General features: G+C 37.0%; 15 protein-coding genes, 1 long non-coding RNA gene and 1 pseudogene across 19 annotated transcripts; 12 read left to right on the top strand and 5 right to left on the bottom strand.

The window, feature by feature from the left end:
* The first annotated feature begins 46,484 nt into the window (after nucleotides 1-46,484).
* LOC105229690 (glutathione S-transferase 1-1) lies at nucleotides 46,485-50,100 on the top strand. The gene is made up of 2 exons (XM_019991573.2): nucleotides 46,485-47,263; nucleotides 50,062-50,100. Exon 1 carries the CDS (start codon nucleotides 46,572-46,574, stop codon nucleotides 47,235-47,237), a length of 666 nt encoding a protein of 221 aa, XP_019847132.2. The 5' UTR covers nucleotides 46,485-46,571; the 3' UTR covers nucleotides 47,238-47,263; nucleotides 50,062-50,100.
* LOC125775308 (glutathione S-transferase D1-like) lies at nucleotides 49,306-50,100 on the top strand. The gene has a single exon (XM_049453726.1). The coding sequence runs from the start codon at nucleotides 49,369-49,371 to the stop codon at nucleotides 50,032-50,034; it is 666 nt and encodes a 221-aa protein (XP_049309683.1). The 5' UTR covers nucleotides 49,306-49,368; the 3' UTR covers nucleotides 50,035-50,100.
* Nucleotides 50,101-50,910: 810 nt separating this feature from the next.
* Nucleotides 50,911-51,746, top strand: LOC109579784 (glutathione S-transferase D1). Its single transcript, XM_049453727.1, has one exon. The coding sequence runs from the start codon at nucleotides 51,061-51,063 to the stop codon at nucleotides 51,724-51,726; it is 666 nt and encodes a 221-aa protein (XP_049309684.1). The 5' UTR covers nucleotides 50,911-51,060; the 3' UTR covers nucleotides 51,727-51,746.
* A 5,726-nt stretch (nucleotides 51,747-57,472) lies between these two features.
* On the top strand, nucleotides 57,473-63,606 carry LOC105229691 (eukaryotic translation initiation factor 4 gamma 2; the record flags this gene model as incomplete). The annotated part of the gene is made up of 5 exons (XM_011210120.3): nucleotides 57,473-59,227; nucleotides 59,294-60,237; nucleotides 60,298-61,966; nucleotides 62,041-62,227; nucleotides 62,341-63,606. Coding segments are annotated over 5 exons (4,734 nt in total), but the record flags the coding sequence as incomplete, so codon positions are not given.
* An 830-nt stretch (nucleotides 63,607-64,436) lies between these two features.
* LOC105229689 (glutathione S-transferase 1) lies at nucleotides 64,437-65,868 on the bottom strand. The gene has a single exon (XM_011210118.4). It carries the CDS (start codon nucleotides 65,328-65,330, stop codon nucleotides 64,611-64,613), a length of 720 nt encoding a protein of 239 aa, XP_011208420.2. The 5' UTR covers nucleotides 65,331-65,868; the 3' UTR covers nucleotides 64,437-64,610.
* Nucleotides 65,869-67,982: 2,114 nt separating this feature from the next.
* On the top strand, nucleotides 67,983-68,841 carry LOC105229686 (glutathione S-transferase 1). The gene has a single exon (XM_011210114.4). It carries the CDS (start codon nucleotides 68,096-68,098, stop codon nucleotides 68,759-68,761), a length of 666 nt encoding a protein of 221 aa, XP_011208416.1. The 5' UTR covers nucleotides 67,983-68,095; the 3' UTR covers nucleotides 68,762-68,841.
* A 1,626-nt stretch (nucleotides 68,842-70,467) lies between these two features.
* On the top strand, nucleotides 70,468-74,819 carry LOC115066421 (uncharacterized). Its single transcript, XM_049452763.1, has 3 exons — nucleotides 70,468-71,202; nucleotides 71,517-71,530; nucleotides 73,900-74,819. Exons 1-3 carry the CDS (start codon nucleotides 70,534-70,536, stop codon nucleotides 74,579-74,581), a joined length of 1,365 nt encoding a protein of 454 aa, XP_049308720.1. The 5' UTR covers nucleotides 70,468-70,533; the 3' UTR covers nucleotides 74,582-74,819.
* A 1,108-nt stretch (nucleotides 74,820-75,927) lies between these two features.
* On the bottom strand, nucleotides 75,928-84,233 carry LOC105229683 (uncharacterized). 3 transcript variants are annotated; one of them, XM_011210110.4, is made up of 3 exons: nucleotides 83,739-84,233; nucleotides 77,098-77,361; nucleotides 75,928-77,011 (listed from the first exon to the last, which is right to left on the bottom strand). In XM_011210110.4, exons 2-3 carry the CDS (start codon nucleotides 77,150-77,152, stop codon nucleotides 76,863-76,865), a joined length of 204 nt encoding a protein of 67 aa, XP_011208412.1. In that variant the 5' UTR covers nucleotides 77,153-77,361; nucleotides 83,739-84,233; the 3' UTR covers nucleotides 75,928-76,862. The 3 variants fall into 3 exon arrangements, with proteins under 3 accessions (XP_011208412.1, XP_011208411.1, XP_029407620.1); XM_011210109.4 differs by having other exon boundaries at nucleotides 77,098-77,358; XM_029551760.2 differs by having other exon boundaries at nucleotides 77,098-77,358; nucleotides 83,908-84,233.
* Nucleotides 77,647-81,000, top strand: LOC105229685 (cytosolic endo-beta-N-acetylglucosaminidase). 2 transcript variants are annotated; one of them, XM_011210112.4, is made up of 5 exons: nucleotides 77,647-77,862; nucleotides 78,825-79,056; nucleotides 79,113-79,261; nucleotides 79,378-79,552; nucleotides 79,610-81,000. In XM_011210112.4, exons 1-5 carry the CDS (start codon nucleotides 77,829-77,831, stop codon nucleotides 80,832-80,834), a joined length of 1,815 nt encoding a protein of 604 aa, XP_011208414.2. In that variant the 5' UTR covers nucleotides 77,647-77,828; the 3' UTR covers nucleotides 80,835-81,000. The 2 variants fall into 2 exon arrangements, with proteins under 2 accessions (XP_011208414.2, XP_011208415.2); XM_011210113.4 differs by lacking the exon at nucleotides 77,647-77,862 and adding an exon at nucleotides 77,903-78,371.
* A 3,281-nt stretch (nucleotides 84,234-87,514) lies between the features above and the next one.
* LOC125777830 (glutathione S-transferase 1-like) lies at nucleotides 87,515-88,477 on the top strand. The gene has a single exon (XM_049453725.1). It carries the CDS (start codon nucleotides 87,607-87,609, stop codon nucleotides 88,273-88,275), a length of 669 nt encoding a protein of 222 aa, XP_049309682.1. The 5' UTR covers nucleotides 87,515-87,606; the 3' UTR covers nucleotides 88,276-88,477.
* A 4,664-nt stretch (nucleotides 88,478-93,141) lies between these two features.
* On the top strand, nucleotides 93,142-94,084 carry LOC105229682 (glutathione S-transferase 1). Its single transcript, XM_011210108.4, has one exon. The coding sequence runs from the start codon at nucleotides 93,236-93,238 to the stop codon at nucleotides 93,902-93,904; it is 669 nt and encodes a 222-aa protein (XP_011208410.1). The 5' UTR covers nucleotides 93,142-93,235; the 3' UTR covers nucleotides 93,905-94,084.
* A 3,502-nt stretch (nucleotides 94,085-97,586) lies between these two features.
* On the top strand, nucleotides 97,587-98,553 carry LOC125777831 (glutathione S-transferase 1-like; annotated as a pseudogene).
* A 3,902-nt stretch (nucleotides 98,554-102,455) lies between these two features.
* On the top strand, nucleotides 102,456-103,350 carry LOC105229681 (glutathione S-transferase 1). Its single transcript, XM_011210107.4, has one exon. The coding sequence runs from the start codon at nucleotides 102,599-102,601 to the stop codon at nucleotides 103,262-103,264; it is 666 nt and encodes a 221-aa protein (XP_011208409.2). The 5' UTR covers nucleotides 102,456-102,598; the 3' UTR covers nucleotides 103,265-103,350.
* Nucleotides 103,351-104,591: 1,241 nt separating this feature from the next.
* Nucleotides 104,592-106,825, bottom strand: LOC105229680 (protein immune deficiency). Its single transcript, XM_049453722.1, has 2 exons — nucleotides 105,814-106,825; nucleotides 104,592-105,670 (listed from the first exon to the last, which is right to left on the bottom strand). The coding sequence occupies exons 1-2, from the start codon at nucleotides 106,582-106,584 to the stop codon at nucleotides 105,506-105,508; spliced, it is 936 nt and encodes a 311-aa protein (XP_049309679.1). The 5' UTR covers nucleotides 106,585-106,825; the 3' UTR covers nucleotides 104,592-105,505.
* A 234-nt stretch (nucleotides 106,826-107,059) lies between these two features.
* Nucleotides 107,060-109,274, bottom strand: LOC125777832 (uncharacterized). Its single transcript, XR_007422418.1, has 3 exons — nucleotides 108,397-109,274; nucleotides 108,159-108,335; nucleotides 107,060-108,098 (listed from the first exon to the last, which is right to left on the bottom strand). It is a non-coding gene; the product is annotated as an uncharacterized LOC125777832 (long non-coding RNA).
* A 1,041-nt stretch (nucleotides 109,275-110,315) lies between these two features.
* Nucleotides 110,316-113,842, top strand: LOC105229679 (G2/mitotic-specific cyclin-B). Its single transcript, XM_011210105.4, has 5 exons — nucleotides 110,316-110,604; nucleotides 111,190-111,329; nucleotides 111,396-111,643; nucleotides 111,706-112,574; nucleotides 112,638-113,842. Exons 1-5 carry the CDS (start codon nucleotides 110,572-110,574, stop codon nucleotides 112,926-112,928), a joined length of 1,581 nt encoding a protein of 526 aa, XP_011208407.1. The 5' UTR covers nucleotides 110,316-110,571; the 3' UTR covers nucleotides 112,929-113,842.
* Nucleotides 113,843-115,600: 1,758 nt separating this feature from the next.
* LOC105229678 (ATP synthase subunit alpha, mitochondrial) lies at nucleotides 115,601-118,761 on the bottom strand. Its single transcript, XM_011210104.3, has 4 exons — nucleotides 118,539-118,761; nucleotides 117,036-117,616; nucleotides 116,116-116,917; nucleotides 115,601-116,029 (listed from the first exon to the last, which is right to left on the bottom strand). The coding sequence occupies exons 1-4, from the start codon at nucleotides 118,602-118,604 to the stop codon at nucleotides 115,820-115,822; spliced, it is 1,659 nt and encodes a 552-aa protein (XP_011208406.1). The 5' UTR covers nucleotides 118,605-118,761; the 3' UTR covers nucleotides 115,601-115,819.
* Between the last annotated feature and the right edge of the window lie 7,386 nt (nucleotides 118,762-126,147).

Here is a 126,147-nt window from a genome sequence, read left to right as displayed (position 1 = left end):
ATATTCAAGCCTCAAAATAAACGATTTCACAGCAGCATTAATCGGTTTAATTTATTTATGTAATAATTAGCATAAAAACCACGTAGTTTAAGTTGAATGCTGCAACGATTTCAATAACAACTATTTATTACAATTTTTGTAGCGCAACTTTTAATATTTTATTGAAATTGAAACAAAAAAGACAAAAGCTTATTTTGTAGGTGTAGCTAGAAACCGATTTTGATTTTTGTTTTATAATGATTTACAAACTACACACGATTGCATCTATGTATGTATACATACATATGTTTGTATGTATACAAGTACGTGTGTGTAATGTCATTTTGACGCTGCTGTGTTTGAAAGGTTTTTAGTTAGTCGATTACTATTCGTAGATTTGTATTGATTACTGCGGCATTAAGGTACTTATAAATACAAAATACAAAATACTGTGTACATAGAAATATATAAACATACATATGTATTTATATGTACTTACCACACTTACGATTTTATGTTAGAAACAAGTAATTATAATACTATAAATCATAAATGAGGTACTTAAAGTTATTAAAATGCAATAAATACTAAGACACTTCGTAATTAGTTAAGAAAATGGTATGCATAATTATCCTTGTAATTTCGTCTAAGTTCTTTAGTAAATAAATCAAATGTAAAGAAAGAAATAAATCAATTTTCAATTCAAAAAACGTGTTTCTGAATATTTCAAAATGCATATAGTTTTCTATGTATGTGGCTGTGTTTATATTAGAGGGCTTATCTCCGGTTATACATAATAATTTGCCTTTTACATTTGCACAACTTTACTCCCGTGAGTCCAGCTGAAATTCCAAAACATTGAACGCTGTACACCCGACAATGTTTTTTTTTTGTTGTCGGAGGTCAGACGGCATGCATACATCCTACTCGCGCATGCAGTGGCAGCGTATGTCGCACTTGTGAAGTAAGATGTCTACATACTAAACCCTAACTCCGTCTCCGATAGCTCTTTATTTTCCTTGCGGGTCTGCCGCCAGCCATTTCTTCGCAAGAAGAAGCTTTAGCCGTTTGACTCTCAATCTAAAATTTTTTCTACTCCACGTTAACACCCGTCTCGCGCTCTTGCTCTGTCACTCTTTTCTTCAAGGCTCTATTAGGGCGGTCGCGCTCCATTTTTTAACAAAGTTCCACACCTGTTGGGAACGTATCATGTTCGGTACAACAATCGTTTTGGTTTACGTGAGTACCTGCCGAAGTCGGCCTAACCTTACGGTGCTTTAAAAAGCACATGGATCAATATACTGCGCTGATCAGCTCCCCAAATAATAAATGCTTTTTGTACGTATTTTTTTTATTCCAATTGATCTAGGTGGAAAGGACACCTTTTCCACTTTAGTCGGGTTCGAGGCCGGCCTAAAACCTCTGCCGTGCTGTGGGTCCGGCACGCGGCCGCAGTGCGATTCCACACTGGTATAGATTTTTCAACCCTTCATGACTTAAGTTTTAAACAACAGCCAACGCGAATCTCTACAAAGGGACAAACCCAATGAACAGATTGGAGTAAACTCCAAGGGCTAACTGCTCCCCATGCTACCAGTTTAAAGTCTCTGGTAAGACCATGTAGCTTTTGCTACTACCAGTTGAGCGCCCACAGCTCAATAACTGGTGACATTTGTCCCTTAAACTTCAAACTTCTTTTTAGTAGAAGGAATCTCATTTAAAGTCTATAACATCATTTCAAGTTGAGCATAAGAGCACTATTTCTGACATGCGGAAATTTCAAGGTAAGAACAAAACTCAGACACAGTGCTTATGGATTTTAGTCGCCTTGCGGCATATCTTACCGCGGGAAAATTTTACCCCCTGCCCGCTGGGGGACATGTTCGGTACAATATTTTTAAGGATTAGCCGCTTTCCAAGAAGCTTCTCTTGTTCCTCTCTTTTATCTTTATAACGTGGGCACAGAAAGAAAATATGCCACGGGTGTTAGCATCTATTTTCCTTTATCTGCTCCCAACCAACCCACTAGCTTGGGAGCGATTCTTTCAAGAGGAGGTCCTGCAGAGTATGCGCCTCTGCTCCCAGAGTCTCCGGCGGGATGGCTTTTAAGGCATCTGCACATATGCGATGACCTCCAGCCTCCAGCTGCCTGAGCATAATTGCTGTTCTGCCTTTTGGAGCTTGCTGGCTCCTGTGGCATAATTTTGGTACACTTACGTTTGGCCATCTGTGTCGTTGCAGGCGCTCCCTTCACGCTTTCGGTCCTACCCGTTGGATTCGCGTTGACTGGTCCGCGGATCCGAGCCCCGCTACTCCGATTACTACCGAGTGCGGTATTTCCGCGCTTACATACCTTCGAGGCAGGAAAATCAGTGTTGCCTCTGACGCTGTTCCTCGCCATTCTCTAGGCTTCCCTCCTGGAGGTGCCTTAGGTACCATTTTAAACTGGCATTACTCATTCCTGTACAAGGGTCTCCTCTAAGGCCTGCGTCTCCTTTTCTTTTGCTAGCGCCTCCTGTGGCTCAAGCCCTTTGCGACTCTCCTGAATTCTGTCAAATCCCTAATAAAATTCTCTCATCTATTTCCAACTAAACAAAGATCAAGAATTGGAATTAACTACCAATTCGCTAGATGGATTCAGAAATCTTCAGATTTAAAATTATGTTGTTTCTAATACCGTCAAATGAGATATGTAGTAGATGTATGTACATGACTAAAATACCAATAACAAAATATATTCCGATTTTAAGAATCTTGCTAGCATTTTCATTATCGCATACAAGTATTTATAAATATAAATCGCATTGAAATCCCGTAAGCGCCATTCGCTTAAACCCGCTTCTATGTACAGGCAACGTGTGTCATAAGCAACTGATGGCTTATCAACTCTAATTGTCTGAAAGCCATTACTAAATGAGCGATACTTTGCAGTGACTGACAAAAGCGCTGCCACAGCAGCCATGATGGTTGTTGTTGTTGCTGATACGAAATTCAAAATTCAGCAGCATTGGTTTGCTTATCGCGCGATCATCTGGAAACAATGTTGCAGACTCCGGTAGAGTTGAGTCCAGACGCAGGCGCCTCAATCAACGCGAGACCATTTATCATAAAATAAGCGAAAAGCTAGAAGCGAGCGCTTTGGCTACGCGGGGAGGAGAGGGTTACGTAATTAATGTTGATCCACAAAGAGGCTGCCTCAACCAAAGCTATAAAAAGGTCGCATATCTGAAGGTTGCATATATTGAGGATCAGCGAAACACGCGTCTAAAATAAAAGTTGATCTGGAAGTTTGTGTGTGTGTGTGGATGTTTATTAATTTCAAATTTAGATGAAACTAATGGACTACGCTGATCGCACACCGGGCCGAGTCATTGAGCTTGAATTTCGCCATACAAAAAACCTTGCTGCTTATTGTTATTGTTGCCGTTACGACTTCTTCAGTTTTATGTATTTGCAGCACTTGGCCGTGTTGTGTTACTCTTGTCATTTGATGTGCCTTTCATTGACTTATCAGGAATCAATGAGACAATGCGATCACCCCACTGTGTGGCAAATTGAAACGGCTGTCCATGCGTGCACCATTTGGTAGGAAATGTGCGCAAACGCGCGCGCTCATGAATAAAACAAACAATCGATCGCATGAGCAGCGATCGGGCGCTGAAGCGATGGACAGCCGCGCATAGCCTGATCGAGGAACTTTTTGTGCTTTTTAGTTGTTTTTGCTCTCCGTTGCTGGCAAACACCTGAGCAAGCGTGCGCGAACGGACGAAATGGTCGGTCGCTTGCCGGGGCAACCGCTTACAGACGTGCCCAAGCAACTAAAGTAAACCTGTGTTGCTTCTTCTGGCTCTTCTTCCACTTTTTGTGCCGTGGCTGTTGCTTAGTCAACAACGTCTTTGGCAAATTTATTACACGACTCGAGTCAGCAACTCAACAGCAAGCTGCTGCGTCAGATCGAGAGCAACAGCATGTTGCAGCCGGTGCAATTGTGGCGGACAGCCGGCAGGCGCAGAGCCACCGCTATAGGTACATAAGTGTGGTAGCGGGAAACATAATTTTAGCATAAAAATTCAATAATTCTGACGTCCGAGCCATCCAATTGATGGATATGCTCTAAGTGAAGTGCTGCGCAATATACTTATGTACCCTCAATGAAGTGTTCGTACCGCCTGTCCAATTCGACTATTCAGCTTGCTGCAATGTGTTGTGGCAAGCGGCTGGGCCGTTGCGTGTCGCCAAGGTGTTCAACAATTCGCAAATGAATGGGTTTATCGCTTTTTAATAAGTTCACCCAACGCCGCTGCCACCGCCAGGCTTATGGAATTTTGGGTTTTCTCCCTCATCGGCGGCTTTTTAGCGCGCTGAGTCCAGGTCCTTACGCTTGTCACCGAACGGCAGCAACAGTCGCTAAGTACCTACCAAAACGGCTGGGGACATGTGTGTCTTGTTTACTGCTCGTCTTCGGTTTTTTATCATTCAAAGTTCATGTTTTCACTTTTCTGCATTGTTGCTATTGTTGTTATTTGATCTACTTTATTGCTGAGTTTGTGGTGACAGATGTGCAGCGTTGGCGTGGCGATCGCACTTCCGACTTTTCAACACGCATAAATTTGAAAGTCTTTCATGTTTCACCTTTTTTGCACAAATGGCCAGGTTTGTGTTGTTGTTTATATGCTTGTTTCATTGTTCTTTCGACTGCGAGTTTTTGCTCATGTTGTTCCTGCTTTTGTTTAAATTTATACACAACTTTTTAGCGATAATTTTTGTTGCAGAGTGGCCTTCTAAGAAACTTGGTGAGACTTAGAAATGGTGGGAAACTTTTTGCGAATATGCATATATTTATATATGTATGTATATATATATACGATTATGTACTGAATTATATACATTAGCGTAATTTTCGATAAATTATTATTGGCGGCATCTATTGGGAATAAAAAGTGCCTCCAGTAATAATAAATATGCCAGTTTGCAACTAGAAACTTCTGCCTAAAATCGAATTAATCTAAGAAGACGCTACTTCATTCAACTTATTTGGAAAGTTGATTTAGAAAAATAGCAAATTTACGACGAATCAGTTTTTTGCCAACAAATAGCAGGGGATCTGGACGAAGTGCAAGTGGAAACAGTTCTAGTTCGAAAAAGTTATGCATCTAATTTAGGCTAAATGTGTCATATTTTTTACCGAAATCAGACAATAGAGTCCAAAATAATACCAATTTTTACTGCGAAATCTTTGGATTGAAAGATTGGAATTTAAGTGTGCTTTATCCAATCCACAAAGAGGGAGACCTCACAATCTGCGGCAACTACCGAGGAATATGCTTCCTCAACATCGCGTACAAGGTTCTATCGAGCGTATTGTGTGAAAGAATAAAGCGCACCATTAACAAACCGATTGGACCTTATCAGTGTGACTTCAGGTCTGGATCAACAACAATCAAAAACTGATCAGATATTCACCATGCGCCAAATCTTGGAAAAGACTCGTGAAAAGAGGATCGGCACACAATACCGAAAAGGACCTGCCTTTATGCCGCTGAAATCTCAATTTGGTATCCACTTAAAACTAATATGGCTGTATAAACTGACGTTGAGCAATACCAAAAGCTCCGTCAGGATCGGGATGGACCTCTTCGAGCCGATCAACACCGAATGAGGATTCAGACAAAGCGACTTCCTGTCGTGTAAATTTTTTGATCTTCTGCTGGACAAAATAATTCGAGCTGCAGAACTTAATCGAGCAGGTACAATCTTCTATAAGAGTGTATAGCTGCCGACGTATGCCGATGATATTGATATCATTGGCATCAACACCCGCACCGTTAGTTCTGCTGTCTCCAGACTGAATAAGGAAGCAAAGCAAATGGGTTTGGTGGTGAACGAGGGCAAGACGAAATATCTACTGTCATCAAACGAACAGCCATCACATTCACGACTTGGCTCCCACGTCACTGTTGATAGCTATAACCTCGAAGTCGTGGATAATTTCGTCTATCTCGGAATCAGTATTAACACCAACAACAATGTCAGCCTCGAAATCCAAAGTAGAATAAATCTTGCCAACGGGTGCTACTTGAGACTAAAGGACCAAATTCTACAAGTCACTCATCATTCCCGTCCTGCTATATGGTACGAGTTTTCAAGAGAAAGTTGGCAACGGCGAATACCGCAGTCGATGGAACGATGAGTTGAAAGAGATACTCGTACATATATGTACGTCGACATTGACATACTATAATTCAGCGACTATGCTAGTTAGGTCATGCGGTCCGAATGAATGAGAGTATTCGACGCAGAACACGCCGGGGGAGGACCTCCACTCCGTTGGAAAGACCAAGTGGAGAAGGACCTGGCCACACTTGGAATCTCCAAATAGCGCAAAGGAAGAACGACTGGCGCGCTGTTGTAAACTCGCCTACAATAGAAGAAGAAGAAGGTGATTAAAATATGTAATTTATATAGTAAACCCCTTAATTCTTTCAAAAAATGATAAGAGTAGTTGATTTTGTTTCCAAAAATCTTAGTTTAGCAAAATCAGTCATGACTTGGTGCCAGGTCCAGACTGTAAGCTGAATGCTAAGGAATCACCCAAACAAGCACCAGGAGCTTTTGACAAGTCACTATCGATATTTGTAACCAGGCATTGTTCTGATGAAATACAATTCCTCTCCTGGGCGATTGCTTCCATTTAATGGCTGAATTGTTGACAGTAATAGATCGATTTTATTGCGGTTTAGGAGCGATTCTCAGATTGAAATTCGATCCATGTAGATTTTTGGTGGTAACTCGATGGACATCCATACTTCGAGCTTCTTTTTATTTCCAGCCTAATTTAAAAGGTAGTTGCTTGGCAATCAAAACCGTTTGCTAGTCGGACTCGGCGTTTTCCTTCACATTATCGATATTTTAGGTTACATTCTTACGGCATAGGATCAAAACGGTTCCAAAATATGTTCCACAAATCAAAAAGTATTTGTATATTATCAGTAGTCAAACCCTTTCGGTAAAATCCTCGGATTAGTAGTACTTTTGGTACATAAAAATTCTCCTCACTTGCAAGAAATTTGTTTAAAATTACAATATTTTGCCTACCTGATTTTATAAGGCTACGTGTTAACAACAAAAGTAATAACCTAACTTGGTAGAAAGAGAGTATGGTTGGTTGGAGCAATTATGATATAATAATCATATCGACGACAATTAAAACATAATCGAAAATCAACAGCAAACAACATAGAAATAAAAAAGAAATCGAAAATGGTCCATCCACCTTTTTGTCTACATTTCGGGCAGTCTAACGCATACAGCCATTAGTCAGCTGAGGAAAGCAGCCAGCATCAGTGCTGCCTCATCAAAATTAACAAATTGTCAGCTACTGTATATAAATTTATTACGAGTAAATTTGTCACAAATTGATATGAAGGGAAGGGAATGGGGTGAGGCTAAGAGGCCATTAGGCGTCCCACCAACACCGCAGGCAGGCGACTGCAACCGGAGCAGCGACAACAACCGGAGCAGAAAATCAACAACAGCCGCATTACAACAACCAATGGAGTGTGTCAGCACTTAATATGCTTATTGTTGCTATTGTGGTCGCACGTTAAGTCCATCATAAATAAATCTGAGCAGCGGTGAACGCGTCTATTTTCGGTGTAATTTGATGGCATTCGATTGGAAGTGGCGCAGAAGACGTTTCGTTGGAAATCGGTGAGGTTGAAGGCGAACCACCAGGTCCTAGGTGAACTCGAAAAACGTATGTGTGTGCCTGTGTATATGTGCGCAGGGTGAGTGATGTGAGGCGCGTATAACTTAAGAGTGTCAACACGTTTGCGGGTGAATGCGGCATGCAACGCTTGCCCTCCACACTTTATGGGTTTTTTAAATAAACAGTTTACTTTATGGTTCAGAAACAATACAAAAACATATCGCTGCAGGCTGCAGACGTGTGCCCGCAATAAAGTTCTAATGCTGCGGTCTATCGGCCAGCGGGGAGCGTGAGCTCGGCGAGCGCATTAACATACAAATCGAAGATTCGACATTCCTCGGTAGCAATCTTTCTCCATTTTATTAAAGATCTGTGTGTGTGTACTTATACAGTGGCCTTCTTGTTGTTATTGTTGCCCCTGCTTTAGCCACTAATTCCCAATCGTAAATTTGTCTTTAAGTGGCTGAGTCGTTAATTGGAACGATGTAATATATATTTGCTGTTGTTGTTGTTGCTTTTGAATGCGTGAAAGCGCGTGTTTTTGGTTTTAAAATGTGTGAATTGCCGATGAAATGTTTTGATTTTGGTCCATTGAGCGGTGGAGCATTGGTTAACGATGCCCAAATTATATTAAAGTGACATGCATACGAAATTAGTTGTTGCCACCTTTTGCATTTTGAGCAATATGCTTGTGTATACTTTGTGGTTTCTTTTAAATACCAGTGAATATATACACAATCGTATAGACATTGTAGTTAGTATGGGGCTAATTTGTGTTTGCGTTCAGCCTTATCTGGAGTCTGATTAGTGATGGTGCGCATTTTCCTTCGATTTTCGCAGATTTTTTCTCGAAAAGAAACGTTTTTAGTAATTATCTCATCTTATTTAAAAATAAATAATAAAACACTGGAGACGTGTCTTGCTTCTATCATAACATGATCGATCTGATTGGTGACTTTTCGATCCGAAAACAGTCAGGTAGCTTGAATTTTTATATGGTGGAATCTAGTACTATATTTCGGGCCTCGGTGAAGTCGATCAGCCTCAACCCAGTTGGAGACGTTTCATGGTGAAGGTGCGCACCAAGCGCTCATAAAATGCACCTTTGGTCACATCGTCCTTCTCTTCCGTCGGGCGCAAATCAGCGATATGTTGAAGAACTTCACTTTGATGCGGATTGTGGCTAGACGTTCATCCACGGGGTAAATGCCAGGGTTCGGCGACGGGGTCTCTCTCCTACCTCGAATCCCACCCCGAATTTGCGCTCCTTTATAAGGATCTACTCGTCTCAATCCTTGTCTCGACCATCGCACTTCTTGGACGGCGGTGATGCCAGCCTTTACTCTCTCACCCCAGGCTGTTGTTTTCCTATCATTGGGAGCATTTTTTACGAGGCGGGTCCCAAACCCAACGCATAACTATGAAGAGGGATGATTCGCCTTCAAACGGATGTTCTTTGGCTACCCAGTGGATTCTTGATCTAAAACCGGAGGTCGTGAGTTGCTTGAACCACATGTAAAAGAATCGTTTCGAGCCACTCTCAAGTGAATGGCGCTCAGAGGTTTTTCTTCACTTGCGTGGACTTCTGCACATGACTCCATCCTTCCGCAGAGCTACTAGTAAACAAAATATTGTAAATGCAAGGACATTCTAAACCGTTCATTAGTCAAATCATCAGATCAAAAAAGTAAAACAATTAAAGCAAGGTAAGGTTCAGATGCAACCGAATTCAACGGGTGATCCAGTTAGAGGTACTTTTCCAGTCGATGGGCCTCCAAGATCACACCGTTAAACGTTTTCTCGTGGGAATATGTAAAATCTAAAGTCGACAATGCTCGAACGAATCATCGAAAAATGAATCAACGGATGGACCATCTGAGACATAGCCGCGGCCAGCATTTCATAGAGATAATCTTCAAAAAATAAATACCAAAGAATGTTTTTTCGAAAGATAATAAATATTCCCCATTAATTTTAAAGTTTCCAAGGTTTTTCTTTAAAAAAAATAGGAAACCTCGAAATGCACCACCCTTTAGTTGTCAGTTTGGTTTAGATTAGAATAAAGTTTAGATGGAATGGATGCAATTGCTTTTAAAATTTACTTCATTATCCTTATCCCTCTACGATTTTCTCATCGCGATACATTATTAATAAATTAATTTAAATTTCTTTCTGTCATATTACATTAATTAAGAATTTCAATGAAGCGTTCAGCACTCAATACGGATGTGCTGCCGAACCGCCCCGGATATGCCAATTGCAGCTGAAGGCCACTTTTCACTTGTCACGACAAAATCGAAGCCATAAAAAATTAATAAACATATGTAAGCCTAGTTGTACAAATATATCTACATATGTATGTATTTATTTGTAAGCAAAACTGTTGTTTGTATTTCACTCGTATTTGCGTTTGTTTTTGTATTAATGAGGATGCACTTTTAAATCACAGACAAATAAATCACCATAACGCCAGTCAGCGGACTGCGCCAAAATCCAATGCTGTCAACCGACCAGAAAACGAAAACAACAACAAACACAAAAACATTAAATAAAAAGCTGCACACACGCGCATACAAACATATATCACATCAATCAAATCAGCCGGCAATGTGATGCCACTTACCATGCAACATCCAGCAACCGGTAGCTGGGGACCAAGAGGCAGGGGCGTTTCACCACAGTCGGCTCCAAAATGATGTATTGCTTTTTTAACGCTGCTGATAGTGTCTGATCCGCAGGAAATTAACCAAACGAAACAACGGCAACCACAAATAAATAAATACACACACACACCTACCAACGCATTTACATATTCAGCTGTGAATATGATACCTATGCTAATACAATACACACGCACATGCATACATCCATTTTTATTGAGTGTGGGCTACATTAATAAAGAAGCCTCATTTAGCGGCGCTGTTGTACGCTTGGTTGCCCGCTCGTTGGACTTACCGCAATTGTTGTTATTTTTGTGTTGCGGGGCGACCACTGGAGACATTGCCCTTACGTGTGTGTACTCGTTGCTGACAACATGTGGTCCAAATATGTTGCATTTTTCGTTTATTATAAATTGATTTTCATTATAATTTCAACTGAAGGACATTGATGTTTGACAGCGACGCTGCTCCTTACTTAATTTCTGCTTAAATGACAATAAACAGCGTGTTTGTGTGGCAGAGAAGAAAGCGTTGGACCATGGCGGAGCAACGTGGGAAAAAATGGATAGTGGTTGAGTGCAGAAAACCGTTTACGTATATGTGAAAACCCTGACTTTTTCAGAGAAAATTAGAAGTTTTTCCTATAGATTGATTAAGCAAGCAAGGAAGAATTTGTTCTTAAGCCGGTAAGCCATGAAATAATAATTTTAAACATCCATTAGAGGCTGAAAGATCAAATGTTAAAGATAAAGACTGATATGACATAAGAGGTTCTTACTCGTTCCAAAAGAAATTATTAATATTTCTTCGAGAAATGAAAAAAACAGGATAACAACTTTATAATAAAAACAAAGAATATTTAAAAGCTTATCCTACCACAATATAAGGAATTCAAAGTGTATCGGTGCCGAGTGAAAGTATTAACTAATTTCTTGCAGTACTCGCATCAAAGCATAGCCTTATTCTTCTTCACTAACATATTTGAAACATATTTTCGTTTATTTTTTTTTTTTCAATATGGTAATCTTTAATTAAAAATGAAATCATGTGTAGAAGTTCACGCAAGTGAGGCAAGTTCTCTGATTGTCATTCACTTTGGAGTGGCGAGCTAAAGTGAGAAGCCGAACCATCCCTCCTTGAGGTTGTGCGCAGGTTTGCGACCCGTCCCCAATGAAAAGGAAATTTAATCTCCATATCTCAAATAGTGAGTATTTTGTAGCAATGTGTTGACGACGCCAAAAGTTTGTCCAGCATTTTTTTAGAATTGAACAACGAGTTTTTTTCAAATTTTGTGTTTCCAATCAAGGCTACCTTAATGAAATTTTGCTTTAAAATGATCATGTTGGCTTCTGAACGATAACAGAGCATGTCAATGCTAGACAATTACCAAAAGTCCTGTATCTTTTGCAAAAATAACTTAGAGTAGAGACCTCAGAATAGATGCTTGACAACGTAGCTTGGACCCTGCATTCTTTAAACATTTTTTTTTAATGTTGGCGAGACGTCGGTTCATGAATATAAGTGCGAAATTGTTCAATAATCTAGCCAATGAATCTTCAGAATTGAGTTGAAACCGTAAAAACTGAAATTCGCTGAAGACACTGAAGACCATCCAAGTCGAGGCAAATGTATTAAAAACTGTATAAAGCGTAGGCATGCATGGATTGACTTTGAAGCCTATCTTCAAGGCCATAATAAAGATACGCATTAAAATACTTAACTAAAAAATTAACTATTTTGTCAGTCTGAGTCCGATTTACATAGCATTTGGTAGCGAAGCGTAATATTTCCAAAGAATTTTGCTGAAATAGCTCACATAGTTTATGAGTAGCATATTTTAGACCTATTTTGAGCTCTTCTGTATATACAATAAATATAATCCTATATTTATTTCAAATATCCGATTATAGTCGAAAATGAATTAACAAAAATCTATTGAATTGAATTGGAAACTGGAAATGACTAAATACGAGGATTGCCTTTATATAAATATTAATCATCGAATATATTGTCCATCAAGATCCATAGTATACAATTTTGTATGCGTTTGAACCAATTGCCAAAGCACTTTTGATACACTGATTGAGGTATCTCCCAAATACCTCCTCTCAGATGTCGAAAAACGTTAGTCTCTTAGTTTATTTTTTACGTATGAGAATAAAAAAAGTCATTCGATGCCAAGTCAGGACCAAACGGTGGATGACGCATCAAATCCATGTTTCGACTACCCAAAAATGCAGTTATTTCAGTCGATGTATGAGAGCTCGCATTGCTGTGGTGATGAGTGATTTGTCTTCGGCGGTTGGTTTTCTGATTTCTTGAAAGACAACGGGCTAACAAATTATTGTATACCACTCATAATTTAAGTAGAAATTGTATCTTAATGTGAACAAATTTTGTACAGTCAAATGACGATCTTTCAATAACATTTTGCGCACAGCATCAATAATTACCGGAACAACAACTGATTTTGGACTACCTTCACAAAATTCATCTTCGAGTGTTCTACAACCTCGTTGAATTAACCACACCATCGATAAACACTGGTCATACTTCTTCGCAAAATAATAGGAGCTAATATAATTCGAAGCTGAAAAGTAATGTGTCTGACCAAAAATCAATTTTGGGCGCTAACAGTAAATTTTAATAATTTTTGGCTTAATTAGATTATGCAAAGAATCCATTCTATGTATTGCGGAAATATATTTACGAGTATAACAATATTTTTACCTAATTTCCGTACGAGTATATATTATATTATTCCAAACTTCAGTCAGTTCATTAAAATATAAACCAGTTTAAATTAAACTTCATATTCCTCCACATTTCACTACGCCACCAACTTCTAATTTTCCTTTTATTCTTCGGCGCCTTCTTCATTGATCTTCTTAGTAGATTTTCTTTTCCAGCAACTCCTTTGAACTCTGCGCTTGCAGTTATGTGGTCATGTTTGTTGGTATATACATACATACATATATACGAGTATACTTATGTAATAGACGCAAGCGGCAATAAAAGCACCGCACACCAACTACCGTTTGGCCATAAAGTAAGTTTATTTCAAAGTTTCCTACCCCAAAACGTAACAAAAACAGCAAGTCGGCTCAACACTGGGTTGTCTTGTGGCAAAACTACGCCTTTCCTTTCGTGTAGTAAGGTCTTTTAAATTTTTACGCCGAAGTAAATTTTTAAAGCCCATGATTGCCGCAATTTTGGGTTGATTTTATTCATTTAGTGTGCGTCGTGTTGCACACACCCCTCCAAAGCCGTAAGTCGAATTTCTTGTACATATTGGTATATATGTAGGTGTGTGCTAATGTGTGCACGAGTACAATATAGTGTGTATGTGCGGCTCCGGCGTCTTGGCCGCAATTGGTATGGCGCAATTCGTGGTCTCAAATGAGTTTCAGCCACGGAATGGAGTTCGCAATCAACTTAATCTGTTAATAATGGAAAAATAATTCACAAAATTTTCCAACTCAACTTTCTGTATTGTCGGTGTGTTGGTTTGTCTGCTGTGTTTTCCTGGTTCCTTTGAATAAAATTCGACCCTTTTCCGAGGCCTTAATGGCTACGACAGCGCCTACTTGAGACAAACGAAATTTTGGTAGGTGGGAGAGTGTACAAGGATTGAGCAAACTTTGAATGGCTTTAAAGATAAGGGAAACTTCCTCAAATTAGTATTATATGAAATTTAACGGTTTAAAGTGGATATTTTATAATATGATATGAAGTTGTATAAAATAGCTTCTTTATTGATTTCTACTACATTGAATTTCGGACCGAAACATATGTACGAGTACATTAATAACAAATTACCCGGCATACTCTTCGCATACAAAGTTAAATAAATTTATTACACACACAAACAAGTGTTTTTTGATTGGTACAAATTATTTAAAGAGGGCCGAGAACGCGTTGACGACGAACTCCGTCCAGGACGGCCATCAACATCAACTAATGATCAACACGTCAATAAAATAAAGGAATTAATGCATGAGAATCGACGACTAACAGTCAGAGATATTACTGGCATCGTTGAAATATAGGAAGAATCTGTGACAATCATTTTAAAAGGTCATTTGAACCTATGAAAAGTAAAAGTATGATTGATTCCAAAATCGGCAAATTTTTTTCAAAAAAAAAAACATCGTGTTAACGTCTGTGAAAAATTACTTTCCGACTATCCGGATGTCATAAAACGTCTTATTACACCAATGAGTCTTAGATCTATGCTAACGACCCGCAAACAGAGATTGTGTCGCAAGCACAATAATCGTCTGATTTAACTCCGTGTGGCTTCTGGCAAACTCAAACGACCGCTCCGGGGAAACCGTTTTGAGTCAATTGAAGACATTAAGCGTAAATCGCTAGGCGCATGAAGACTATTCCGCCGGAAATTAACTTTAACGACTGTTTTGAGGATTGTGATCAAGGGAAATTACTTTGAGATTGACGATATAGATTTTGAGGAATAAATTAAGAATTTTATTATTATGAAAGAGGCTTACTATTTTTTGCTCCTCATAGTAGTAAGTTTATTTTTGTGAAAGCTTGAGATCTTATGGAACGAGCTTCTTACCTAAAGCATTCACCAAAATATTTGGAGCCAATTATTTAGGAATATTAAGAACCCCTGCTCTCTTTAATTTTTCTGGGGCCCAGTCTTCTAACTGGTTGCGTTGGAAATAGTGCCAGAAGAGAAGACAAATACGTCTCATTCTGTTAGATGCTGATGTAGTCCCAGATATTTATAGATTATATTGGCTTAGTTAAACAGCAATTCATTGTCAAAAATAGTATATTTAGGCGAATTTCATAATATCGATATCAAATACGCATATATTGGAGAATATTCACTAAAAAACTTTCCAGTTCGGTCGACAAATATATAGTTCAGAGATATGTTTGGGGGTATTTGCAATCATTTTTTAATTGATTAATCGAATCCCAACCTTTAGAGGATATTTTTTCGATATGCAGAGACGCTAAGAAAATTGTTTACTAAAAAGCTGTATCGATCGATTTGAATTTTACACACGATCTTCTTATATAAATATGTCAGATAATAGACGATGGAATGATATTTTAAATAATAATTTAGATTTTTAATACAATTTTAATATAAATTTATGTATAAAAAACGATTGTTTTGGAAATCAGCCATATTGACAAACATAAAATTTTTATTACTACTTCTAATATTGCCTATATTAGTCTTTTGGTTTTTGCACTTTAAGCACGGAAATATTTGTAACCGCCAGATATCTTTTTTCCAAAGGCATACCTGAAAATTTCCACCGGGATCAAGGGAACGAAACATTTTTTAAAGTGAATCGCCGATAATTAAAGTTGTAAATTTTACTTTACCATAAATAACCTTCAAAGCAATTATTTAGTTTTAACTCAAACGATGACTTCGGAGAAGCATGACTTTAATTTGAAAATCATGTCATCATATATTTATGTATGTCAAATATTTCCTTATCAATCGAATGTTATACTCTGGATTAGAAAACTCTCCATTTTAGTCCACTTTCAACAAAACAGAAAAAACGAAAACAAGATATAGAGAATAATGCGGAGAAACTAGTAAAATATCGTACTTGTATAATAAAAACATTACATGAGGCTATAGATATGAAAAAATAATACTCTGAATTTAAAATAATAATAGATTATGAAAGAATTTCCCTCAAGATATTTAATTATATTTTGTTTATCGTTAGCGTTCTGAGAGCTTTCTAAGTCGCTTATTTTAAACCATTCTGAGCGAACTCGTAAAAAATAACGAACTCAATTATTTAACAATTATTTCTCTATCTCTCTTTTAAAGAGATTTTCTGATCGCTATTTAGTCAAATACTACTAAAAATATTGTAATTATGCAACATATTTATAAAACAACCAATAAAAATATTTATGTACAAATGATCAATAGAATTATCACTCATAAATAATACTACATTATATATGTATGCTCCAATTCTTCGTGTCCAACTTTACTGAAAATATTGTGCAGTATATATTGTGCGGAAAATTTCATATTAGTAGACTTTCGCAAATACATTTAAAAATAAATATAAAAATACATTTAATCTAATAATATTTTATATTTCACTCCTAAAAACGCAAGTTAAATATAATATTTCATAACTATGCGCGAACACAAGTTGGTTAATCTAAAGGCGTTAAATATGTAAGCGCATTTGCACACTTATCTATAAAACCGCTTTTTAATTAATTTTTGACTGCAACAACTCCTCTACAACATCACGCAACATCGACACACCCCGCCAGCGCTGTGCTGACCAAATTGAAAAAAAAACGACGTTATTAACTGGGAACTCATTAAAATTACTTCAATACTTTATTCCACAATTTTTATTTCGTTGTGTTTTTATTTCAATAATTTTCGCGTGCTAACTGGTTACTTGTGCAACATAATGCACCCACCGCCCATGCCGCACGATTTATGCCCCTCTCGTTCGTGTTTGGTAAATATTTTTACGAAAACCTGTCAGTTGTGGACAAATTGTCCAATGAATAATGAGTTGTCGGTCGGGTGGCTGCGGCTCAACGAACAATGGTGGAAGGTGGGCGGTGAGCGGAGGGAGAGCGATGAGTGGCGTGCAGTGTTGTTGGCTAAGCGGCGGCAACCTTTGCATGTTTCATAATTTTAATTAATTGCATTGAACTTTCAAGCATGCGGAAGGGCCAGCGGACGGACGTAAGGCGGAATGAATGGATGAATGAGCGAATGAGAGCACAAGCAATGAATGGTGCGGCATTGAGTGCAATTTTCGGAAATGGACGAAGCAAAGTAGTTAGCCACACGCAGCAGGCAGCTTGTAGCTGTTGATGGCTGTTGGCTAAACGTTGCATGCATGCACTATGCAATACGAGAAGTTCCGAAAATGCAAGCGAAAATCAATAAACCAACCAAGCCAAGTGGTTAGAAGAGAGCGGCAACACACGCTTTGCTGTGGCATCTACTGGTGGTGGTTGGAAAGAGCGCACTGCTGTCACGCATCCTGCCCGTTCTGAATTGTTTCTGAGTGTGTGTGCGAGTCGACACACACATACGCATCAATGTACACAATCCAGTTTGATATCGCGCCATCAGATACCGAGCCACTTGTATCAAATTAACGTCTCACAGTGGCGACCTCAGTCTCAGTCTCCGCCCAATTGTAATCCACCGAATGCGTCAAGTTGCAAGCGCTCAACAACAACGCGAACATTAAGTACGGAAGCAGATGGCAGGCAGTGGGAGTGTTAGTGAGAATGAAAACCGGTTCAAGCTTAACTGCCTTGCTTCGGCATAGCACATTGTTCTTACAAATATGCATCCATATAAACTTACATTCTAATATGTATATGTATGTATGTATATGTGTTTATAAAATTGGCGTTGATTGTTGTTGTTGTTGATACATGCGCGTATTGTATAAATAGTAAGCGGACATCTTTGCCAAGGGTTGGTCCACAACAAATGGCTATGTACATACATATATGTATAGTACATAAATGACGCAATGGGCGAAGGGGTGGTGAATTTTTATTTAGCTGTATGAATATCTAGGTTTATTTCTACATACTTGTCTTCTACATATATAATATTTACTCTTATTAACAGGCACTATTTACAGCTGTTGGCGCTCACTTTCTGTTTGCATTTTCGTTCTGTCATCACATTTGACAAATCTACCAGCTGACCTTAACGACTTTCTAAATCATAACTTATTTTCAAAAATTAATTTTTTTAATGCACAGCAAATCAGGAAGCTACCACAAGTATGCGAGTGCAAAAAACAGTTTGTGAACATTATTTACATGCATCAATGTTGCAAGAATCCTGACTGAAGAATTTTCTATGGCATTTTGTATGTTAGTGGAAGGTAGGTGTAAGATTTTATCACCATTATTTAGCAGCTTGTGACCATATGAAAATATACAAATAGCTTGACGTTGAATCTAGGTAGGATCCTGCTACTAGTTTAGGAACCAAAGATACGAGTATTGTCTAGTACGAAGTATGGATAAAATTTACATGTATTCGCCACTCTTTTTCATCAGCACGAGTGTGGTGTTTTGACTATTTAGTGCCACTTAAAAAAGTAATCTCAAAAGTGGATTAAGAAAACTTTAAGTTGCTTTAAAAATGTATATTTTCAGATGCGTTGAGTACTCAGTTCCGAAGAAACTGATGGAAGGATTTTATTTAATACATAAATATAGAAAATTTCTTAAATCCTATAATAAAAAAAGCTTACTATAATGATGACTACAAGTTTTGATCGAAAGACTCAAGAAAAATATATGTTTTTGTGAAAAAATTTACACTTCAGAGTGGCTTAAGGGGTTACACGGGTTTCCTCGGGTAAAAAATTGTATTTTTCAACAATTCTTTTCTCATATTCTCATATAAAAAAATAAATTTTTTATTAAGTAGAATTTTTATTATTACAAACATACACTATTAACAAAGAAATTCTGAAATTTTTGAAAAATAAATAATTGAACTCGGCCATTACTACGACATTTCCGGTGACCCTTCGAAAAATGCGCCCGCGTTGGCAGGATAACTCCTTACAGGATCATATAAAGTGAAAAATACGTGTTTTAGTTAAAACCATAACTTAGAACTTGGACTTAGGAAAAAAACGGAAAATTGAATTTTTGGCAGATATTTTTACAAAGAATTTAAAATTTCAGTGAAAATTTCGCGACATTTTTTTCAAATCGAATTTTTTGTAATCGAATTTAAGAATTGTATCTCAAAGACCTGTGTAAAATTTCAACTGCATACTAATGCGACTATTAAGTTGCATAATATAATCTTATCTAGGAAACTATTTTCTAAGTGTTGTAAACCACTCTATCCAACTTCAGCCTGACGATGAGAGCACCACTTTTGCATATCAAAAAGGTTCAGCTAATTAAAAGTAGAGATTCAGAAACATAGGCGGTTTGACTCTAGGAGTTTTCCTACAGACTTTTGGATCGCAACTCTATCCTGCGCGATTTCATCATCCAGCGTAGCCTTATATCGACGAAAAGAAACGGATAGTACCGTGATGTTGAAAGTCAAATTATAGAATCCTTGATTTGGAAGAAAAAGAACCGGAGAACACTGCGATATTAAAAATGAAGTATCCATATTACATGCCTATTATTTTATCAAGACATATTATAAACTTTTTTATAAGAATTTATTACCAAGTCGTTTAACTTATATACGTCGATACCTTAACCTTTCAAAAAGATTACTTATTATTGAGAAAAAAAAAGCAGTTTTCGAATGCCAGCGACAACATCCAGCGCTTCTATGCCGCTTTTAACATTATTATTTTTTCAATAATTAACACATTTCCTACCCAGCATACAAAAGTATGCACAGTACGTGAGCACTTCTATCTCGTTTCACATTTTTCCAATTAATTTCCCATATTTCCCATTACAGTTCACATTTCCACACTACCATCTTCGTTAAATGCCTACCAAACTCAGCGTTAATTCGACAAACTTTGCATTCAGCTAATCAGGAGCTTAGCAGCAACCGCATTTACGCGCAACACAGTGATTCCACTAAAGCCGAACAGCAGCAAACGATCATCTTCAACGCTACAGCGAAAGCGTTCGCAAGGCTAGATCGGAGGCAATGCTTCCGCTGTTGCGGCATCATGCTGGTGGGCACAGTAGCGCTCTTGCGCACCACACTTCCATGCATACCATCCAGCGGTGTTTCAAAGCAAATGCCACAGCCGCCATATTTGGCGAGGAACAGAAGCGACTTGAATGCCAGTTTATTAGAAAGAACTGATCGCTCAATAAGTAATGCGATCGCGTGCACGGTGGTACGTAGCATGCACCAAGAGAGGTTGTAAAAGAGCGATCAGAGAAATCAAGTTATGTTTGTTTATTTGTAGAAGGACTACCGTTCAAAATAATTTGTTGCGAGATCTGTGAGATCCTAACCAAGAAAGCTGAATCGTGCTACATAAAATATTGTATTCTGAAAATATTTTTTAGAACTATTAAGTGAATTTAGGAAAGTTTTACAATGAAGAAACATAGATTAAATAATCAGCTTAGAGAGCTTATAATATTTATTTTGGGCTATTTACGATCCAAATATGATAAGTTCACCGCAATGAGAGCCCCTGGCTGTATTAAATAATTAAATTCGTGTCAATACCAGTAGAACCGTAGAACCGCCTGGCGATTATGAACATATTTTTAACCATTAATCCTTCCCTTATAAATAAAATGACTTTTTTTGAGTCATTTCGAAATTTTTCAACGGATAAACTGGGAAGGAGAGGAGAGAGATCTTTGAAATCTATCGTTATTATATATTCCGTTTACTAGACTTCTCTAACAGCCTAACATTAAATTATCATATTTCATAAGAGAGCCTCTTTTCGAATCTAGCCATAACTCATTATTAATACTTGCAAACGAGATCAGTAAATTTTTGCAGAATGTCGAAAAACAGCAACTGGTATAAATAACATAAACTGGTATAATCATATACTATACATCTGTCTAAGATTCTACGAATTCTGAGGAGTTTGTATGGAATAATTCCGACCTCAATCATGATACTATAAATAGATAAAAAATATACAATATGGACATAAAACGGTTGCACATAAAACATGTGCCATTTATTTGAAGTATAGGTTAGGTCATACTGACTACTATCACGCCATATATAGACCTACTGCTCCTTAGTAATGCCAGATGGAGGTTCAGTTTAATTTGAGGTGAAGAATTCGTCACAAGGACGTCAACGTTTTTTGCGAACTTCAAGAGCGACTTGATGTCTACGTTTGACACTTCGTCCAGTCTTTTGAACTCCGAAGCTCCCTGATACTTGAGGCGAGTTCTAGATAGTTAAGTGTAGATAACAATAATAAGTTCTTTACTCAAATATGCCGAATTGTATGTGAGCCTTTCGTGTTTGAGTGGAGTTCAGCTTTCAGGAAACCTTAGCCGAAAGTCATTGATGGAAATTTATGGACAAAAAATATATTGGCCGGCCATAAAGGCGATGTAGATTGTTGCACAAAACGAGCTCGCTGGATCTCTCGTAGTTACTTAAGAACTCAAGGATATATTCAAAAGCAAGACAATAGGTTTTCTGAATTGAATTCAAGCCAAGAGTCGTTGAAAGGCGATTTTACATATTAGAATTGCTTCAACATCCGATTGTGACTGTTGAAAAAAAAATGGATCTAGTACCATAACCAGCCAAATCAGTCACAAAGTCGAATATCCAAGAAGTCAAGGTTATGCTTTGTATTTGGTGGAATCTGAAGGGCGTGTTATATAATAAGCTTCATAAACCCGATGTACCATTAAGAGAAGAGGCAGGACCCATCAAAAACTATTTGGAAAACAGCGGCTGAGAAGTTTTATCTCAACCGTCTTATGACTCAGAACTTTCACCTTCTAACTATTTGTTCGGGATGTAAACCACAATATGCTAGAAAGATGGGAAAATAACTAGAGATGGACCATAGTACTCTTGTACATGTTTTTTTTTTTATAAATGTTAAAATTTTGAAAAAAAACCGCACGAATGTACTTATGGATTCAATATGCCTATAATTTAGGATTATGAAGAAATTTAAGTAATTTTGTTAAAACAATACCCTTTATAAATACAAAAAAACATTCCTTACAAAAACTTTGCCCGGCCTCTCCTCGTCACGCTGATCGTATAGTTAGATATATGTATATACATACATATATATTCTGTTCTCACGTTTATTTTTAGGTGTTGCAAACATCATGGCAAACTAAATATACCCTATTCAGGGTATACAAATATTTCTAACAGCATAATATCGACTGTAAACACTGCGTGGCATGTTCATGGTAGGCGAAAATAGCCGATCATCAAATGTACAGAGAAGTTTGCGGCAGAAATTACAACAACATCTAACAAGAAATGAAGCGGGCACCGTGACGCAGCTACAAATGGACCAGATAGTGCTGATGAAATGAATGTGTTTGAAAATGAAATGAAACTGCAAGGAAATTGTGGCGTCACACCACTTGCCTGCCCGGCGACACGGCGATCAGTCGCTGCTGGAACATTTTATTCGATTTTCAATGGCCTAACTAAGCGATAGTGAAGCACTGAATTAGGCAGTTTCAGACCAGAACCAGATTGAGTAATGTGCATGCTGACTGATGGACTGCCAGGCTGTGGGACTGAGCGTAGCTCAGACGAACGGACCCGGCCAGCAAGCAGACAAATAAGCGAACGTGTTGCTGATAGCTGAATGGACCGGTGGACGGATGGTTGGACGATTGGATGGCTGGCTGTTTGCGCGGCTGGAGAAGCTTGCACAGTCGTGTCAGTCCATATGTCACGTGATAATTTTATTGGAATTGCCATATTTCGCTTTGGTTTGCTAAAAGTTGAGCGATTCACGCTAATTCATGTGCTAATCCGACGCAGCAGCTGCGCGAAATTGCAGCAATTGAATTCTAATTAAATGCAATTATTCCTTTTTTCTCTCTATGTGCGTGTGTATGTAGATACGTATGCATGGACCGAAGAGATAGTGCACACATGATGCGTGCTCAGCAGACTTTCCCACACATTTCAACATTATTTGGACAGCGGTGCATCGGAAATGAAGCTGATGGAGAGGTGGCGGTGCAGAGGAGCAAGACTTGGCGGCTGTGCATCTCAAAACCCTCTCTGTCAGGATAACAAATAAGTGCATGTTGTAGACAGATAGCGGCAGCCCGAACTGACCTGCGCACAAGCGGTAACAACAGCAACAACCACTGCTATACATGCTTACAAAAATATACTTATGCATACCAGCCGGCAGCGCAGGAGCCGCCACTATCACCGCCCATGTGGAGCGGCTGGCTCAGCATTTCGAGCATTTCAGGCAGGCCAGTAGCAATTAAGATAAGCTATGCTTATGAAGTGGCCTACACAGTGTCCGCGTCAGCGTGCGGTTGTGTATCGGCGGCTGCGCTTTCGTTTGGGTCCTGTCAAGCGCTGCCGGTGGTCGTGAATGTTGGCAACGGCTGTCTGTGTATGTGTGTGTGTGTGTTTGGTCGCGCTCCAACTGGTAGCAAATTGACTGATAATGGTCATTAGCAATGCGACAAGCGGGAGAGCGCGACGTGAAGCGGCTATTGGCGGTACCGTATTTTGTTGGTTGAAATTGGTTAGACAGGTGAACGGCGATGCTGAGGCTTTTCAAGTATTTTTCTCGGGTTTTCTTTTGCTTTCATTTTAACTATTCATTCATTACAAACATATTTGCTGTTGTTGGCATTATTGTTGCAAAGGCAGTTGCACTTTGGCTGTAGTATGAGCGGAAACGTCAAGCGTTAACTGGCGCGAAATGTCGCCTGACGACCCAAATATCGAGCGCACCTACATAAATAAGTGGAATCAATAGAACGCGTTACTTTCCTGAAATACCGTATATGCGTTATATGCGTTTATGTTGAGCGGCCGCGGCGCAGCACGTGACAAGCGCGCAACAGGCATGCTTGGTATGCGTAGAAATATTTTTTTAACATTCTTCGCTTTCAATTGCTTTTTGTTGTTGCTGTTGTTTACGTTTTTAATATTAGTTGTGGCAGTCGCATTAAATGACAATTTTCCATTTTCCTGCCTTCATTAACTATGCAAATTTTCTGTATTATTATCATTTTTTTGCTGTGAAACCTCTGCGAAGAGAAATTCCTGACTGTCAGTCCTTTATGCACAATCAACTGCGGGACACCCCCCCCCTGTCCACTTTTTATGATGTGACGCACGATGGAGCTGTCTTGCTCAAATTTCGATGACGCACTCGAATAAAGCAAAGAAATATGATAGGAAAATATTATGTAGATAGATATGGGTTTGTCCGATTTAAAAAAAAAATTATTGAACCAATTGTTACAATTCTTTAAAAACTTTCAAAAAAGGCTCCTTTTGCGTCGATGCAGCTCTGGCAGCGCGATTTCCAAGCATTGAAGGTATCACGGAAGGCATTCTCCGGAATAGCCTTGAGAGCCGAAGTGCATGCTGCTTGGAACCCTCTGTCGTCTCAAAATACCTCTTTGTCTCCGGATCATACTCAAAGATTCATGACTCGTCACCTGTGTTTACATTATAACTACAAAAATTGAGGGTCACATGAACCACAGATTTTGAGAAATTTAACATATGGGCAATTAAATCGACGGTCTGAATTCAAAACTTTGCGCACACGAGTCACAGTGTCGGTGTTTGTCGAAGTCGCAGGTCTCCCAGCACGGTCCTCATCAAAGACATCTTCTTTCCATACAAATATTTTTGTTTGATGAGATATCTTTACGAAATTTGGTATAAAGAGTTGTCCGAGGTAACGCCTTAAACTCCGAAAATGCTGTTCAGATCAGACCCCAATAACATACAGTTGCCATACAAACTGACTGTTCAACATTTTCATAAAAATCATTTTGTCTTATTAAGAAACCTCAATTCGAGTTGAGGCTTATATGTAGGGCATTTTAATAAATTAATTAATAATTGCAATTAGCTTTCAAAAACATGTTTAGTCTGTCAGTTCGTTTTTGATCCAATTCCTGACGCCTTATGCAAAGATTTTTTTCTTGCTTCGAAACCTGAATTTATAATGCTTTTAGGATAATAACAAATTTATGAAAGTTCTATTATAACTTTTTTGTGGAACTTGAGAACCACTTCCTTATAAAAATTTCATTCAAAAAATAGGAAAACATCTCTCACGAGCACTCTTTTTATTAAATTTTATCTACTGTAAACACCATTGGCTCCAGTGTGCCTTTTGCACTTGCTGACACTACGAGTGAGCCACGGTGTAACTCCTACAGATGCGCTTCGTGGTTGTCAATGGCAATCGCCTTGCTTACCTTTTCCACCTCAATTACTTTGATTTGTACAAAGACGCTGGTTGTCTTTGAAATTTTGCCACAACGTTGGTGTCTTTGACATTCATACTGCACATAATTGTTGTTATTGTCTTTATGCCAAATGTTATTGTTGTTGGCGAAATTCCCGTTGCCGTTGTTATCGTCGTAGAAGCCATTACCATTGCCACTGCCATTGTCGGTAGCATCCATCGTCGTTGTTGTTGCTATTGTCATCGTTTGCTCCATGAATGGTTTGTTAGCATTGTTGTTGGTAATAATAATATGCCTCGTCGACAAATTGCCATAATGAAAATGATTTTGAAATGCTTTCTTTGAAGGATGCCTCATCGTATCAGCGGTGTCAGCTTTGCGGCAGTAATTTCAACTCAATTATGTGAGTGTGTGTGTGTGTGTATAAGTAAGCAGCAGCGTATGCTTTCTTTCCGCAGCGTTTGATAGACACTGGTGACAGCAGTCAAGCGTTGCAATTATTGACGAGCTGGAAGAAAAACAAGTCGCGCCTTCAAACTCCTCAACTCAACTCTTGCCAAGTGGCATGCACTTATATTTACTATGTGTTTCAAGGAGAACAACTTTCAGTTTGTTAAAGGAAGTGTGAAATTATTGATGAAAATGGTTATAGCATTATGGTGGCGGCTTTCTTTGTATAAAGTTAATAATTAAAAGAAATATTTATATCTTACGCTGCTCGGCATATTAAGTAGGCAATTTCGTGTTTTACCTAGAAATTCAAACTAAAGTGTGCAGAAGCACATGTGTGTGCGAAAACATACTTATACATATGTATGTATGTACCAACATATGTAGGTATTCCTGTCACGCGTTTTTTTATCCTTATTAAACACTTGAGACCAATTGGTGGCTATACTCGCGTACTCGTGTTGCCGAGTATAGAAATACTTTAATATTTTCAAGTATTTTATTGCGAGTTGGTGATATCGCAAGCTCTGGCCATAATAAAAACAACAAGCTAAATTAATGTGCATTCAAATATTCATATCACATATTAAAAATATTTTTTCATAAAAGCTGATTTAAGCGATGCTAAGCCGTACACATATTGTTCGGTTACTATCTTAAAGTAGTATAAGTATTTTATATTTCTTAAAAGGAACTTACTCATTCAAAATTTTTATTTTAGTATGTATTAACCGAGAGTCAAATGCATCACTTATTCCTATTATTCACCGATTCAAACTTTGTTCGAGTAAAATTTTCAGATAGTGAAAAAAAATCCGGCTTAACCCTGAGATTTCATTAGAACACCTCAATAATCGAAGAAAACTGTCAGCAAAACCTTGATTTTTGAACTGCTTTGATTTGGTTTTTTCGGCTTCGGTTCATCTTTCCACGATATGAGGTCATTTGATCGTTTGTATCTGGGTCGTAAGCATACATCTATCGCCAATAATAATACGTTTGATGATATCTTAGCAGCCAAAAAGCATTGTTCCACAGACGCAACGCTGTTTCGAAAAAAATTGTGATTTTGGAACCAATAGTGCTTTCACATTTCTTAGACCCAAATGATCTGCCAAAATGCTTTTCACTGATCCTTCCGATGTTCCAACAATGCCAGTAAGAGCTCTGAATCTCAAGCACTAATTCCTTTATATTATTGACGTATTGATAATCAGTTGTTGTTGATAGCAGTCCTGTACAGGGTGGGTCGTTAACGAGTTCTGAATAATTTGTAGCGATCAAAAACACTTGCTCGTCTTTCATTGTAATCAATTCACGATTTTGTCGATCAGTAAAGTTGAGCTTTTTCGCTACATTTTCCAAATATTTTCCACACCTATACCTAACTACTTTCAGTTATTTTGCCGGCTAAAATCGTTGCGAGCTTCAAGATCATTAATTTTCGGCTAGACCCGAACTTAGACCTTCCTTACTTGCTTTGTTTTTCTATGTTCGTATGAAGTTTTAACTCCTTAAGTAAATTTTTGTATGTTTGGCAGTTGTTTGTTCACGACGCGAAAGGTTTACTTGAAATTTTGTTATTCTAATGTAATCTCTGGACTGCTTTGGGCAGTGAAGGTCTTAAAGATTTGTATTAAATTAGGTGAAAATATTGTTTTATTTGAGAATCCGGGTCAAATTTGAAAAATCGCACTGAAAATGTTTGAAACAACGACGCCACAGGATGCTCAACGCTTGAGAACGACGTGTGAGAGACTGATTTGTGTCTTCCGCAATTGATGCGCCACCAGCAGCTATATTCTGGACAGTACGGGCACTTCTTGTCTCACTGACATGGGACAGAACGATTATGACGACCATGAATTGGACGTAACGCTCTGAAACTTGAGGTCACGAACTCTAAATTTTGGAAGTAATTTTGAATAATTTCTATTCGTTGTTGGATCGTATGTATATCTTTCGATGATGAAATAGCAAACCTTACTGAAGCGAAATGGCAAAAGAGCGGGTAAAAATATGGCGTAGTTTGCTGTCCCTATCGGTCTACTTTTGTAGCGTCCCTATTAAAAACCCCGTTACTTTTTTTCGTTTGTATATTTTAATAAAAATATCATCAGCTTTGGTAGGTTTTAAACTATAAGAGCACCAATTTGTCGGACATTATTCAATTATTCATCGCTTTTACAAAGAATTAACGACTTCGAAGTCAACGTGTAGATTGAGGCAAAATACATTTGAAAGACATCTTTAACTTCGACACTCTTGGCCGACGGAAAAGCCGAACAAGTTGAAAAGCAGTTTTGTATGTACCCACTTCAGTAAATGCCGACAACTTAAAAGCATTTTGAAGTAGTCAGTATTTAGCAAGAAACAAGCACGAGCAGGACTGCTTCAACAAGTCAAAGTAAAAAACGTTCTGAAAGGGGAGGGGGGGATGCACGGTGTCGGCCAACTGCTGAACGCATTTGCAGGCGAAGGTTCTGTGAGAATAATTCAAAACGGAGGAGAATAAGAAAATGGAACGCAAAACTGTGCGGTGCCACAGACGCGTCGGTGCAACTTTTATTTGTTGGTTGCAATGAAATTGCCGCTTAAAATGTTTGCAAAGGGGGGAAAGAGGAAAAATAATTACACGATTAGTAAACACGAATAAAACGGCAGAAAAAAGTATGGAAAATTAAGAACAAGAGCACACAGGCAGCAACTACAAATGCAAGCGAACTGCAGCAGCCGCCAATGAGGGCAGCAACAAATGGCCGATCAGCGCGCAGATGCAATCGCAAATTGAGCGGCAAATAAAACTCGAGAAGTGTCTGCAGCAAGTTGCATTAAGTTTTTGCGGCTTTTTTTCTTTTTATTTCAAATTATTTGCTTTATTGTGATAATTGTTGTGTGCATGCTTTTTAACCTTTTTTCTGTTTTTTGCGATGTTATTTTCGATGTATCGCTTTATTCCGCGTATCGATGGCTAATGATAAGCAAACGCGGCAGCCGCAACGCAACAGCGAGGTTTGGGGCAGCCAAAACTGGTCGTTCTTATAGACACTGACTTTATTAACACGCCTTGCCGTCTTATTTGCCACATACACACACATACATACACCCTTGCGCACCGCTCGGTGCATCATCAAGTGCTCACCGTGCAGCATCCTGCCGCCATGCGCGCAAGTATATCCTGCGCTGCCTCCTCGCATCGCCTGTCGCCGCCCATCATGCAGCTTTTCCCGCAACGCAGCCTCAACGTCCTACTACGACATTTGGTGCTTGAGGTATTTTCTTAGTAGTTTATAAAAACATAAAAGCTACAATGCCAACAACAACAAAAATAATAAACAATGTGCCAACAACAAATGCATGTGTGTAGGTATGTATATGTGTATGCGAGGGAAAAAACTTGGAAAAAACTGAAGAAGCCGAAACTGCGGTTCGTCGTTCGTCGACGTACAACAAACAGAACGTTAACAACAGCAGCTACAACAACAAAAATATTGGCAGCGCAACAAAAACAGTGGCATCTGCGGAATGTGAAAAGTTCGTTCCCATGACTGCAGGCGTTCAAAGAGAGATACCGAAAACGAGAATTCTACTGGCGGCTGATGCGCGGATTCGCGAATTCGCGTACTCAAGCGGCTGCGACCGCTGTGTAGCAGCATACATAGATACATGCGTCCATATGTATAGCGGCTGCTTTGCCTTAACCTTCCGACTTCTTGGGCACTTGCAGGTTTATGTATTTCTGCTAGATTTTCGTACTGCTGTTGTTGTTCTTATTCTTCGTGTTATTGTTAATGTATTTGTGTAAAGCACTTTGTGCTTCGCGCTTTTTAACAGCTTTTCTAAAACTTTTGCAACAATCGCTGAAGATCTCCAATCTCAATTTTATACAAATAAGTGTACAAGCGCTACGAACAGTGTTCTGAAGGTGTTTCCATGTAAAAGATATGTACATACATAGGTTCAGCTCCCTTATCGATCTTCACTCAAACGCTATCACCCTTTTCTATATTTCTACCTATTATTTTAGCAATTTTTTGTGAAGAAAAGGTAAGGAAAGCCTCAATTTTGTCTGGTTTGTCTCATTTTTCAAAAAAGCTGATAGATTGCTCTGACGATTTTTATCATGGAAAAAAATATTAAGAGTTTACTTGAAATTTTGAGTTGCCAGTGAAATCATGGCTACGAATGTGTTGCAGAAATGTTTTGGGGAATGTTCTTTAAGGCGAACACAAGTATTTGAGAGGTACAAAGTATTCAGTGAAGATCGTGAAGTCATCAAAAACTTGTCTCATGCGAGTCGTGCATCCCCTCCTCTATTAGTGACATCGAAAAAGTTAAAAAGACAGTGTCTGAAAGTAATCGTGTTAATATCAGACAGAGAGCTGGTGATCTCAGCAGTTCTTATGAATAGACTCTACACTATTTGGTCAACGTTTCGGGTATGAAGCGTGTCAATGTTAGAGTCGAACTGGATTTGGTAGAAGGCGTTCTTAGCTAACGAACGAGCGCGACGTGCAGCGTTTATTAGAGCAGAGGTAGGCGATTCTGTGTGAAACTCGGTAAATCTGCGACAGAGACGGTTGATATAATCAAGAGGGCTTAAGAAGTAGTGTGTTTTCCGGTGGTACCAAGCCTTTTTGAAGGGCCAAGAAGACCGAAAGAAGAAAAGAATGAGCAAATCCAAAGTGAAAGCGATGCTCATTGTCTTTTTTGACATCAAAGGCATCGTCCACCATGAATTTGTTTCTCCTGGACTAACCGTCAACGCCAAGTTTTACGTGAAATTCCTCGATAGACTCAAACGAAGGGTCAATCGGGTCCGTCAAGATATCGCAGCCGATGGGAAATTGCACTACGACAACATTCCGGCTCGCACCGCCTTTCTTGAGAACAGCTACCTAACCAAGGCAGGCATCCCAATGCTTCCGCAGCCGCCCTACAGCTCAGACGTTTTTGGTTTTCTTGCCTGAAAAGACTGATGAAAGGCAAGCATTTTGAGATGACAGAGGAGATGCAAGCAGCATGCACCTCGGCTCTCAAGGCAATTCCGGAGAATGCCTTCCGTGACGCTTTCAAAGCTTGGAAATTGAGCGTGCAGCACTACGCAGAAAGAGCCTATTTTGGAAGTTTTTAAAGAATTGTAACGATTGGTTCAATCGATTATTTTAAATCCACTCAGCCCTATTACTTTACTTATATTTTCCTAAATATCCACATTAACCTCAAAATTCTTTCCACTTCAAATTTTTTAAAATGTCTTAAACTTTCCTAAAAAAAAACACAAAATGAAAATAAACTATCTCTTGCCACTTGGTCACAGCAAAATTAACGTCTGCTCTCGAAATATCTTGGAATATAATCGATCAATATGGCACATATGTAAGTATTCGCAACCCTTTTTGTTGTTGTGGCCTTTTTACAGCATTATTTTTTATCAGCACCTCGCAATTGTTTCTCGCACTGCCTGTTGTTGCAACGAAATCACCGCCATTCTTGCAATGCGCTGCAGCACTTATGCGAGTGTGCGTGTGTGCATGTGCACGAGCTTTTGGTGTTGATGCAGCAAATCAGCGAACATCAATGTATGTAAGCATGCTGCTGCTGCCTTTGGGCACCGTCTTTTGCCCATTTGCCGCAAACATATTGAAACATTTGCCGGATCTGCCGCAGATAAAACAGCAATTCGCGATGCTCGTCGTCGATTTGCGCTTTGCGACTACGCATCCCATACCGACTACAAACGAGTGCGAGTACAGGACATACGCATATTTCGGAATGTTGCCATAACTTCGCCAGTTGGTAACGACGATGACTCCACTTTGCAATTTTATTTTTTCTTTTCTTTTTTTTTGTTCTTTGTTGCACACAAGTGTTCTCCTCTTTGCTCCTTTTTGCTGTTGTCACATTCAATATCTACATTTATCGTGCGTGATTGTTATTGGAACTGCATTTATATGCTGTATTTGTTGTTGTTGTTGCAGTGATAAGGTATTACGTGTGAGTAGTGGCTTCTAGTTCGCCGCATATTTTTGTCGCTTGTCTGCTGCGCCGCGCACAGAACCCAATGAAAGGGCTTCTCTAAAAGGTTCGTGAGGTCAGTGGTAAATTGAATTGAATTGCATTGAAATTGGTTGGTAAAGTGTTCAATTAACAAAACATAACAAGTTAAAAGGATAAGCAACTAGCGACAGTTAAAGTCATATGCGCATGCGCGCATACCTAAAGTTGTCCAACATCAAATAAAAGCATTTGATGGCCAAGGAGAATTCGTTTCCCACGCTCTCGCACTCAAATATTTGGATTAATGTCTAAAGCAGCCCAGAAATCTGTGTTGAACTTTACTACACAAATGTAGTGCTTGAAATATCTGCTATATAGCAAGGATAAACAAGACTTTTATTTATTAATATCAGCGTTATTCAAGATTATTTGGCAAGAATAATAATTTTTATAATGCACAGGGGTATCTAAAGTGTAACAACAAGGTCCATAAAAACACAAAAAATAGCTAACCATAATGCAATGCTCCGGCAGAAAAATTTATGTCAGTTTAGCATTAATTTTGACAAAGCCAAACCTTAGAAGTTTATAACAATATACATAGTTTAAAACATTCCTAAGTTGTTGTTGTTGTTTTGATGATAGTCCTCGGCTACAACTAAATATCAATCCGTTTTGGTAGCTAGATAATTAGAGTGGTTGTCTGAAGAAACACCTACGCCTTTAGGAGGCCCATTGTGATACCATCGGGACTTAAATTCCCTGACTATATTGTCTCGTCTCTGAACCACCCCGTGCTTCTGCGGCCTTATTCTGTAACTTGATTGGAAAAAAGAAATTGCTCGAATTCGGATTTTTTGTATTTAGTAACTCGATTTTCGCAAATCAAAGTATTCTTTCATTACCTTTGACGAAACTCTAGGAGACTTCAGTGATTCAAACGCCACTTGCCAATATGTATGTATAAATATATTCTTTGTCAGAACAGCAGGACTTTCTTTGATTGATGTGATCTCCTTGGATCAATTCTGGTTGCGTAGGCATATAAACATATTTCGGATATACGAGGTATGACAATTAAGTAATGAGACTGATTCCATAAAAAACGTATATTTGAAAATTATTCTACAACTCTGCCATCCCCTTCAAAGTAGTTCCCTTCGGGCAGCTATACAGCGATTCCAGCGCATTTTCCATGATTCGTAACATTTCTGGAACGCTTCGACTGGGATGTCCGCGAGTACCCTCGTCACGGCCGCCTGGATGTCCGTAATCGACTCAAAATGGGTTCCTTTGACCACCGATTTTGTTTTAGGAAACAAAAAAAGTCACAGGGTGACATGTCGGGCGAATAAGGCGGCTGTTGCAACACGGCGATCCCTTTAGAGGCCAAATACTGGGACACGCTGAGGGCGGTGTGGCACGGCGCGTTGTCGTGATGAAGGATCCAGTTACGAGCGATGTCTGGGCGCACCCTGTTGATTCGTTTTCTCAATCTTTCGAGTACTTTGCAATAGTAGACTTGATTCACAGTTTTCTCCGGTGGAACGAATTCTTTATGGATGATTCCACGGCTATCAAAAAAGGCAATAATCATCGTTTTCACCTTCGACTGGGCGGGGGGAGCGCGGAGACAACCATTGTGAGCTTTGGCGTTTGGTTTCCGGGTCTAAGAGCACTATCACCATACACTCTTACAATTTTAGCGTACGTTTCCGAAGCTGTTTCGCCCAATCTGGCGCAAAATTTTATCGCGACGCGTTGCTCTTGATTTCGTTTTTCCATTTTCGTGACGAGCACTACAAACACACGTCTACTCAACTTGACGCAGCAGGCGAACTAAAAAAGCTAGAGCGATGGTACATATAGGCTTTCAATAAAATTTTGCGAATTTATAATAGGCGCACTTAATAAATTGAGTGGTTTTTGTTATTGCGATTTTCACAGAACCACAAGTAATTTAGGGAGTGGAGTCTGGGACCATTCTGATTACGTGCCGATTGATCAAATATGACTCGGACCGAAAAATCCAATTTTCGGTACACTCGTTATAAGCGTCGGCTGGAATGGGTTTCAGTGCTTCAGCGAATTTTGTTTTTTCGTCGTCGACTCTTTTTTGGTTTGTATAATTTTACGGAAAATTTGCTTACACAAATCTAAGTGTTACACATATTTTTCCAACGAATCTTCAAAGAGTGGTATCTAACCAAATTATACCAGTCTCGGTCTCACAGTCTTCCATCTTGAAGCTATCTCTAAAATATCTGACGTCTGCCTACATTCGTACTAAGGGTAAAAAATGCTAACATACTATAAAAAATCAAAATTTTCAGCACCATGAAGGTCTTCAAGGAGCTAGGAAAGGGCTTTAATCAATAAAAACGAAGTTCGTCTGGTTTGCTAAAAGAAATCACTGTTTCCTGAGAGTTTTTCACTTTCAAGTTGTGTAAAATTCTTTTAAATCCAGCAACTCCGTCCGACGGCTTTTGCATGCAATTTATATCGAGACAATTCTTACAATATTGCCAACTACTCTTTCTATTTTAATTATAAGTTTTTGTCTGCCTTCCAAAGCTCTGAAGATCAAACGAAACCGCCGACAACGCTGTGAGCACTCGTAAGTCGGCCATTGCTGAGTGCGCACAAATTAAGCACCTGAAATGAGATGAAAAAATCTGATCAGCCTTGAGAACCCAATAACGAACGGCTAGCTTCCATCTTGTGCACAGCGGCTTTCTTAGACTTGAAATGTACTTAGTACGCGCTGCACTTCGGCGAATGCATCTGCTGCCAAGCGACTGAAAAACTATGCCAACAACAATAATAATACCACAAATGATAAGATCAGCAAATCGACGCAATGGCTGCGAGAATGGACCGCAACTGAATGGACCACTACACAGCGCTTTTCTAAGCACAGCAGCTGCTTTTTCCTCATTATATCACAGTTGGTCGCAGGAATGACCATCTTGCTATTGCCACACTAAACGCGTTCAGCTTTGGCAGCGCCGCAAGTGTGCGCGTATCAGTCATACGTCCATCATTTTCCATGCCATTGTCAAGAGTAGATCAATCAAAAGGCGGCTGCGTCCGCGAAACGACGAGGATCGCGCCGGCGCGCAAGTGACGATTGCACCGGCCTGTGCGATGATGGTTGACAGGCAGCGACAGGTTGTTACTGTTGTTGTTGCATAAAATGCCTTGCCGCAATAATGACCAATCGGAAGAATCTTAAATGCTCCATCCGCACGTTCATACGAATATCCGGTCGTCGCAACTTTTCTGCACTCTAACTAACGGCGGCAAGCGATTGTCGGCGGCGACAATTTAAGACCGACTCTCGGGCGATAAGAAAAACTGAAATTAATTTCGGAATTTTTCGTGTTTGGTATTTCAACATTTGGTACTTTTTGCAGAGCTTTTGCTCTGCCGCTTCTCGAGTTGAATAAGTTGGTCAGTTGGTTGATTTATTTTTAATTCCTTTGTTCATAGCCGACATGTGTATGTAATTAGAAATGTATAAGATGTATATATGTATGTATGTATGTATGTATGAAAACATTTTGAATTGTACATACGCATGGTAATAGTTGACTTTGTCTGATCTATTAAATGAGTTAAAACGTTTATAGGTTACTTTTCTATGTATCTTATCGGTTATATTTTTTGTTACTCAAGGCGAAAAGATATGTGGTTCCATTTGTTATAATTAACCAGTTAGAGGCTTGTCAGTTAGTTAATTTTTTAGATTTACGGTCACTATTGAAATTTATTAGATGTAAGGACACGTCTATCTTCTTCTTTATGACCGTAGACCTCGCTTACACAGTCATAGCCCAGATTACAACAGCGCGTAAGTCGTTTCTTCTTTTCGTAATTTGGCTCCAATTTAAGTTAAGAGTGCAGCCAGGTCCTTCTCCACCTGATCTCCACAACGTAGTGGAGGTCTTCTTTTTCCTGTGCTTCCTCCAGCGGGATCTGCGTCGAATACTTTTAGATCTGTAGGGTTTTCATCCATTCGCATGACATAACCAAGCCAGCGTAGCCGCTGTCTCTTAACTCGCTAAGCTATGTCAATGTTGTCGTATATCTCATGCAGCTCATCGTTTCATCGACTGCGGTATTCGCCGTGGCCAACGCGCAAAGAACCATAAATCTACCGCAGAACTTTTCTCTCGAAAACTCGTAACGTCGACTCATCAGATGTTGTCTTCATCCATGCCTCTGCACCAAAAAGCAGGACGAGAATGGCGAGGGACTTGTATAAGGTCTTTGTCGAGAGAGGACTCATTCTCATTTGACTACTCAGTCCGAAGGAGCACCTGTTGGCAAGAGTTATTCTGTGTTAGGATTTAGAGATTAACATTTGTTGTTGGTGTTAAAGCCAAGATAGATTAAGTTATCTACGACTTCAAAGTCATGACTGTAAACACTGACGTGGAAGCCAATTCGCGAGTGCGACGACTGTTTGTTTGATGACAAAAGACATTTCGTTTTGCCCTCCTTCATTAGCAGACCCATTTGTTTCGCATTTAAAGGAACACTGCTTGAAAATCCTTGTGCAAGCATCTGAGAGATAGTGGAGGATCTCAACATTTCTTATGGATCGACTCAACATATTTTAGTTAATGTTTTAGGTATGAAGCGTATAATACTATACTTGTGCCATAAGATCTATATCTTTTGTAAAAACAAGGTCGCGTAATCGCTTAGCAACCCAGCTATGGACCCCCAATTCATCGACGCGTCATGGCGGCGAAACGTGGGTTTAATAATATGCTGCGAAGCTGTCAAACAATCTAATCAATGGCGCTCCAAAAATGAGCCGAAACCTAAAAAAGAAGGCAAAGTCGATCAAAAACAAGATATGTACATATGTTGTTGTTGGTGTTGTATCGGCAGAAACTATCCCTGAAGTAATTTTTTAGGAATTTTGCCAAGGTTATTATTGTCCTCCTTGGTCAACACGGGTACTTTCCGTTTACGTACACCCGACTGTCATGAGAACGGCTTCTTTGATTGCCGAGGTGTGATTCAGAATGGCTTTGTTTCTCAGAATCGAATAGTCAATAAGGAATAATACTGTGCCGTTTTGAGGTATTCATTTATGAAGTAATTCGTCTTTAACGACCAAATTTTATGCAGAATATTCATGGATTTTTTGCCATGATAATACGCAGGCATATTCCAGCATGATTGCTACTGACTTTTTGGCGAAACACGAAAGGAGAAACATCGTTCAAGCACAGTATTCGCCAGATGTTGCTCGCTGTGACTTTTTTCTGTTTTCGAAATTGAAAACTCCGCTTCCAGTCCATTCAAGCCATTACAAATCACTTGCTGAGGGCACTTAAGGCCATCCCACCTGAGGGTTATACGAATGTATGGAAAAATAGGATTAAGCGTTGGCATGCTTATACACATTTGCTGAGAAGGAGTCTGCTTTAAAGGCGATAATCAAGATTTGTATTAAAACGCCTGAAACTGAGTTTTTATTATAAGTCCGAGTCAAACTTTATCACTTGGTTTGCCTTTGTCTATGTTTTTATCTACGTATTATCAATAAATGTTGTCATGACTTATAAAACTAACGTCTCCATTAAATTATAACTAACCAATTAATAATATTTTTATGAGCATACTAATATATATATGTATGTACATTCATATGTAGGTATGTATAAAGAAGGGTGATCTAATCGAAATCGAGTTTTGCTACTGTCGTATAATAAACATAGATAACAGTATTTTAATTTCGTATGCAAATTTAGTTTAGCCACAATTTAACAAGCAGTCAGCGGTAAATGAAGCAGATAACCTAAAGGCCAACTGGACAAACTGAACAAATGCGTGAAAGCAAATTCAACACTTAGCCCTTGCATTTCAGGGCAACCCCTTAGCGGCTACACAAATAAATAATAAATAAATGAAAAATATTAATGATTAAATGCCTAACATTGTGGAGAAACCAGAACGAATGGACACAACAACATTTTAATTAGCGCTGACATGTCGTTTTATGTGTTGTAAATATGTGTAATTAAAAATGTACGCTTCGCAGTTGAGCGCGAAACGTAGATTAAGGATCAGGAGTGGTCGTTGCGTCCATGCGCTTGCCACCTAATGATGGTGCGAAGTCACCGCAACCAAATGCAACATAGCAGTAAATCATTTTAGACGAGTACTTAAGCCCGCAAACTGGATATTAGATGCGCGCAGATAATACTCAATGGGAAAATATTAAATTTATTTGAGTGGCAAACGGCTTTCCGGACGAATGCACGGTTTTGGACGAGGACAAAAAGGACATTGTTTGCAGAGCGCATGCACTTGCAAGCGCTGTGGTGTTGGCGATGGCGATGGCGGCGCTGTTGGCACCTGGTTACAAACTGCGATGGTATCCTAAACTATTAATTTTCACTACACGCCCCAAACAGCGTTGACCATGTCAACACTTTAACTCTTTCGTTTTGCCCCGTTATGCTTTTGCATGCTAATATATGTGACTGTATGTGTATGAGTGTGTATGTGTGTAGGTTAGTGCATCTTTTTGGTAATAAAAATTCCAGACGCTGCTTATCGTGATCGTCCTTTTTAAAACTGTCAGCATATACAAGTCAATGGGCAGGACACTTCGTGCGCAAAGGACATCAGGTCCACCCGTATGTGTGTGTTTGTGTATGTGTAAGCGGCTGTTAAGAAAACGAAAATTCAGCTTAATGAAAAGACCATAAAACAAAGGCGAAATTAAGTTGGTGGACCCAAAGGAATGTTTATTATTTAGACAAAGCATTAAAAGCGTGGAGGGAGAATTCAGATATTCGTTGGTGTGTTTGTGTGTGCTAAGAGCAAAATGAACGGGTTAAAGCATAGCAAACTGCCTCACTTGAGTAAGTTGAAAACTCACTTCCTTTTATTTGCGGAGAAAAAAGGTTGCAGGTGAGCGTATCGCCTCAGGTGTGCGAAAGCTGAAACGGTAGTTGATATAGCGGTATGAAGTTTTCATAAAAACTGGGAATTCTTGCACATCCCACTTATTTATTTATTATTAATTCTATTTATTTTAATAAAAGTTGAACAAAGCAAAGCTCGAGCTTACAAAATTTAAAATTTTTAGTAAACTTCAAAAGCAACTAAATTCCTTAAACTCTACAACCTCTAAAATACATATACATGAATATAATTTCATCCAAATCAAATCCACCAAAACAATTTATGTCTCCGCAACGCTTTAAAAAGTTTTAAAGCGCCGCTCACAGTACGTCAGCCAGTCAACCGTTTGCTCCTTGAATGAAAGTGAAATTAAATAATTTGTCTTTTTAATTTTGCAATAAATTCTCAAGTGTCTACCCACTCCGCAAGCCACCTTCTCCTCCTTCCCAGCCAAATACACAACACTCATTACCACCCTGTTTTGCCTTATTGCCCGCTCTCGTGTTAGAGTTCTTTTATAATCTTTTATTTGGTTGAATATGGTTCACAGCGCAGTAATATCATCTCCGATGTTGTTGGAACAATGCTTAAAGTCATCAGTATGCCAGCAATAAACACACGCTTCTGCCTGCTATTATCACCATCATCACCATAGATGTAGAATAGTAATAATAGCTGAAACCAGAAGCGTGCCAAAATCACTTGGCAACGCGGCACAGTGGTGAGCCACTGACAGATTTATATAGAGAATGCAATGAATTTGCTTCAAATTTTGTGTTTCTAATCACTGTCTTTGTCTGGAACACAAATATTAGAAAATTCAGTAAAGGTCGAGAAGTCATCGAAAAATTGCCTCATGTGAGTCGTCTATCCACCTCTGCTAATGACAATAGAATCGAAAAAGAAAATTGCCTTAAAGTCATTGTGTTGGCATCAGAAAGATAGCAGATGACCTAAATATGGTAATCAACGCATCAATGTTAGACTCGTACCAAAAGATTCGAATCTTGTACAAAAATGATAAAGAAAAGAGATTGCAAAAGAGATACTTAATTTAGCTGAAGACCCTACATTCAACAAAAGCATCATTAGTGCTGAAGAGACGTGGGTGTATAAATATGATATTGGATATGTTCAACAATCTAGGGAATGACTCCCCAAAAATTAGCCAAAAAAAAAAAGACAAAATGTTGACAGCTCTGAAGGCCATTTGAAAGGCGATAGCAAAAATTTGTTTTAAAATATGTGACAATGCATTTTTATTAGTCCGGGTCATTTTTGATCAGATGATATGGTTAGATCACCAAAATAACAGTCCTTTACCGGATAAAATCCGGATCAATTCCGGCTCATGTGGGAATCTACTGAGTTGTTCTTTCTATTTTGTGGTGACCAACTTGATTTCTTTACGAAAAATACTCGGAATATTTCGCAGGACCTTTTGCAAACTAATTTCAAACCGCCTCCGAACAACTAATGGGATTTATGAGTAGTATTTACAAGTCTGTATCGAAAATTGATCAATGTATTTCAAACAGGTATTGATGCTGGTTCCAAAATAGATGAAATTATATACAACTTCAAAGTCAACACTGACATGCGAGACAAGTCGCGAATGCGATGACTGTTTGTCTGTTTGATGACAGGAGATATTTTGTCTTTTCCTCGTTTGCAACGATACCCAGAATCAATGCCAACAACAATGTCAACCTTAAAATCAAACGCAGAATCACACTTGCCAAAAAGTGCCACTCCTACTACTTCTCGAACAAAGAGCACACTCTACAAGTCGCTCATCATTCCCGACCTGCTATATGGTGCGGAAGATAGAGAATGACATCATCTGATGAGTCGGCCTTAGGAGTGCTTGAAAGAAAGGTTTTTCGGAAGATTTGTGGTCCTTGGCGTATGGTACGATGAGCTGTAAGATATATGTACCATTGACATGGCTCATCGAATCAAGAGACAGCCGCTGCGCTGGCTAAGTCATGTTGTTCGGATGGAAAAGAACACTCCAGCTTTAAAGGTTTTCGATTCAGTACGCGCCGGTGGAAGCAGAGAAAGGAGAAGACCTCCAATTCGTTGAAGATATCAGGTGGAGAAGGACCTGGCTGCTCTTGGTATCTCGAAATGACCTCAAATACTGAAAAGAAGAAACGACTGGAGCTATAGCCGCGTAGGCTATGTCTACTCCAGTAAAAGAGAAGCAGTTCTAAACGGACTTAAGACTTTTTGCCAAAACAACCTTTACCTTTCACTCAAATAGTCAAATGGTGAAAAAATATAACACAATCAATCAAAAGTGTTACAAACCCATTATAAGTATAAAAAATATTTCAAATTTCTAAACCACTGTGCCAACACCAATTTATCACTCACACAAGATACTCGTATACATATATAAATACTTAAATATTAGTTCTCTACTACACACCACAAATGCACTGCGAAACATATTGAATGTATGAATAGGCAAATATATAGAAATGGACGGACAGCTGAATAAGGGCGCTGCGATGTTTGGCACTTGTGCGACCCCATGAATGTAAAATACAAATTAAAGATGATATGGCAATCAGCAATAAGCGTTTTTATTAAATTCACCAAACACCCGAATCCTTGCGGAGAACACAAACATAGCACAGCAACAACACAAGTGCGCCCAACTTCTATTAGGCCGCATTATTTGTTCGTATGCCGATCACCCCAGTAAGTTTGTGTGTGTGCGCTCATAAACACCCGCGAAATCCGTTCACCCTTCAGCGGAGGCAATATAAAAGCACTTCAACGGCACTCGCCCATAATCATTTACAAACAAATTTCATCACTAACCCGCCAATATGTCCATTTATACTGGGGTACTCTTTCTTTTTTAATATCCTCGTGCCATTGCTTTATTCCTCATTTAATGTGAATATTGCTGTCGCGTGGAAGCGTTTAAATCGTGCAGAAGACCGTTAATCCTTGTGTTGAAAATCGTATTGTTGGCAAATTACCACCCTCCCCGTTATCCTGTAGCCCCGTGTCTTGCCTTATACTTCACCATAGAACACTCTTTGAAGACAGTCACGTACATATGTACATAGATACCCGGCGTAAGTTAACAAATGAAAGGGTGTCAGCTTAGCTGACTTTTGATATTGCCAAGGATATTATTTACAGCGAAACATATTAGAACAGCCAAAAAATGTCAAATGATTTTTTGGAATGAACGAGCGAATGAATGAAATGAAGTGGAGCGTACACTGAGAACAAAGAGAATCAAAAAGCATAAGTGGATTATAAAACCAGGAATTAATTTCCAAAATCGCTTTTTTTATAGATCCTTCCAAGCATACCGTGCATATATCAGGAATAGAAATTTCGGCGAATTGAAGCGGGATGCGAAACGCATTTGCAGACAGAAAAAGAGAGAGGCCGAAATGCGTGAGTATGAAGAGCTTGGCAAGCTGGCCGACAAGGGTAATGATCGAAAATTCGACGAAAAAATACGGCGACTGACAAAAGGTTCCAAGATCGGAGAATACTCTTGTAGAACCCCCAGAGGTGATCTTGTAACCGATGCCCAGAGCATACTAAAATTGTGGAGAGAACACTTCTCCAGCCTGAATGGCAGTGAAAGCATGACACCGGGATATGTTGAACCCGATCTCCAATCGATAACGATGGAGCAGACGTTCAATTGGCCGACCATGAAGAAGTCCGAATAGCAATTACTCGTCTGAAAACAACAAAATGGCGGGGCCGATGGGTTGTTGGCCGAGCTATTCAAGCACGGCAGCAAAGAACTGATAAGAAGCATGCATCAGCTTCTTTGTAGAATATTGTCGGGCGTAAGCATGCCCAAAGGTTGGAATATAAGTGTACTCTGCCCAATCCACAAAAAGGGAGACCCCACAATCTGCGCCAACTACAGTGGCATAAGTCTCCTAAACATCGCATACGAGTATAAGTTTCTATCGAGCGCACTCACCACCTCTTCGTCGATCTCAAATCTGCTCTTGACGGCACGAAAAGGAGCTGCCCTTATGCCACTCTATCAGGATCTAGGAGGAACTCTCCGAGCCGTTCGATACCAAACGAGGTTTCAACAAGGCGACTCCCTATCGTGCGACTTCTTCAATCTGCTTCTGGGGATAATTTGATAAATTCAACTAAAAGAAGCAAGACCTACCTGTTGAAAGCATTGAATCAAAACCAGTCGTTCGAGCGCGGGTCTCTTGGTAAAAAAATTGCATGTGAATGTCACAGTCAAGTTATTCGGGGGAACTCAACTAGAGAACATACGGATACCTTATTGAAAACCGCTTACAGATCTTTCTATTTCTTTCATAGCAGCCTATGCGATTTACATATAGAAGTTCGGTTCGCCACTCTTCAAGGTTTGCGAATCGTTTTATATAACCATGATCATAGCGATACTCCAACCTCCATATTAGCCAGACATTGCCTCATGACACGTTTTCCTATTTCCAAAAATAAAGAAAACCTTAAAGGGTCATCGTCTTACAATATACATAGATAAAAATCGCTGGAAGAACTAAACACTATCCCAAAAATCGAGTGTGTAAAGTGTTTCTACGATTGGAGAAGCGCTGGAATAAGTGTATAACATCGCTTGTTTTCAAAGCGACAACATAATACTTTTCGACAAATGAAAATTACCGCAAGATCCTCATATAACCTTCAAATCCGCTCAGTGTAGCCAAATCTTATACGGATGTCCGTTTCAATTGTTATGCCGATGTCTTTTACCACTTTAACTTCGATTTGGTGCGTACAAAACTTTCTCGACCCATGTTTATTGTAAGTTGTTGTCGTTATTGTTGTTGTAAGCAATGCGAGATTTGGCAATGAGCAGCGGAGAAATGAAAAATGACAATTGTAAATAGTCACGACCGAAACAATGCGCAGCGATTACCCAACACAGCGTCACAGCTTTCCAAGGATGCCGGGATCTGAAGATTGAGCGACAGCGTGACTGAGCGACAATTTACATTGTGCGAGGTCACCTCATCTTCCGGCGCATTGGCAGCCACCGAATGCTACCCAAGCAGGGTAGTTGCCGAATATTGGCTTGTGACTACTGCTTTTGATTATGTTGATATGTGGGCTGGTCGTCGGCTGGCGCAAGCAATTTCGCATGCTACGGGTCCTGCCTGCCTGCCTGCCTGTAAGTGCCGGGTGGGAGGATATGAAATGAATGAAATGTGAAATTAAATGATAAAAGATGCTCTAATGTACATACACACACCACAACAACAACATGTGACGAGCATAGCGGGCGGGGTGCATGTGCGTGCGCATGTGTGTTTACGTGAGGCAGCGTGCGTGAAGGGGAGTTGCGGCGTACACATGGACCGACCGTGGCAAAGGTCGTTGAGCACCTGTTTTATTAAAAAGCAAATAAACGTCGACGAGTGTCTGCGAAGCAGCATTGTGAGCGCACGCCAAGTGAGGGACATCAAGCTTCGCGCACAAGGACATTGAGCTGCAATTGATGTTCGCCAAGGGTTTGGGCTGTCAAGTGGTGGTCGCCTGTATAGCATAATAATTGTGCATATTTGGCTTTTTAATAAAACCTAATCGTCATGGCATCGCTTCATCAACGCACAGCGACCGGGTGTTAGGCGGTGGCAGTAGAGCGGAGCGAGTTCACAGTGAGGGGTGTGTCGGGTGTGGTTTGGGCAGACATATGTACATAGATGTGTATGTAGTTGGGCAATGAAATTTAATTAAATTTCTAAACACTTGATATATCTGTATATGTAGATAATTACGCATATATGTGTGCAGAGATGTATGCATTTAGATTTGTAGTTATGTATATGCGTTAGCACACACCTGTAAGTTGATTTCTACTATACGTACTCGTATATGTAAATTTACAAATAACATATAACACAATTGAAAAATCTGAGGGTGGACGGACACGTGATTTTTATTATTTATCACTTATTTGAGTAAGAACTTTGATTTTTAATTTAATAAGGTTGGACTTTTATTAAGCCCAAAAGTAACTAGTTATCAATCTAATAAAATGAAAACAAGTACAGAAAATACATTAATTTCGACTGCACCGAAGCTATAAAAGCCTTTACCAAAACAATTTTTCTATAGAAGAACTCGAACTCGAAATACTTTGAATAAGCACTTTTTGGGATGGCCTTCAGCTCCTTCAGCGAATTTTGTTTTATCTCTTCGATCGACTGAAAACTGGTGATAATCATTTATCCGAAGAGTTTAATTCTAATACTCTCCATGAATGTGGGATCGGAATTCGGACGATCAATCATGTCCAAAGATATATGTTTATAGAATTCTTTTTGTAAAAAATATCAGCTTTATCAGCACGAGTCGAGCAAGAACGCGTTTCATGCCCAAAATATCCACCAAAATCATTCGAACGGACTCGTGAGCGTTTATCGAACTTTCTTGCCATCTTTCGAACACTTGTTGGACGTACTTCAAACACCATATCCTTCACTTTTCGAATGTTTTCATCAGTTGAATAGGTCGAAAGTCGTCCATAACGAAGCATGTCTTCAACGACCTCTCGACCGTCTTTGAAGGCTTTGTACCACTCGTAGGAATGTGTATGTAACTGAATTACCGTAAGCGTTTTCTAACATCCTCAACTATTCCGTACACGAAATTTGGTTATTAATACAAAATTTGAGACAAACTCTTTGTTCGATATTTTTATCTATTGTAAAGATCGCAACGCACTACTGAAGTGTACCGGCTGAAACAGTTGCTGTAAACAACATGGCTGACAGATCACGCTCATATTTGTCATAGTAATTAAGGATAGTTCTACCAATATTTTTTTTTAATATCATGTACCCTGGGAGTTAAAATTACAATTTCCGGGTACTTTAATATCACAATGTATTCTTAAGTTTCTTTCGTACAACGAACGTTCTCAACTCATCTCATTCTTCCCATTCCATTTTTCTATTAAATAATTAATTTCGAGGTTTTGAAGTGGTCTCCCTAACGACGGCATCTTGAAAGTATTATTGATTATCAAGTTGCTCGCAGCCTAGATCACGGCGATTAGACAACTATAACCTGACAATTAGTCTAAAAAAAGAAAGATGGAATGTGAGGTATCTTAATGAAACTCAGAGAGCAACTGTTTCTGCTAATAGTAAAGGATTTTCAAATTTCCGATGTGCCTTTATCATGTATGTATATTGGTCAATAAGTAAGATATCTTCACAAAATTATATATTAATGGTTTTGCACTGCACATGAATAGAGTTGATTTAGACTTTGGTCTATCTCTACTATCATCAATCTCGATCCTCTAGGTGACGTTTTTCACATCAACGCAATGTATTAAATCTAACCTCTTCGGTGAAACTAATGTCAGATATACATATCTCATATACATATCATATTTAGACCCATATCCTCGTAGGCAAAGTTGTTCAAAATGATACGTAGAACATTTTCTTTATAAGCGATCTTATAGAAAAAACCGATCCGCTCTAGTGCACGTGATATTTGTTCAAAATCCCTATCAAACAAATACGAGTATGTACGATGTGATTATCAACAAAGGTTTCTATGTACTGAGTACTTATACAAATATGTATGTACATATATAAATTACTACTTATGTAAATATGATAACCTGGCGATAACTACTCTTGAAAAAGAGCAGAGACGGTCAATATTTTAAAATATAAGAGCATAAATACTTGACGCTAAACGCAAGAAAGAAAAAGCATGACTTTCACTTTATTATCGTAATTGATCATACAAAACTTGTAAAAACAGAATACTCTTATCAATTTAATTCACACAGACCGTTGCAGCCAGTCAACAAGTTCTTTATAAGCGATAAATTAGGTGCATTATTCAGTTAGTTGTTAGTGCAACGTCGACAATAACATAATCACAGTTCGGCAATTAAACAAAAAATTAAAAAAATGGGAAAACTTGAGTTATATGCAATTGATGTAAGCGCGCCGTGTCGTGCTGTTTTACTAACTTTAAAAGCATTGAATGTGCCCTTCGAATACAAACTTGTCAACTTAATGACAGGGGAGAATCGAACACCGGAATACCTCGCCATTAATCCACATGGCACGGTACCAACTTTAGTTGATGACGGAGTGGTACTCACTGATTCGCATGCTATTATCACATATGTGGTTGACAAATACGGTACTGACGATTCGCTATATTCAAAGGATCTAGTCCTTCGCGCCAAAGTTAACCAAGTTTTATTCTTTGAAGCCACCGTGGTTTTCGATCGCACACTCTTCAGTATTGCCAAACCCATATTTACTAATAACACTGTGGTTCCGGCTGCCAAAATTGATGCAGTCTATAAGGTATATGAGCAGCTGGAAAGTTTCCTGCAAGCACATCCATACTTCGCTGGCGAACAGCTAACGGTTGCCGATTTCTCACTCGTCGCTACGGTAACAACCTTATTTACTTACGCCGAACTGGATATGGGTAAATATCCTAAAATCCACGAATGGATTAGGCGACTGGAGGAGCTGCCGTACTATGCCGAAGCGAACGGTACTGGTTTGAAGCTATATAATGATGTTGTAAAAGCAATTGGTTTTAAGGTTTTAAAATAAAAACATAAAAAAAAATAAGTGAAAAAGTGTATTTTAATATTAAATCAATAAATAAATCAATATACGCATAGCTTTGAAAGTGTGAGCTGTTTTTATGTCTTGAGTATCTTATATATAAGAATAAATTGTCTGTTCGCTGACTAAACCGTTGCATGAAATGAAAAATGGCCTGAACCACTTTGAAGGTAATCCAATGAGGAGGGTTTGTAAAAAAAAAATTTGAAAATGTTAAAATTTAACCGACTTACGAGCGTAAATTCAAAAAAAAAAATGCATTACTTATTTATAACAGAGAATGTTAAATTTATAGAGAGAATGTAATTTAACATTTATCTAAGCTGCAACATAATGGTTAGGGCGAGGTATAGCGAGAATAATAACAAAAGCAACATTTTTTTTTGGATGAGCCAGGGCACTGGCTAGACATTTCTTGCAAATTTAATACTTGCTAAATTAAGGCGATCAGTAAAGATAGCCGTTGCCCGTCAGGAATTGCTGCAACTCTTCTAAAGGATGCTCATTCGTCTTTTCAACTTCCGTTATCCATAAATCTTTAACAAAAATCAATATGTTCTATCCGCAAAAATTGGCCTTTTGGTTAACTATTGCAAGACGCCTCATTGACTATGTGGGCTGAATGCACCATGAGCCATAAAGCACATATAGAGGCCGTGGGCAGAACATTAAAAGACCTTAGGACCTCCTTTGCTCTCATGAGCGGGATAACTTTTGTTTTTGCTCGAAATTTCTGACAGACTTTTCCTTTCATTAACAGAGGCACGCGAGCTGATGTCATCAAAGCATGCTTAATATCGTCGCCCTTATGGACATCGGTTGAAAACATAAAATTACGAACGAATATGAGATCACATCTTCATGGAATCACTGATGGTGATTTTTCACAGCAACTGCTTAAACTTGGGGAAGGAATTTTTCCTACTCCAAATTTAAGGATACCCTGACATCGAGAATTTGCACGAAAAGGTATTTCATTGGTTGTATTCTAGGGCAATAGGGCCGCCCGGGAATGATAGTGTTAACGAAATAAACGATTTAATTATTCAAAATGTTTCCGGAAAAATAAAAAAAATACAAATCAATAGACTCCGTAACTAATATCGAAGACGCAGTCTATTATACCTAAGAGCTTTTAAATTCATTAAACCCTTCTGAACTGCCACCACATGAACTGGCTTTAAAAATTAGAATTCCAAATATGCTTTTGAGGAATTTAAGTCCTCCAAGCATGCGCAAAGGGACGAGGCTGCTTATTCAGGAATTGAAGGACAATTTAATTGTAGTAACCATTATAAGCGGCCCAGCAGCTGGTCAACTAGCTCATAAATCGAGGATTCCGATGATCCCAAGTAATCTGCCAACTCCATTTAAACAGCTTCAGTTTCCAGTGAAAACATCTTCCGCTCTAACTACAAACAAGTCCCAAGGCCAAACTTTTGAATTAGTAGGGATTGATCTACGAAAATAATGTTTTACTCATGGCCAACTGTATGTTGGTCTATCGCAGGTCGGAGGTCCTGAAAATCAATTTATATTGCTGCCACAAAATAAATTAACATCAAATATCGTTTACAGAGAAGCTCTGACTCAATAAATTATTTTTCAGGAGCAGAGAAAGTAAAAAAACCATTAAAGGGCTTTTTATAAAAATAAAATAAAATAATAATAATACAAAAATTTAATTAATTTTTAATGACCCAACGCAAAATCGAGAAAGTGTGTGAGGGAGAGTGTGTACAAAATTATCGCTATTGAAATGATTGTTTAATACCCGTGTAAAGCCGGGCGGGCTGTTAATGTGCATACATATGTATAAATTGAATACTGATTATGATAACCTTTCGATAAGTGCTCTTGGAAAAGAGCAGAGAATGTAAATATTTTGCATAAAGAGCATAAATATTTGACGCTAAATGTTAGAAGAGAAGCGAAGCATGACTTTCACTTTCTTATCGCACTTGATCATACAAAACTTGTGAAAACAAAATACTCTTATCAATTTAGTTCACTCAAACCGGTGCCGGTGCAAATTCTTTATAAGCGAGAAATTAGGTGCATTATTCAGTTAGTTGTTAGAACAACATCGACGATAACATAATCAAAAATTTAAAAAATGGGAAAACTTGAATTGTACGCAATTGATGCAAGTGCGCCATGTCGGGCTGTTTTACTAACTTTGAAAGCATTGAATGTGCCTTTCGAATACAAACTGGTCAACTTAATGACTGGTGAGAATCGAACACCGGAATACCTCGCCATTAATCCACTTGGCACAGTACCAACTTTAGTTGATGACGGAGTGGTACTCACTGATTCGCATGCTATTATCACATATGTGGTTGACAAATACGGCACTGATGATTCGCTATATCCAAAGGATCTAGTCCTTCGCGCCAAGGTCAATCAAGCTTTATTCTATGAAGCCACCGTGGTTTTCGATCGCACACTCCTCAGTATTAGCAAACCGATATTTACTAATAACACTGTGGTTCCGGCTGCCAAAATTGATGCAGTCTTTAAAGTATATGAGCAGCTGGAAAGTTTCCTGCAAGCACATCCATACTTCGCTGGCGAACAGCTAACGGTGGCCGATTTTTCACTCGTCGCTACAGTAACAGCCTTATTCCCTTTCGCCGAACTCGATGCGGGTAAATACCCGAAAATCCATGAATGGATTAGGCGACTGGAGCAGCTGCCGTACTATGCCGAAGCGAACGCTGCTGGGGTGAAGCAATATTATGATGTTCTAAAAGCAATTGGTTTTAAGGTATTAAAATAAAAACACTGTGGTCAATAAGTGAAAAAGTGTATTTCAATATTATATCAATAAATAAACAATATATGCGTCTAGCTTTGAAAGTGTGAGCTGTTTTTATGTCTTGAGTATCTTATATATAAAAATAAGTTTGGTTTTTTCTGTTCGGTATAGCTGACTAGACCGTGGTCTGAATCACTTTGAAGGTAATGCAATGAGGATGGTTTGTTAAAAAAAATTCAGAAAATGTTAATTTTTAACCGACTAACGAGCGTAAATTCAAAAAAAAAATGCATTACTTAGTTATAACAGAGAATGTTAAATTTAGACAGAGAATGCTATTTAACATTTATCTAAGCTGCAAAATAGTGATAAAAGCGATTTATAGCGATAATAATAGAATAATAACAAAAACAACATTTCTCTTTGGATGAGCCAGGGCACTGGCTAGACATTTCTTGCAAATTTATTACTAGCTAAATTAAGGCGATCAGTTATGATAGCAGTTGCTTCGTCAGGAATTGGTGCAACTCTTCTAAAGGATGGAAAAACTATATTGCTGCCACAAAATAAATTAACATCAATGTATATATGCACACATATATGTATATATGTATGTGTATGAGAGTATGTACAAAATTATAGCTTATGAAATGATTGTTTAATACCCGTGTGAAGCCGGGCGGGCTGCTAATGTCCATACATATGTATATAATTTGCATACTGATTATGATAACCTGGCGATAACTACTCTTTGAAAAGAGGGCAAATATTTTGCATAAAGAGCATAAATATTTGACGCTAAACGCAAGAAGAGAGGAGAAACATAACTTTCACTTTCTTACCGCTATTGATCACACAAAACTTATGAGAACATATTGAAATTTCCAGCACACTTAGAATAATCTTATCAATCTAATTCACACAAACCGTAGCCGCCAGTCAACAAGTTCTTCATAAACGATAAATCAGGTGTATTATTCGGTTAGTTGTTAGTACAACATCGACAATAACATAACGTTTTTCAACAGTTAAAAAAAAATTTAAAAAATGGGAAAAATTGATTTGTACGCAATTGGTGGAAGCGCGCCGTGTCGTGCTGTTTTACTAACTTTGAAAGCATTGAATGTGCCCTTCGAATACAAACTTGTCAACTTATTGACAGGTGATAATCGAAAACCGGAATACCTCGCCATTAATCCACATGGCACGGTACCAACATTGGTTGACGACGGTGTGATGCTCACTGATTCGCATGCTATTATCACATATGTGGTTGACAAATACGGTACTGATGACTCACTATACCCAAAGGATCTAGTCCGTCGCGCCAAGGTCAATCAAGCTTTATTCTATGAAGCCACCGTGGTTTTCGATCGCACACTCCTCAGTATTAGCAAACCGATATTTACTAACAACACTGTGGTTCCGGTTGCTAAAATTGATGCAGTCTTTAAGGTATATGAGCAGCTGGAAAGTTTCCTACAAGCACATACATACTTCGCTGGCGAACAGCTAACGGTGGCCGATTTCTCACTCGTGGCTACGGTAACAACTTTATTTACTTACGCCGAACTCGATACGAGTAAATATCCTAAAATCCACGAATGGGTTAGGCGACTGGAGGAGCTGCCGTACTACGCCGAAGCGAACGGTGCTGGTTTGAAGCAATATAATGATATTGTAAAAGCAATTGGTTTTAAGGTTTTACGTTAATTAAAAAAAATTAAATAAAAACACTGTCGTTAATAAGTGAAAAATTATCTTTCAATATTATATCAATAAATAAATCAGTAGTTTATCTTCCAAAGTTAACTAAAATTCAAATTTTCTAAGTTCATTAGTTGTGAGTTACAAAAACATAAGTATTTATATAAAATTAAGTCCATAGTCCACATAAGAACTTACATACATACATATGTACATGTATGTATATATTTCCATGTGAAAATTATCTACAATTTTTTGGTTTTGATAGCGCTTTTTGATTTTTTTTCTCTGAGGATAGATACCCAGCAACTACCGAAATTCCAATCAATTGAAAGAATTAGCGTGAAACTCACAACTTACTCTTACTAAAAATGCTTGCTGAGAAAGTGAGAGCAATTACACAAACATAAGAGTTTTGGGCAGAATTGTGAAATCGGCCTTAAAGGGACTTTTAACAGAAATCTGAAAGGGCGTTGATTTATGCGCTGCTTATCTAATCTATCTACATATGTATGTATGTAATTGAAATTTTCAAAGTCTTTCAAAAATACATACAGTACCTAAGCATATTTTTGTAAGTAAGTACGTAAGTGGGACACGGGACACGGGTATGATACAGGGTCTCCCGATTCATCAAATTTTAAGGAAAAATATCGGCAAATAACTTTTGCAGTAGTAAGCTTCCTTGAGAATTCGGGGCCCGGGAGAAATAGGCAACAACCTCCTATCTCGCTCACTGTATGTAATTGAATACATATGTATGTATCTGTAATTTTCGCAAAACGTTTAATGATCTGTTTAGAGTTTTCTGAGTTGATTTTTCTCCATAATTAAATGACATTCATACATATCGTCACCTAAAATGCAAAATAACGTAACATAACTTTTCACTGTAAAGTTAACAGGCGAAGGAAAAACGATATAATAGAAACCAGTCATATTGAAACAAAATTAGAGTTTTTGTTATAAAATAATTTTATATTGGTTATTATTTTTGACAAAGATTTTCGATTTTTTTGATACGCTGTTTTGCATTTCAGGTGACGATATGTACTTATGTATGTATATGAATAAACATAACAACAAATTGTCAAAAGTGACAAAATCAACTGTTTTGCTTTGGTTTTCTAGTTCAAAAATATAGTTTTCAAACATCCAATCTATAATTCAATTATAGAAGGTTGTGTCGATACGGAGCGTCATTCCTCTTACGAAAGAAGTGCTTGTATCCATAATGTCAAAATAATTTTGAATTTGTGTTATTTACAAACGATTCGTATTCAGTTTTTGCTTAAAGAAAAAAATGATTTTTGAAGCATAAAATAATCAATACAAAATAAAACGGCTGATTTTGTGGTGTTATGGATTCAAACGCTTTTGATAATCAAACAATTGGAAATATGAGCTTGCGGTCGTCATTTCACCATTTTATTTTGCGATTTCATAATAACGAACTACGACAAACACACCTCTTTCAGTTTCTTATTTACTTCAACTTCTTCATTAACATAATAAAAAACGAAAAAAAAAACCTCATATCTTAAACACCATCATCTTCTAACCAAAGTGTATTTAACAAAGTGAAATAAATAATTGACTTACACTTACATACATATGTATTTGACAATAAAATAGTAAACAAGTCGTGTATGTGTTTATATTAACCCGTCATTTTTACTTCCTTCACTTTGTTGAATACACTTTGCTTCTAACAATCTCTCCATAAAATAAAAATATAAAAATGCCAACAGCAACACTAACTTCATGACAGTGTTATCGATAACGACAGTTACCAATTCTCGATATATAATGCAGTGAAAAAATTTGGATTATTTTTATTTTAGCAATGTCTGAGAGAATTAAGAAATTATTTATATTTATACTTAATTAATAATTGAAAATATATTTTTTGTAAACATTCAGATAACTTTGCATTCATTTAATATATTATTATTTGAAATTTATTTTACCTTTGTTAACTTGCAACCCTGGAACGAAAAGCATTTCGGAACGCTTTCGTTTTTAATATATCGCTGAAAGGAATTTGGCGAATACAACAGTGCTGCTGCTCTACTGTCATTAACTTATAAAATAAATCACTTAAGGCCGTTTTCGCAATATCTATTTGACCTAAATGGCGTTTTTTAACCGTAACTTAACTGACTTAAGGCTGCTTACCAGACATTGAGAAAACGGTACTTAATCATTGTCAAATTTTATATAAAGTTTTATTACAATTACTTAACATGCAGTTAAAAATCTCAATTTCTATAAAAACAAGCTACTTGTTCTATTTCATTTCCTCTGTAAATTACTATTGATAATCCCTTTAGCAGTAACATTTTTTTCACTTTACTTATTATTTTCAATATTTTAATATATTTATCAAAAATTTGTTTTCAATTGTCGAAGCCATAAATAATTTTTGTTTTCAAAATCTTGCAGTTAAACCGAATTATCGTTTGTTCTGTCTGTCGCTCATTCAAATACATTTCTTGTCAAAAAGTAACATTCGTTGCAACTTGTCGAATTGGAAAATAGTAGCAATATTGCATTGCTTGCAGACACTCTGGTATACTCGTTCGTTTCGTTTGCTTCGCCATCAGGTTCGGTGACAAAAGTTAATTTCTTCGTTTTTGCCTTTGCCTTGGCTAGTGAGTTTCAATTTTTGTGCATCGGTTTGCAGAAAAATAAATTTTTATAAGAAACGGTAAGTGCATTTACATTATACAATATATATATAATTTTATTAATTCTTAGTGTAAGTGGAAAAAGGTCATTAATACGCGTAAAACTAAATGTGAAAATAAAATCGAACTTAGCAGACTTGTGGACATGAGTTTTCCATTCGTTTCTACGAGCATTTGGCATACATATGTACATAAAAATTCTTTGTTAACAACACTAAATCGTGATTTTAACTGCATGCAAATCGATTATTAGCAAAAATTTATGCTGCAGTGAATTATATTAGTGGGTTTTTAAGGCTAAGGATTTTTTATCTTAACGATTTTTTCGTTAGTATAAAGAAAATTCGGACTTTTGAAACAGCGCTGCCAACGTCGCAGTCGCAGCGTGTTAGGCTCGCAAAACAATGCCAATGAATCACACGAACGTCGTCTCAACCAAGATGGCGACGACGTCGATGTGTTGTTTTGTCTTGTCGCGCGCCCCGCCACATCTTCCATTTCTAGTATACATACACTAGGTAGATGCACATTTCCTTACTCACGTATAACTTTTTCATCTTTTTCCACATTATAATTTATTGTGTACATGAGCTACATGCTCTTATATAGATACATATCTGCATATATTGTGTTTAGCTTCATTTGTTGGATTTTCCGTTTTTAATCTTTGTTACCTACCTGAGACGCATCTTGTTTGTGAGATGTATCATGATGCGCCATTGTATTTATCAAGTACATATGCACATATTTATTTGAAAATGTTTTCCTTTAAAATACATTGAACTGTATTTCGACGTAGTTGTTCGATATTTGACCTCTCTTATACTAAATATTTTAACAGTCATACATACATAAGTCGTTATGTGGTCACAATTTCTCGCGTTAAACCTCAAACTCCGTTAATGCATGAAAAAGCTCAAACATTCCAAAATGTATACGAATGTTTTGTGGGGGGAAAGCAGACGTCAGGGCAGAGAAAATGACGACAGCGTCGCGGTAAACGGCGGTGGCAACGGTAATATCGCAGCAGCAAGTGCAAAGTGAAAATTAAACGTTGCTTAGCTCAAGTGAAATGAGACGTTGACGGCAAAAGTCTGAATTGAGGTCGAAATCAATTTAAAGCTCTGTAGTGACCATCAATTTATATATGTATGTATTGAAATTATAGCTATATGTATGTACATATGTATGCACATACAAAATATACAAAAAGAACGTTAGATCAGTGCTCGCTTGAACGTTACTTTATAAATTAAGTTATTAATATTTATATTTTTGTAAATAAGCTGTTCACGCTTACGAGTTAAAGTTGGAGAATTACACTAATAGTTAGAATTTGAGCTTGCAACCATTTAAGTACGATGAAAACACGAATTTCACCCTCGAAACGCGCATGTACGCCTTGTCTTGCATCTATATACTTTTTTCATATACTTATGAACTTTTAAATGTATATAAATGGTATCGACTACCCTACCCCTTGTGGGGGGTTTTTGTTCTCCTTCAGTGCTTACACACACACACATCTTCGACGTTAAATTTCTTTGTGATTTCGCTATATGAACAAAGAAAGTTCATAACGAATAATTTATTCTGTAAAGATTTTAAAGCGTCAGCAAATTATTTGAGGGTCGTTATAAAATAACTATTATAATTGTCAAATTCTTTTTGGTAACCTGCAGGATGTAGTCTTTTCTTAGACGTACATACATATGTATCTAGTATATTTCGATCGATGTTTTAGGTGGCCTTAAGATTGACATACAATTTATCTTTGTAAATTTTTGTTGGCTACAATTCTGGAAATTGTCTGACTGTACTATTCCTTCACAATTTTGTTCCACAAATTCGTATACGCTTTAATACATATATACACATTCATGAAGAAATTTTGACCTGTTATCTTGGAAAAAGTTTCCTACTTTCGTTATCCGCAAATCAACTGTTAAGTATATTTACTCTCAAAATTTGGAATGTTATGAATATTTGCTTAGTAACACCAGCTGGGTAGTAATTGTTATCTTAAGAAATTTGGTTTGTGTGGTAGCACTTATTTCTGTGCTATTTCAAGGGACACAATTCTACAAAGAATTTACAGCTTGAATCGTAAACAAATTTTGAAACGCAGCATTCTGGAACCTAGGTAGAAGGAAAAACGATCAACAAGCAGCAAAATCAGATGGTTTAGATGAGACAGGAACTGGAAGTGTAGGTAGACAGACGAACATACAAAGATCGAGTAGTTTGAAAACAGGTATAGAGATAAAGTGCAAAGTGAAATGAGTAGAGTGACTGTTTTGTTATTGTTGTAATTTTGTCGGACGATGCAAAAACTTGTACCACAATTTTGATGGACAACTAGTTTATCGTGGTGCTTCGTAGTGTACTGTTCATTAGCTAAGAGTTAAAATAAAAATTATTCAACAAATGCTAAAAATATACAGTGTAGAGTAAACGTTTTAGGAAATTGCTTTTCAATTAAAGAAATGCGACAATTTTAACGCTTTCGCTTGGATGTTTGCTTCCATCATTTTCTATCTTCAGTGGTCATTTGAAAAGGTTGTTAAAATTATCTATATATATCAGATATATTTATATAATAATTGTACATAAATATTATACCAATTTATTTATTTAGAGCACAAAATCATTAACCAATATTTTTCTTCTACTTGCAGAATAATTTCATATACAAGGCAATTGACTTTGAAGAAAACAACATAATTTTCCAAGAAAACAAAGTTTTAAATTATACAACACTTGTAAAGATATCATATTATTATAAATTGTGGAAATCGCATACCTGCGATTAAAGTAGTGAAATTTTGTAATCACTTACAACTTGTTTGCGTCTTCATTCGTTACAAATTTTACGTTATCGGCAACCGTGAGTGTGTGCGTGTGAGTTGAGTGTATCGTTTAAATCTCCAGTCACACAGTGGGTCAATCAGCCAGTGATTAGACAGTTATCAAACTTAGCAGTACATCTGAGCAAACTAAGCATATACATTTATATATACACCAAAATATTTCCTTTTCAAAAAGTAGACGAGCTTTATTGATTTGTCAACGAGGCGCTACGACATCAGACAGTTACGTCAGCAAACGTCGTGTTAGCTAGCTGTAAAGCAGAATTTCAAATTCTTTACCCACAAGTTAACGAAAAAGTTTCCACCATTCCTCATTCAACGCTTAGTGATCACTTCTCGCAGCCTTACGACGACCCAAGGCAACGTTGGGATCAAACCAGCGACCGTTATTCAGGCACAATAGCGCAGGACAGGATCGTGAAATCAAGCACCATTGAGGGAGGCAGCAGCACCGGTGACACCAGTATTGGCGGCAGCGGTTTACACCTTGCAATAACGGCTCATCAAACTGATACTGAGCGTTTTAACGACAATTCGTGTAACCGAGGAGGAGGAGGCGGCGGCGTTAGCGTCAGCTGCGGCGGCCAATCCCCGCCCACACCAACGGTCGGTAAAACACTGTTAAATACAAGTCCCAATCTTTTGCCGATTACCACTGCGTCGGATACTTTTAACAATTTGAAAAATTTAGTCAAGATTGATAAGGGTTCCAATCCAACAAACGGTAACACCAATAGTGGTGGTAGTAGTTATCGCCCAAAAGGAAATAACGTTGGTGGTTATAAAAATAACGGTAACCTTGCCCATACAATTGGTGTTTCTCCAACATCTACCGACGAACGTGGTCTAATTTCCGGTAACGGTAGCGGTTCATCTGGTTCGGGAATCGTTGCTGGAGGGCGTGCTGGAGCAGGAAGCTCTTCGGGATATATTAGTTCAACTTATAACAGGAATTCCGCCAAAATTCGTCAATACGATTCGGACGTAAGCCCACGACCTCGACGAACTTACCAGGGTGACTCGTCGTCGTCGCGTTACTATAACAAGAATAGTGACACTTTGGGACAGGGCCCCAAATCAGTTGGTACAAGCGGTAACGGCACTCTAAGTGGTGCTGGTATCGGACGTGCTATCATAGGTAACGAAGGTAACGGCGGACGCGGCTCATACAACGCCGACGGAAGCAACAACAGACGTTATAACAATCAAAACTCGTCAGATGGCGGCTACAATAGTGCTAATCGTAATATAAACTCAACCGGTGGCGGAGGCAACAGCTATCGCCAGCAGCAGGGCAACCGTTACGAGAACAGCAATGGGCAACAGCGGTCTTATGGCAATTCCTCAAATGCCAATTACAATAGTAATTATTCAAATAAGCAAGGCTATGGCTCACGTTCTGGCTACAATGATGGAAATGTAAATGCGCGATCAAATCACCGTGAAGACTACGGTAGCAACAACTATCGAGAGTACGACGACACACCACGTTCACGTTATAATACCGGAAATAACAGCAATTCTAATAGTCTTGAACGCGGCAACAACGGGCGATACAAGCCCTCTGAGCAGGGTAACGGCAACGGCCATATCCCGTCTGCCTTAAGGCAGGGTGGTATTTCAATAGAGGATCGTTACGATCGTGCTTCTAATTCGGCTGATGTTGGTCGAGCTTATAGCAATCGCACTCCACCAATTCGTGGCGGAAATGTATCTGGCGCCGGATCAGTACCAGGTGCACACTCTTCAACACCAACTTCGATAAATTCAGCGTCATCGTCGTCACGTGGCATATCACCCAACTCGGCTGGTGCCACAGCCGGAACACAACACCCTTCACCATCACCCACGCCACCGCCTCCATCTGCAGGTCGCTGGGTGCCACCATCTTTGCGTCCACAACATGGACTTAGTCAGACCGAAAAGAACGATGCTGTCTTCAGAAAGGTTAGTAATATAATGTTTATAAGTTTATAGATTTCCCTTTATATAAACTCTAATATGTATATTTAGGTTCGCGGTATATTGAATAAATTAACTCCAGAGAAATTTCAAGAACTCAGCGATGAATTATTGAAACTCGACTTAAACTCCATTCTCATTTTAAATGGTGTGATTTTGTTGATTTTTGATAAAGCTCTAGATGAGCCGAAATATTCGTCTATGTATGCACAATTATGCAAACGCCTCTCCGAAGAAGCTCCATCTTTTGAAAAAGACCCCAACAGTTCATGTACCTTTTTAAGGCTGCTCATCGCTGTTTGTCGTGACAAGTTTAATAATCGCCTCAAACGCGACAACGCCGACGGTGACAACAATAATCAATTTAACAAAGTACATCGACCAGAGTCACAAGCAAATCTTGGCGAAAATGACACCGATGAAGAAGAGCGGCGTCACCTGGCCAAACAGCGCATGCTGGGTAATGTTAAGTTCATTGGTGAACTCCACAAATTGGATATGTTGTCAACAAATGTCCTACATCAATGCATCATGGAATTGCTGGACAAGAAGAAGAAGCGTTCAGCCTCACAACAGGAAATGTGCGAGGACATGGAGTGCTTGGCACAGCTGCTCAAGACGTGCGGGAAGGTCCTGGATTCAGAACAGGGCAAAGAGCTGATGAATCAATATTTCGATACCTTGGAACGCCGATCAAAATCGACTGACTATCCGCCTAGGATACGCTTCATGTTGAAGGATGTCATCGAGCTGCGTGAAAACAACTGGATACCCCGTAAAGTGGCGACCACTGAGGGACCCGTGCCTATTAAGCAGATCCGCACCGACGATGATACAATTATTCGTACACCGTTCGCACAAAGGAATCGCGATATGCGCAATAATGATCGCGACGGTGATAGCTGGATGAATCGTTTCCATATAAATCTGCAACCAGGCTTTAATGACATGTTTAGTAGTTTAAGCGTCACTGGTGCTTCACCGATTGTTTCACCGTAAGTTTATTCATATTACCTATTTCAACGCAATAATAAAATTTTTTTTTTATTTTGCAGATTTGTTGGTAATAACTCCAATCGCCCCTATAATGGACGTGAGCGCAATCAAGGTGGACGTGATGGCAACAATTACAACAACCGTTACAATAAACATAATAACCAAAATGGTGGATCCGGTGGAAATCGTGAGGACGGACGTGGTGGCCGCAATGGGCACATGGGGCGAGATGGTGACTCCTCTGGCCCATCACATTATGGCAACGGCGGTGCAAACTCGCTGCTAAACAGCAAAGAACTTGCACCACGCTTCAAACGCAATTTGATGTCGACCAATCAGGATCCTGTAGAAAATCTACAAATGCGACCTGCTGCCAACTCGCTTCTTTTCAAAGCTGCGTCACAAAATCATAAACTGCCAGCTATGTTGCCAATTTCGACACCGCCCACTGGTAGCAGTGGCTTCGGCAATAGCAGCTCCAGCCGCAGCGGTGCTCCCAGCAAGGATCAACTGTCCAACACACAATATCCGTTACTTGGCACTCCCACGTCGCACCTAATAAACCCAGCACGCCCCTCGTCGACTCCATCTGCCGAATATGAGAGCGAAAAGAATGTACAATCCGCCAGTTTGGGTTTAACTTTAGAGCGAGGTCTAAAAGCTACTTCTTCCTCGCCAAACTTCGGCGCAGCAAATAACGCTAACGGCGAAAAAGTAAAAGCGACCGACAATAATACAGATTACCCCAATATGTCGGATGCTGCATATAAAAAACGCAGCTCCACACCGGTAGATCCGCAACAGTTGGTCACCAAACAAGGTTCCGTGGAAAAGATTGCCGGCGCTGGTGCGAATAAACAGAAGAAAGATAAAGCTTTCAATAAAGAAGAAGTGTTGAAGAAAACCACAATTTACGTTAAAGACAATTTCTTCTACGATTCCGATGACGATGAGGATACAACTATCATTGACTCCCCAGCTAACGACCAAGAAGGAGATCACAACGATAGCGGCGTTGCTAGCTCGAATGCCAGCGATAGCATCCAAGGCAAGCAATTTACTAATCTGGTAGATGGATTTTTGGATCTCAAAGTGCCCGAGAAATGTATGAAGGATGTGTGCATTAATATCATAATGGATGTGCTGGAAAAAGCCGAAGACAAGTATTTGAATCGTGTAATCACATTCATGCAAGCCTTACGTAAGCAATGCAATATCAAGCCCAATATCATATTAGAAGTTTTCAAGCAAGTTATTAACAAAATGAACGAACGTGAAGCTTTAAATCCGCGCATTGCCACACATGTTGCTGGCCTGTTGAGCCGCGCCGTTGGCGATGCTGGTCTACTCAAATTGACCGACATTGCAAACTACACAGACAACGGTCAACATTATCCGCTATTTCTGCTCGTGCTGCAACAACTGCACAAGTCCATTGGCAAGGAACCGCTGGCTGAGAAATTCCGTGAAAGTAAAATCGATTTAATGAACAGCTTGCCGGAAGTGGATCGCAATAAGACGCGTTTAGGCGAAATATTGGACGATCGCAACTTGGCTTTCCTCTATCCATTACTAAAAGTACAGGCGGAGATGTATAAGCAACTCACAAGCGATCCAAATCCCACAGCATTCTATAAATGGATCAAAGCCAATGTCGATTCCAAATTCTATAAAGATGTTGGTTTTATTAACGCACTCATGACAGTGATAGTAAAATATATAACACAAGTGAGTACTAAAATCCAACTTAACCGTTATTTAATGTGATATATTCCTAAATATTATTTTTGTTGCTTTTTTAGGAGACAACTCTTGCAGAAGGTACCGACACCAAAAAACATCCAGATCGTGCCACCATTGAGAAAGAGGAATCGTTGCTGCTCAAATATTGCCAAATTCTGCAAACATTCTTGGGTGGCAGCAACGAACTGCAATTGATTGCTATTTATGCACTACAAGTGTTTTGCTATAACGAAAATTTCCCCAAAGGTGAGTGCTTAAATAAAATTAGTTATTAGTTAAATAACCAAGCAGAATTTTTACACTCAGCCAAATCGCTTTTATAAAAATATTTAATTACTAATCTTTCTTTAAATGTTTAGGTATGCTTTGCCGCTGGTTCAAATATCTCTATGAAGCCGAAGTAATCGAAGAGGAGACATTTATTTTATGGAAGGAGGAAATTTCAGACAAATACCCTGGCAAGGGAACTGCATTATTCCAAGTTAACAACTGGCTGACTTGGTTGCAAGAGGCCGAATCTGAGGATGACGATGACTGAATTTAGCAAATCCATTACGCAATAAATAAAAACAAAATATATTTAAACACAAATTATTAACATATTAAACTGATAGATAACAAACTAACAAAAATCAAAAAAAAAAATTAAAACAAAAAACTTTCGAAATGAATAATGCGTTGAATCGTTCGTTAGCACATTCTGAAAATTAACACTCCAAATTAAAATTTAAAAAAGAATGCTGCATGAAGGCAAAGATAAACACATGCACGCTAGTTTCAACAAAAAAAAAAAACATATAAAAATAAAGAAAAATGAGAATTAGAATTATAAAAAAATATTTATAAAACATGAACAAATTAAACAAACATAAAAGCGACAAAAGATCAGACTTCATAAACTGGGGACAATTGCGACGATAATGAATGATAATTTTGAATGTAAACTTAATACACTTATTGTACTGTACTCCAGTTCTATATTTATTCTCTCGATACTGCAACATTACATTGTGTGAAAGAAAACAAAGAAACAATTTTAGATAATTACCATTCAAACTACTAATTTTCTTAAACTCGATCTTCAACGCTCAGTAATTTTTTAGCAAATTTATTTCAATACAAAACTCTGAATACTACGACTTTATTTCTTAATTTAAAATGAATAAACAAACAAAAACAAAATATTTAATAAAAAACACATTTTACTAAATAGTTTAAATTCGTTAATAACTAAATGCTTTTGATTAGTATGAAAATTGGAAAGCAGTGGTTGGCATAGCGCAAATAGACACACAAAACAAAAACTAGCAATAAAATGTAACAAATAAATGAAAATAAATCATAAACTGCTGCCACTACACTTCCCTTTGTGATCTATTTCTAAATACTTGAAATGTGTCCGCATACCGGCTCGGGACATTTTTGTGAAATTTTTGCCAAATTAGCGTTAAACTTTGTGATAAATATCGCAGAAAAATGGCCAGTGTAAGCGAAACATTTGCAGAAAACACGAATGTCCAACTGTTACCGAAGAGGATTAATGCAAAACAAACAATATATTATCCAATTTGAACTTTAAGAAGAAAAAAGTCGAAATAAAGCGAAATAACAGCTGCCGCAACGAATCTATTGTTGTTTTATTATCACTTGTGCGTGGTATGTTAAGTTTGCTACCTAGTTTTTTAATAGTCGAAAGGGAACGTCTGAGAATATAAAAATGGTCAGCGTGACAAATTGGGTCGATTTAGTCATTCCGTCTGCAAATTCACATGACTGCTCCGAGGACACCTTTTTGATTCAATTGAGGACATAAAAGCTGAATCGAAAAAGGCTTTGATGGCTATCACGACGGAGGATTTTTCTAAGTGCTATGATGATTGGAAAATTCGTTGGCATAAGTGTATTGCACTAGGAGGGGATTACTTTAAAGGGATCAAATTTGATCGCAGTAGTACTCGTACACGAACTAGTCTCAGTTTTTGAGATATCGATCTGAAATATTGCACACGTCCTTTTCTCCCCGATAATTTACACATTTGTCGAATCATAGCATAAAGCTATCATATAACGGTAAAAATGAAGTCTTTGTAAGGAAAACCTTTTTTTAGTTGACAATTTATGTATGTATGTATCTTACTGGTAAAGGGTTTTGACAGTTTCGCGAAGTCTATTTTACATCTCAGATAAATTTCGGCGGTATGCTAATACTATCACGAGAAGAAAATAAATGCATATTTTTTTCTAATATAAGCTATTACGCTTCTCGCCCTAGCACAGGTGTTTTTTTTTTTTTGTAAAGAGAAAGCTTTTCATAATTATCCGTCAGCTGCTTGAAGCGAGCTTTCGGTAAACTTTTACTCAATCTTTAGTGAAAACATACGCTTATATCATTATTAAATTATATTTTAGTAGCAGAGTGGAGGTTGTATTAATATCTATATAAGTAACTTAAATATTTCTTATGACAAACTGCATAATTTATTTTTATTCAATCAGTATAAACATTCGCTTATAAATAAACATTTACATTTTGAAACAAGCAATAAACAACAAATGAATATAAAACAACAAATTTGTACTGACGACGTATCGCCAGAACTACGCTCAAATTGAAATCACTCGCGCTCACTCACTGTCTACTACTTTTGATTTCTTCATACGCCTTCTTCCACAACTTTTCATATTGCTTCGGCAGTTTGCTGTGCACCAGTTCTGCGTATTCCTTCAAAGCAGCGTCCGAGATTTCCGCATAGTAAGGAAGCGCTTCCAAACGCTTCAGCCACTCCGCCAACTTCGGCCACTTGTTACTATCGACAGCAACAAATGTAGCACTTAAGACGCTGACCGTCGAAACGATGCTGAAATCGGCGATGGTCAAATGCTCACCAGCCATATAGGCGCTTTTGGTGAGAAATGTTTCCAGCAAAGTGTAGGCATTACGTATTTGCTCGAACTTCTCTTTTGGTATATCGGTGATATTCTGTTGGAAGAGTGGACCGGTGATTTGCTTCATGCAAGTGGCAAACAATGTCGCTGCTTCGTAGTATAAACGATGATCCACTACGGCGCGCGCATAGAAATCTGATGGATAGAGTGTGTCATCCTTGCCGTACTTGCGTACCAGATAACCGGCAATGGCATGTGAGTCCACAAGTATGTGTGCGCCATCCTCAAGCGTGGGTACTGTGTGCTGGGGATTCTTTTCTACAAATTCCGGCTGCATTTGTTCTTTGGCCCAGATGTTCACCTCACGAAATTCAAAGTCTAAATCGAGTGCTTTAAGCGTGAGCAAGACGGTACGTGTCGGTGCGCTCTTTTTCGTGCCATATAAAATCAATTTCGATGACATTGCTTGGATTCGGTTATTTAAATTATTATAATATTTAATATCACTTTAAAGTCTCAACGAAGTCAAAATTCCCATAAGTCTGCTTCCTTTGCTGGCTGCTTGAGTACACCCACTGCTCTTAAGCGTTATTCCGGCATTAACTGACCGAATAATCACGTACACTGATTTATATATGTACATTGTTCCCAATCACTCTTCCAGAGCAATTGATTCTCCGTTGCGATAAAAGCTTTGGGGCATATACTGCAGATAAGATACGCTTACCCATGCTTATTAATGACGTAAGAAACTTGCTTTATTGGCCACACATTCAAACATACATTGTTTGTTAATTTACTTATTTTAAGAGGGTAAAAAAAAAATAAACAAAAGACGGCAGTTCTGATTACATTCAAATTATTTTATTTTTAAATTGAGGCGACTACAGTGGCCACAACGACTGATCGTCACCTGTGCGCGCGTCACTTAATCCTTAATTAATTTTAATTAGAGAAAAGCTCTAAGTTTGACGTCATTTTGCGGACGCAGTAACCGTTAACCTTTATTTATCTGTACATACATATGTATTGCATATGTCCAGTTATGTGTCTTGGACATGTAAAAATACTCTTTATTGCACAGAATTTGTTTAGTTGCATGGAGGGCAACCGCAACAATGACACGATGATGATTTCAAAAGCTTGGTTTCGAACATTAGTGCGTGTATGGTTTTTCCACTATGGAAGGTGATCGGTAATTTCACGGTATTTCTAAAAGGCGCTTAGTATACCGTAATCAGCTGCATCAGTTTGTCTTAAACACGTTTTTCTCGAAACAACATTTTTCGCATTTTCTGATGTGATTACTCGGAGACAAATGATCCGATCATTATCAAATTTGTGCATTTTGCGCAATCACGGCCTTCTTTTTTAGCGGCGTCGGATATGGCGTGAAACTCGAAAAATATTTAATTTTTGTCTATTAAACTTTTACGATGTATTTTTATATACATGTATACATGTATGTATGTATAAGAGTGCCTTTTAAATATAAAAACAATTGACATAGGTGTGCCTCTTATAAATGTTGAGCTCACTTTTCTCTGTAATCGTAAGACTTCAAACAGATTATTCATTTCCCAAATGACTGAAACTCAGACTCATCCTCTAATTAACGTATAAAATGCGGAAATGTAACAGTAAATTTCCTTTACAGTAATCCATCGTTGGCATTAGACAAAAAAAACTTGTATACATATTTTACTTTGAACTTGAAAATTGACAAATGTACCAGTAAGAAATTGGCATGGCTCTATATGCTACTCGTCGGGATATAACTGGTTCTTCAATAGGAACTCTGCAAAGTAAACCGGGACAGCAAACGACCCCATATTTTTTCCCGCTCTTTTAACTTTTCTCTTCAGCAAAGTTTGCTATTTCATCATGGAAGGATATACAATCCAAGAACCAGTTGAAAATATTAAAATTAACAACCGAAATTCGGAGTCAGTGGCATCAACTTTAAGAGCGCTACATCAAATTTATAGTCGTCATAATCGTTCTGTCAAATCAACAATTGCGCATCTACTGGAAAAATTTGAATCCACAGACACAGTCCAAAATGTTTCCGTGCCAGTGAGACAAAGAAGTGGCCGTAGTGTCGAGTAAGACCCAAAATAGTATCTCACACGTCGTTCAAAAGCATTGGGCATCTCTGTGCCGTCGTTGTGATGAATTTCGCGAAAAGATCTTGACCTACATTCTTGCAAGATCAAATTGACGCAAGAACTTAAGCCGCTTGACCACCAGTATCGTCGTATGTTCGTGAATTCGGCTGAATAACAACTTTGAAATGTTCCAGATTTTGAGCGAAGAATCATCTTCAGCGATGAGGCTTATTTCTGGCTAAATGGCTTCGTCAATAACAAAAATAAGCGTTATTGGTCAAGCAGCAGTCCACCCATAATCCGCGAGTCACTATTGCATCCTGAAAAAATTACGGTTTGGTGCGATTTATGGTCCGGCGGCGTCATTGGGCCGTACTTCTTCCGTGATGATTAAGACCGTCATGTCACAGTGAATGAGAATCGCTACCGCTCAATGATAACCGAATATTTTAGGCCCGAATTGGATGATATGGACTTGGGCAATATGTGGTTGCAACAAGACGGCGCCAAAGGCCACACAGCGAATCTCACAATCGATTTATTGAAAACTAAGTTTGGTCAACGTGTTATCTCAAGAATGGCCCAGTCAAATGGCCGCGTCGGTCGCGCGATTTGACGCCGTTAGATTCCCATTTAAAGTATTGCATAGGCACTGCTAATGGCTCAAGGACCGTCAATATAGGGGAAAAGTGACTGAAAATCTCTAAAGGAATAGAGAATATGTTCCATTCTCTTATATATTAAGCTATTAACCTTACTCAATGGCAATTTGATACATTTTCCATTTGAAGACAACAAACGGTTTTAGAGCCATAGTCCCTAAGGCAAAGTTCTTCAGAATGATATATACGCATCCAATATTAAGCAAGCAAAGGTCAAAAATTTCGAAAAATAATAACTATTTAAATTTTTTTGGAATGTATGACGACTATTAGTAAACACTGTACATTTATCATAATTCCATAATCAATTGTGGAAATCATGTGATTGGATGTCTGTATATCTATTTATGTCATTCCTCTATTCCATGGCAAAACATCCGTTAGTTAACTGACATTTAATAGAAAGAAATCAAAAACAAACGAAATTTAATTGATTTAATTGAGAAAACAGGTGAAAAATGTCAGGTATTATTTTATATGGCAACGACATCAGTCCACCAGTCCGCGCATGTTTGCTAACGCTGAAAGCACTAAAACTGAACTTTGAATACAAACATGTAGATATTTTGGCGGGTGAACAATTAACCGATGACTTCATCAAGCACAATCCACAACACACTGTGCCCACTTTGAGTGATAACGGCGTCTGGCTGTGGGACTCGCACGCGATCTGTGCTTATCTTGTCGACAAGTATGCTAAAGACGATTCACTATATCCGCGAGATTTGGTCTTGCGCGCCCGCGTCCATCAGCGACTCTACTTCGATGCCAGCATACTCTTCATGTCATTGCGCTGCATCACACGACCGATGTTCAAGAATAACGTGTCCATCGTGCCGCGTGAAAAGACACAGGGAATTATCGAGGGTTATACTTTGCTAGAGAAGTTCCTGACAAGCGCTCCTTATTTAGTTAGCGATTGTCTGACCATAGCGGATTTTTGTTGTGTTGCCACGGCAACGTCGCTGGGCGGTGTGATCGAATTGGATGCTAAAAAATATCCCAAAGTGAGCGCTTGGATAGAGCGCTTGAAGAAATTGCCATACTACGAGGAAGCAAACGGTTGGGGCTGCAAGAGGTATATAGAGATACTTAAGACACGTCTCACTGCAATTGTATCCTGAATAAATAACCATTTTATTTACTTAGCTGCAATATTGAAATAAATGGCGCATATTATGCTCATATTAGTGTGAAAACTAAAGTTTCTAGTTTTTGTGCTAAGCAGACAGAAAAGGCTTGTTATATTTAAATTATTGGTACGTTGTAATTTTTATACCCTGAACAGCATTTCAGAATTGGTATGTTTCGGTGGCACCAGGCCCTTTTGGAGGGCCAGAAAGATGATGAATAAGCAAATCCAAAGTGAAAACGATGCTCATTGTCTTTTTTTTACATCAAAGGCATCGTCCACCATTAATTTGTTCCTCTTGGACAAACCGTCAACGCCATGTTTTACGTGGAAGTCCTCAAGAGACTAAAACGAAGGGTCAATCCGACAAGACCTCTCAGCCGATTGGCAATTGTGGCCCGACAACGCCCCCTCTCACACCGTCTTTCCGGTAAACAGCTTCCTAACCAAGGCCGGCATTCCAACGCTTCCGCAGCCGCCCTATAGCCCAGATGTGGCTCACCCGCACTTTTTTGTTTTCTTGCCTGAGAAGGCCGATGAAAGGTAAGCATTATGAGTTGAAAGAGGGGATCCTCGGCTCTCAAGAATATTTCGGATAATGTCTTCCATGACGCCTTCAATACTTGGAAATTGAATTGAAAATGATTGGTACAATAATTTTTTTTAAATCGACTCAGTCCTATTACTTTCCGGACAAACCCTGTATCTGTGTGTCAGAAATCGGCTGAGTGTGGTTAATCACTAACTCCCCATATACCTAACCCAACAATTTTCGAATTTGAGTTCGTACCGCATACCAGCAAGTTATCTCAATGAAAATGACAGAGCGTATTTTGCTGATAACAGTGTATATTTGTGCCTAAAATGAATAAAATTGGGCGAAAACTTAATCTAGTTTCCATATAACATATTGTTTGGTGATAGTATGTGAGGTACCTTAATGAATATTGGGGAACATTTTATTAGTATGTGTCATATTAATAGTATGTATTGTTGACAAAAATAGATAACATCGGGTATTACCCCCAACTACATACATATCTACAATGATTTTCGTTTTTCTAACAAAACTTTTGTTGAATATGTGATTGTATGAGTTATATACATATGTATATTATATGTATAAATATACATATATAATTTCTTGGTTTCCGATCCTCTCGTTAACGTTGTGCACCCAAAAATATTTCTCCAACTTTCACCCTCGCAAGTTGCAAGAGTATAAAATAATCGGTTGCACCCGAACTTAACTCTTCCTTACTTGTATAATGACTTTCATTTTTCTAACAAACCCTATGCCGAATTACTCATCAGTGATTGGATTTTGATATTCTGGTTGACGTTTTGCACCGGCTTTTCCGTATGTAAAATCGTTTTTAGATTTATTAAGAAATACATAATACATATTATGTACATATGTATATAATTCCATGGACTATTTGTTTTCATGAAAAACCCAGTTAAACTTAATAAATTGCTTTAGTTTAGTTACCAATTTGTTTGTTTGTAAACTCTTTATCAATCCGGTTGCTTGTATGTACATATTTAATGCACAAAGATAAGATATACTCGTATAAGTACGTACTTGTACATATAACATTAAATGTAAGAGTATCATCAAATTGGCAAATGTGCCATCATTACACGAACATATGTAAGTATGTGGGACATGTATAAATTTCTCTACAAATAGCGCAAATTTATAATAAAGATTTTAGTCGAAATTTCGCTCTTGTAGTGACCAAAAGTGATTAAAGTTCCGAAATGAGTGAAAAACTTGTTCTCTACGGCTTCGAAAGAAGTCCGCCGGTACGCGCCGTTTTACTCACACTGAATGCTTTGAATTTGGAATTCGAACTAATACCGGTGGATACATTTAAAGGTGAACAAAATTCTGAGGAGCACTTGAAAAAGAATCCAGCGCATACAATTCCAGTACTCGAAGTTGATGGCAAATATATATCCGATTCTCACGCCATTATCGCCTTTTTGGCTAGCAAATATGGCAAAGACGATTCGCTCTATCCAAAGGACCTGTATCAACGCGCCACTGTCGATCAACGTTTGCACTATGAGAATGGTGTTATCTTTAACGAAACTATGAAACAACGTTTGCGTGCATTATTTTCAAGCGAACAGCCACAAGCGGCAGCTGAGGAAGCATTTAAAGCCGTTCGCGATGTATACACTGTGCTGGAGGCTTATCTCAATCAAAATAAATATATGGCTGCTGATCATTTAACCATAGCTGACTTCAGTCTTCTAACAACAGTTACTGTTCTGAATTTAGTTGTGCCAGTGGTGGCGGACAAGTGGCCAAAGTTGACAGCGTGGTTGGAGAACATGAAGCAGTTGCCATATTATGAGAAAGCAAACGCCAAAGGTTTGGAAGCACTCGTGGAAAAATTTAAACCGGCATTGGAAAAGCTCAAGGCATAACAAATAAATAATATTTTGACATCCCCAATAACCGTACTCTGGCGTGACCAGCCTCTCTGTGAGATTGTCCTTAATAAATATCAAAAAATGCTGGAAATGTTGGGATCGTCCAAGGTGCACGGTTAATGGAGATGTGCGCTTAATAGAACAATAGAACGTTTGTTTTAAGATTTAACTGTACTTATAAATAAACAAATGTATATTGTTAAGGATATCTTCTTTTACTTGACAAATAAAAACATTTTGTGAGTCCTTTTTAAGAATTTTAAATTTGACTTTAATCAATTTGTTTTTTTTTTTTTTCGCAGCAACAGAAATGTGAGTAATTTGTGTTTCAAATGAAAAAATCATACTTTCCGACCTGAATTTTGCTTTATATACTTTGAATTTTTATACCCTGTATATGGTACGTTAAGTTTGACACGAATTTTATACAAAACATCCTGAGGGAAACGTCCGAGATTCTACAAAATATACATATAAATATAGAAATGGTCAGCATGGCTAGCTGATTCGTTTTAGCTTCAGGGTTTGTCCGGAAAGTAATAGGACTGAATCGATTAAAAAAAAAATATTGAACCAATCATTACAATTCTTTAAAAACTTTCATAATGGGCCCCTTCTGCGTTGATGCAGCGCTGCCAGCGCGACTTCCAAGTATTGAAGGCGAGGTGACTGCTGCTTGGATCCCCTCTGTCGTCTCAAAATGCTTGACTTTCATCGGCCTTTTCAGGCAAGGAAACAAAAAAAGTTCGTGGGGCCACATCTGGGCTGTAGGGCGGCTGCGGCGTTGGAATGCCGGTCTTGATTAGGTAGCTGTTCACAAAAAAAGGGGGTGTGAGTCGTGGTGCAACTTCCAATGCGATGTCTTGTCGGACCGGGTCAATCGGGTTCGTTTAAGACTTTTGAGTACTTCCACGTAAAACTTGGTATTCACGGTTTGCCCAGGAGGAACAGATTCAAGGTTCACGCTGCCTTTGATGTCAAACAAGACAATGAGCATCGTTTTCACTTTAAATTTGCTTTTTCATCAGCGACCTCGTCCCGGCCTTCCTTCTTGCTAAAGCAACAGCTGGGTAAGTCGGCTTGATTACATCAAACGTATCTGTTTACCGAGTTTCACACAGAATTTAATCACATACCAGCCAAAACGTTGGATTTTCGGCTTGCACCTCTCGCAGAAACACGTCGAGCAAAAATGTTTGTCCTGACTCTCCAGGTGCTCGGAGACAACTGACCAGCCACTCATTCGTAAGCTAGAAACGGCCTCTACCGAATCCAGTCGGTGCGCGCACGCTCCAAGGTACAGTTGCGGGGGTAGAAAATCAGTCCTATTACTTTCCGGACAAACCTGTAGCTTCAGTGCTGCCGAAATTAAAGTTTATTTCCATTATTTTCTGGCAACATGCTGCTACAGGTTATAACAGTTTTGTTCACCTAACAGCTGTAAGTATCACCTAAAACTAAGCGAGAGAGATGAGATTATAAATGATCATGTCGACGAAACGAGTTGTAATCCGGTTGACTGTCTGTCTGTCCGTCCGTCCATCGGTGCAAACTGTAACTTGGGTAAAAATTAAGAAATCTTGATGAAACTTGGTACATTTTCCTTGGCAAAGAAGTAAGGCGGAGTTCGTAAAGGGACATAATCGGACCAATGCCACGTTCACAAAACGTCATTAAAGCAAAACCCATAATGTGCCATAACTAAGCACTAAAATAAGATATGTAACTGTAGTTTGGCACAGAGGATGGGTAAAATCGGACTGTAACCACGCCATGTAACACAATTTTTATACCTTAAACAAGCAGAAGGAAGCGTCGGAGACCCTATAAAGTATATATTTAAGTGATCAGTATGTTGAACTGAATATATTTAGCCATGTCCGTCTGTCTATCCACCTGTCCGTCCGTCTGTCTGTCTTTATATATACGAACTAGTCCCTCAATTTTTAAGATATCGTTTTGAAATTTTGAAACGTCATTTTCTCTTCAAGAAGCAAGAAGAAACAATAAAAATAATGGGATACAACTTTAGCGTATGACATCTTATGACCACAAAATGTCCAAATCCACCAAAAATTGTTCAAGCTCCTAGGTACCGAATATTTTGACCCCAATACCTACAGTTGATTTTTTACCGCAAATATAGTTCAAAGTGTGAGATCTATACTTGAAATTCAGGGGTATATTTTCCTGACAATGGTGAGACTGTGTGTCATGGGTTGTATCTGGTCAATACTTCCCTGAGCTCCCATATGCCTATCTTTACTATCTTTATCTATACTTTAAATACATATGTATGTTATAACTTTCGTTTGTCCAACAAGCCTTTTGTCGAATATGTGAATGTATGAGTTATTTATGGTAAATATGGCAAATAGTCCATGAAATTATATACATACTTATGTCTTATGTACTTAATAAACCTAAAAACGATTTAAAATACGGAAAAACGTCAACCAGAGGATTGGATTCGGATCAGTTCCACGAACTACAAGTATCACTCCTATTGCTTGTATTTAATGATAAGATATATAATATTAAGAATCAAATTGGCAAATGTGCTTTATCATCATTACACGAAAATAAGTATGTGTGACACGTATAAATTTCTCTACAAATAGCGCAAATTTATAAAAAAGTTTTTAGTCGAAATTTAGCTCTTGTAGTGACCAAAAGTGATTAAAGTTCCGAAATGGGTGAAAAACTTGTTCTCTACGGCTTCGAGAGAAGTCCGCCGGTACGCGCCGTTTTACTCACACTGAATGCTTTGAATTTGGAATTCGAACTAATACCGGTGGATACATATAAAGGTGAACAAAATTCTGAGGAGCACTTGAAAAAGAATCCAGCGCATACAATTCCAGTACTCGAAGTTGATGGCAAATATATATCCGATTCTCACGCCATTATCGCCTTTTTGGCTAGCAAATATGGCAAAGATGATTCGCTCTATCCAAAGGACCTGTATCAACGCGCCATTGTCGATCAACGTTTGCACTATGAGAATGGTGTTATCTTTAACGAAACTATGAAACAACGTTTGCGTCCGTTACTTACAAGCGAACTGCCACAAGCGGCGGTTGATGAAGCATTAAAAGGCATTAGTGATGTATACACTGTGCTGGAGGCTTATCTCAATCAAAATAAATATATGGCTGCTGATCATTTAACCATAGCTGACTTCAGTCTTCTAACAACGGTTACTGTTCTGAATTTAATTGTGCCAGTGGTGGCGGACAAGTGGCCAAAGTTGACAGCGTGGTTGGAGAACATGAAGCAGTTGCCATATTATGAGAAAGCAAACGCCAAAGGTCTGAAAGCAACCGAGGATGTAATTAAACCGATATTGGCAAAGTATAAGGCATAAGAAATTGCTAATATAGTGAAATTCCCAATAAGCGTACACTGGCGGGAGCAGTCTTTCTGTCCGTTTAAGAGATTGTCCTTAATAAAAATAATCAAAAAATGCTGGAAATGTTGGGATCGGGCGAGGTCGTTCGTTTTATAGAGCTTTCACTGTATTTATAAATTAAAATATGTACTTTGTTTAGGAAATCTTCTTTTGCATGACAAATAAAAAAAAACATTTTGCGTTATGAACTTAATTCCTGTATATGACTTTTGATTTTGACCTTACTCAACTTGTGGTATTACGCCGCTTACAACAGAAATGTGAATAAATTACGACCTGACTTTTGCTTTATATCTTTTGACACGAAGCTTACACAAACGTCCGAGATCCTACAAAATATAGTATATAGGCATAGTCAGCGTGACGAGCTGATTTAGCTATGACCGACTATTTGTATATACGCGTCTGTCTGCCTGTATATAATTCCTCAGGTTTTGAGATATCGACTTAAAATTAGCAGACGTCATTTTCAAGATATTACTCGGAACCGTCAATAACCACTGTAGCACATATGTACATATATACATAGCTGTCATACAAGCTGCTCCATCGAAATCAAATCCCATGCATGGTAAACTGCTTTATTTATCCAAGGCAAGTCTACAATCCTCTAAGAAATTTTTTGGATCGGTCAATTATAGCATATAGCTGTTACATAGACTTCGCCTTCTTCTTCTTTATTGGCGTAGACACTGCTTACGCACTTATAGCCGAGTTAACAACAGCGTGTCAGTCGTTTTCCACACATAAGACATGACCTAGCCGGCGCAGCTAAGCTTCTAAATCAGGCTCCCCCCTTAATTCGCTGAACTACAAGTATGTATGGCAATGTCGTCGTATATCTCCTACAGCTCATCCTTCCATCGAATGCAATATTCGCCGTGGCCAACGCGCAAAGGACCATAAATCTTCCGCGGAACCTTCTCTCGAAAACTCGTAACGTCAACTCATCAGATGTTGTCATCGTCCACATCTCTGCACCATATAGCAGGACGCGAATAATGAGTGACTTTCTGTGGTCGATCAAAATCAAAATCCTTTTATGGAAAACTTTTTTATTTCAAGAGATATCTTCTCGAAATTTGGAATGGTTTATTGTGCTAAACAAGTCTACAATCTTCTATGGAGTTTTTTAGATCGGAAAGAAGAGAAGAAATAGCTTCGGAAATGCCGAAGTAAAAGCTTTTTCTTGTTTGATTTAAGGTTTAATTATTTCTCCTAACCTTATGTGACTGCTTATATACATACATACATAACTTTAAATATACATACTTACTGTAAATGTGAAACTAATATGTAAAGCATATACATACTTTTATATTCATTCATTTATTATATATATATATATAGATATATATTTAAAAGTAAACAATTGTCAATAAATACATACATGAATACAACTTACATACATACATAAATTTGGCATCACATAACTCGGTCAGCAATGCTATAGCAGTTTTGAAGTACAAATATAAATTTGTTTATGTTTAACAATCCAAATATAAATATTTCGATAATTTACTATATAGTCGTTTTCGTTTGCAAAATTCAACAACAATAAAAGTGCGTGATTACTTTTTGCTGTTCGCTTTGTTTTTCTTGGTAAACTATGTATTTCAATATAATTAATAATTTATATTGAGCAAAGGTGTACATATGTACCTCGATTTTCATACATAAGGTTATATCAATAAAAAGGCTTATTAGAGGATTCTGGGTATTTAATTGTGTATAATAAAGGTCCTAATTTAATTCAATAATACATTTGGTTTCAATTCTAATACACAACATGACAATACATTTGAGACAAATACATGTACATGTGTACATATGGCTTCAACTAGTACATATGTATATATACGCGTATATGTACGACACACACACGTATGTATATTACCAACATGAATATGTATGTAAGTGCGTGAACAATCTAATATGCTTTAATATACCTTTTTATTTTACGGAAGTTGGTTGTTTTCTTGTGCGTTGCTTTTATTTTTCACTCGTCGCAATATTTTCTTTTTGCCCCATACTGCACCCCCGACCCTTAACATACTCGCTTCCGCGGGAATCGTTGAACTTTTTAGGTGTGAGTGTGATTAGGTGAATCTTTAAGTACTATGGCATAAGCTAACCTCGCAATTCATATAGCTGGCGGGTTCACAATGGACCATATTTAAATCAGGAAAGGTAAACGGTATAGCGGTGTATATGAAATGGGTGATTGCGAAAGGAACTACGCGGTCACATAATATTCACGTTGGCGTTTTTGACATTTTTCACGTGCAATATAGCACAACGCAATGGTTATGAGAATTGCAATTGTTACCCCCATTCCTATGCTAACCCACATTATCTCCTCGTTGATGCCCACGTACGAACGCCCTTGAAATAAATTCAAATGAAATGGAATTTTTAGTAAGAAAATATTTATGGAATTGACATATTAAAAGAATGTATCACTCTCTTACCGTTGTAATAATGATTGGAATAGCCAGCTTTCCCGGCTACCCTGCCTGCTGGCATTTTGATGGTAATATATAAGAGCAAAACTTTTTTAAATACAATTAAATTCTATTGCCCAACTTGGACTTGAGTAAACTTTTGTAAGGTTTTTTAGGTACTATAAATGCTTTTTCAATGGAGATAAGTTACAGCAATATTAAAATTTCCAGGCATAGATTGGAGAACCACCAATTTAAGGATCATACAATGTAATTGCCATGGTGTTTCTGCTGAAAAGAAAGGAAATTTAGTAATCATATAATGGTACACAGAAAAATTAATTTTTTGGTTAATATAAGCTACATAGTAGAAATCTGTTAAAAATTCAATTTGCATATTTTCAGTGGTGAATTATTTATATTTGATTTTGAACTTCCATGATAATAACGTTTCGAACTGAGATTATTTATTTTTAAATTCAATTGCGACAACTAAAACGTTCGCTAATAAACGATTAACGTCGATTGCAACTATGACGTTGATAACGCAATGCCTTACATCGCTATCTAATTCACAGCTGATTTTATTTTCCTTCCCAATTGGCTTCTGCTAGCATAGCATTTGTCGTATTTCTAGTGATAAATATTAGTTTTATTTTTATTGGTTTCATTTATTTTATATATAAATTGTGTAAAAATTGCATTTATTTTTAGTGTATAAATGAAAGTTAGCAAATAGATTAATTCCTTAAGTGCAAATGAAAATGTGCGATGGATCGGAGGAATGTTGCAGTGAGTAATGCGAACGTTTTCCTGCTCTTGTTTGCTTGCTAACTAAATTATATTTAAACCGGAGTTTTAAAAAGAAAATAGTGCAGTGTGAAAGCTATTGGTTATATATTTGAATATGTTATTGAAATAACCATTGCTTGGTTGATGTGTAATGCTTATTAGAATTTTATTTGTTTGCGTTTTAGCGGCTTATTTGCATAAAAGCAGACATATTTGTACATACGAAGAGAACCCAACTCGCGAATGACAATTTTTTCGTTCGTGAACAAGCGGGAAGTGATAAAAGATTGCACAAACCATAAATCATTAAATATTTTCCCGCGTATTCGTAAATAGCAGTTATTCGCTAATATTTGTTATAAATATGTATTAGTTTTGTTCACATATTTTTTTTACTTTCTGATATAATCGGAGGACTGAACATTACCAGCCTACTATAAAATAGAACAACTTATTTTAACTGGAGACAAATAATACTTATTAATAACCAAAAATCAATTTAAACTTAGGTAAATATTCCTTATTAGCTTTCGACATATTAATTCACTGAAGAGCACGTTCGATTCAATACAATATTCCAAAGTTAACTTTTTTCATACGAGTATATATACTTATGTACACATTTACTCATTGTTAGTGATGCATGCATACTTATAATGCAATTCCTAATTTAGTGATAAGGTTAAGCTTTCTATTCGACTATATGCAATGTTTCACATATAATATACATATATGATTATATACGTGTTAATGCATTAAATCAATCAAACAATGAAATCTTAAAATTATAGTTGCACTTCCTAAGCAAAAAAAAATGTATCCAAAGCTTCCGATAAATAATGAATTATGTATATTAAACCATAAGTTTTCGCCGCATTGCTTAAATAACATTGGAAGCATTAAGAGGTTTATTACGTGTGCGCTATAATTTTTTACCATTATGCAATATTTTACCATTGAAGACAAACTGGAAGCGGAAGCGATACTCTCAAACGAACAGCTACTATCCTTCGAATTGCGAAGTAAAGACATACAATGGGCGAGCTATGTAACGCCGTTGGCGCCTCGCATTTCGCCAATATATCTACAAAGACAATATCAATTGATGAGTAATTACAGAGAACCAATTGGAAACCACAATAGACGCGAAGTTCTAGTCTGTCACGATATGATGGGAAACTATCTGGAAGATCGGTATATAGCATATACTTTGAGATGTTAAAATTTTATTCACAGCTTCTATTCTGCAGACATTACCACTCATCTAAGAAGTATGATGACTACCGTTTTTACCATTGGTCTGGAATCGACTACTTCTGTTACTTTAGTCATAATTATATCACAATACCGCCTTGTGGTTGGTTAAACGCGGCGCACAAACATGGGGTACGAGTTTTGGGTAAGTATTGGAACATATAATGCGTGAAATATTAAGCTTAACGTGCAAAATATTTCTGTTAATATTCTGTTAATTAACTGAATTAAATTAAAAAAATATAAATATTTTGCTCACAGGCACATTTATTACCGAAAGTGGGCATTCCAAATTGTTAAACGAAGTGCTGCAGTCAAAGGATATGGTAGATAAGATTGTCGACGCTATGGTGAAGTTGTGTAAGCATTATTGCTTCGAAGGCTGGTTGATTAATGTCGAATGCAAAGTTAAATTAGAAGATATGGAAAACCTCTAGTGAGTATGAAAACCAATAACATTTCCAATTGGATATCAAGACCGCATTAATTTCAGCTACCTCGTAGAACGCTTACGCACAACTGTGGAAAGTGAAGTGGAACGCGGTGTGGTGTTCTGGTATGACAGCATCATTGATACCGGTGACCTGAGATGGCAAAATGAAATTAATGCAAAAAATGTGCGTTTTTTTCGTGCTGCGCATGGCATGCTAATCAATTATACATGGAATGATAGAAGTCTAGAGATGACAACGGAAATTTGTGAGCGCTCACAAGCTCAATGTCAGCGTGCCTTTTTTGGCATCGATGTCTTTGGACGTGGTCAAGTTGCCAAGTTTCAGTGTAAACAAACCTTGGCACGCATTGTGAATCAACGATTTTCAACGGGCTTCTTTGCACCGGCCTGGACATATGAAACTCTACAAATGTTCGGGTACAATATAAAACAACCGTTGGGAGACGACAGCGTAAATGATGCTTTCTTGCGCCGCAATGAAAAATTTTGGTGCTCTTTATGGGAACATTTGGCTACACATCCTTACCATGCATTACCGTTTTATTCCGATTTTTGTTTGGGTTCCGGAAAAAGCACATATATAAATGGTCGCCCAAAGAGTAGTGTGAGCGGCAGTGGTGGTGGTGATGGTGAACAGTTTTTTAATTTATCACGCTGTTCGCTACAGCCATCAGTTCCGCTATATCAGCTCGCTGAGCGCTTCTATTCCGACGCTTTTAATGGCGGCTCGTGCCTACGTATATTACAGTATAATAATAGCTTCCGTGTGTTTGTCGCCGACTTCAAACTGCAAAGTGGTGGACTTGTTTTTGCCTACGCTTATAAGCTGCAACCAAGGGATGGCGAATTCGATTGCATTTTGCGTTTTTGTACAAGAAATAATGCACGCGATTGTTATCTTTTCTTGGGTGATTATTACGATACAACGAATTTGCAAAAAGGACGCTGCTACGTCTCACCATTAAAGCCGAAATATTATCATCTATTGCATAGCAATAATTTAGATACACCAAAAATACCCAAAGAAATTTCGCTGTCTGAAAATACGGCAAATGGGTGGCGCGTACGTTATTATGTGGTGGCTTTCGATGGCGCCATTCAAGTGAAGGATATTGGTGTGCTGTATCGTCGAAGTGCAGAAGCAACAGACACTGCCTACTTAGGTGCGGTCTACCTGAATGAGTGTGATGTGAATACGCTTGACTTCCCACAAGATAGCAATATTGCATTGATACAAATTTATGGAGAGGATTTGCTTAATTAACTTTTGCAGATAAGGTCCAACGTTAGTCAAAAGTCAGTAAAATGTTGCTCTTTTGGCTTTTGATTAGTATTTTTTCCAAATATGTATACACATTTATATGATTATGTAAACAAATTTTATACAGTTTTTTTACAATTTTAACTATTAAAGCTTAAACGAAAATGAATTTTTGCTCTTCTGTAACTTGTTTGGGACAAAAACAAATGATTGCTTATCGCAAAATCTTGCATCGGCATTTCACACTTTAATATTTGTTGTAATTGATAGTAGAGTGCGCAATTTTGTGGTTTTCCTTACAATACTTGATTTTTGAGTAAAAAAGTAGAAATTGTTCAATCTAATTTTGCTGCAATAACATTAATCTAGACCAAAGGTAAAAAAAATATTTTTAGCTTGCATTTGATCGGTTGTTGTTGTTTTAACGGGTACCTAATTCTCATTGGGATGGTAAGGATTAGATAAGTTGTCGTCAAAGCCATCCAACGGTAGGCCCAGGAAACATGCTATTTCGACGGGGCCGGACCAAAAGGAGAAGAGCGTCAGATGAGTAGAGGTAGCAGGGCATGCAAGGGGGTGGCCTGTGTCATGCGGGGGCTCATTGCACCCTGGACATAAGTCAGGGTCCATTCTGGATAAGTAGGCGTTTAACCTGCTACAGTTTCCAGAACGAAGCTGCTTTGATCGGTCAGTTTGTATGGCAGATACATACTATAGTGGTCCGATTTTGGCCAATTTTTGTGCAGATAAGTTTTCAAATAGAAAACTTTTTCTTACAATCACTTGATTTTGATCGGTCATTTTGTATGACAGCAATATGTTTTAGGGAACCAATATCGTATATGCTTTATAGAGCCGGTGACGCTTTCTTCTATTTTTATAAAGAAATATCGAAAATAGTGAATGCAGTCACTATACGAGTGTGAGCTCATACGACTTTTTCTCATGCCACTACCCCCCGCTATATTGAAAAGGCAAAAACATTTCAATTTAACACTTTGTCCTCTTTCCTTTTCAATTACTCATTTGCCTGTTCTTGCTTAGCGCTGCCAACACCCGTATAGTATTCAGTAAGAATTTGTAAAAAAGGATTTATCGACATAGTCTCATACAAACATAGGTAAGAGGTTAGTCTGTGTGTGTCAGCTTGCATTACCTCTCAAAAACACAAGTTCTTAAGTTGACTTGTTGAGAATACGTCTTTGTTTTCCTTAATGCATAGTCGCGCACACTTTTCTGATTTTATGTGACAACATGCTCTTTGGATATAAAATGGGCTTATGGGTATCTAGTATATTGCTATACAAAACATGTATACATACATATGCATGTATAAAGTTTCATTACAAAGAAATCCACACTTATATAAATATATGTGTTTAATAATGTCCCAGTGGTGTAATGTTTTGGAATTTTAAATTCAAAATGGGTTTGTATACCAACCTATGACCGCTTTGAAGGAGGTTAGATTTCGATAAGTGTAGAGACATATGCATCTAAATGAAATTCGATTTCTATTCTAAAATAAACGTTTTTGTTGTTGTAATTTTACATTCAGCTGAAGCGATGGCGAAAGAGACAATTTCTGCCCGTTCACACGACAGTCGGGTCTACGTAGCCGAAACGGACCCGGATTATTTTCCAGCCAAGAATGGTCAACTCGGCATAATTCTGCTGCTACAACAACAACAACAACACAGTTTCTGTGCTGTAAATCGTTGTCAAGGAAAATTTTTGTCCAACACCCGGAAGAGTAGGCTTAAGCCACACTATGATCTATATTGTGGCAAGGATCGTTCATTACACTCTGAGCAAGGTGAGACCCTATATAGATATATATACAAATAATCAACGTGACGAACTGATGAGGATCGATTAAAATTGTTCAAATGTTCAGATCGAACTACTATATCATATAGCTAACATACAAAGTGACCCATCAAAACCAAGCTCTGTTATGGAATATTTCGTATTTCTGATTTAAGCTTCGGTGCAACCGAAGATAACGTTCTTTCTTTCTTTTGTTTTTATTCAAGTCCTTTCTTGAAAATTGAAGCTTGTTCTTCACGGAGGAGTTAGATCACTGCTTCAGAAGCTCAACACAGCGACATACTCAGTGAACACTTGCCACAGCCAAGCTTCAAAGTGTTAGGGTAAAAGTATGGCAAATGTTGATACTAATTTTATGAGCTGCATATACTCTATGTACATATGTATGTATGTATGTTGGTATGTAAATATTTATATGACTTCTTAACGAACCGAATCGATAGCACGCGCATCCACGGCTCCAACGGCTCTAAGAACAATTCACATACATGCACACATACACATATTAGCAGCGGTGGATGTCAAGTATCAAACAAACACAAGAGTTTGTTTGTTAACACTAAAGTTAGGTCAAATACACTTTGCGAATTGGCGATGCAGCAAATCACTTGGCAGTGATACTTGCACGAATGAATATTTATGTACATAAGTGTGTGAGTGTGCTAGTATTTATGAGTATATGAAAGTACATACATACATATGTATATGTATGTATATAGTATGCGTGGAAATGTGTGGAAATAGGCCACCAACTTATTGTGGCTCTGACACATTTTATTAGATCATGAGCATATACATACATATTTACATATAGGCGTATTATAAGTATGTAGAGATACAAAAACACTTAAAATAAACTCTACACATTAAATAGTTTTATTAAAAAACTCAAAACGATAAAGGCTAAAAACATTCACAAACTTCTTTTACAAAATATACAGTTAATTACTTCAACTGCATCCGTTTTTAAACACAATTTCGAGTTCCACCTTAAAATCTGTATGACAGTATGTATGTATGTGCACAAGTGTGATACATGCATTTATTTATGAAATAACATACTTTCATTGCACTCACTTTTTAATAAATATCCGCTGCGTTTGTTACGCTTTGAAAGCTGTTTATTTTACTAAATTGAATATGTATATTTTACCCGTAATTATATTTGCTTTTTAGTGAGAATTTAACATTGGATTGCATTAACAACTAAGTACGAACTATTTTATGCGCTAGCCAAGCAACGTACATAAATCATTCGCTTTATATGTACAGCATTTGAGCCGAATTTGTCCCGCTTTTAGGCAGCCAAGCCCCAAAAAGCACTGAATGCCTTGCTTCGCGTGAGAGAGTACAACGAAAGCACATTATCCACTCCCATGGAGATAATAAACTCAACTGATGCTGTATTGCGGCATGCTGGTGGCACAAACTTTTCCATACAAATTCTCTGTTGTCGTTGATGCTGCTGCTGCTGGTGTTAACATTCGTTGGGGTTGTTCGGCATTTCTTTGGCTAAAGCGTTGGGTTTGGCCTGTGAAATCGTTTACATGGTTTACATGCCGTTAACATGTGGAGTAGTCTTCTGCTTACGTTTAAGGAAATATTTTCAAACTTGAAAAATAATAATAAAATACATTTGCAACATTTCCAATGGCTTTAACACACATACATACATACATACAGTCAGAGTGTAAAATTCCATAGTATAACTGCTTTTGGGGTTCGTTAACTGTGGTCACAAATAAAACGTTTCGATGCAAGAACTTGATTTGATCAACCAGTTTGGATGGCAGCTATATGCTATAGTGCTCCGTTCTGAACAATTTCTTCAGAATTCATACTTTTGCTTTAAACAATAATCCGTGCCAAATTTCGTCCAGCTATCTTGTCAAATAAAAAAGTTTTCCTTACAAGGACATAATTTTGATCGTTCAGTTTGTATGGCAGCTATATGCTGTAGTGGTCCGATATCAACGGCTCCAACAAAGGAGCAGCTTCGTGGGTAGAAAAGATCGTGTGCAAAGTCGATATCTCAAAAACTCAGCGTCTAGTTCGCGTATCATCTCAAGAACCCGGAACAGAAAACATAACTTATACAAGTTCATTCTCAGACACTCTAAAATTCACCTAACCTTAATATCTATAAGGAATAAGTGAAATTAAGCGGTCCTTTATGGCCCTTATAACAGGAACAGCGAAAAACGCTACTCCCTTCCTCAGTTGCCGTTACGTTATGGCTCGTGATGTCAACGATTTTAAACATTTAAAGCAGTCTAACACTACCGGCGTCATCACACTCACCTTTCATTGTTTCTCTTACTGATATGCCATTGCACACCCCTTCAAGAGTAAACTGAAAGGGAATAGTAAATGCGTGAGCGGAGCGCTATTGTTTTATTTTTACAGGAGTGCTAAGTTTATTGTTTTTGTTTTGACATTCACGCAACCATAACTTTATCCCATGTTTCCTGCGTCAGCGACAAAATACGCTCCAAACGCACATGCTCCAGTTCAAATGAGAGCCGTGGGCCGTGGGAGCTTTTGGCCATGGCTGCCGCTTTTAGATAATTTTGATTGTAATTAAAACTTAATGAAAGCTTTTCGATTGCCGTCAACGTAATTTTTGAGTTTTTCGCACATGATTTTGCTGTTTTATGTTAAAAAATATTATTTAGTTTATTATCTTTATATATAAAACTGTAGCAAAAATTATTTCCTTTTTTTAGTACTTTTAGAACCATGAAAACTGCGGGTGTATGTGGGCTTTTGTCCGCCACTGTATATATGTACATACATGCCACATACATACATATATGTACATACGTACAGAGTTTTTTGGCCCGCACACTATGATAAACCATAATTTGCAACTTTTATACTCTCACAAACAAATTGTCGCCAAGTGCTCATGCAAGAAAAATCTAACGAAAAAAATTCAATGGAGATTAAAATCAAAATACAAATACATAGATAATATTTTAATTTTTCTATAAATAAAATAATTATTGGTTTGTTATCTCTGTATATGTACTTATGTATGTATGTATGTACATATCTGAAATGAAGTGAGTGCAAAATTCAAGTACATAATTTTATTGATATTTCTGACAAGCAAAACACTTTTAGCGTTTTTTTTTTAATCTTGCAACTTGCAATGATTAAAGCCAGGGAAGTACCTCCATGTACATGAGATCTGTTAGTTATATTTTATTCATTCTAGGCACAAATATGCACCGTTATAAGAAAAAAACTCTCTTTCATTAAGATAACTCACAGATTGGCTGATATATGCGGCATAAAGCCACCCGGAAGTTCGAAAAATCTTCATATTAAGTACATACATACATACTTATATGGGGGCTAAGGTAATTATAGGCCCGATTTAACCCATTTGTAACACACACACAGACTACTATCAGAAAAGAATATTTTAATTATGTATCTCACACATTGACCGATATTTTCGGTAAAAGGTTAACTAATAACTAATTTATAAGCACTGAGTCCACGTATTCAGTAGCTAGTGGCTTAAAATATTTTGGTTCGATTTGGGCAATTTTAAGCATAAGGTTTCACACCTAACCATGAATCGTGCAAAGTTGTATCCTGATATATTAATTAATTCTTGATTTGAAGTAGGCGTGGCTGTAGCCCATCGTACAATTTTGGCCCGGCTCCTCATACCATAAAAAAATATAATATCTCTGGCGTATTCGTAATTGATTTATTGCGCTTTTAGTAGTTCTTAATAGTAACGTGATATAAGGAGTGAGTGGGGTTAACACCCGAAATCATCCATTTTTACTTTGCCGATAGGAGTTCTTATAATATTTGCGCTAGGCGGATTTGATTGCTATATCTTTAGTGGTTTATGAGATATAGATATTAAACATACATATTATAGAGCGGAGCCACGCCCACTTTTTTAATTTTGTGCTCACAGGTGCACTTTGCTACGCTCCCTTGTGCCAAATAATGTTGTTTTGTGGGCGTTCGGTTATGATCATTTATATAGATTTTAGAAGTATATATATATATATATATTTAGCACTACTATGTAGATAATACTACTACTGCCATCTATATGATTTCTAGTAGTTGGACTATAACCATTAATTAATTATATATCATTTCTATGAAGCAACTTGTGTTAGTTTACAAAAAAATGGATCATGAAGCATTTCGTGTGTTAATAAAGCATTGCTTTTTGGGGGAAAATACTGTTGAATTTGGGCTCAGGGAATAACTGATTCTGAGAAGTGTTTGAGTGCTCTTTAATCGTAATAAAACCAAATTTTTGGGATGCACGCGGTATAATACATACTCAACGACTGATTACTGAGCCAGTTATAATCTATTCCACTATTTCTACTATTCCAAATAAACATGAATTTTAAAATTATTATTTTTTCAGCTAAATCGGTTCAGTCGTTCTTAAGTTATGAATGGTGTAACTAACACAACTTTCTTTTATATACATATATAGACGTGAGGTTGTTGTTATTATTGTTTTTTTTTTTTTTTTTTTTTGTTTATGAAATGAAATATTCAAATGATTCCTACAAACATGAATTTTGAACAAATGCTTATTATTATCAGCCGTTCTTGAGTTAAAAATGGTGTAACTAACACAACTTTCTTTTATACTTGTATATATAGATTTGTTGTTAGAGTACTCTCTAGACCATGTGGGGTATGTTTATGATGCATGTCCGGAGTACGTACGTATGTATATTGATATTTTTATTACACCTATGGAACATTAAAGCATTAGTATGTCTGTAGTGGTCTGTCTCTCTTTTTCATACAAATTAGCTTCACAGCGCAGAGTATAAATAGCTAATATACAATAGATTTTGCAAATCAGTTGAAACTCGTTGCCGCGTAAACATTTTAGCTGTTTATTTTCTGGTTGAAAAATAAATAAATAATAATTAAAATAAAAATGGGTAAAATTGTATTGTATGGTATTGAAGCCAGTCCACCAGTCCGTAGTGTATTATTGACACTGAACGCATTGGATTTACCATATGAATTTAAAGGTGTCAGTTTGTTTGCTAGAGCCAATAAATCGGAGGAATTTCTGAAAATTAACCCAGCCGGTACAATACCGGCTTTATTGGATGATGGTCAGGCGATTTTGGATTCACACGCTATCATCGCATACTTAGCGAGTAAATATGGCAAAGATGATTCACTTTATCCTAAAGATCTGGTGAAACGTTCAGTTGTCGATCACCGTTTATACTTTGAGGCTAGTGTGGCCTTTGAACGTGCGCTACGTGGAACAACAACACCTATTATCTTCTTTAATGAAACTAATGTGCCACAACAAAAAATCGACAATATGGCTGAAGTTTATGGTATAGTGAACAAATTCCTACAGGATCATCCTTATGTTGCCGGCGACAACTTGACCATTGCGGACTTTTCACTGATAACATCGATCTCCTCATTGCATGCGTTTTTAGAGAGCGATGCCGCTAAATATCCCAATTTGGTTGCATGGATTAAGCGCTTGGAGCAGTTACCTTACTATGAGAAAGCGAACGGCAACGGAACTAAGCAGTTAATCGAATTGATTAAGTCGAAGAATATAACCATCGTACCTTAATCTGAAATATACATACATACATACATAAGTATGTATGTGTGTTGTTTTAATCGGTTTTGGTTTGTAAAATTTTTTTCAATATCTATATGTATGTATGTATGTATAATATAATTTAATTGTATGTATATGTAATGTAAACATAACGACTGAAAATAAATACCTCCTTGCAAATAAACTTTTAATAGAAAATTAAAAAATATAACAGCAGAGCTTTGCTAAATGACAATATAATTATTTGTATGTATGTATGTATATATGTATAGCGACTAGAAGAGAGAGAATACTGAAACAGGTTCTGTGGGAGCGTATTCGTTTCTACACCGTGGGATCAAATATATAATATACACTGGTGATCATAATTTTAGGAACACTTCTATTTATTTTGAAAAGTTAGTTCATTTCTTTATTAAAAAACGACATTTTCTAAGTGGAGTTTATTATATGTAAATAATTTTATAACAACGTATGGCATAAAATGAATCACTTATGACTATTTCGATTAATTTTTTAAGGAAAACTAAAGCATAACTCATTTGATATGTTCTGATATTTCCTAATAACTCATTAAGGAATTGTCAACATTTTTGCTTGTTTTATTTCCTAAACGTGTATTTGACGTCTGCCCAGATGATTTCGATTAGGTTTAAATCCGAAATCTGGCAAGCCAATCCAGAACCTCCAATTTCACTGTACATAGTGTCGTGCATATGAAACTTGGTACACATGTTCTGTGGCAAAAAAAAGTAAGGCGGAGTTCGTAGATGGGCGTAACCGGACCATAACCCCACCCTCTCCTCCTATAACGGTACTGTTAAAAACTCCTAAAGGGCGATAAATCTATTTACACGCATAATGGCATGAGAAAGCTCTCTGGGAGCCGAGGTAAAAATTGGAGGTTAGGCGTGGCACCGCCCGGTTGGCTTTACTCCATATGATTACTGATTGTATATGAGTTACTTTATGAAACCGAGCGAACATTTTTTAATATGTGACATGTTAATAGTAGTAGATAAAATCGGGTTGATACTACCCTAACTTTTTTCTAACAAATCTTATGTCAAACATGTCGGTCAGTGTACGAGTTTTAGATAGTACATGATATATAAAATTGGTTGAATTTCGATCCTCTGGCTGACATTTTGTACCTTAAGGGGCTACACCAGTGTGACACTTTCAAACAAAAAAAAAAATTTTTATTTGCTTTTTCGATTGTCTATATTTCCACAAATATCCTGTGAAATCGGTAAGGTCGTATCGTGAATAGTTTTTGGATGGCAGCGTTCTAAAGAGCGACCGCTCACAGGGACACACATACATATGTATGTACATACAGACTAGTTCGCGCATATACAAACGGAAGGATATGGCTAAATCAACTCATACCATCAGGTTGATCGTTTATAAATACATACATATGTAAATATGTATCAGGAAGGTCCAAAACGTGAGTTCTTTTTAAGCGTCTAACATCCTTCCTTTTGTCCAGTATATTTACTGCCAATAAGTTTTTCAGCTAGAAAGTCTATCAAGGTATCTTGGACAAGCCTTGCGATTTCGTCTTTAACAAAAGGTACATTTATGTCTGTGAATTTCGAAGTTGCTTACAAACCAATGCTTCTTAAAGTCTTAGATTGATATCTTTGGAGAATTTCAATGTTGGATGTACTACTGGTTTAAGGATTGAGTCGAACTTTATTTTCAAGATTAAGTTGTGATCGCGACCATAAAAGCCAATACATATTTCTTGTTTTAAATTGGAACTGCTTCAATTTGTCTTTTATGTGTGTCTTCTAAGTGAGTCTTCTATATATGTACATGATGAGAACCAAGAACCCGGAACGGAAAACATAACTTATACAACCTCATTGTCAAACACTCTAAAATTCACCTAACCTAATATCTGTAATGAACAAATAAAATTAAGCGGTCCTTTATGGCCCTTATGGCAGGAACAGCGAAAAACGCTACTCCCTTCCTCAGTTGCCGTTACGTTATGGCTCGTGATGTCAACGATTTTAAACATTTAAAGCAGTCAAACACTACCGGCGTCATCACACTCACCATTCATTGCTTCTCTTACTGATATGCCATTGCACACCCCTTCAAGAGTAAACTGAAAGGGAATAGTAAATGCGTGAGCGGAACACTATTATTTTATTTTTACAGGAGTGCTAAGTTTATTGTTTTTGTTTTGACATTCACGGAACCATAACTTTATCCCATGTTTCCTGCGTCAGCGCCAAAATACGCTCCAAACATACATATATACATGCTCCAGTTCAAATGAGAGCCGTGGGCAGTGGGAGCTTTTGGCCATGGCTGCCGCTTTTAAATAATTTTGACTGTAACTAAAACTTAATAAAAGCTCTGGCGAAAAAGAACAAACTTTTCGACTGCCGTCAACGTAATTTTTGTGCTTTTCGTCCATAACTTTGTTGTTTTATGTTAAATAATGTTTTTTTTAGTTTATTATGATTATATAATATATAAAACTGTATAAACAAATTTTTCTAAACACCTTACTCACATATACGTACAGCGTTACTTGGACCCGCATACTATGATAAACCATGATTTGCAACTTTTATGCTCTCACAAACAAATTGTTGCCAAGTGCTCTTGCAAGAAAAATCTAACGAAAAAAATTCGATGGAGATTAAATACCTCAGTTGTACCTTTCTTAAATGAATATGATTGCAAACAATTTTTTTGCAAGAATAATTCACCCAGCTTACAAGTACAGTATTTATGCTCGCTTATTCTATCGTGGGCGGCCAAACTTCGGAAGGAAAAAAACAAAAAGATAATATATTGATAAGGATATTTCTATAAATAAAATACTTATCGGTTTGTTATCTATGTACATGTACTTATGTATGCATGTATCTGAAATGGAATGAGTGCAAAACAAGTACATAATTTTATTGATACTTCTAACAGGCAGAAAACATTTCGCGGATTTTTTTATAATCTTGCAACTAGCAAGGATTAAAACCAGGGAAGTACCTCCATGTATATGAGGCCTGTCAGTTATATGGGGTCTAGAGCGAGTATTCACCAAGTTTTATTCATTCTAGGCATAAATATGCGCCGTTATAAGAAAAACAACTCTCTCTCATTAAGATAACTCACAATTGGCTGATGTATGCGGTATAAAGTCACTCGGAAGTTAAAAAATCTGTATATTAAGTACATATATGGGGGCTAAAGGAATTATAGAGCCGATTCAACCCATTTGTAACACACAAACATACTACTGTCAGGAAAGAATATTCTCTTAATTTCAAATATATATTGACCAACATTTTCGCTAAAAAGTCAACTTTAAGCACTAGGTCCACATATTCAGCACCTAGAGGCTTGAACAGTTTTGGTTCGATTTGGACAACTTTTGGTCATAAGGGGGTATACCTCATAAGCACTAATCGTACAAAGTTGTATCCTGATATATTAGTTGATTCTTGATTTGAAGTAGGCGTGCCTTTAGTCACAGCCATTTTCACACGTACAATTTTGATCCGGCGCCTTCAAAGACCTCTCATACTATAAAAAAAAAATTAATGTCTCTAGCGTATTTCGTAGTTGATTTATTACGCTTTTAGTAGTTTTTAACAGTACCATGATATAAGAAGCGGGCGGGATTATGATCCGAAATCATTAATTTTTACACTGCCGATAGGATTTCGTACAATATTTGCGTTTTGATATAGATAGTGGGTGGGGTTAACACCCGAAATCCTCCATTTTTTACACTGCCGATAGGATTTCGTACAATATTTTCGCTAGGCGAGTTTGATTGCTGTATCTTTAGTGGTTTATGAGATATGGATATTAAACATACATATTAGAGAGCGGGGCCACGCCCACTTTATTTAACTTTTGTACCCACAGGCATACTCTGTAGCAACATATGTATTTCAGTCAAGGGAATCAACTTTAATAATACATACATACATACATATGTACATATGTATAAAAAAATATTTTAATATAATTACTCATTTTACAACTTTCATAATAATATTTTCCTATTATATATTTAGTAGACTCAACTATATCATATTCATTTGAGAAAATCTCGTCGCCAGTTGTGAAATTATACACGCAAAGTTTTTCTTACAGGGAAATACAAAATATTTATTAACGCTATCGACATACCTACATTTATTCTCTTCAAGCTCTGTAAAAAATTACTGCACAATGTGCTGTAGAGTACTCTGCTACTAGACCTCTGTAATATTGTAACGGACTAGTTGATAGCTCTATGTGAAGTGTTAGAAAAGTAAAATTATTTGTTTTTCCGGATCGATAATTAATATTCAATTTCAAAGTACGAATATCATCGTGAATACGAAAACATACCTGATAAATTTTAAGTAATTGATTAAACAGAAACTCAAAAATTTTTAATTCTTGTTCACGTTACAAATATTTATATATTTATATATAATATGTATATTTATAAATAATAAAATATTGTTCTAGTAAATTTTATTTAATAAGAAAAGTGGTATCGAAAGTATGAAAAGAACGAGTAGAGATGTCAGAGTATATACGAAGCTTATAAAGAGTTGTAATATCTGGTTTTGGACTTTGTTAAGTGATTAATTAATTGTTTATGAATTTTAGTTGTTGTTAGAGTACTCTCTAGACCATGTGGAGTAGGTTTATGATGAATGTCTGGAATACTCGTCATTTCGCACGTACCTATACATTCGTACGTATGTATGATTGTATGTTGAGATTTTTATTGCACCTATGGAACATTAAAGCATTAGTATGTACATATGTACATATGTAGTGGTCAGTCTCTCTTTTTCATACAAATTAGCTCCACAGCGCAGAGTATAAATAGCTAATATACAAAAATTTTGCAAGTCAGTTGAAACTCGTTGCCGCGTAAACATTTCAGCTGTTTGTTTCCTGGTTAAAAAAAAAATAAATAACAGTTAATATAAAAATGGGTAAAATTGTATTGTATGGTATTGAAGCCAGTCCACCAGTCCGTAGTGTATTATTGACACTGAACGCATTGGATTTACCATATGAATTTATAGATGTCGATTTGTTTGCTAAAGCCAATAAATCGGAGGAATTTCTGAAAATTAACCCAGGCGGTACAGTACCGGCTTTATTGGATGATGGTCAGGCGATTTTGGATTCACACGCTATCATCGCATACTTGGCAAGCAAATATGGCAAAGACGATTCACTTTATCCTAAAGATCTGGTGAAACGTTCGGTTGTCGATCACCGTTTATTCTTTGAGGCTAGTATGGCCTTTGAGCGTGCTCTACGTGGAACAACAAAACCTATTATCTTCGATAATGAAACTAATGTGCCACAGCAAAAAATCGACAATATTACTGAAGTTTATGGTATAGTGAACAAATTCCTACAGGATCATCCTTATGTTGCCGGCGACAACTTGACCATTGCGGACTTATCACTGATAACGTCGATCTCCTCGATGCATGCTTATATAGATAGCGATGCCGCTAAATATCCCAATTTGGTTGCATGGATTAAGCGCTTGGAGCAGTTACCTTACTATGAGAAAGCGAACGGCAACGGAACTAAGCAGTTAATCGAGTTGATTAAGTCGAAGAATATAACCATCGTACCTTAATCTGAAATATACATGCATATATGTGTTGTTTTAATCGGTTTTGTTTTGTAAAACTGTTCGATACTACCGTTATCTACATAAATGTATAATATAACTTAAATATATAAATGTAATGTAAACAGCACGGCTGAAAATATAAACCTTCTTGCAAATAAACTTTAAATATAAAACTAAAAAATATACCAGCAGAGCTTTGTTAAATGACAATATAATTATTTGTATGTACAAATGTATGTATAGCGACTAGAAGAGAGAGAATACTGAAACAGGTTCTGTGGGAGCGTATTCTTTTCTACACCGTGGGATCAAATATATAATATACACTGCTGGTCATAATTTTAGAAACACTTCTATTTATTTTGAGTTAGTTCATTTCTTTATTAAAAAACCGAAATTTTTAAACGGAGTTTATTATATGTAAATGGTTTTATAGCAACGTACGGCATAAAATAATCACTTATGACTATTTCGATCAATTTATTAAGGAAAACTAAGGCATAACTCACTTGATATGTTCTGATATTTCCTAATAAGTCATTAAGGGATAGTCAAAATTTTTGTTTGTTTTATTTCCTAAACGTGTATTTGACATCTGCCCAGATGATTTCGATTAGGTTTTAAATCCGAAATCTGGCAAGCCAGTCCAAAAACCTTCTGTGGCAAAAAAAAGTAAGGCGGAGTTCGTAGATGGGCGTAATCGGATCATAACCCCACCCTCTCCTCCTATAACGGTACTGTCAAAAACTACTAAAGGGCGATAAATCAATTTACACGCATAATGGCATGAGAAAGCTCTACGGGAGCCGAGGTAAAAATTGGAGGATGGCTTTACTCCATATGATTACTAATTGTATGTGAGTTACTTCATGAAACCCAGCGAACATTTTTTATATGTGACATGTTAATAGTATGTGGTATTGGCAAAAATATGTACATACATATGTATGTAGATAAAATCGGGTTGAACTACCCCAACTTTTTCTTCTAACAAACCTTATGTCAACTATGTCGGTCAGTGTATGTACATATGTACTTACATATATAAAATTGGTTGTATTCCGAGTCTCTGGTTGACGTTTTGCACCTTAAGGCAGAGAATGTACATGTAAAAATGTACGTTCTCTGCTTAAGGTGTTTCCCTGACTTTGATTCTTGCAAGTTTCAAGAGCATAAAATATTCGGGTGCACGTGAACTTAGCCTAGGAAAAATACTCGTGGAGCACAACAACGCCCAAATTCAGCGCTAATGTCATTTATCTTTAGCTATGTGCATATTATGTATATGTACACACTTGCTATATATGAGTACTTTTTATGCATACAACCACACACAATGATAAACAATGATTTGCAATTTTAAGCTCTCACAAGCAATTAGTCAACAAGTACCCTTGCAGAAACAAATGTTTGAATTTTTCCCTAATGAAATTATTATTCGGAAATAGTTTAGTAAGATCTTGAATAACCAAAAATGGTTGGTAGAATCGGTTCAGACTCTCATCTCTGCCTTCATATGACCAAATATAATGGTTTTCGTTATTCTGGTTTATTCTTACTATACTCGTACTACATACATGCATACATACGTATGCATACATACATATGTATGTATATAATAGTGGCAGTGAAATCGTAAGCAAAAAAATCCAGAGTTTGGCTTCGGAGACGCTCTCGGTTTATATACATATTCGGAGATATACATATACAGAATATTTAGTAATGCTCCTACTCAGGCAGATTGTTTTTTTTTTTTGGGGTTTTGCCAGCATTGGTGCTGTAATCTGGAAACTCACAATTGTATCGTAAAGTTTGACATTTTTGCTGCTATACATTCTCGGAACGTTTTGACATACGAGCCCTACTTATGTTGTTTACAGTAATTTAAAATATTCTTTCTAACCAAAAAATAGAAATAATTCGCAAACATTTTCGCGTCATTACTTTTTACAACTTTTCACGAGAATTAACTTATGAAGAGTGCATAGATGAACTTAATTCAATATTTGACGATGAAACTCCATCAAGGACCAGTGTTTATGATGATATGATGAATTCAATTGAGGTCGTACATAACTCCAAGATTAGTTTCGGGAAGGTCGTTCAAAATCAGTTGTTGCTCTGGAAATTATTGCTGCTGTACACAAACTGATATAGCAAGTTCGTCATGTGACCTGTGATGAAATTGAGACAACTATGGACATTAGTGAGACTAGCACATTCAATATTGCGTGTACATTTACATTTGAGTGTAAAAAAATGTATTCACGTTGCTTCGAAGCACGTCTATGACATCATGAAAGGTGATGAATCGTGGATTTAGGCGTATGAGCCCGAAAGTAAACAGCAGTCGACTGTATGTGTGTTTCAAGATGAGCCAAATCCAAGGAAAGATGTTCGCGCACGAAGCAATTCCAAGCAAATGGTTGCCTGTTTTTTTTTTGATAAAACCGGACATGTTGCAACCATACCATCTACTGAGTGGTACACAACCATTTCTTTGCAAATTGTCTTTCAAGAAATCAAGAAAATCAACCGCTAAAGACGGATCACTCTCACGCTTCAACTCAAAGAACTGCATCTTTCAGCAATCAAAACATCGTTTTGATGAGTTATCCTCCTGATAATTCTGACTTGGCACCGAATGACTTCTTTTTAGTCCAGTGTGTAAAAAATAAACTAAGAGGCTTTCCGACACGTAAGGAATATTTTGGATATAAGTACATATGTCAATCAGAGGGACAAAAGTACTTCAAAAATTGAAAAAAAGAAAGAACATAATTAGGGGACTCACAACTTGTCATAAGCATCGTAAAATTATAAAAACATAAATTTTTACTTTGTTTCAAAAAGTTGTTGTTGGAGAATATACAAAAATGAGTTTACGTTTAAAATTCACGTAGATAATTTTATTGATATTTCTGATAGCCAAGACAATTAACGGTTTATTTTTTGTAAGCTTTTTACCATATATGTAGATAGTGCTGAGTCAGGTTAATAAAATTACGAAAACAGCGGATTAATAATCACTAATTTCACAATTTTTGATCATAATAAGAATGTAAGAAATAAATATAGATGATGATATGATGAAATATAAACATAAGTATGATAAAATTGTTGTTTCCACCAAGTTTAAGGTATTTTACATAATCCTAAAATAAACATTTTCCTATTATATTATTAGACTATATTATATAATAATTTGAAAAAAAAAAATGAAAATCTGTTAGAGTCCTTCCTAGACCATTAGTAGTACATTTTTCATGCATGTCTGGAATACTTGCTATTTTGACACATATGTTATGGTATTGTATATTTTAATATTTTAAGTGTACATATACAACAAAGTACATAAGTATGTACTGGTCGGCCTATATTTTTTATCAAGAGTGATAAAAGCAAGATTGCGCCATCGTGACGTTATGTACTATAGAATGAGCAGTAATATAAAAACAAACAAATCTATGTAGTCGTTGACTTACATACATATGTATATTTGTCACAACCTAAATCGAAATAAGTAACGGTGAAAACTTGGCATCTCTATCTTTATCATTCTTACTTTGCATACAGACTAACCTGTATAAAAAGCTAATTGGCAATAAATTTTGCAAATCTAGGCTTATACAATGGCTGAAACTCAGTACCGGGCAAACATTTCATCTGTTTATCTCATTGTAAAAAAAAATAAATAAAAATGTGTTGTACATATATTACAGAAGTTAGCCCACCAGTCCGTAGTGTATTATTGACACTGAACACGTTGGATTTACCATATGAATTTATAGGCTAAATCCAATAAATCGGAGGAATATATGAAAATTAACCCAGCGGGTACAGTACCGGCTTTATTGCATGACGGTCCGGTGATTTTGGATTCACCTGCTGTTATCGCATACTTAGCAAGCAAATATGGCAAAGATGATTCACTCTATCCTAAAGATCTGGTGAAGCGTTCAGTTGTCGATCACCGTTTATACTTTGAGGCTAGTGCGGCCTTTGAGCGTGCACTACGTGGAACAACAACACCTATTATCTTCGATAATGAAACTAATGTGCCACAACAAAAAATCGACAATATGGCTGAAGTTTATGGTATAGTGAACAAATTCCTACAGGATCACCCTTATGTTGCCGGCGACAACTTGACCATTGCGGACTTATCACTGATAACGTCGATCTCCTCGATGCATGCTTATATAGATAGCGATGTCGCTAAGTATCCTAATATGGTTGCATGGATTAAGCGCTTGGAGCAGTTACCTTACTATGAGAAAGCGAACGGCAACGGAACTAAGCAGTTGATTGAGTCGAAGAATTTAACCATCGTACCTTAATATGGAATAAACATATGTATGTATGCTGTTTTAATGGATTTCGTTTTGTAAAATTGTAAAATACAATATAATGTAAAACCGACGACTGAAAATATAAACACACTCGATACATACAAACATACATATGTAAATGTGTATTGTATATTTCAAATAAATATTTAATAGAAAACTGGAAAATATATTAGCAAAGCAAAGCTTCTCTAAGTGGCCATATAATCGTTATTAAAAAGACACAAAGATAATATACGAGTACATAGACAAACAAAAACACTATCACTGTAATGAATTAATCAATAAATAACAGTCGTTATCGTTTGTTGTGTATGTACTTATATCTCGCCGGTTTTGTGGGAGCGTATTCTCTTCTCCACCGTGAGATCTAATTTCTTAGATACAGTGGGGCTAATATAATTAGGAGTGCCCCTATTAAAAAGCGACATCTGTTTAACGAAAGTTTTTATATGTATTACTATGTTAGACTTTGCCTAATTACCAGTCTGGGTCAATTAAGTTCTGATTAACTTAAGGGGTTAGGGGTAGTCAGAATTTTCAAAAAATTATTATTATTTTTGCATTTTCGTTAAATATATTATTTTAAAAATATTCTCTGAAAATTTCTGTTGATCCGATAATTAGTTTTTGATTCGACAAATAACAAAGAGAGCTCGGGCACTTCAAAGCGCTAATGTGAAACTTTAAACGCGTTTTTCTCAAAACTATGTTTTTTGAAGCGGTGACAACTGTAACTCGAAAACCGCTCAGTAGTTTAATGCAATTTATACAGCTTTTAGAATACATAATAAACTCGGGCCTGATCGAAGGATTTTTATTTTTTCGAAAATTTCGATTTTTTAACACCAAAAATTTAGAAAAAAATTTCCTGAGGACGCCATTTTGTTAATTTTTGAAAAAAAAAATTCTTCGATCAAGCCCAGGATTATCTATTTATAAACTAATTTTTTTTGTCCGATTGATTTTAGACGAATCTCCAAGGACCTTTTTTGAAACTGGGTCAACACAAACAACTATAACTTTGGAAATTAAATTTTTTTTTTTGAAATTTTCGTGACTTTAAGTCAATTCATTCTATAATAATGCCATATTACTACTTTTGTAAAATAACTCGATTTAATAGCAAAAAAATACTGAAAATTCTCATTTTTTCGTGCCTCTGACTACCCCTAACACCTTAAGCAAGACTGCTTCTTTCTGAAACCAACCATTGCCGCAACACAAACTGCCCTGTCAGAACGGCGTCTTACTCAACTGCTCATTTGTCATGGCAAACGGCTCCAACTCTAGTTTTGTTATCGAGAAGTACTCACTGCTAGCAAGTAGGGTAATCAGCGCAATGAGCAGTTTGGGAATTTCAATCAAATATTGATTATATCTAACACTTCTCAGAATTTCTCAAAGCTAAAACAAGTGTTTGAGTAAAAAATGTGTGAATGAAACCATGGCCACGTTTCAGAATTGGTGAAAAATTGGTTGAAAGCCTAAAGGCGGCGTCAGAATGAGTATGTTGATTCCGTTGCGGAAAAGTATGCCGAGTACGGTTGAGTTGTGCCTTTATAATGGAAAGCGAATGATTGACAATGTGTACTCTACCCGAAAAGCCTCCGTGCTCTCAACTTTTGCATACGGCAACGATCGGACAGATCAGATCGGACCGTTTAAAATGAAGAAAAATATATTTTTATACCCTTTAATGCTTCGATGCAGCCGATGTTAACGTTTTTTTTTGAAGTGTTATTGATGCGCCCATTTGTTGGCAAGAGCTCGTAAACCCAATTTTTTTGATACTTGTATTATGGGTGCCTCTTAACTTCTATTTATAGCATATAAACACTCGATACAGTTGACATAAGGATCAACTCGAAAAGCCCTTCACTGATTATTATGATTATAAGGTAGGAAGCAGAGAGCTGCAACGGGTATGATTAAGTCAGATTAAACACTCGTGTCGAAAACATAATCAAATCAACTCGGCTATTGTTAACAAAATTGTTGGTTGCGTCGACTACCGACCAGCCAGAGAACTTACAACTCAGTACTCGAATATAAACAAAAATGTATTACTCGTTGCATTTCTCTGATAAATGGATAGGTAGAGTGGTTACCTTACGAAACAAATTAATTAGTTGAATTATTTATTTCACAATTTGAAGTAATAAGTAAATAACTTTGCATATTAAGTCCATATTTATTAATATATGTATGTGCATATTATATATTGAATTAATAGCAGAACGTAATAAAAAGTTTTAGCGGACTCAGAGAGAGAGAGAGAGAGAGTTTTGTCTTTCGTAATAACACTTACATTTATTATCAATAAGTTTTAATTAGATACATTAATGAATATAAATAATAGGTTTAGCTTCCGATCGAAAACTAAAGGTATTAGAAGAAGAGAGGGGAGAGATGTTTTATTAAGGTAACATCATGCTACTAATCAATGAAATTGCTATTACATCATAGCATATTCTGGACTTAGGCCTACGCCATATTTTCCTGTTCTCAGAGAAATTTAGCGATAATGAAGAGATGAAACCCAACCAAGGCCAATAGCAATAATAATCCAGTTTGTTGGAAACTAAGATCGATCGTTTCCGATTTTTTTTTTATTTTTTCATTAAAAAAAAAATTAAGGCTGAATGTGAGACAATGAAAACCCCCCAGCGTTTTTTTTTTTTACATGGAAAGGAACACTTTTTACCGTTTTTTGTTGTTTAAGCAGGGTATATTAAACTATATACTAAAACCCAAAAGCAATTTCGAAGACTATAAAATATTGGGTCGAAAAAGTCTTTTCGTATTTTGCCAATAGACGTTGTTCCTGTCGTATATCTTGAGTGCTACCAATCACATTGTGTCATACCATATAGTGTTGGAAAGGTGAGATATTAAGCTCGCTTTCGTTCTGGAAATTTCGATATGAAAGATGCACCTGGCTCTGGTTGACCTAACGTTGAAAAAGTCGTTGAAATTATGAAAAAGATTGACCAGAACCGTCACATAAGCAGTAGCAGCTAAGGAACTTAGCATTCATCATCAAACGGTTTTAAACCATTTAAATAAGGCTGACTTCAAAAAGAAGCTCGATGTTTGGTTACCACATGAATTGTCTGAGAAAAATTTAATGGGCCCAATTAACATCTGCGATTCTTTGCTGAAACAAAATAAAATCGAACCATTTCTGAAGCGAATGTTAAGATATGTTGAATAGTGAATGAAATACGACAATAATGTGTTAAAAAAGCTCATGGTTCGAGCGTGGTGAAGCTCAACAAATGGTCGCAAAGCCAGCATTGACGCTTCGAAAGGTTACGCGAAATGTTTGGTGAGAGGGGAAAGGAATCATCCACAATGAGCTGCTCCCGCCTGGTCGAACGATTGATTTTACATTTTACTGTCAACAACTGATGAGGTTGAAGCAAGCAATCGAAAAAAAACTGCCAGAACTGATCAACATAAAGTGCTTCGTGTGTCATTAGGACAACGCTAGACCGCGCACATCTTTGATGACTCGATAAAAACTGGGAGAGCTTGGCTGGGAAGTTTTAATGCATCCACCATATATTCCTGACCTTGTACCATCTGACTACCATTTGTTTGGGTCAATGCAGAACTCCCTTAATGGAGTAAAGTTGGCTTCAAGAGAAGCCTTTGAAAATTTCTTGTCGAAGTTTTTCGCCGAGAAACCAGAAAAGTTTTGCACTGATGGAATAATGTCTCTAGCGGAAAAATGGCAAAAAGTGGTAGACCAAAATGATAAATATTTGGTCCATTAAATAACATTATAAATATAAGAAAATACGTTGAAGTTTGATTAGAAATACGAAAAGGCTTTTTCGACTACCAATATATTATCTCCAAGTAGCTGCTTATCGGACCACTATAATTTTTATGCCAATATAAATACATATATGTACATATAATTATGCTGTCAAACTGAACTACTTACAATTCCGCGAAATAAAACGAGAATGGTAGCTGCTGGTACTGAATTTTAGGCGGAGAGCTGGTGATAACCAGGTGTTCTTTGTAAATTTATCCGCTCACTATAAAATATATATTTATAAGCATGAATGTCGCACATTTTTACTAGCGTGTGACTACGTACGCGTTAAATATGTATGTACTTGTGTTTACAATATATAGTACTATACATTGTAAGCTTCAAAATAAACAAAGTCCAATCGAATAAAACAGCAGCAATCGCGCTTCCAGCGCCTCAGTTAAGCACAAGCGCTCAACACGGTCGCCAGCAGAAGCAGTCGCAACGGATGAAATCCTCCATTCAAGCGGATAGATAAGTCCACACGAAACATTTACGAAAACCGTTAACCAGAAGAAAATGGGGAAACTAGTGTTGTATGGCGTGGAGCCAAGTCCACCAGTACGCGCTGTGAAAATGACCCTGGCAGCGCTGGGTCTACAATACGAATACAAATTAGTCAAACTACTTGAGGGCGAGCACAAAACTGCAGAATTTATGCGGAAGAATCCGCAGCATACTGTGCCTTTGCTGGAGGATGATGGTCAATACCTTTGGGACTCGCATGCAATTATGGCATATCTGGTACGTCGCTACGCTAAAGACGATACACTTTATCCCAAGGATTTCATCAAGCGCGCCATTGTCGATCAGCGACTACATTTTGAAACGGGTGTATTGTTCCAAGGCTGCTTACGCAACATAGCTTTGCCGCTCTTCTATGGCAACGATATCGAAGTGCCACGCGCTAAAATTGATGCAATTTATGAAGCATACGACTTTTTGGAAGTCTTTCTCGCTGACCAACCCTACCTGTGCGGACAGACCATCACTCTAGCCGACTTTAGTAACATCTCAACCGTTACCAGTTTCGCTGGTTTGGCGCCCATCGATGCGGCTAAGTACCCGAAATTGAAAGCTTGGGTCGCTCGCATGAGCCAAATACCAAACTATAATCAATCGAATGGTTATGGCGCACAAATGCTTGTCGATATGTTTAAGGAGAAAATCCAAAGGATTGTCTAAAGATTGCGGCACAAAAGAGAATGTGATAATAACATGATATAATTGTGATTTTAAGTGAAATAAAATGAAATGTTAAGAGCCCTAAACTTTGGCGATTTGATTTAAAGTGATGCTGATAATGAAATTCGGGAATGATTATCAAGCGTCGCATGTGTTTGTTTTATATACATACATACGTACATACATATGTATATAGTATATATATAAGTTTTTTATGATGGCGTGATATTTATGAGAGCAGAAACTGCTCTGCGTGTTTTAAATGTACTTAAACAATGAATAGAGCTCATGCGTTTGAGAAAAATAGTTAAAATTTCGGACCGATATCTCAAAAACTGAGTAACTAGTTCGCGTATAAACAGACAGAAGGTTTTGGTTAAACAACTTTAAACCACAGTTAAAAGTTACCTATTTTACTCTTTCATTAATACCGTCTTCTGCCCTTGAAAGCTTAAGCTGCTATTAAGAAAAGCAGACGGAACATCCGATGACATCGAAATAAAAAAAAATACTCAATAATAGGTTGTACGAGAGATATGTGATATAGTAGTCCGATCTGACCGAAAAATTAAATTTCATCTAAACAACCGCTGTCTTTAAACCAGTTTTGTACCCATACTTTCTTAGGCAAAGTTGTTCAGAATGATCTCTGTAAATCAACCCACTCTAATATACATACATATATGCATACCCCTACATACATATACTTTACTAATTGCTTATACGGATTAATATATGTACTATATACTGTATAACACAGTGAATTGTCACTTCGAAAGATGATAACATAAGCTTCCACAAAAGTGATTTTCAAGTGACCTTGTGTATTAGTAATTGAAAACACTATTCTTTATATGTCTCCAATTTAATATATCATCGCTTATAATCCATTTTTTATGTTTATACCCTGTATAATGCATATTAAGTTTGCCAGAAGGTTTGTACAAAGGAAGTGAGAGGCTCTATGATGTATGTATATACATACATACATACATACATAAATAAATGATCGGCCTGACGAGTTGAGTCGACTTAGTAATATGCATCTTGTTGTTGTTGTAGCGGCAGAATTCTGCCGAGTTGGCAGTCCTTCGACAGATAAAAAACTTACTTAGACCTGGCTGCCGTAGGAACGAGTTATTGTTGCCATATCCATCTATCTGTTCGCGCAGTTTTTGAGATATCGATCTGAATACACATGTACAGATGTCTTTTTCTCTCAGCAATTCTACAACACGCGATTGCCTTTGGACTTTTATTTGTCTATTTTTATTACATACCTTAGTTATTCGCTGGTAAAAAAAGAAATAAATAAATAAATAAGCGCTTATTTTTAAAACGAATATATTTTTATGTTTTATTGAAAATAAAATATTTTTAATTATGTATATACAAAATTGCCAATAGTTACTAATTTTTTTAACATTAAAGCTTTTATTGTCATTATAAATCGTGTTTGTGTAAAATTTTTCACGAACATCACGTGTGTTTACATTAATCAAAATATAATTAAAAATTAACAAATGCAGTTTTACATGAACTCTTGTATATTCGATATCAACTTTTGCTAGTGCATGCATTTAAATCCATGCTTCAATTTTTTTTTTATAAAATTTCATAAATTTAAACATTTATAAAATTTTTTTATACATACATGGATTAAAATTGTGCTTAAAAACATATTAAAATCTAAAAACAAATTATTATTCTTCATCATTATTGGAACTTTGCTTTACATTGATTCGCCAAACATCTGCATATATGCATATATGCCTTTTCAATAACAAACTTTCAACATTATCAATCAGTAGGATTAGAACAATTACTGCACAGACATTTGCATGTAACGTACATATACTATGTATTGGCATACATACATAGTATACGGCGATGGATATTTTTAGACATGCTCATGGCCATAAGACTGGTTTTTAAACTTCAAACTTTTGCCCATTATTTTCAGAATATTGTAAAATCATATAAAATAGACTTATTTTTAAAAAATATTAATATAAAAAGTTTTACTTTAAACAAATCTGAAGTAGTCAGATGTTGTACTAAGAATAAAATATTGCACAGTACATAGTTTTTTTTTACTCCTCACACTGAAAGAGTCAAATAAAAATCTTGAAAATAATAATGTATATATAGATATATACACTATTTAATGAGAACCTGGGCTTCGCCAGTCAATCCTATAAGGCACATTGTATAACCTTAACAGCGTACAAATGTTTACCATTATGAAGGAGGTTTTCTTCTGTCCACTTCGGATTTGTAAACCAATTTCATACGCTGCACACAATCACGATGGTTTAACTCCCACAGCAACGAAGTTATATGTCCAAGCGTTGCTACATTATCCTCAGCATCACGGATCCATTGCAGTAGTAGCTGATAAATCACCTGAAAAGTTATCATCGTTTATTGACATGCAAAGACAATAAGTATTTAAATTCTCAATAATAAGAACGCATTCGATTTTTTCTAATGAAACACATATTAGAAAATTTCTAGCTTTTCAATTCTTTATATGTATAAGTACATACCTCTTTGATTCCACCATGCATTTGATGATCGATTACAGCTTGCTCGATTTGTCCTTCCGAGAGGCCCAGCTCTCGCATCACATGTTTCCAACCTTCGCCCAGGTGTGTAGATATAGTTTCCAATATACGGTGATTTGGCTCCTCACGTGACTGCATCATAGCCACAATTGAAGTAGTTTTACGTGGTAGTTGTCTTTTTGTGTTGTCTACACCATTAGAACCACTAGGCGAAATGGGTTCGTCAGTTTTACCACTTTTACGTGTGTTGTTGGTAGCTATACCACTTATGTTGCTGTTAAAATTATAGACTGAACCAAAATGCAGCTGTTTTATGTTGGAGAATTGCATTACCATTTGTTGTTGAGCATTATGTACATTCATTGTGTTCATAGTAGCTGGTGCCATGGCACCGGGTGATGTTGGCGTCAAAGCATTGCTGTTTGACTGCAAGGCAACTGCTCCGGTCTGGGAGTTCAATCCATTTTCACTTTCGAATGCACTTGTATTATTTGCTGCCTCAACCGAATTGTAGTTTGGTGCGGAGAGTTCCCGAACCACTGATTCTGTTAGTTCTGTTGAAGGTGTTGGAGTGTTGTTAATGCTAATTGGTAATTCTTCTGGTTCATCAACAGGCAGAGCATCGGTTTCAAGCCTTCCTGGAACACTTTTACTTCCAAGGTTAAGGTCTTCGGTCTCACTTTTATTGGTAATTTTTTGGGAATCTTTGCCATTACTGAAAATGCCAGGTAGAAATTTTTTTAGCTTAGGCATTTTTAACAATTTCGTTAAAACGAATTCGTAAATTTCACTTGATTAAATTCGATTTTTATCAAGACCATGGTATAGAGGAGTAGGGAAAGTCCCATTCACCATAGAAAAAGAGCCATTCACAGTACTTAAGCTACCCCTCAAGTGTACTTTTACAACAACAACATCGTGGCCACCTCTGGTGAATAAGGGTGGCGAGAGGTTAAAACGGGTTGCAGAAAGCGAAAATGCTATAATATTAAATTATAAATTTATAGTACTATATTTGTACATTTATAAATACTATTTTCAATTTTTGTTATAGAGTAAAGATTTTAGCTGTTATAACAAAAATTAATTATACCTTCATGATATAGATAAATATGCTATATATTTTTAAGCGTTTTAGTTAACTTATTCATGGACAAAATGGAAATTATATTTGATAATGAGTGGACCATAAGAGATAACCATTGTGAAAAATTTGATATTACGTACCATAACAATTCGTCTGAACAGTAAAACACATTTTTTATTGTAAGATAAATCAAGAGATAATTATAATAGCCATGTTTTCTATATTTTAATTATAAATTTTTGTAATCACAAACTACGTACACGTTTTAAATGTCAGAATTTAGCTATACGCCGGCGATCAGGAATCCTACTCATTCCCAAATGGAGTGTTTGATTATCCCAACAGATTTACCACACTATTTTTTAGTTCTAAGCTAAGTTTTTAAATAAAAAGGATTCTTAAAGAAATTATTTTTTGAATTTGCAATATCTATATAGTAGTAAAAAGTAGTTTAAATTAGCTCACGCAACACTATTTTGCCATGCTCAGTAGCGATACCGCCATAGTATTTACAAAAATAAATGATTGTTCGAAATATATTCCTTTTGAAGTTATTCAAATCGATAATAACTTGTTTGGCCCAATTAAAAATACAACTCAAATTCCTTAACTTTTAATAGCGGCTCATTATTAGCCAAATTACATTTATTTGTTTTTTAAAGTTTAAATATCAATATTAGCCAAATTACATTTATTTGTTTTTTAAAGTTTAAATATCAACTTCCACACCATTCATAATCGACCATAATTCACTAGATGTAAAGACAAATTGTAATTCGCGTAGATGCAAATGTTTCTTTTTCAAATTGCTGCTTAGTCACCAACGCTGCCAACTTTCATTTGATGAGTGTTGTTTATTATTTGCGTAGTTCATCCCGATGTTCTATCGGTTTTGGTGGAGCTGGTTCCCCCCACTCCCCAATTCGGCATCATAATATTGCGCAGCACAATATGGTCATAATTCTCATGGTACTTGCTCTTCCATTGATTGTACACCAAAATTCTTCAACCACGGTATGTTGGAGGGAACGACATCGGTAATACATTCGTGAACTTGGCTTTCAATAAGAAGGTAGGATCACAACACATGTCTCAATGACGGTATCCCCACCATTTTTCATCTTTGCGCATAACACGATGAAACCAGTCAATTAATTCGCTCAACTGGTAACGCTTTGGCCTGCAAAGTGGGTGTTTAGCTATTAGAAAGTATGTAAATTCAATTTTGCTCAAAACCTACCCAACAGCCTGATAAACCTGACCAGCAGTACCGGGATTCTAAGCGCAATTTACAATAGGTTATGCAACATCCGAATGTGCTCACCGTAGTATTTGCTCTTCAAAAAGTTGCTTCCACCCTCAAGCACAAAGCTCATTGGTTTGGGACTAGCGTTCTACACCAGCTCCTTTGCTGATTCTATAAAGAATTTAAAAAATACATGGTAAATCTTTTGATATAAAGTTTAATTTTAGCTTACCTAGCAATACGATCTCTTACACGAGAACGCTATTGAATTTAAAATTTTGTCTCGAATTCACGGCCAACTAATTTGATAACTATATTTGACTATCTCTTAAATCATAAAATTGTAACAGCACCAGACCCATTACGCAGCAATATTAACGTGGCCATGTTTGGTTATTTCGTACTTTTATTGGAATAAAATCGCAGCCGATCTGATGTTTATCGTCCCATGAAAATTGTAAACACTTTTTATAGATTAAAATAACTAAATAAACCATCGCAAAGGATTTAACCATGAAATAAACTAAAACAAATTGTCTTTGCAAAAACCTTCGTTACGATGGCAAAAATGTAAATATGGCTGTGAATGAGCATAATCTGGACCCCACTATTTGGCATGGTTGCTTATTTGTTCGTAACATTTTTCTGTGGTGAACATTCATTAGCTTACCACAGTTAAAAAGAGGCATAAATAAAAAACTTAATTTTTCATGTATTTGCTCATATTGTTCTCATCTTTAAGAATATATATTAAAATAAAACGATTTTCTTTTGAAAATATATTAAAGTTTTATATATAACCAATATTTTTGGGACAACTTTTCCATAAATTTTAAGAAAATAACACAATGCAACCATTTTCCGGTAAAAAGTCGGCCATCTTGGTTAAAAGTCGGCCATCTTGGATTCAAATAGAAACTCAACCCCGGACTACACTTGGCGTTTCTACAGTGGCACCTCTCAGCTGTGCCTTTGTTTACATAACATCAGCTGATACTTTCTTTACTCCTCCTCTACCGTGATCAAGACTCCGGAAATTCCAAAGAAAACAAAGAATATACAAAAAAAAAAAACAATTTTCAATTTTTGTCAACATATGTCTTATGATTGTCAATAAAACTAAATTTTCCGTTTGATGTCGCTGTAAACAGTATAACTCTTCGTTAAATGAAGCTGCCAACTTATTATTATATTTTAATCTACAGTGAAATAAAAATTATTTAATACCATGTTCAGACCGAAAATTTAAAAGATTAGATTACATTTAAACATTTCATAACCCAACAGTGTTCTCACTGCCGTTAGAAAGATCAAAAAACAGCTGTTATTGTCATTGAAGAATTCACATCGCTTAATATTTATCAAAAGAAAAGATTGTCATATAGTATTTTGAAATAAAAGCCGTCTTTTTTTTTTTTAATATTTTCCATATAATAGAAATAATGGATGTATGTTTTAATTTGTTAAGTCGATTTTCAGGTGAAATTAGATTCATTGCTTTAAAAAAAAATGTATTTGTTTAAATTTTTTTCACTTTGTAGTGTCTAAATCAGCTATGATAATGTAACAAATTTCCAGTGCTGACAAGTAGATTGCGGAAAATCAGAACCGCACAGAGAGATTTAGCGTGGATCAGTTTCAAATCATTTCAATGAAGTGGTTTGGAACTGTCATTTTTGTATGGCGAAATCTTGATACATTTTTAAGATTAGTGGGATATTCCATTCAACAGCCGTGTGATTAAGTGTCGGTATGAACATGGTATAAGAGTAAAACTAATTTCCATGAATGACAGATGCTAATTGGTATTTCATACCAATTTTCATCAAACTAAGTATATCAATTAAATTTTTTTTAAACAAATTTTATACAAAATTGCAGGTGTTTACCTAAACATTAGCTGTTTAGGGTTAGAACAGTATTGACTCGATTATCAATTTGATTTTCGATTTATTATTTTATACTCCCAGTTAATTTAAATGTTGCCCTGTTTATACATATTTTGTAACAAAGTTTTTCAATTTGCTGAGTATACAAAGTGGCATCATTGATTTCTAAAATTCGTTAAAATGGCACTCAACGAAGAACTTAACGAAGCATTCTTCGGGTTTTGGCCATCTTCGGGTAGAGTGCGGGACTTTTTAAAAGTGCGCTTCAAACAGTAATTGCAACGGTTCGTGTACATCAACATTTTCCACTATTCTAAAATTTGAGAAGAACTGTCGCAGAAAAGAATAGGTGGATTGTCATAATTGTAGTTAGAAAGAAGTTTAACAACTTTTTTCTTTCAATCAAAAAGTGCAATTGAATTAGAATAAAAAATAATAAGAAAAGTCGCCAGACAAAAAATTTTACCAACTAGCATATATTTTTTGTTGGATTGTTTAAAGAAGAAATTACCACTAAAATGGTTGGCGCTACGAAAATCCGTATTGATGAGGTAAGTCAACCTAATTGTAGCATAATTTAAAGATAATATTGTAGTTCATAAATATTTATTAAAATATGACACGTAAATAAATTCACGGACAGACTAGAAAGCTATTGGAATGGCTGATTAGGCCTTCGTTCCATTGTTCATAAATTAATTTATATATATACATACATATAAATGCATCGTTGTGTACACATGTCTACCTACATGATTTCAAATATTCCAAATCGAATGTATGTTCTTTGTTATTGGTTCTTAACTGAATTCCGTTTAACTGTATTATTAAATGGCAAGGGGAGGAAACAAAATGGAGTATACTACTTGGCGCAAAATTGCATTCTTACATATGTACTATATTTGCAAAAAATCAGTGTTCCGTTTGCACATGCCTCCAATTTCCAAATATTCAAATAACCCTTATAATTATCACAGAAAATGCGCGAATTCTATCACATGGTTGCACATTGTTTTTATCCCAATACATTTCCGAAATATATTATAAATTTATATATTTTTAACAAAAGCTTTTGCACTATATTTGTGCTTTAATTTAAAGTTTGTCCTAATTGTAATCTTTTAATTTTTACAAAGAATGAAACAAACACCTTTGCCAAGGTAAAGAAATTTGGTGTTGCAAATGCAACGGAGAATACTAAGCGTGCAGCCTTAGGGGACTTACAGAATCGAGCAGTTCTAAGACTTGCCAATGCTAAAGAAGCTGCACAGAAGGAGTAAGTGCTATTTATTTTTAAACAAATGTGTATTTTGATTACAAATTTAATGCAATTTTACCTCAGTATTGACTCGAAACTGAAAAATGTAATTCAAAATACCAAACCACGTGTGGATACACATTGGAAAAAGGCGCCAGGAGCCACTGCCAAGTCAACAAGCACAGCTGCTGAACAGCCGAAAAAGATTCTTACGCGATCAAATTCTACACGTGTTGAAACAGCAGCTTTGCAGAGAAATGCTGTGACCGGCCTTAACAAACACAAGACGCTTACTACAAAAGTAGTGGAACAAAAATTACAACAGGCAAAGCGTAAGTATATATTCAAGTTCTTTTAAATTTTCGTGTACCATTTGGTTTATTTGCAAACATAGTCATTAAAGCTAAGGCTGCACAGGATGAAAAACCAAAGAAATCTGGCGAAACACTTACATTAAGGCGTGAAGATAGCAACTTATCGCTCAAATCGCTGTCAAAACTAAAAGCAGCTTTGACAAGAGAAGCGAATAAGGTTACTGCTGGAAAACTAATAGCACAGAGCGTAAAACCAGAAACGAAAGCTGTTTCTGAGTCGTCGGATTCAGACAGCGAAAGTAACAAAAATGCTGAAGCACAAATCTCAAGTGCACAAACATACTCACCTGAAGTAGAAGATTTCGCTGACATTGAAGATATTGATTCTGGCGATTCGGATCAACTGCTACTGGTATCGGAATACGTGAATGATATATATAATTACCTCTTTCAATTAGAGGATGAACAGGTTATACGAGAAAACCATTTGGATGACCAAGAGGAAGTTTACCCTAAAATGCGCGCTGTACTCATCGACTGGATTAACGAAGTACACTTTCAGTTTCATTTAACACCGGAAACATTCCAAATGACAGTGGCAATTATCGATCGCTACTTGCAAGAAGTAAAGGATACAAAACGCACACATTTGCAATTGGTAGGTGTGACGGCTCTATTCATTGCGGCCAAGTATGAAGAATTAGTTCCCCCATCGATTGCCGATTTTGTCTACATAACCGACGACACATACAATTCCAAACAAATCGTACAAATGGAGTTGAAAATCATTAAAACACTCGAATGCAATTTGTCGCGCCCTTTGCCAATACATTTTTTGCGTCGCTTCTCCAAGGCGGCTAAAGTAGAAGATATACACCACGCGTTGGCTAAATATTTTCTCGAATTGACATCAATCGAATACGATTTAGCATCATACAAGCCGTCCGAGGTAATATTAGAATAAAAGTTAAACTTTTAAATATATTAAAATGTATAAATATTTATTTGTCAGATCGCCGCTGCTTCTCTATTCTTAGCCCTGCATTTGCTTAAAGAGAACGCTAAAGCACCAACGGGCTTCAACAACAAACACTGGTCTCCTACAATGCAATATTACTCGCGGTACACCGCAGAGCACTTGAGACCTATAGCCACGAAAATTGCAACTGTGGTGCGAAATGCGCCATCTGCCAAACTAAAGGCTGTTTACACAAAATACCAATCATCGAAATTATATAAAATTGCGATGCGTTCAGAATTATATGATAAACTAATTGATTCAATAATTAACCATGCTGAATGAGAAATAATTAGGGGCAGCTATAGCTACAGGGGCTGCAATGCGCTTAATTTTTGTTTATGTCGTTTAGTTTAATTGTTAGTTTTTTTTTTTTTTTTGTTTACTTTATTTTATAAACAATTCAATATTTTTATTATCAAATATTTCTAAATAATATATATATTTTTACTTTTAAGTTTTATGCGACAATTTAAATTAGACTGTCCCGGATCGTCGGTAAAATGTCATAGATAAAAACTTCCTTGTAATGCTCTGCATTACAGCAATTAAGGAAGTTTGCAATTGCGGAATTATTTCATCGAAAGCAGTAATCAAGGACAATACTAACCTCAACTCTTGTTTGTACGAGTATTCGGATATTTAGTCTTAAATAAATTGCTGAATACCTGTCATAATTAATGTAATGTAGTGTCTGTCTGTATTAGAATTTGTGAAAATGTAATATTTCCTAAATGTGAGGAAAGCACCACCGACTAACCAACGTATGTATATTAGTGTCTAAATGTACTTTATATCAATTTTTTGTATCAAAAATATTGCTGCTGAGTAAGCGCCTTCTTTTCCCGACCGAAAGCTATGATTTCAAAAATACTTTATCAAATGTGCTTGCTTAGGTTGTCATGAAGTCGGCGTACTCATCAGCCCATTTTTTTATCCTATTATGTCCAATTTTGGCAAAATTAGAATTAATGTAGTTCAAAACCTCAAAAAACAAAAACACATTTTTAAATTGAACAATGTTTGTAGGCTCAAACTGAATGTAATTATCTGCTATATTTGTTTGTAATTTAAGGTTCACAAGCATAGTGGGAACGCACGCGACATCATTGGTGTCTGCTGCTGCCTCGAGCGTAATTTTCCTGCTATGCCAGAAATCATTCTGATTGTGAATAAAATGTATTTTGCTAAAAAAATAACATCATGCGTTTAATTTTACTGTTTTTGCGGATGGCCGAATGATCCATGAATATTATTGAATACATTTTCAAGTAAATATTAATATTTGTCCTTTGTCATGCTCTGTCTGCTTTGTAGAAACGGCTTTATTCTTTAAAAGCGATTTTTTTTGCGCAGTCGACCTGCACAGAGGTCGATATGTCGCGCATATTTCGGTAATAGTAGCTCAGCAGCGAAGCAAAGCAACGCACCAAATACCGAAAAGTAAGAAAATTTCAAAAATTTGCCATTACCATGTATGTAAATTTGTATGTATGTATGTGAATAGGAAGAGGCAGGTATGTCAATTCCACCACGTCCGTTTATCTACCATTGCGCACACCCAACAACAATCATCGTGTATATTTGGAAAGTTGTAGGCATTTCCCAAAACTGAGCCCCTGCCACTGCAGCGGCCATTTTTCAGTCGCTTAGTGTAGTGCTGCAACAAATGCGTCTACTTGGCTATGCGTCTGCTTCTGTGGTAGTGTATGTGCTGATAAGTGGAAAGAAATGTTTGTTTGCCTCGCTTCGATTATCGGCACTCCGGAAATCAAATATTTCTGTATACAAGCAAATTTGACCCCTCCTGCAATAAAACGCTCACTAGTGTGTGTGTGTGTGTGTGTCACAAACGTCGTAAAAGTGTTGAAAAATATGACGCTCATAAAACCGTCAAACTCGGATTTCGAATAGGCGCGCAGCAAAAATAAGAAAGTAGCGTTTTTATGGTCAAAATGTAAACACTAATAAAAAACACAACACAACAGTGTCAATAACAGTTGTAATTGTGGTAAATTCTGTTATCTACAGAGGTCTGTAATATTTTTACTGGCAAACTGACCTTCCACAAATTGTGTGTGCAAAAGTAAGCATAAAATTTACCCTAACTGTTGTTCATGGAGGTATTAACATTTGATGACAAATGTAACATTATTGGAATGCCAGTAGGCGCAACACAGCTGAGAATGTTACATTATGCTGCATTTGTTGAGGCAACAGCGAAAACGGCATTTGCATAATGTGTAAACATATTTTCAAGAGTCTGGTTTATCTAACCGAAAAGTATCTGGACTTCATCTAAAGACTCCCAGCATAATATCATTGCGCAAAATTTATATTTTAAGGTTTTACATCAAAAACAATTAATGCAAACTGGACTTCCGTCGCATCAGAAAAGTGATCTAAATTGCGACTTACCTGGAGCAGAGGCTAAAATATCATCATTATCATTTCTGTAGTCCAACAAATATTTGATGATACAAGTGGTATTAGAGATAATTAATTACTTCGACCCATCAACTTTCAAAAAATTACAAAGCAAACACCTTTTAAGTAAATAAATCTTTTATTTTTGTTTAAACCTCACTTTATTACTTTTTTCGCATGACAATAACTAGTTATTTGACTGTATCACCTAAGAATAATTTTAGTTTAATGCAGTGTAATTTATTGTTATAAATACTTCAATATTTTCGAAAATTACGCTTTTAAGAAGACAAATGCCGAATTTGTGCCACACATAGAACACAAACTAATTTTTAAGCGCTCTCGTTAAATGTACTACATGCACACTTATCCAGCATGTGACCTCGTCGAAGTTGGCAGCTACGTGTTAGAGCGAATACTGCAGACGTTCGGCAACCGTATAGAATTTATTCGAATTGAGTCCCTTGGTTATGATAAGCTTACGATGCGTATACATACAGATTTAAGTAATAATAAAAAGGAAACATGAATGGAGTTTTTCTATTTTTTATAATTATTTAATTTCGTTTTTTTTTTTTCTTCGCTTTATCTGGTTCTTTATCTTTACGTTTATAGTGTATAATTTTATTATATGTTGACGCGAACTGCATTTGTTGTTGGTATTTTTCGCGCTGCTATTTATGAAATAGTGTAACTGTTATTGTTGCTACTGTACTAATTCAGCTTGGCTTTGCACAGCAAATCTTCACTTAACCCTGGAAAGTCGACAAGAATTTTGAGACAATATCCTTCAGTTTGGCATCGGAGGCCTCAGAGATTTGACCATCCTTCGCGATTTGGTCGAGCAGACCTTGTTCGTTGGTCTTAATGTGTTGCAAGAATTCCTTTTCGAACTTGGTGATCTTGGCGGGATCCATCTTGTCCAAGTGACCGCGTACACCGCAGTAGATGACAGCAACCTAAGAGTGCGGAACGACAACCATGAAATATTGTTCAGTAAAACCCCAAATTAAGAGCATATATGAGATTTCTCTTGGTCACTTACCTGATCTTCAATTGACATTGGCACGTATTGACCTTGTTTCAACAATTCAGTCAAACGCACACCACGGTTCAACAATTGTTGGGTAGCAGCATCCAAATCAGAACCGAATTGGGCGAAAGCAGCGACTTCACGGTATTGAGCCAATTCCAATTTCATGGAACCAGCGACCTGCTTCATGGCCTTGGTTTGGGCAGCTGAACCGACACGGGATACAGACAGACCGACGTTAATGGCTGGGCGGATACCCTTGTAGAACAATTCAGTTTCCAAGAAGATCTGACCGTCAGTGATGGAGATGACATTGGTTGGAATGTAGGCGGACACATCACCAGCCTGTGTCTCAATGACGGGCAAGGCGGTCAAAGAGCCACCACCCATAGCGGGCGACATTTTGGCGGCACGCTCCAACAAACGGGAGTGCAAGTAGAACACATCACCGGGGTAGGCCTCACGACCTGGTGGACGACGCAACAACAGGGACATTTGACGGTAAGCAACAGCTTGTTTCGACAAATCGTCATAGATGATCAAAGCGTGCTTTCCCTTGTCACGGAAGTATTCACCCATGGCGCAGCCAGAGTAGGGAGCCAAGTACTGCAGAGGAGCAGCATCAGAGGCGGTAGCCGACACAATGATGGAGTAGTTCATGGCACCAGCATCGGTTAAACGTTTCACAATCTGGGCGACAGTCGAACGTTTCTGACCAATGGCAACGTAGATGCAGTACAATTTCTTGCTTTCATCTTGTCCATCGTTGAAACGCTTCTGGTTGATGATGGTATCAATAGCCAAAGCAGTTTTGCTGTTGTAATTACATAGATGTGCAGATGTTAGTTTGAAGAATTAGATGACATAACAAATATTTCTTTATCTTCATATTTTTGTAGATAAATTAATATGATTTCGACTTGTTTGCTTACCCAGTCTGTCTGTCACCAATGATCAACTCACGTTGACCACGACCAATTGGCACCAACGAATCGACGGCTTTGATGCCAGTCTGCATAGGTTCGCGCACAGACACACGGGGAATGATACCGGGGGCCTTGATACCGACACGGAAACGGTCCTTGGTGTTGATAGGTCCTTTACCGTCAATGGCGTTACCCAAAGCATCGACGACGCGTCCCAACAATTGATCACCGACTGGTACGTCGACAATAGCACCGGTACGCTTGACAATATCACCTTGCTTGATCAATTTGTCATTACCGAAGACGACAACACCGACGTTGTCAGGTTCCAAATTCAAAGCCATACCTTTCAGACCAGAGGAGAATTCCACCATCTCATCGGCTTGGATGTTATTCAAACCATAGACGCGAGCAATACCATCACCAATGCTCAACACACGACCGGTCTCTTCCAAATCGGCCTTGGGGGCAACACCCAAGATGCGCTCCTCCAAAATGGAAGAAATCTCAGCGCTACGTTGTGTGGCCGAGACATGAAGTTTACGTGCAGCCAATGAAGCAGCAGGGTAAGCAGCCTTGCAGGCGACCTAATCAAATGAAATAAACAAAACATTTAATATACATATGTACGACATTTTATGATATAGTTTACTGTGGCAATTGCTTACAACAGATGTTGTCATAGAACTGGCACATCAGTGAATATAAAATTGCCTCTTTGGGTGAATTATCTGGCAAGAATTTTAAAATTGTTTCAAACCAACTTTAAAAAGGTCTGACACAGAGTGCACTTGCTTTTGATTTGATATTCAATTAGTTAAGAACAAGTTCTTATTTTTATAGTTTCTTATGTAAGCAATAGTGTGACGGACTGCGCTATAGAGACATGCAAGCTAACTAACCGGTTATAGATGTATAGAAAACAATTTTTGGAGGACTTCCGAAAATAGTTAAAACTTTTCATGCTTTAATACACTCAATACAACATTTTAAAATTTTATATTAAATTTTCACCATCATTTTGATTATGTTAACATAACCTAAAAATCGATATCACTCGTAACAATAGTTGTCTCGTTCACTGTTCACACGAGTGCTACTCGGTGATTTGGGGTAACTGCTGGACTATGCATTATGTAATTGAAAAATATTCAATGCATTATAAGTTTTTGTTTCAAAAATATTGGGATATCACACAGCTATTACAATTATATTATTTTACATCAAAAACAAATCACTATTATGTAACATTATGTTCCAACCTGCACACTTAATAAAATACGCGTGAATGATTATACCAGCACGTTGCGTAACTTTCTTCACCGAAGTTTATCAAAATTCTTTTTGTAATGATATGGTTAATTTACACAACATAATTAACAAGAATTATTTGGAAAACTAGCAGTATTATTCCAATAAGTTCAAAATTTCAATTTGGATATGTGCATACAAATTTTACAGGCGTTTTTTTCTTCTATAAGTTTTCTATTTAATGTAACCGGTGCATACCTGTGTAGCAGCCTTTGGCAATGTGCGGGCCACAGATGAGGCCAAACGTGCAGAAATCATGGACATCTTAATTTAATTCTTCTGTAATTTCTTCACCGGAATAAGAAAACCTCTTGCACCCAACTACAATTCTCTCGACTTATTTTACAAAAGATGGTTGGTTGATGGCTGCCGAGTTCACGTTCACTCTATTCGCAAAATGTTACGAATTGCCGACGTTCGACGTTTAGAAGTTTCGTTAAATTGCGCGATGAACTTTTGCTGAATGCGAATGAATATTGGATAAACTGGACGATTATTCGTTGACAAAAAGTGAGATTGCCATTAATACTTATGTTTATTTTTTATTTATCTAACATAATTGCATATTATTTAGTTTATTTCTTTGGTAGAAAATATTCGCTGTCAACAGAATATTTCAGACCAAGAAGAGTGAAGCGTGATGAAAATTAAAACAAATAATTCTTTATTATTTACAATTATTTTTATGAGACACTCAAATGCTTCTGGTAGGACGGCTTCATCGGTTTCAAATGTTTCGTTAAATACTGAAATGAACACTTGTAAAAACTCTAGAGCTGGTAACACTAATTTCGCTGTCATTGCCAGCAGTTATGTGCCGTTTCAGATAAATAAAAAAATAAATTATTAAGCTTACCGCTTGTAACTGGGACTTTTATGAAATTAATTTAAAACGTTAAATTAGAGAGTTTCGAGTTGGCTGTGATTTAAAATTTCCAAACGCTGCGGAACAAATGCTGCTGCATAAACTTTTCATGGATTAGAGTTCCAATGTGAAACATTTCCGTTTTATTCGGTATCTTAGCGGTTCCGTTTCCTGGACTATTTGTATTGCAACCAAAAAAACGATAGTAAACGCCTTTGGATTAATTTTATAGAATTATTATTATAAATAACGTTTGCATTATCCTTTAGCAACTGTATAATATATTTAATATTTAATTTGTATGCAAGTCAGCTCCAAGCTTTCGCAACAAGGAAACGTTTTATTGCTAGACACGCAGCCTCCTATACATACCTACTGGTCCACACAGATTTCACCGCAACGAAGTGTCATCACGTATTTCCTCATTTTAATGCTTTATCCTACATTTGCTTGCATGTGCGCAAGGATAAAGTGTAAAAGTGCTTGGAAGTCCTACTGGAAGCGAAATCTCCGCGCATATTGCGCTCTGTCTCTCCCCAAATCACAAACACGTTTGGAGATGCTGAGCTACGCAAAGAACGTGTGCCACAGTCTCAGTTGTGGCAAGCACGAACGTATTGTGCGTGCGGACACAGATGATTTCGCGTTGTGCTTCGCTTTGCGCCGGATGTGTTGTGCGGAATGTGAGTTGCTTGCGCCAAGTGCATATGCATATATGTGTGTGCGTGTGCTGCTGATAGCGCTGGCTATGTTGTTTGAATGGCTTTAGGCTCGTAGCAAATTTCTACCAGCCATCACTTGGATGAATGGACAAATAGAGCTGGATTGATGATTGGACGACATTTCATATGGGGGAAATTGCTGTACACACACATATGTGCATACATTCCTTCGTTTATTTCCGAAATTCTTGCTTGATTTAGAGTCTCCAAGCAGCCAAGTAAAAGAGAACAGCGCGATGACGACGACAATTTGCTGGTTAAGATGTGTGCATATGCAGTAGTCAGAGTTTGTGTGGTCTAGCGAACGCAACTAAAAAACGTGAAATTAACGAGTGAAGTGCTGTTTCCTTCTTTTATCACTTATAATATATAAAATAAGGATTAATAATACTAAACGAAAAGAAATTACTTAAAAAATTAAATAATGTGCTATGCGAATGAGTGTAAAATTGCAGGTTAACAAGTGTGAGAAGTAATTTGATATTCAGCTGAGGTTAGCACAGTCATGTGCTTCCATTGGCCAATAGTGTGAAAAAATAAACGAAGCTGTGCAAAAGTGGTAAAGTGGTAATTAATAGAAAAAGTACAAGCTTATGCGTGAGCATTGTCTATCAATGTATGTATATGAGTGGTGTAAATAAAAAGTTATCAATTAAACAATTACCTCTCTCACGTCGACATATACATGTACGTAGCATACTTTTAGGTAATTTGTGAGGCAGACGGCATTTGTAGGCTCATATGTCGCTCGAAGAGGCGTAAAGCCATAATGTCAGTGAAAAAAATTACAATTAAACCTTTATACATAGCAGTGTGGCTATAAAAGCGTGTGTTGAAGAATGTGTACATGGAAATCCAAAAAGGCAGCCACAGTAATGCGCGGTTTGAGTGATTTAAATGAAGGGATAAGTAACAAATGAAAGTTTAGATAAATCAAATAAGTGTCAAATGGAAACATAACCTAATTACAAGCAGATGCTGCAATAAAGTGCTTTTACCGTAAGCGTTTGAAAAGACGGCTCTACGGAATTTACCTTCAAATTACTTCAGGAATGTTTCTTGCCGCTACAACAACAACGGCGCGTAGTGTTAAATAATCACTTTTCGTAGTTGGTTAAATATAAACATGTTTGCGTACTGTAAAAATCTTAAAATGTGAGACTTAAATTATGTTACTTTATTGGCTAAACCAAATCTCGAGCAATGGTTGTAAATTATTCAAAAATATTACAATAATTCAAAGTGTGAAATATGTGGTCAAATAACTTTACTAACTGAAAAAGGGTTTAACGCGTTGCGCGTGTATTGGCATAAGAGTTTTTCATGCCGGAAAAGCAGAGCTCGTACAAATTGTACGCCATTAATGAAAACGAAAGTAAAACCATTAGTTTAAGCATGTAAACTTGTAGCACGAACCGATAGCAAGTATAAATGTGTTTAAAACTTTGTACATACAGGCTAGATAAGCATCGGTAAGAACCGAAGCGCGAAGCATAAACTTGCGGTGCCGTGAAAATATTGGGAAAGTACTGATAGATAACCCAAAACTAACTTTTTTAAATACAAAAACTGAAAATAAATGGTTTTAATTGGCGAATTTGATGTCACTAGTTGACAAAGAGTCCAGCTTTGCAAAAACGCTTACACAGCGTGCAACAAGAAGATAATTCTAACGAGCAAACAAAAAACACAGATTTAAAGCAAAAAACAAAAAATAGTACGAGAAGCCTAAGCGAAAAGAACGAACACAAAGAGAGAATCGAAAGCATTACTGGGAAAGTTCAAATCAAAACACCGACCGACCGACCGACCGACGTAGCAACCATTAGCTATCAGCAGCAGCGCAAGAGAAGCGGCAGCACAACATCCAATCTCCAAAATTTCAAATATAAAGAAGAGAAAAAGCACAGAGAAAACAGGAACAAGAAATAAAAACGACGAACACAAAGTGAAAAGCAATGAAATGTAAATCTAGAAGAACAAGTGGAAGAAATTAAAAAGTAAAACAAAAAGTGTGAAAGCAGCAGCAACAGCATTTGCAGCAGCCAGTCACCGTCGAGCGCTGCATGTGAATTTTGAGGCACGCAAGGGAAGTAACAGAACGTGCAGATTTTCCGTTGGAGCGGCGAACGATGGGCAAAAGTCGACACGAGTAGCGCACGCGAGCCTTTGGTGGTGTAGTGGTGGTGTTAAGTGAGTGAGGGCGGTGTGGCATTAGGTGGCATCGATTCGGTTGACACGCGACAGTGCAGACGGTGTTTGTGTGCCATGCTCGTATTTTCTAATACAACTACATACGTACACACATACATAATTGTATATACACATATTAACACAACTAGCTAAGTTGAAGCTTTGAACGCTTTCGCATTCATAACGCAAATCAACCGAAGTGACGATTAGATGCGTGCACAGCAGCCGGCCACACGAGTTACACTAACGAAATTCCGAAACTACCCACAAGTGCTGCGTATGTACACATGTACATATACAACATAGAAGCATTTCTATGTATTAAGTGTGTTAGTGAAAGCGCGCATACGTACATACATACACATACATTAGCACAGCAACAGCATGTGTAAAGTGACAGTTCATTGCTTTTGACAGCGGAACAGTGTGCCTAGAAGTGGTCCAACAGCAAAGCTGTGCGCCTGAAAATAGACCAAACGTATTTTTAAATATACATATGTACATATATGTGCTTGTTGTACTTGTATGCGTCTGCGAATACACTGCAAGAGAGCGTATGACGCTGGTAATATTTGCCGCCAACCGCGCTGCACATACACATACACACAAACGCACGTAATGCATTGAAAAGTGCTCATTGTTTGCTGTCATTGTATTTGTGAGTTCAATGTCGAGAAAAATGCGAAACAAAATCGTGTGAACTAAAAAATACTATCCAATACATAGTACGAAAATACTTTGGTATGTTTGAAAAGCACAAAAAAAAAACAATAGCTGACGGGTGGAAATCGAAAACGCCGAATACAAATCGACACAACTCAACTCAAGGTCAACGAAAATCGAAATTCACACCAACTCAAAGACAGGCAAAGTGAAAGCGAAAAAAATAAGGCAACGCGCTTTCTTTGTGCGTACACTCGTGTGTTTTACCGCATACATACATACCGGCACACATACCGACATACATACACATTGTTTGTTGCATGCTAAATGCAACAACAGTAGTGTTCACCAAAAGTTTAGCATACAAATAGGCGCAATTGCAGCAAATTTCCAGTAGTTAAATATAAAAAAGAGAAGAATTAAGAAAAAAGAGAAGAATTAACAAAAAAAATAAAGAAAATACAAAATCTAACCAAATTGAAAGCAAATTTATTTAATATTCGGAAATCGTGAAACCTCCATTGGGGTGCTAAAAATATCAAAAGTGTATCTAATTGTGTGTTTATTGTGCATGTGCTATAATTAAAATGTTGTAAAATATATGTAAATACATTTGTGCTAAATGCTTATTTATAAATTCAAATAAAAATTCAAAAAAAAAAATTGCATATAAGTTAGAAATATTTGAAGTGCATAAACGAGCAAACAACTAATAGGCAAGCGGCCGCGCCATAATGCAGTTTTAAGCAAATTGTGGATGCTAAATTGAGGTAAGTGCGCACACAGATGAATTTAACAAATATTTTGCCACAAACAAATGGTTATAATTAATGGCTGCGCTGTGTCGGAAAATGTTTGAAAATAGTTAACAGTTTCACCACACACGCACATACATTCAATATGAGGTTTAACAGGCCACTAAATGCATCTCTATACATACAACTCTGTAGATACACACACAAACACTCAAACACTGTTATGCGGGATTTGCGCCACTAATTCGTTGTTAATTGCTCAATTGCCTAATTATGTGCTATTAAATTCTGTTGGACATTTACACGCATTTTGACGCGTGTCATATATGTATAAGTCCCGTTATTTTTGTAACGGCATTTAAACATTTTGTTTTGCCAACTAGATGCATATATGTATGTATAAGCATAGATAACGGCAACTATTTAATACCCGAAGCAAAGAACAAAAACAAACCAAAAAAAAAAAAATACAACAACAACACTTGCTGCATAGCAGATTACAAAATTTAATTACGTGTAAACTAGTTGAGGCTGAGTGACTGTGGCTGTGGTTATTAGAGTTCTACACTTTGGCGCTATGGCAACGCTGTCGCATCAACCGTTAAACATTAATGCAGCGGGCGAAGTTGTTTTGTTATTGTTGTTTGTTGCTGCTGCCGATGCAAAATTAAAAGTTGGTGGCGCTAACTTTTGTAATGTAATTTGTTAAACGTTAGGAATTGTAAGTGGCGCCGCCTGACAGGCCCTTCGTTGCGAGAGTGGCGTTTGTAGTTAAAATACATACATATGTATATAGTTATGTATGGATATGTATGTATACATAAATTAGATTAAAGGGTGAACACAATAGTCTTTATTTCCAAAATAGTTCTGTTTTTAGAAAAAAAAAAACATTATGACAAAAAAGTACCCGCAAACTTTTTAGGCAGCCGCCTTGTCTGAAAACTCGTTTGGAATCGAACGACTCAGAGAGATCCTTCCCATGTTATTATGTATTACAAGGTGCTTTCCAAAGTAAACAAAAAACAAAAACAGAACAAATAGTTTTTTTCGGCGAAATTAATTTATTTTATTCAAGCTAGTCTCCTTCTGCTTCAATACACCTTTTTGCACGGTTTAAAAGCATGTCGAACGAGTGTTTTAGCTCGTTGGCCGGTATGGCCGCCAGTATGCCCGTGCAAACCTTTTGAATGGCCTCTATGTCTGCATCACGCTTTTCTTTCATTGGCAAATGCATTTTCTCGAAAAGGAAGAAGTCGCACGGTGCCATGTTAGGTGAATACGGGGAGTGGTTAATGGTTAAAATGTGATTTTTGGTCAAATAATCGGTCCCAAGCGTCGATTGAATGTTGGATTCTTAGCAATTTTTGGTCATCAGTCAATTTGTGCGGAACAAACCGTGCACACACCTTTCGTAAGACCAAATGTTCGTTCAAAATGTGATAAATCGACGTTTAATTCCATTTCCATGAATTTCAATGATGATTTTGGCTGATTTTTGATGAATTCACTCACAGTTTCGATAGAATTTTCAGTTTCTGCTACGGGATAGGCAATCATCACCATAAACTTGTTTCATCAATTGAAACGTTTCCTCGTATAGTGACTCAGTATGTATTTAGTTGCAATTCTATGTACTTTTACTAATTTTTTGAAAATTTTCATTTTTTTTTAACTTTTTTACCATTTGATGCCAGAGACACGCTGACGTTTTTGATTTTTTCTTCAAATATCACGAGTTTTTTTGTTGTTTGCTGCCGCGCAAGATATTAAAGCCCAGTATGCTGTCAAGAATTTAAGAGATTAACAAAAGCCATTATAAATAAAGTTGAACAAGAGAGTGCCACTTGACACGTCCATAATGAAGTTGCGGTTGCAGCAATGCCTCAGCGTGACCGCACAACTCTATTAGGGAGAGTGTCAAATGTAGCGCAGTGAATGACTGGCATGTGCAACTACTTGCAATATGCAACTTATACACATCTGCTGAGTTCAGATTCAATTAAAAAATTAACTTTAAACACATTTATTAAAGAAGAGGAACATGCATGTTTAACTTCTTTAATTTTTTATACCCTGAATAAAGTGTTTTATGATGTCTACGATGTTCGTAACATCCAGGAGGAAATATCGAAAACCATATAAAATAAGTGTATATACTATATAAAGGATCAGCGCGACAAGCTGAGTCTATTTATCTATGTTTTTTTTATGGATACGACAAAGGTGGGTGTAAATCTTCAAATTTAGCCGTGTGCATCTGTTGGTGCGTCTGCATATTCATCAGTGTTTGAGGTATCGGTCTGAAATGTCGCATACGTTCTTTTCTCTTTAAAAAGCTGCCCACTTGCCGGTATCGCCGATATCGGACCACTATAGCATATAGCTGTCATACAAACTGACCGCTCGAAAGGAAGTTCTTGTATGGAAAACTTTTTTATTTGACCAGATATCAACATGAAATTTGGCATGAAATGTTTTCAAAAGTAACGGTACAATTATCAAATAAATTGTGTGGATCGGACAACTATAGCATATATCTGCCATACAAACTGACCGCACGAAATGAAGTTCTTGTATGGAAAACTTTTTTATTTGACAAAATATCA

This window comes from Bactrocera dorsalis, chromosome 3, assembly GCF_023373825.1.
Source record: "Bactrocera dorsalis isolate Fly_Bdor chromosome 3, ASM2337382v1, whole genome shotgun sequence".
Lineage (NCBI taxonomy): Eukaryota > Metazoa > Arthropoda > Insecta > Diptera > Tephritidae > Bactrocera > Bactrocera dorsalis.
The sequence above is the reverse complement of the archived record's forward strand: the minus strand, read 5'-3'. Positions and strand labels throughout refer to the sequence as shown.

Bases quoted from the DNA above. Each gene is read 5' to 3' on its own strand.
- LOC105229686 (XM_011210114.4), top strand. From the start codon at position 68,096: ATGTCAGGTATTATTTTATATGGCAACGACATCAGTCCACCAGTCCGC.
- LOC125777830 (XM_049453725.1), top strand. From the start codon at position 87,607: ATGGGTAAAATTGTATTGTATGGTATTGAAGCCAGTCCACCAGTCCGT.
- LOC105229690 (XM_019991573.2), top strand. From the start codon at position 46,572: ATGGGAAAACTTGAGTTATATGCAATTGATGTAAGCGCGCCGTGTCGT.
- LOC105229678 (XM_011210104.3), bottom strand. From the start codon at position 118,604: ATGTCCATGATTTCTGCACGTTTGGCCTCATCTGTGGCCCGCACATTG. The intron at 116,918-117,035 runs GTAAGCAAACAA...TAATTACAACAG, and splicing joins ATTGGTGACAGACAGACTGG to CAAAACTGCTTTGGCTATTG. The intron at 116,030-116,115 runs GTAAGTGACCAA...CCGCACTCTTAG, and splicing joins CAATGTCAATTGAAGATCAG to GTTGCTGTCATCTACTGCGG.
- LOC125775308 (XM_049453726.1), top strand. From the start codon at position 49,369: ATGGGAAAACTTGAATTGTACGCAATTGATGCAAGTGCGCCATGTCGG.
- LOC105229689 (XM_011210118.4), bottom strand. From the start codon at position 65,330: ATGTCATCGAAATTGATTTTATATGGCACGAAAAAGAGCGCACCGACA.
- LOC115066421 (XM_049452763.1), top strand. From the start codon at position 70,534: ATGAGTGAAAAACTTGTTCTCTACGGCTTCGAAAGAAGTCCGCCGGTA.
- LOC105229681 (XM_011210107.4), top strand. From the start codon at position 102,599: ATGGGGAAACTAGTGTTGTATGGCGTGGAGCCAAGTCCACCAGTACGC.
- LOC105229680 (XM_049453722.1), bottom strand. From the start codon at position 106,584: ATGCCTAAGCTAAAAAAATTTCTACCTGGCATTTTCAGTAATGGCAAA. The intron at 105,671-105,813 runs GTATGTACTTAT...ATAACTTTTCAG, and splicing joins TGCATGGTGGAATCAAAGAG to GTGATTTATCAGCTACTACT.
- LOC105229683 (XM_011210110.4), bottom strand. From the start codon at position 77,152: ATGCCAGCAGGCAGGGTAGCCGGGAAAGCTGGCTATTCCAATCATTAT. The intron at 77,012-77,097 runs GTAAGAGAGTGA...ATTTATTTCAAG, and splicing joins TTCCAATCATTATTACAACG to GGCGTTCGTACGTGGGCATC.
- LOC105229682 (XM_011210108.4), top strand. From the start codon at position 93,236: ATGGGTAAAATTGTATTGTATGGTATTGAAGCCAGTCCACCAGTCCGT.
- LOC109579784 (XM_049453727.1), top strand. From the start codon at position 51,061: ATGGGAAAAATTGATTTGTACGCAATTGGTGGAAGCGCGCCGTGTCGT.
- LOC105229679 (XM_011210105.4), top strand. From the start codon at position 110,572: ATGGTTGGCGCTACGAAAATCCGTATTGATGAG. The intron at 111,330-111,395 runs GTAAGTGCTATT...ATTTTACCTCAG, and splicing joins AAAGAAGCTGCACAGAAGGA to TATTGACTCGAAACTGAAAA. The intron at 112,575-112,637 runs GTAATATTAGAA...TTTATTTGTCAG, and splicing joins CATCATACAAGCCGTCCGAG to ATCGCCGCTGCTTCTCTATT.
- LOC105229685 (XM_011210112.4), top strand. From the start codon at position 77,829: ATGAAAATGTGCGATGGATCGGAGGAATGTTGCA. The intron at 79,057-79,112 runs GTATATAGCATA...TCTATTCTGCAG, and splicing joins GGAAACTATCTGGAAGATCG to ACATTACCACTCATCTAAGA. The intron at 79,553-79,609 runs GTGAGTATGAAA...CATTAATTTCAG, and splicing joins GAAGATATGGAAAACCTCTA to CTACCTCGTAGAACGCTTAC.